Source organism: Numida meleagris, chromosome 4 (assembly GCF_002078875.1).
Source record: "Numida meleagris isolate 19003 breed g44 Domestic line chromosome 4, NumMel1.0, whole genome shotgun sequence".
NCBI classification, from domain to species: domain Eukaryota; kingdom Metazoa; phylum Chordata; class Aves; order Galliformes; family Numididae; genus Numida; species Numida meleagris.
In genome coordinates, this window is record NC_034412.1 from 39,304,986 (window position 1) to 39,447,952 (window position 142,967).

At 39.5% G+C, this 142,967-nt stretch overlaps 6 protein-coding genes across 18 annotated transcripts in view; 4 read left to right on the plus strand and 2 right to left on the minus strand.

The window, feature by feature from the left end:
• PLK4 (polo like kinase 4) lies at nt 12,457-28,651 on the plus strand. Of its 2 annotated transcripts, none has more exons than XM_021394298.1 (16): nt 12,457-12,637; nt 13,138-13,233; nt 13,948-14,043; nt 14,138-14,252; nt 16,120-17,152; nt 18,046-18,146; nt 19,728-20,098; nt 21,013-21,117; nt 21,443-21,545; nt 22,334-22,483; nt 23,343-23,473; nt 24,206-24,297; nt 24,653-24,791; nt 25,683-25,823; nt 26,245-26,351; nt 27,055-28,651. In XM_021394298.1, the coding sequence occupies exons 1-16, from the start codon at nt 12,608-12,610 to the stop codon at nt 27,152-27,154; spliced, it is 2,910 nt and encodes a 969-aa protein (XP_021249973.1). In that variant the 5' UTR covers nt 12,457-12,607; the 3' UTR covers nt 27,155-28,651. The 2 variants fall into 2 exon arrangements, with proteins under 2 accessions (XP_021249973.1, XP_021249972.1); XM_021394297.1 differs by lacking the exon at nt 12,457-12,637 and adding an exon at nt 12,869-13,036.
• Nucleotides 28,868-39,122, minus strand: MFSD8 (major facilitator superfamily domain containing 8). Of its 5 annotated transcripts, none has more exons than XM_021394314.1 (12): nt 38,111-38,199; nt 37,053-37,096; nt 36,388-36,558; nt 35,689-35,929; nt 35,268-35,381; nt 33,710-33,854; nt 33,134-33,192; nt 32,540-32,648; nt 31,659-31,793; nt 31,167-31,270; nt 30,818-31,074; nt 28,868-30,294 (listed from the first exon to the last, which is right to left on the minus strand). In XM_021394314.1, the coding sequence occupies exons 3-12, from the start codon at nt 36,433-36,435 to the stop codon at nt 30,079-30,081; spliced, it is 1,428 nt and encodes a 475-aa protein (XP_021249989.1). In that variant the 5' UTR covers nt 36,436-36,558; nt 37,053-37,096; nt 38,111-38,199; the 3' UTR covers nt 28,868-30,078. The 5 variants fall into 5 exon arrangements, with proteins under 5 accessions (XP_021249989.1, XP_021249987.1, XP_021249990.1 ...); XM_021394311.1 differs by lacking the exon at nt 36,388-36,558 and adding an exon at nt 38,983-39,122 and having other exon boundaries at nt 28,872-30,294; nt 38,111-38,196; XM_021394312.1 differs by having other exon boundaries at nt 36,388-37,096.
• Nucleotides 39,202-63,078, plus strand: ABHD18 (abhydrolase domain containing 18). 4 transcript variants are annotated; one of them, XM_021394318.1, is made up of 14 exons: nt 39,202-39,333; nt 42,587-42,718; nt 43,388-43,496; nt 47,086-47,170; nt 48,145-48,245; nt 50,188-50,266; nt 50,343-50,427; nt 51,141-51,168; nt 52,910-53,048; nt 55,056-55,145; nt 55,802-55,903; nt 56,759-57,131; nt 59,169-59,331; nt 60,298-63,078. In XM_021394318.1, the coding sequence occupies exons 3-14, from the start codon at nt 43,405-43,407 to the stop codon at nt 60,347-60,349; spliced, it is 1,389 nt and encodes a 462-aa protein (XP_021249993.1). In that variant the 5' UTR covers nt 39,202-39,333; nt 42,587-42,718; nt 43,388-43,404; the 3' UTR covers nt 60,350-63,078. The 4 variants fall into 4 exon arrangements, with proteins under 4 accessions (XP_021249993.1, XP_021249994.1, XP_021249996.1 ...); XM_021394319.1 differs by lacking the exon at nt 39,202-39,333 and adding an exon at nt 39,393-39,842; XM_021394321.1 differs by lacking the exons at nt 39,202-39,333; nt 43,388-43,496 and having other exon boundaries at nt 42,650-42,718.
• Nucleotides 65,691-100,757, plus strand: LARP1B (La ribonucleoprotein domain family member 1B). Of its 5 annotated transcripts, none has more exons than XM_021394296.1 (19): nt 65,691-66,175; nt 73,288-73,349; nt 74,429-74,488; nt 77,450-77,618; nt 78,937-79,080; nt 81,411-81,554; nt 81,811-81,979; nt 85,704-85,848; nt 89,138-89,312; nt 90,098-90,270; nt 90,755-91,126; nt 92,738-92,861; nt 93,696-93,901; nt 94,297-94,403; nt 94,934-95,094; nt 95,524-95,668; nt 97,508-97,617; nt 97,851-97,978; nt 98,846-100,757. In XM_021394296.1, exons 1-19 carry the CDS (start codon nt 65,911-65,913, stop codon nt 99,080-99,082), a joined length of 3,096 nt encoding a protein of 1,031 aa, XP_021249971.1. In that variant the 5' UTR covers nt 65,691-65,910; the 3' UTR covers nt 99,083-100,757. The 5 variants fall into 5 exon arrangements, with proteins under 5 accessions (XP_021249971.1, XP_021249967.1, XP_021249966.1 ...); XM_021394292.1 differs by having other exon boundaries at nt 65,869-66,175; nt 94,937-95,094; XM_021394291.1 differs by having other exon boundaries at nt 65,869-66,175; nt 93,699-93,901.
• Nucleotides 105,835-117,331, minus strand: PGRMC2 (progesterone receptor membrane component 2). Its single transcript, XM_021394326.1, has 3 exons — nt 116,965-117,331; nt 107,783-107,938; nt 105,835-107,048 (listed from the first exon to the last, which is right to left on the minus strand). Exons 1-3 carry the CDS (start codon nt 117,296-117,298, stop codon nt 106,951-106,953), a joined length of 588 nt encoding a protein of 195 aa, XP_021250001.1. The 5' UTR covers nt 117,299-117,331; the 3' UTR covers nt 105,835-106,950.
• Nucleotides 130,140-142,967, plus strand: part of JADE1 (jade family PHD finger 1) — a 142,212-nt gene continuing 129,384 nt past the window's right edge. The window contains exon 1 of the mRNA XM_021394309.1: nt 130,140-130,245. The gene's annotated coding sequence lies outside the window, so the exon portion shown is untranslated. The remainder of the gene's footprint in view (nt 130,246-142,967) is intronic.

Consider the following 142,967-nt stretch of genomic DNA (forward strand, 5'->3'; position numbering starts at 1 on the left):
CTGCAGCAATGCTATTGTTTCTCAGCCTTAAGAAATAAAATATCATGGGCATAAACATGCCATGGAAAGTTCTCAAGGAAAACCAGTCTGGTCTCTTGATGGCAGGACAGAGTATCAGGGAGGAGAACTAAGAGCTCGGTAATTAAAGCGCAGCATAGGCATTTGTTTAAGGATGGAGTTTCAAAGCAAAACCAGCATGCTGCTCCATGTACTCCAACCTCAGTCATGCTGTAAGGATACCCATGCCAATTTTAAACTGCCTTAATTCAAGCGACAAGCCTCAACAGAGGCTCGTGAATCCTGAAATACAGGCCTACTGTCAGCCCCTGCTAACGCTGGACAGGCACTGGTGCACAAGCAGTGGTGCAAATGTGAAGCTGTTTGGTCAAAGTTTTCCCGAGACTGGAACGTGAAGAAAAAATACAACCTGACAGTACATGAATTTTACTGGGAAAAAAAACCTCTCCAAGATTATTCTTGTTCTCTTCCTGTTCACTGTGAGTACCGCTATGTACTACCAAGCTGGTAATGTCACAGAAGAAATGTAACTTGATGATTTTTGAGAATCTTAGACCCCAATCTACGAATCAAATGTAACCCTTGGTACTAAGCAATGTCCATTTTCTAATTTCAGTGGAATTACATTTGTTTATGTTTAGAGCTGAAATTCACTACAGTTTGTGCTCTTGGAAAGGGATGTCCTATGTTTACTTCTGAAGCTGCATGGTTTAAGCAGGAACCTTCAAACAAGTTCTCAGCCAGGACTGTGGACAAAACCTGCATGCACTACGTTCCTGACCTGCTCTACTGCTAAGACTGACAGAAATCTTACTCATTTTGTTGCTAATCTATCTTACTTCAGAGGAAGCTGGGGAGGTTATAGCTGGGTAAGCCTCTGCAGTTACACAGTTGGTTGTTGTATCTCCCAGGATTACAGAGATGGCCATTGCAGATCATTTACTCAGAAATATTCTGTGCTTCATGTGATGGTAGGTAACGTTTGATGCTTCAGTGGAAAATGCTGATAGCACAAAAGACACGCTTCATAATACTATGCTGTACGTACCAGGTACATATGTTTCCACCTAAAATTTAGGTAGCTAAAGTTAAGGAGTATAAACCTCAGGGTAAATCCACTTGTTCTCTTTTGATAGACCAAAACAAACAGAACATTCCACAAAGGCAGCTTAACTCCTCTTTTCCTTTCTTTTCCTTTTTCTCTTCCTTTTCCCCTTCCCTTTCCTTTTCCTTTTCCTTTCATCCAGGAAGGTTATCTATATTCAATAGGTTGCATTTTTCCTCATTTGGAAGGACTGTTCAGATAGGAATGATCCATTTATCATCAAAAGCATTGCTTACTATGCTCCTGTCTTCTTGCACGGAGGTATTACAGTGCAGTTGAAAATCCAGTTGTTTCCTATTCAGTGGTCTTTTTGCATCCAATGAAACATGCAAAACCTTCTCACAGGAAGCTCAGTGCACAGGTAAAAGCAGTGAGCTGACTTCTGAAAACATATATAAGGACAAATGCTAATTAGAAAAAGGATTACAAATGACATAAGGCAGTATTTACTCTCATGACTGTTGTGTAATTCTGTATAGCCTGGAAACATCATTAACAAAGGAATCGTGCCTCAGGGAGCAGTCTACGTTTGCAAACAGAACTAGCTGTCAACCTTGGAGCTTCCACCCACTGCTGGCAACTGAATATTCAAAAAGGTAGACCAAAGAAACCCCTAGTGAACATCTAAATAAACTAATATGTAAGGCAACATATCTGGGGGGGGGGAAACACTGCATCATGCAAGGATAAAAAAAAACAGACTAATGAATCCTCACGTACTCACATACTTCAGCCAATATGTGTACCTGTGGACTCACGACTTCATTGTAATAAGTCACTCATCTGTCAAGAGAAAAGATAAAGAAACACGAGGAAAAGGTTTGCAGAGCTGAAGCCAAGCAGCTGAAGTTCCATCTGTGTCTCAGCTGCAGGCTAGTGGGCATTGGTATGCCCAAGACAAAGAAATGGGAGACTGAAGCCTTTACATGGAAAAAAAAAATGCATGTACAATCAAGTAATGCTGCAGTGTTTTGCTCAAGGCATTCTGGCAGGCAGAATTAAACACAGATGAACTCCAAGGTGGAATGAGGTGATGACCATATTCTTGCATAAGCCATCACTTAGAAAGTTGGGCTTCTATTTTCTTTGTGTGGAGTTTTGGTTGGCTTTGCTTTTGTCTTTCAGATTATCTTCTGAGTCACTGGAGAACACTTTACATTTTCTGGACAGTTTATAACATAGAAAACAAAATAAATTTATGTACACTGAAGGCATGGATAATAACCATAAGTAATGGGTCGTATCCTTCGAATCACACAAAGCCAAAACCAAAACTTTCAATGAGATTTGCTCCAAACTTCAGCATAATCCTGATACAGAGGTTTTGTTCTCATAAATTGTAGCACGGTGCCTTTTAAGATAAAGCAGGTAAGTAACAAGGCCTTTTTGTAATGACAGAAACTTTGCTTTTTGCCACTCAAGTTTTCATCTGACAGGTGATTCTAAAACAAGAGCAAAGTTTCTCGTCTCTGAAAGTAAAGCTTAGTTCTCTTACTGAAAGGTTAACTCTGACAACATTTGTATGGATAGGCAGTGAAACAGAAGGATATTTATATTTGATAAAATTTGATGTTCTTTGTGGAAACATAGCTCTATTCAGTGAAAGAGAGAGGAACATCCAAGCCTCCACGATCACATACTTTCTCTTGAACCAAATAAATGAATATAAAATGCACAACAAAAGATCATTGCAATCATAAGCTAGATTTCATTCATTTTCAAGTTTCTGGTAAATCAGTCCTTTCCTGCTCATTTTTTCCAGCATTAGCTTGCAAAATGGGATATGAAAGACTGTGCGGTGTCACCAAGGCAGCAACTGGAAGAGGCTCTTGTTTCACACAGAAGTCATGCAAAATATGGAAACAAAATATGCATTCCGGTGGTATTATGCCTCTAAATACCCTCACTAAAGTTCTGTGACCGTATAATTACAAAATTCAATTTTAAAAAGTAAGTCCCTCTTCTTGACAGTGATTGTGATTTGGCTCCCAGTGATGAAGACTCACAGAATTGTGTAGAATTTATCAAGCTGCTAATGCACACAGGCAGACTTGCAGCGCAAGCCCTGGTGCCCGCATTGCCTTGCCTGCCCTTCTTTGCCTCAGCAGCTTGCTGCTGCTGAAATACACTCCTGCACAAGCAAGCTGCTGATGAGCTAACACCCTAGCAGGTCACAGCAATCTCTTGTGCATATGCTGCGAAGCTAAGGCGTAATTCATTCTAACATTCAGAATAATAAAGTTAACACATCAAAGCAGAACCTGACAGGGATCCTTTCAACACCGTCCTGTGCCACACCTTCACTGTCTTGAGAGAGTGAATGATACATTACGTCGTTTATTTCCTTTCCTTCTTCCCTTCCCCTTTGTTGAACATGTTATTTCTAGCATTCTCACATACTAAAGCAGTCCTAGGTGAGAGAAGTTAAGCAAACTTAAAAAAAACAGACCCGAAGTTACCAAAGAACTCATCAAACTTTGTCATGTTTTCTAAAGCTTTCTTCAAAAGCACAGCCGTCTCCCCTGTTCGTGGACAGGTGAGGAAAGATGTCTCTTAGTCATTCCCCAAAAGATGTGGACCTTCTTCGCTAAGAAAGTCACTGCTAGCAGAATACTGTAAAGAGCCAGCAGATGTCCCCTAAATGCAGGGGTCAGCTTGATCATCCCTGTATTACACAAGAAAAACTAAGCTTTTAAAAGCAATCTTATTCTAAAACACCACTAAATAAATAAATAACGTAGCATCAGAAAGGAACAGTTTCAACAGAGAACTAATGTAGAGTGCAAAGTATGTATGGAAAAAAAGCAGATCTTCTGCAGTTTCTAAACATTTTACTGACATAGTCTTCTCGGTCTGAGAAGACAATCTGAAACAAAAGCCAACTGTACATATTCATGTAAAAAAGGACAGTTTTCAGGCTAACTCTCATCACAATCCCGACTGAAAAGAACTGTCCTGTCCTTTCTACAAATTTCAAGCGGCGTTTGTGTCTCGCTGGGGAAATATCTGTCCAGAAGGGCGTACAGTTTTCATTTTATTACTGTAACTGAGCATCTACTTTGGCTCCAGACTTAAAGCAGAACAAAACAAAGAACAGAGGCTGGCACTTTTCTGAGGTAATAAAATGGAGGGGGCAAAAAATCTGATGCTCCTATCTAAATGACTCCACCTCTCAAGTCCTCCAAATACAGAGATTATTGAAGGAGTTATCTGAGCTGCTGAAATGTGGGGAAACCTCAGATAACTAATAAAAAAGTAATACTGCAATAATATTTCTAAGAGTCAGTGGAATGACCTGCGATATAGATAGATGAACACGACATCGGTGCAGACCAAAGGAGAAGATGAAGAGTTAAAGGGTACCAGCACAACAAATACCAGTCTCACAGTGCCACAGAAACTGCACCAGACACACCAGACGTGCTCAGTCAGAATTTCTATTACAAACCAAATACAACATCATATTCTTAAACTTTAGAAAGGTGCTTAACTTTTTGTTAAAACGTGACAATGGTAGTGATTTTTATTTTAGCAGAAAAGAAACAGAACTAAATGGCATGAAGCCAAAACTAGGTATTCTTGCTTCGGCATAAATGTGTACATTCAAAGTGGGGGTAATTAACTACTGAGACAACCTAGCTTAAGGCAAGACATGGTCATTGTCACTTGACATGTCTAACATGGAAATGAGATCCCTGGAGATGGGACTGCAGAGCTCTGGGCCTCCCAGGCAAACGCGCTATTACTACTCTTCCTTCTCTTCTGTGAAGAAAACAGCGTCACTTCAGTACTTGCGCTCGCAGCAGCTGCAGCAAAGTAACACGAAGAGGTTTCTCTCTTAAACAAATTGGTTCAAACGTATTTTACAATAATTTACGTCTGGCAAAAGGCTGGCATAAGCTTTGGGATCCAAAGGACAAATACCATTTAATAGTTAATCCAGAAATCCTAACCCAGTTTTTTGTTGTTGTTGAGTCGATGTTGGGCTGCAGTATGATGCTGATGTGAGAGACCAAATAAAGCAGAAATACCAGAGATAAAATAAAGTCAAATCAATGAGGGTACTCAAAACTGGGATTTAGATATGTCATCAAGTAGGGACAAATGTTCCCCAGAGACAAGTCGGATTTAGATAAGATTCAACAGTTCTTGTATGACTGGAAGGAGAAATATTACAGTGTCAGCATGAAAGATTTCAGCAAATGAAAGGAAACTGAAGATGAATCGAAGTTCTTGCCGTACGCATGCTGAGTCAGAGTGGGGTGACTGGAACTAGCAGAACTGCCATAAAAAAGCTGTTTACAGAAAATAATTGGAGAACTATTTCTCATGTCTTAGCAAAAATACAATTCTTTGATATGAAGATTTTGGAGCCTAAATATGGAGAGGGATTAGAATGGCCTTTCATCAAATGTGCAAAATACTGAAAATTGAAATGGCTGTCAATGGCCCTGTCATGAAAACATGAGAAGTGCAACAATGAGCTTTAATGACAACACAGAATTAGAAGCCACCATAAAAACAGAGGATTGGGTATCAGAGGTGATGAATCAGGTGACTCTCACAATTTCAATAACAGAGACAAAGTGAAATTCAGTTCAGGAACCATTTTCAACAAGTGCCAAACACAAAGCAGCATCACCCTGGCATGCTCTGCAGCACAGTCCTCTAACATTACCTTTGCAAGCCTTGTGCATATACGTATTTAAACTTCACACTGCATCAAACATGTCTACATCATCATTCCAGAAAAACACAGCTCACAGCTCACAGCTCAGTCCTTGGCTGAGCAAGGACCTGCAGATTAAACTGAGGGAAAAGAGAGAAATGTATGCGAAGTGGAAGCAGGGTTGTGTAGATGGGGAGGAATATAGGGCTGTTGTCCGCAGATGTAGAGATAGGATCAGGAAAGCCAAGGCACAGGTAGAGCTAAACGTGGCTAGGGATGTGAAAAATAACAAGAAGGGGTTCTACAGGTACATAGGCAGGAGGAGACAGGTCAAGGAGAGTGTTCCCCCTCTGATAAATGAGGATGGAGAAGTGGCTTCCTCAGACATGGAAAAAGCTGAGGTGCTCAATAAGTGCTTTGCCTCAGTGTTCACTGGTGGTCAGGCTCCCTGTGTCTGCCAGGACCCTGAACCTCAAGGTGTGGGTGAGAGGAGCGGATTCTGTCCCACTGTAACAGTGGAACAAGTTCAAGACCTCCTCATGAAACTGAATGTGTGGAAGTCCATGGGGCCGGATGATATCCATCCTAGGGTTCTGAGAGAGATGGCTGATGTGGTTGCCGAGCCGCTCTCCATCATATTTGAAAAATCATGGCTGTCCGGTGAAGTCCCCGGTGACTGGAGAAAGGGAAACGTTACTCCCATTTTTAAGAAAGGGAGAAAGGATGACCCGGAGAAGTACAGGCCGGTGAGCCTCACCTCTGTGCCTGGGAAGATCATGGAGCAGATCCTCCTAGAAGACACGTTAAGGCACATACATGACAAGGAGGTGATCTGAGACAGCCAGCACGGCTTCACCAAGGGCAGATCTTGCCTGACCAATCTGGTGGCCTTCTACGATGGAGTGACGGCATCGGTGGATGGGAGGAGGGCGATGGATGTCATCTGCCTGGACTTCTCCAAAGCCTTTGACAGGGTCCCTCATCACATCCTTCTCTCTAAATTGGAGAGGTACGGATTCAAAGGATGGACTGTTTGGTGGGTTAAGAACTGGTTGGCTGGTCACAGCCAAAGGGTTGTGATCAGTGGTTCTGTGTCAGGGTGGAGGCCAGTTACAAATGGTGTCCCCCAAGGCTCAGTCCTGGGACCGGTACCCTTCAATGTCTTTATCAATGACATAGACGATGGAATCGAGTGCACCCTTAGCAAGTCTGCAGCTGAGTGGTGCAGTCGATACATTGGAAGGAAGGGAAGCCATCCAGAGGGACCTGGACAGGCTGGACAAGTGGGCCCACGAGAACCTGAGGTTCAACAAGGCCAAATGCAAGGTGCTGCACTTGGGCCAGGGCAATCCCAGGTATTTATACAACCTGGGTGAAGAACCAGAGAGAGCAGCCCTGCAGAGAAGGACTTGGGGGTCCTGGTGGACGAGAAGCTGGACATGAGCCAGCAGTGTGCGCTGGTGGCCCACAGGGCCAACTATGTTCTGGGCTGCATTAAAAGAGGAGTGGTCAGCAGGGAGAGGGAGGTGGTGGTCCCCCTCTACTCGGCTCTTGTGAGGCCCCATCTGGAGTGGAGTACTGTGTCTGGGCCTGGGGCCCCCAGCACAAGGACGTGGAGCTCTTGGAACGAGTGCAGAGGAGGGCGACCAAGATGATCAGAGGGCTGGAGCACCTCTCCTATGAGGAAAGGTTGAGGGAACTGGGCTTGTTTAGTTTGGAGAAGAGAAGGCTCCAGGGAGACCTCATTGTGGCCTTCCAATACTTGAAGGAAGCATATAAACAGGAGGGGGATTGATTGTTTGTGAGGGTGGATAGCGATAGGACAAGGGGGAATGGTTTTAAGCTGAGACAGGGGAGATTTAGGTTAGATAGTAGGAGGAAGTTTTTCACACAGAGGGTGGTGACGCACTGGAACAGGTTGCCCAGGGAGGTTGTGGACGCCCCGTCCCTGGAGACATTCAAGGCCAGACTGGACGTGGCTCTGGACAGCCTGGTCTAGTGGTTGGCGACCCTGCACTTAGCAGGGGGGTTGAGACTTGATCCTTGAGGTCCTTTTCAACCCAGGCCATTCTATGATTCTGTGATTCTATGAATGTGTAGCAGCTCACTGAACATTTTCTAGAGCTTCTGAAACAATCACAGCCAATGATAAACGCAACGGAGACTTCAACTCAAGCAGCAATTTGTGAAAGACGAGCAGTTAACACAGGCTGTCTCCAGATCGTTCCCTTTCATGAGGTTTGGCAAGCCTGGCACCTTGAGCAGTCTAGCTGTGATACACCCAACAAGCTAAACCCAGCGTATTCATAAGGTGCCTTCCCATAGCTGATGATCTGTTACAGCTCAGCAAAACTTCAAAAGCAAATACTCAAGTGGAACTTCTCTTCTGAGCCCCTCTGTGTCTCGTGGCCTACTTTCAGAGGGAAGCACCTCCAGGGTGAACAGCCTTAATGTCTCGGGAGATGTGGAGTAACCACTCCTGTTGATGTCCATTACCCTTGCCACCAGGTCCTAGAATCTGGCATGAGCTGAACTCTGATAGGTACAAGTTTAGGTTCTCTGTTTGTTACCAGGTAAACACTGAAAAAGGGAATGGCAACACTGGGCAGCCTACACAGGTAGCTCTGTTTTGAGGGAAAGGGTGGCTAGACTCATGAAGCTAATTGTTGAACAGCAGGGTACGATGGAATGTGGTCAGGTAGTAGAAGGATTAAAAAAGTAATCATTTTTATCTGAATGATTCACATGGCATGGCGGAAGAGGACAGAATATACGCTGCCACGGTGATAAATTCCAGAGCTGGACACAACTTTGTGCTCCACTGCAGCAGACTCAGTGAGCGTACATCTCCCAGACAGGAGATCCCTTTCAGTGATCTGACCGTGGCTACTAGTGTGGACCCATCTTTACTGAGTTACTCTCGCGTGGCTAGAGGAAGGAAGGCACTTTCAAAAAAAGCTCATTACTTGCACCACATCCTACTCCTCCCACACACACTCACACTCCTGGGTGTAAGCAGCACTGCTTGGGTGAACTACACATTGCAGCAGCTCCTCTCTCCCAGTGAGTTTGCTGCTCTCTACAATTTCAAACCCCAGATGCGTTACACACCTACAGGCTATACAACTGTCATCTGTTTCACCAGACCCCAGTGAGGCATCAGCGCCTGATCTAGCTGGGTTTGGCAGAACCTTTGCCTACTCAGCATACATGGACGAGAGCATCCACACCTGCTCTGGTGTGCTGGGCAAAGTGGGTAGCGGCCTGCACCGAAGAGCTGAGGGATGCAACTCAAACCTGAGCCCATGCCTCGTAACTTTTGGTCTGGTCATTGCCACCCTAATGGGGAAATGAGGGGGCAAAGGGCATCTATGCACACGATGTGAGCTGTGACACCCCATTAAGCCCAGGACCAGAGAAAAGCCTGGGACTCTTTCAATTTACTAGCACAGATGCATCCAGCAGGCACAGAGAAGAGTTACAGAGGCTGAGATATGCCTGGGCAAGAACAAATAAGCTTAAATCGACTACAGGTGCATATAAATAGAGAATAATATTTTAAACCTTCTGAACTGTGAGTTCCAAAAGAGCCTTTCAACAATTGCAAGACCTCATATTTTTAAGATGAAAAACTGACAGTTTTTGAAAAAGACCAGAATAGACTGCCACAGCTAACTGTATGATCCTGGAGACTCATTGCAGCCTAATGTATAAACACAGTTAATAAAAACCAGTGAATAGGAAGAATTGTTGTCACCTAGCAACTTCTACAATGTTCGGATTACAAAGACACATGCAAAGCAACCTTAATATTAATTTGCTTGGTTAAAGAAATCAAGTCTTGGCAACAGCATTGCAAGGGGTGAGGGGGGAGGAATTCACTTATGAATCCACAGGTTCCCTCATTCAAACTTCACCTTCTCTTGGAGCACAAAGGAGGCGTTTGGAATATCACAACTTAATTCTTTTGAAATTCTCTTACTACTCTTTGCTTTGGGTTCCTACGACAAAAATGACCCAAAGCAATTAAGGTTTAGTGGGATATATTTGCTGAAGCACTGTGCTGTACAAAATGATGCACCAAATTAAATTTGAAAATAGCACTAGCGCAATCTTCCATCATAAAAGAAAAAATTCCTTTAAGAATTGATGTTTCATGCTGATTGATTCTCACTTTAATGTCACTGCAAGAGAAAAGCGTAAAACAAGTGTTGGTTTTTTTTTTATTAATTTAGTCCTGATTGGAAAATAAAAGCCACAGCTGATGGATCATTAGATGCTTACAATTCATCATTTACTCAGGATACATCAAGAATGTTGTTGAAACTATTATTAGGCACTACTTCAGCAGATATATCTGAGAACTCCTCCCTGCACCTGTCAAAAGCAAAAGAATGAAATAAATATGTACGTGTCAAATTTGTGAAACAATCAGTGTCATGAACCTGCTTGCCAAGACAAAAGCAAAGCTGCAGAACAAATAACAATGACAGATTATCATTCGCAAACTATAACTTTATGCCCTGTGGTCAAGCGTTCTGAGAGTATTCCCACTGTGGGTTTTATTTATTTTGCGAATACAAATTCTTAACTATATGGACTCCACAAGCATATCCATATATCCTTTAACACACCTTTACAAATGCACTGACTGCTTCCAGGCTTAGAAGTAATTATTTCCTATTGAAATAGCTCACTAAAATCAAGCCAAAAATAAAATTTTAATCAAGGAAGTTAAAATGAAAAAGGCCTACTAAAATAAAAAGTTTGTTTGTGGTACTATCCAGCAAAATCTTGTATATTCCTAATGTCAGAAATAAATACAGCAATAGGCTCAGTTTCTTCACCTTCACATTCTGACTATGAAATTCATCACAGTAAAGTGTCTAATCGCTGGCTGCTTACAATCTAAACTAGCACACAGAAATACAACTACATCATGTACACATTAGTTATGGATGAATACGGGAGCCAGTGGTCAGAACAAGATAATTAGCCCCGAACAAAGTAACCTTGGATCATGCTGTTTGCATGATATATGACGCTTTCTTAATACACCCAATTACAGTGTAAAACAGAAAAGGCCTGAGCCACAGAATCCTGTCTTTTTTTTCCAGTCTTTTTTTCATGACAATGAGACAGCACAAACTAACTCATCTAGAAACTGCATGTACTAAGAGCAAATTACAAGACTGTACTGAGAATAATACTCTGTCCATCAGTCTACAAAACACTGTCTTCATGGACATTTGCGTAAGTAGCGACAACGTACCTCTGCCATTTTGTTCAAGGTCAAAGTTGATTTGCCTCATTAGTGATAGACCCAGATGAATTTCAATAGCAAGGCAGTTATCATTGCTCATAAAATTAGCCTGTGCCCTGAAGCACACATACTTCTCCAGCTACAGTGGCTAATATTAAAAGGCATTATCTCTAACTACAAATGTTGTCTTTTGCATGATCATGCAGTGTACTTTGAATGCTGTTAATTAGCTGTGTAACTAGCCCCAATATCAGTATGCATTGGTCATACTTTTGACACATGAACTCACTCACACAATTTTTCTCATCGCTATTCAGACAAAAATTCTACCAACGAAGCTCAACTGAAAGTCTCACTTTTGCTGACCTTCCAAACTAATTATTCAAACCACTGATGATGTTTAATGGTGCACAGCTCCACAGAGTAGATCCATTTAGTCAGCCACACAGTTTCCTTTTTACATTTAAGGATTGTCAGCAAGTGGAACGTAATATTTACCCGCAATTACCAGGGACCCATTTTACATCCATCAAGGAGGGGATGACTCCACACAACTTGCAGAGCAACCTCCTAGAAGGCGCAACCTGATTACAAAACACTGTACTTTATTCCAGTGATGAAAGCTGGCAGGCAATGGGAACTATCAGGGCTTACAGTCACCAAGCTGGCAAACACTGGAAAAGGTGGAGTGCCACATCAGCATATCTGCATGTCCAGAGAAGGGCAGCGAAGCTCGTGAGGGCTCTGGAGCACAAGTCTTCTGAGGAGCGGCTGAGGGAACTAGAACTGTTCTGTCTGGAGAAGAGTCATCTCAGGGAGACCTTAACGCTCCCTACAACTCCCTGAAAGGAGGCTGTGGTGAGGTGGGCGTCAGCCTCTTCTCGCACGTAACAGCGGTAGGGTGAGAAGTAATGGCCTTAAATTGCACCACGAGAGGTTCAGGTTGGAGATTAGGAACGTTTCATCTCCAAAAGCGTGGTGGTGCACTGGAACGGGCTGCCCAGGGAGGCAGTGGAGTCACCATCCCTGGAGGTGTTCAAGAACTGCGTGGATGTGGCAGTGAAGACGTGGGCTAGCGGGCATGGGGCGATAGTTTGGTGGTTGGACTAAATGATATTAGTGGTCTTTCCAACCGTAACGGTTCTGCGACCTGGGACGCTCTATGCAGAGAACCGAGGGACAGCCAGATGCACGAACGCCAGTTCTCTCAGCAGGGTTACGTTTACCTCAACGCCCCCTAACGGCCGCCAGCGAACGGGTGCACGAGACTCCGCGCATGCGCAACACCTCCCTTTCCCCCAGATTGAACAATGGCGCCCCAGGCGGTCTCGCGCGACGCGATTGCGTCAGACGCAGCCTCGGCCCGGGGCGGGGCCGGGGCGGTAACGGCGCGATTTTTCAAAATGGAGGCGCAGGGGGAGGGGGGCGGCCGCCGGGCCCGCGAGCGAGCAGGCCTGGCCCGAGGCGGGCGGCGGAGGGCGCCGTGATGGCGAGCCGTGGCCGAGGTCCCGACGAGAACCCCTAGCGAGACCCGAGGAGAGCGGCCGGCGCCATGGCGACCTGCATCGGCGAGACGATAGAGGTGAGGAGCGGGGGCCTGGCCCGGGACGCCCCGCCATTTGCCGTGGGCGAGGCCGAGCCGGGCGGGACCGTCCCCTTCCCTGGTGGGAGGCGGCCGCCTGAACCGGCGCGGCAGTTAGGGCGGCCGGGGGCTGCCCTGAGGCGAGGCGCGGCCCGAGCCCGGCCCCCGCGGGGCCCCGGGCGGCTCGAGGCGCTGTGTGTGGCGCTGCCATGGCAGCGGCGTCGCGGCGGGCTCCTTCGGGAGTGGCGGGCCGGGCGGCGGGAGGGCGGCTGCCCCGCAACGCCACGGGAAGCGGCCGGTGCAGTGTGAGGCGGGCGCGGCGCGGAGAGGACGATGCCGTGTGTGGCGCTGAGCGGCCCCGCCGCCTTCTGCCTGCGCGGCCCTGAGGGCTCTGTGCAGGTACTGACCGCGTCGCTCCGACGGTTGTCGGCTGCGGGCCTCTTCGGGGGTGCTCTCTCCGTCGCGCTGGGGCTGACGGCGCTTATGTGTTCACGTTGCAGGACTTCAAGGTGGGGAACCTCCTGGGAAAGGGCTCCTTTGCCGGGGTCTACAGAGCGGTATCCCTTAAAACCGGCCTGGAAGTGGCTATCAAAATGGTAAGGCAACCAGCCGGGGGAATCCGCAGCTTCTGGGATCCCCAGCAGGGGCAGGTCAGGGCGGCTGTGCCCGGACCCCTTGTTTCTGGGTAGCTGATGTTGAGAGCACGATTTGGACCTGGAAGGTGCAGCGCAATCGAAAAGCCTATGCCGATAACTACTAATAGTATTAACGTTGCTGTTAAAAGGACTTGAGCTGAGATACTCGATCATGGCTGGACAATCATCTCTGTAATTCTTGTTCAGAAATTTGCAGCTACAGAAACTTTTAGACTCCGTGCAGCTGCAGAGGTCCAGAGCAGAGGAGGAGCTTGCATCCCTTTAATTTGTGATAGCCTTTAAATGTGTCCCTTTACGAAAGAAACTCGCCTTACAAAGGTGTTTTGCTAGATTTAATTACAACTTATAGTACTTGCGTTTATCTACATTTTAATATTAACTACATTTAGCATGTGTGCTTTACAAATTCAGAGTTAGATTTCTCTCAAAAGCTTGTTAATGGTTATTCATTATTATTTTTGAACAATTGTGTCTTCCTCTCTTTCTCTAAGGGTTCTTGATCATGCAAAGCATCTAGTAGACAAAACTTAAACCTTGTCTATATGTCAGGGTTTTCAGGCAAAACATGCATCGAACAGTTAAAATTTTGAGTTCAGTTAACTAAATGTATGTAATAAATGCTTCAGTACTTGAAAAATACTGTGATGTTTTCAGATAGATAAAAAAGCCATGCACAAAGTGGGAATGGTACAGAGGGTTCAGAATGAGGTGAAAATTCATTGTCAACTAAAGCATCCATCTATCCTTGAGGTAAGAATCATTTTTTTTCTGTAGCAATAACTGCGTACATGACTTACTGTGTAGTCTGGAAAATGTATTCTAATGTCCTTATTTTGTTTTTTAGCTTTATAACTATTTTGAAGATAGCAACTATGTGTACTTGATACTTGAGATGTGTCACAATGGTGAAATGAGTAGATACATAAAGAACAGAAAGAAACCCTTTTCCGAAGATGAAGGTGAGACTTTTTTCTGCATAGCTCTCTCTGTATTTACATGTTGGCTTATTCAGTAAGTTTCTTTCTAGTGAAAGATCATTTAAAACAGCTATCAATCTGAAACTGTATAGCTTAAAAACTTGTGAGAAGTGGTAACCTAGAGATAAATTACGATAAACATTTTCACTTGAATATTTCTGTGCTTTTACTTCTGTTTACACCCTTTGACAGTAGCTTGTACTATTTGGGGTTTAAGTCAAGGCATCAGTATCTACCAAAAAGTAGAGCTTACCTTTATACACCAAATTACTTTCTTAGCCTTCCAGATTTTAGCTCATCTTTTGTAGGATCATTGGAAATATTGTGTTCCAAGTGTTTGTAAATGAAGATAACGCAGTTAACTCTGTATGAGTTATGTAAGGGCAAGTTAGGAACAAGTCCTGTATGAGGAAGAAATATCCAATTTGACATTTGGTCTAGAATTTTTTTGAAAGACTCTCAGCTGAGGAGAAATCCTCCTATAGTTTTGCTTCTGTTTCTCATGAAAGTCAGCCCACTAAAACAAAAAAACGTATCTTATGTTTAGAGTTCACTGTCAGTAATTTTAAAACTTTAAATTTGTTCTCACTCTGTGAATAGTGTTTGCAGAAGTCTAGCAAAGAAAAAAAAGTTAACTGCATTTACAAATTTACTAATTTTTTTTTGTACAAATTGAGAGTGAGAGCATTTCAGGTAGAGCATGGATCACTGAAAGGTGAAACAAAACAATGTAGCTCAAAAAGAAATATCAGCAAAGTAAGCTGTTGTGTGCAGTGATACAGGGCACAAGCAGACGTGCTGTTCTGGTTTCACCCCATCTGGGTTCAGTGTTTGTTGCCTCTGCCACTCCCAAAATTCCCATGCTGGTCACTTTCTGTACAGCTCTTCTAGTTTACCCGCCTCTCCATCAGTTTCTAGTCTTATTCTGTCAAACTACTGTAAATGGAGACTTATCACAGGACTGGATTAAAGGGGTATTGTTACACAGGCATCTGTTTAATCCAGGTCTGCTCCAACAGAAGTAGCTCATCTGATCAGAACCTTAGTTCTGACAGCTGGTAAAACCTCTGACTTGGATTTGGGGAGGAAAAAAAAAAAGCCTGTTTCTTTGACAGTGATTTCTGCAGAAGTTTGTTCCTCTGCAGTCACTGCCATCTGCAAAGAGAGAAAGGATTGTAAATTGATTGCTTTAGAGAGAATGATTCTTAAGTTTGCAGTAATAGAAACGTCATAATAAATGATGCTGTCTAAGCCTGGATTAGATTTTGTTGTTCCTGCTGTAAGATAAAGCTTGAATATTTCCTGAATTTCTAATGTAAGAGAACAGAAATAATATGCCAATATCATAAACCTGGAAGATTCCAAGAAACTGAAATACTTCTGGCTTTGCCAGTTTGCTAATGATAAATATCATCCAAATTGTCTCCTATATTTTATAGCCTGTGTGTAATGAAGATGCTTGGCTTCATATACTTGTTTCTGAAAGTGAGGAGAGCAATTTAACAGTTCAAGTTCTAAGAAACCTAATTTAAGGGAACTTTGGAAATATTTTCAGTTGGCTTATGGTAATTGCATGTTTCTGTTATCATGGAAACAAATTGGATTACTGCATTACAGAATGTTATTTTATGGGCTGTTGTAGAAGATAGTCATGCTGTCTTGCTTCAAGCAAAAAAGTGTGAAGTGTTGTTCCTATCTCATTAGCATGACACTTAAACGCCCTTGTAACATCCTCACTATTTAATAAAAAAATAAAGGAGGAACAAATAGCGGACTTCAAAGGGTTATTATTTTCAGAGCTGTAATTTAAATTATAGCACTAAAGCATTTGTTCTTATGCTTTTGACAGCCCGACACTTCTTGCATCAAATTATCACGGGTATGCTCTATCTTCATTCTCATGGAATACTGCATCGGGACCTCACTCTTTCCAATCTCTTACTCACCAGTAATATGAACGTCAAGATTGCTGATTTTGGACTAGCAACTCAGTTGAAAATGCCTCATGAAAAGCATTATACCATGTGTGGAACTCCTAATTACATTTCGCCAGAGATAGCCACAAGGAGTCCGCATGGACTCGAGTCTGATGTATGGTCTTTGGGCTGCATGTTTTACACTCTTCTTATTGGAAAGCCACCTTTTGACACTGACACAGTCAAGAACACGCTCAATAAGGTAGTATTAGCAGATTATGAAATGCCAGCCTTTTTGTCAAGAGAGGCGCAAGACCTTATACACAAATTACTTCGCAAAAATCCAGCGGATCGTTTGAGTCTTTCCTCTGTGTTGGATCATCCTTTTATGTCCAGGTGTAGCTCTGCACGGAGCAAAGATTCAGGAACTTCAGAAGATTCCATGGACAGTGGAAATGCTACCATCTCTACCACTTTTACAGGCTCTTCGAGCATCAGTACCAGTGGCTGCTTGAAGGAAAAGAAGAAGCTGTTAGTGGGACAGCCACTCCCGAATAAAATTACTTTTTTTCCCAAAAACAAGAATCCCAGTAATGCTTCATCCGTCGATGGAAGCGGTTCTTTTCATCAGTGGGGAATTCAAGGGAAAGAAATTGGCACAAGTGGCAGGGGAAGAATCATGCAACTTGGCGAAGAGAGGCCACATTCCCGCTACCTCCGAAGAGCCCACTCCTCAGATAGGTCTGGCGCATCCCACAGTCAGACTCAAGGAATATCAAATATCATTGAGAGGTGTCACTCCCTGGAACTGCTTTCCAAGCCTAGAGGAGGAACAAGGGAAAACACAGAATGCTTTTCACCTGCGAACAGCCTTACTGATATGGGAGAAATATTTAAGGAAAAGACTTCTGGTAGCTCTGGCTCTTTTGAAGGGCAGATATCTCCACCTGTAAAAGATCAACTACAGTAAGAATGAGCTCTTATTACGATGAAATCTAGAGTTGTCTTATGTTAAAAGCTTTTTTTTTTTCCTTGGAACTAGACTGCATTAAGTACCAAAAGCCTCTGTGCTTGTAGCTTGAACACCACGTATAAACGGTAATACTTGATGCTCTTGGTATGGAGAAGTTTACCTTCCCCCTGTCTTACAGTTCTTAGATGCATCATATGTACCAGCTGGGGTGTAGCTTTTACTTATCCTGGTAGAGTTCTATTAATTACTGATTTCCCTGTGCAGCACACTGAGTACTTCATTCTCCACAGTGATTGTAGTAGACTCTTGCTGACTTCTCTTTGTAGAATAGACACAGATGAGGGGAGAAGTCATTCACTGTATGACTGCCAACATATGTATGTGCTGTTCTGGGGTTTTTCAGTTCATCTGTAACAATGCCTTATACCAAGACAAGATTAAAAAAAAAAAAAGTAGAAGTTAAGGGTTATAAAATGGGCAACCTTTTCTGTTCCAGAAAGGGGGAAACAAACAAACAAAAATGTAATCGAAGATAATGACCTGTAACTTAGCTCTGTATTTATAGTTCCTGCATGACAGTCCTGGCTTCTTTACTCTCACTTGACAGACTTCCCCAGCACACACAAACAAATCCAGGTGTCAAAAGTGCAAGGGATGCTAGGGTGTTTGGTGTTAGTTGGAGGCCTGATCTTTGTTTTCTGGGTGCTGCTGTGCAGCAAGAACCTTCCTTCTGATAAACTTAATCTGTTCTTTCTCAGAAGTTACTTTCCTATTTCAATATAAGGAGTATTTTGTGTTCTAATTTCTTCAGCTGTAACATTGTAACACCTGTTGTGCAAGCATTGTTGATGTAATCTTGATTACTTACCTGACATTTATTTTGCAGCTCAAATTTTCTCTATCCAATGAAGCCTCCTCTTGGTTTGTTAGAGCAGAAGTCCCAGGCTGAAACCATGCAGCAGTGGCTTGGAAGCATGCAGACAAATGGTGAGTTACTGATCAGTTATGTATCTTTGCGCTCAAGGTAGAGTTGCAACCTGTAACTATTTCTGTTGATTTTCCAAATTTTATGTCTTTGAACTTACGATAGAAGGGGTTGGTCACGTAACTCTGATGCTGGAGTATAATACTAGCATCCTAAATATCAATGACTGGATGAAGCTGCTGTAGACACGAGACTTTTCTCTGAATGAAAAACATGGGAGATCCTAAGCTGAGTTGTTCCTGTTTAAAAATTGACAGAGCTTTTGAAAGAAGAAAAAGATTTCTAGCACCACTAATCTGCGGAATCACTCTAAAGCAAGAAATAGGCCTTTGAAAATATTGTTTTGTTCTGTTCTTTTGGACAAATCTGTAATGTTCTGGTTTCCTGAAGTAGGAATTAATTTCAGAAGGCTTTTTAGATAGTACACTTTCCAAGCTTTTGGGTTGATATAATGAACTATATGTAACTGCCTTCAGAAGAATGAAAAAACTGTACGTTATATTTGAATGCTTAGCTACCCAAAATGCAGTTATCTTCTTCCCCCCCCCCCGGCATTTCAGCCAAAACAAATAAAGGCACAAAGAAGAAAACAATTTTTTAGAACCTACCCTAATTATTCAGTTTTTACCCGAACTCGTAAATAAAATGACGGGACTGGCAGGTGACTCAAAAGCTCTGTTAATTTAGACGTGCAAATAAATAAGCCTTGAAAGAAAATGTGTCCGGTGAAAGAAAGATAATGAGGCTGCAGAAGGAGGGGTGGAGGAAAGGACAAAAGACACAGAAGGGAAGGAGGTGTTCTTGTCATGCATTGTGTTACATCATTTTCAAATAATGAAATTTAATCATTAAACAAAATCATAAATCCATTCACACTGTTTTGTTCTGATATTACTGGACTCCTTACTTTCCTATCTATAGGAAACCGGAATCATGTGACATATGGTCTAAATAATCCTATTTAATTTTTGGTCGCTTCTCAGCAGTTCTACAACGTGGCAGGAATGTGTTGTGTTTGGGTGAGGCACCTTTGTTATTTAAGCCCTTAATCATGGGCTTAAATATCAGAAGTAGAGAAGCAGTTATAGGAAGCTTAAGTATAAAAAGATGGTGTTTTTTTCTTTTAAAGTTGCAACTGGAAGGCTTTGGCGTGCACATTTAATTTAACATTTGAAATACTAAAATCATGGTTGATGTTAAACATCATAGTTAGCTAACCTGAAACCTATGTGAATCTTACTGGTTAGCTGGATGGCAACTGATCAGTTAATTATCTTTCAACAGATTGATTATTGAAATTGTAGCATTTCGTTTCACAATGCTTTTGTGAGATGATTTGACACGTATTAAGGCTATCATAACAGATCTATTTATGACAGCCTTACTTTAAAATAAATTGTTCATTTAAAATAACCCCAACATTTTATTAGGACTGATATTGATTGGAATGAGTATTAAAGAAATCACATTCTCTGCTTAAATAAGCCACCTAACATTTTTAAAAGCTTTTCAAAATATGGTAGCTTTTTTTCCCCCCTACTAAGACTCTTTAAATCTCCAGTGTTCTTCTACAATGCTTTCAGCTCAGTTGAGGCCACCTGAAGACCTAACTGGTAATAGTAATGCACATGGAGGTTTTCGGTATCATCTGGATGTGCAGCAAGATGCATCGAGAAATGGATGGAATACCTTAAAGGATATACGGAATCACGATGTATCCCATGATTGTTCACATTCCTTAAATCAGAGAAACCCAAACAAATATATTTCTGAAGTTCTCTGCCAATCTGAAGAAGTTCAGTCATCTTCGTGTGGCCTTTGGCCAGCTTCAGAACAGAACCAAGCATGGGGCAAAGAACCACCAGCACGTCAGAAACCTACACTGCGAAGTATCGTATCACCTCTCAGTGCTTACAGGCTAAAACCAATCAGGCAAAAAACAAAAAATGCAGTGGTATGTATCTGTTTTTAAAACTCAAGTTTTAATATGTGAATCTCTTTTAAAAACCACTTGGGAAATCAGAAACTTTTTTCCTAAAAATCTGTAGTTAAAGTTAGGCCTTACGAATTTATGCTGCTAATGATTTAGTTCAACAATATATCAGTCAGATTCATCTTAGTATGAATCTATATATGGAGTACTGCAACCTTGTGGCCGCTTCTAGCAAGTACTGTCACTGCATTGCTTTTAGCTTACAAGCAAAGAAACTACAAGATGACATAAGAACTACTGACCACATACATATTCCCTACAGTTTCAAATATCTATACTGCTTATCTGTGCGAGTTGCATTTAAACTTCTGATGTGGTTGAACTCTAACTTTCACAGATCAGGTAAATAAATGGATTAGATATGAAAACAGTCTTGCTCTGCAGTACTTTAACATTTTTTTAAGTGCTGCTTTTTCCCTTTCTTGTGAATGAGGGAGAAAACAAATCAAATTCCATTAATCCCTACTGACTGCATGAGTTTTCTGCTTGGTTTGTTCCTCCTATCACTTTAATGGCTTTTGTTCATTTCCTGCAGTCTTGCTCATCTCTTCTCCCTCCTCCATTTTTTTTTTTTTTTTAAATTAAGAGCATAATAGAGATGACCTGTCTTGGTTTGATTTGTCACTTAGGAAGCCACATCCTCCCTGACCAGGCTTGAGCCGTAGAGAAGCATTCTGTATTAATAGCACTAACAGTAAAAGCTACTGTGAGAAGCATTTATCAGTTTGCAGTACATTCTAGAAATATCCTATTGCTTATGTTTCTAGAATGAAGCTGCGTTTATAAGACAGCTGTGGAAAAAATAGTAGCTCAGCCTGCCAGAAAGTAATTTTTTTTAAGTCTAACTTACTGGATTTGTTTTAATTTTTTTTTAGGTGAGCATTCTAGATACTGGGGAGGTGTGTATGGAGTTTATAAAAGAACACCATTCACAAGAATTTGTGAAAGAAGTTCTCAGAATATCTTGTGATGGAAATATGGTGAGAATTTTTAGTTTATTTAATGTTACTACAAGTGCTTTCTGTATTCTGTTCTTTCAGTGTTTTTAATTAATTCTCATTTAAGCAGTTACTGGCTTAGAAATGGTTTGTCAATGTATGTGTAGCCATAACCTCCCCCTTTCACTGGCTTAGTACAGCCATATGGATTTGGACTTGACTTCTGGAACAGTGAAGTATTGTTGAAAGCTGCTGCTGTTAAATAATCACTTAGAAGAATAGAGCAGTTAATGGTAAATTACATTAATTAAACTGTGACTTACTTCCATGGGAGTTGTGACTGTAAATACATTTTTCCCCTCTGTAGATTGCAGTTTATCACCCGAATGAAGGAAGAGGCTTCCTTCTTGATGACAGACCGCCCATTCCTCCTGAAGACAGCTGTATGTATAATTTTGACAACTTGCCAGGTAACATGACATTTATTTTAAAATGATGATGATTAATGTGATGCTTAAATGAATCTGGAGATGAGCTTTTACCCTCTGCTTCTCAGATAATCAGGGGGATGAAGCTCTCTTCAGAATCAAAGTCCAAGTATAGTTTCACAGGAAACTTTTTTGAAATTTGCTGAGAATGTAAACAATGTTTTATGCAAATTTTATGCAAATTATAAGGAACTGCTTGCCCTCTTTTCAATGCAGTGTACTAAACCTGAGATTTCCGTATTTTTTTATCATTCACATTGGAAGCTATTTAAATATGAATCGAAGAAATATCAAGTAAATTAAAAAAAAAGGTATATTTAATTTGCATTTCCTAATACTTAGCATGGAGGGAGAAGGGGAAAAAGATATTTGAAAGCATTGACAGAATATTTAATATAAACAACTAAAGAACAAACATAAGCTAACTACTAGTTCTGAAAAGACAAACTGCTCTACGAATTGGAGAGCAAAGCCAGGTTTCACCTGGAGCCAAGAAGCCAGCTGGACCATGGTAACTACTTCAATGATGCATGCAGTACTTTACTCTTTGACACTGATGTTCTGGACTATGTTAATTGAAGAAACAGCTACTGATGGTGTATGGTTTTTTGAGGGGGGAAAAAAAATTTGGAAATTAAACTCAGTTCCTTTCATATTTCTGTTAACTACTGAAATATTACAGCATTGGGCTATAATATATATATTCAAGCTAGTGCACAGTGTTTAATCTGACAAATGATAAATGTCTTAAAATGTGTTCTTCTTTTTAGAAAAGTACTGGAAAAAGTACCAGTATGCAGCCAAGTTTGTGCAGTTAGTGAGAACAAAAACCCCCAAAGTTACATTCTACACAAGATATGCCAAGTGCATGTTGATGGAAAATTCACCTCCTGCAGATGTTGAGATATGTTTTTATGATGGTATGTACTCATTTTTGCAATTATGCAATGTGTTAGTTAGAACTCTAAAATATTGTCAGTGAACGCTTCTGGTTGAAGAAATACAAGAAACATGATCTCTATCACTCTATCTTTATTCTAGCACTCAAAGATCAGTTTATTCATTAGTCTGTTTCTGGTATCTTCTTCAGTGAGCACATTACAAAGGTATTATTGACCTATGTGTTTTCTTTTATAAAATCTTCTTTGGCTCTACATTTGGGAGTTAACCTGCTTACTGAAAGGTGTGTCCCTGCTCCTCCAAGCTTGCCATAGTTTTCCACTGCTAACTTCAGAAAGCAGATGGCCATTTTCTCCAGCTGTACCTTTGATAAACCAGGCTGCACTGACTGTTGTTTTCTCACTCACAGAATTCTGTGAACCGGTTGGATTTGCCACATCCAGATAAACCCCAATGAGAGTTATAATTAGAAAAAATTTTTAGTAACAGTTCTGTGACTCTGAGAAGCTGCCATAGAAAGAATTACTTCAAATACTAATAGACCATACTTAACCAATTCTTGGCAGTGCTGTTAGAGATGCTAATTTTATCTCGGATTAATGTTTAGAAAGGCCGTTCTTAAAACGTAATAAGTGCATGATTCAGCCTATTTAAGTAGTGATCTTTGAGCATAGAGGGTATTCCACTAATGTCACAGTCTCCATTTAAGTGGTGTTTTATTTCTGGTAGTTACAGAGCTCATCCAGAAGTGGTTCTATTATGGAAATAATTCCTCAGTTGGTGAATCGCATTTCAATTGAGTGGAATGTAATGGCGGGGATGTGTATTTCATAGGTACTGGCACTGTATGCAAATCAGACTAGGAAATGCTTTTTACAGGAGCAAAGATACACAAGACAGCTGGTATAACTCGTGTGATTGAAAAATCAGGGAAATCCTTCACTTTGAAAGGAGAAAATGAAACAGGTTTGAAGAAGGAAATGCAAGTATATATGGATCATGCAAATGAGGTAAATGGCTTCATGTTGCCCTTTCAAATGTGAAGCAATCTTAAGAAATAAGATATTCTTTCACAAATGTGCTTCAAATGTCACTTTGCATGTTTTTCATTACAGTGATAAGACAGATGGGAAAGGGTTTGTGGCGGTGGCTGTTATTTCTGTCTTCTTTTTTTTAAAGAGCAAATACTCACGTGGGGATAACAGTAACACTGCCTCATGATGTAGACTTAAGGGAAATTTTTACTGGAGTGTTTCCCTGCCTATTGAAGGGATTAAACAGAACAGGCAAAGCTGCTTTACATAGTCCTTAAGGAGACAACAGAACTGCTAGTGCTTAACTGGGTTGCTTGCTCTCCCTTCTTATGTTTCATGTCACCCAATTAGCAGTCAGAAGAGTAGTTATTATGTCTTTGAACTTGAGAAATAGTAAAAACGTCAAAAATTTCAATTCAGCCTGCCTTCTCCTCTGTTACTTTCTGGAATAGAATGTAGGAATCCGTTCTTCCCCTCTCTAGTACTGCTGAAAGTGGAGGAGATGGGAATTAAGAGCACAATGCCAAATGTGCTGAAGTTACCGAGGAGTCTTGTGGTAGTATAGCTGTTCTTTTCTAATGGCGTTCACATCTATTATCGATATTCTGGAAGAAGGCATTTCCCTGTATATGCTCACCTGCCACAGTAAACGTGTGAAACAGTTCAACTGTTTTCAGTTAAACTTCAACAAGCTCAATCTAATTCCAGGGACATCGTATATGCCTTGCACTGGAATCAGCAGTTTTGGAAGAAGAAAAAAGGAGCGGAAGTGTTCCATTTTTTCCAATAATTGTTGGAAGGTAACATTTTTATGCACTTGAATATTCCTACTAAGCAGCCTTCTGCAGCTAATATAAACAGAAGCCAGGGTTGTTTAACAAAAGTTCATAGTCATTAGCAAGATAATCATTAATTTTATGGCACGTATAAAAATGCTGTTTTGGACCTGCATACCTCTCTTTGATACTAGGACAAGAAAAACTTAGAAATTTAGACTTAACCAATAATAAGTAGCATGTATAAAAACAAGCTTGCAGAAGACTAAGGCCATCAAGTGTAGTCTGTGGTTTATGGAATGAAAAGCTAGGTCTCCTCACTTGTTTCTTTAGTCCCTTTTGGAAAGATGTTTTCCCCCTTGTCTCGTGATTTTTCCAGAAAACCTGGCAATACTGAATCTCCAAAGGCTCTGCTGCCTCTGTTGTTGGACAACACCAACTGTTCAAAAGAAGTTACGGTACTGGATAGAAATACAACTGCCAGTTCTACTCCAGTTCAAACTCTGAACCATACTCCCGTAAGTACACAAGAACATGCAGCGTAGTCTGCCCGGTAGGAATTGAAATACATTTGAAATGTAATTATTATGAATGTATGCCTTTATTAACCATCTGTGAGCATATTGACTGGAACCTTTTGGTATCAATTAACTTGCAATAGCTGGATTTAAAATGGACTTTTCAAACGATGTTCTCCAAAGCTTTCTCACAAACGTCTCCTGGGAGTGTAGCTTGAAAATTGCTTTCTCATGTTACACAGAGCTGTCTTGAATTTGTTTTGTTTTGGAGGGCTCTGATTTGCCCTCAGGCCTGCGTACCAAATAGCAGTCACCAAGGATGTTAGCAGCTGAGGCTGGCATTCTGAAAAGGTGCTGCATTTGTTTTTTTTGTTTTTTTAAGTTTAAGTGTAAGTATTTGTCTGTCTCTAACAGACTCGATATGTGCTGTATGACTCCATGATAGAACTGTTTTTAAGATTCGATATTCTAGTTCTCAATAAATAGCGGTATCTTTATTTCTGTAAAAATACTGGCCAAATTCTCAGCAGAATGAAGGTCATTTTATAATGTAATATGTGCTGAACAGTTTTCCTAAAGATGGATGGAACCTTCTGACAATCAAACGTGGAAAAGTGAGTTTTAAGTAGGAAGTCTGCATAGGGCAAAGATTTTCCTCTGTGAATATGGGGAATCAGTGGAAATACTGTTGTAATACTGAGCCTTAGTGTAGAGAGAGTCCTCTGAAATCTCATGGGCTTTTACAACGTAATGCTGTTAAATGAAGCATATAGGCTAAATCTCTCTGTACATAGGAAAAGATTAAAGAAACGGTGGTAATTAGCCACTACAGTTGGTGTATAATCTGTTGGTCTTAATAGTGCTGCTAATGCTGTCATTTCTGGGTTTTAGGTGGTGTCATATGAGAAGTCTACATTTATGGCCAACGCTGCTGAAAGTACATGCTCCTCTGTTCATCAGACGGAATGCAGCCCAAATTCAGCTCAACTTTTAAAATCGGTCTTTGTGAAAAATGTTGGTTGGGCTTCGCAGGTGAGAAATGAATAGTGATAAAGGAGTCTATTTTCTCTTTTTTTGAAATAATGAACTTTTTGAACATGATTTATGAAGTATATACCTAGACTTCTGCTCTGCTACAGAGATTGGAAAATTGTGGAAAGATCCTTTCAAGTAAGCATGTTAGATAAATGATGTGGTGAACTACGTAAACTGAAGAAACCAAAGTAATGCCAGTTCAGTATTTCAGTTGCAGTCGGCACAGATTTCTTGTGCCTACTATTGCCTATTCGAGTGCCTTCTATCCTTTAAATTTCTGTCTAGATAAAAGCTGAAGTTGTTAAAATTCTGTTTTCTAATGTAGAAGTGCTATGACAAAGCGTTCCAGCTTCATTTAATAGAGTAATTCTAAACGTGTAATCTTTTATCTTTCCAAATGATACTGCACTCTTGTTAGCTGACCAGTGGAGCAGTATGGGTTCAGTTTAATGATGGATCCCAACTGGTAGCCCAAGCAGGTGTTTCTTCTATCACTTACACCTCTCCAGATGGCCAGACGACTAGGTGAGTCTCATTACTGCTGTCAACAGCTCAGTTAATAGTTCAGTTTACTCTCTGCTTATGACTCCTGGAAATAAATTAACTTCATAGCTGCCACTTTTTATTGCTCTTAAAACTTAGCTTTTCATTATCTCTATAGCTGATTAGTTTATATAAGCTTTATGGAAAAAAAACCTCTAAATTTAGGGTAACAAATGTTTTGTTTTTGAAAAAAAAAAAAACCAACCTGGCAATAAATCTACTGCTTAGTCTCAGAAAACAGCTACTGATAATGGATAGTATTTAAAGGAGGGAGGGGAAGACTATGTTTTAATCCTTTTTTTTCTCAAGATACTGCTAGTTTAGGGAAAATGATTTAGGGAGATAACACATCAGCATCGATGCATAGACCAGAAATGCTTAGATGAAGTTTTGGACATCCTGTGGATGCAGGGCACTTGCCTTACTCGTATAGCCATTCAATAATATGCTTCCTCTGTGCAAAGTTCAAGATGGTAACATATAATCTGGATATTACTGTAGCTTACCAGCATTTTTAGATGAAATGTTCTTAATCTGAAATACTTTTCCAGTTAAATACATGTAGGGATTGGAGGGGAACAGGACTTAGGTCATCAAGCTCCAGTTAATTTGTCTATCTGTGTATATATACATACCTGACTGAGGGATTTGCATTTAGATTTTATATTCTTATTTGCCTTTGCAGGTATGGAGAAAATGATAAGTTGCCAGAATACATCAAAGAGAAGTTGCACTGTCTGTCTTCTATTCTTGTGATGTTTACCAATCCAGCTGGTCCCCACTGATAAAAGCAAAGCAGGTCTTCGGGCACAAGAGCTTAATAAACACACTCACTGACATGAAAGTGACTGATTTTACTAAGCTTATCCAGAAATTCTTCAAAATTCTGGTTTAAAAAAAAAATAGGAAGGGAAGGGTTGTTCTACAAATTTTTTGTAAGATACTTTACAAGCACATTTTTCCTCAAAATGATGGATAAACTTGCTCAAGCAAAACTTTGAGCAACTTAGTACTACATGACCTCACATTTTTGGAAATCTTTTTTTTTTTCTTCCCCCACTGCTCACTCAGTGACGATGATCAAGGAAAATGTATCTGTGCTGTTCAAGTGTTTGTGTTTGTAAATAACTTGTATTTTTACCTCTTACAAGTAATATATGTAAATATGTACATGTTTTATACCTTTTTGTTTTTATTTTTTGTAGCAGCAGCTTTTGAATTCCCTGCACAAGCATTTTATACACCCAAAAAATAAATGCAGTGGTAAGCATCAGATCTCTTTGTTTCATATTCAAGTTTACTGAGACCCTTTTCCCAGGAGTAGTAAGTTCAACTGTACCAGAAGCTGATGTGTTATTTTAGAGCATCATACATTGGCATTGTAAGGATGGGTGAAGCTTGGGGCAAGTAACTATAAAATGAGTGTACAAAGCTTCTTCTAACTTGCTGAACTGAACACTTGCACAAAGGTTTGTATATTTAGTTTTCTACCCCTGGGCTACAGGTAACTGAGATAGATACAGATGAAATTTGATAGGAAAGCAAATTACGCATGCTGCAGTGAACCCATTCAATTTGTTAATAATCAGTTTTTATTAACTTCAGACACTTCTACCTTATCTTACATGTTATGAATCACTCTATTATAAACATCTAACAAACTGAAGCAGCACTGTGAGTAGCTGTTTGAAAGCATTTTCTTATGTGCTGATATTCCCATTTATATTATTAACATGCATGGAATGTGAGCATTCCTTCAGCTCTTTGGTAAACCACGTAGGCTGCAAGGCAGTTAGCGCTTTTAAAATATTTTGTAATCTTTTAATTATAGTACACCTGCCATTTATAGTACCAATTCACCCTTGATGAGGTGTGGGCCAGTACTGTGTGTTTAAAAACTTCTAATACTGCTCACACTGAAAATGTTCAGGCATAATCCAGTTTGGATGTGACAAATGAATGTACATACTAAAGCCTAAACAGTCAACACCAGAAAGTGAAATGGCTTAAATGCATTAAGAAATGTGACAGGGAGGTAGGTGCAGTTAAATTACCGTGTAGATCAGAAACCCTTTCAATAGCAAGAAAAGTTCACAAGATTCAAAGTCTGATAACCTGTAACAATTACGCAATAGCTTAAACAACAGCAGAATTGGTGCAAATACAACTCTTGTAGCCAAAAGCATTTAAAATCTTGTAATCAATGTATTCTTGAGGCATATTCTGTATACTTACTGGTTTTATCCTTAACTCTTGAAAATAATAAAAATGCTACACTGTTACGTGCGTGTCAGCACAAAGTGAGTTGTGGAACACAAAATCCTAATTGCTGCGAGCCTCCTTGGAAACTCTGCCTAGCCTGTGGTTTCTCATGTCCAAACAACTCTTGGTTGATGCAACTCTTAAGTTTTTCTTTGCTTTCACCACATGCCATTTTTCATAACATTTTGGAATTCTGCAGCAAGAAAGCATGAGGAAAAAACCTGTATTCACTTGAGTAGGTATTGAAAAAAATCATCTTTTAATTCAGTAGTCATTCAGTGCTTTAACAGATAAGAATACTTTATTACATTGAATATATTCAGATATTCAGTAAGCATCAAATAGTAGGTATGTTAAACAGCAGCTACAACTTTTTACTGGAGTTATTTCAGATTTTTTTTCCCCAGTAGGACTGAAGCATTAAATAAACACATAGAGATTAATTTAGGCCCCATGATGAAGGAAAAATATTTCACTTTTTAAAGTAAAAATAATTGATTCAAGTGTAAACTTCTTTCTTACACTATATTGTCAGAAAATAAGTCTACAGATAACAGTCAGCAGCCAAGGAGTCATCAGTTTGTTCCTTTTTATTTAATTAGCATTATGACTGATCACACACAGCACAGTGCATTCAATTTCACTACCAACAATGGAAGCGCACACTATTATGCTGAGTAATTCCTTCTTATAGTAAGGTTATGAAAAGCTATACCCCCTTTGCTCTGTGCAGGTTAACCTCCTTGCTATAAAAAGGCATTCAACAAAACAGTACCAAAAAATTGCACTAGTTACTGTAGTTCAAGTAAGTCACCAAGACTGATTTTCAATGGCTCTTAACCAACTTCAGTAGCTAAATCCCACTTAAACTGTTTTTGTGAAGAAGGCACCTGCTTTCCTCTATAATTGTCACACCTCAAGTCCTTGCATTGCTAACATAGAGTTCCAAGTGAGACTTCTATATGAACCACTGCTTAGAAGCTAGCAAACTAGCATCCAATGGTTCATTTATGTAGTGGTTTTTCTGTACAAAGTGCTTTCAGCTCAACAAATCTCATAGTTAAAAAAGAGTTATTAATCCTGATTCATAGAATCAAGATAATATTTTTTACTTCTTCCTGAAAGGGACACACTTAACCTGTGACCTTTGGTGCTGCACTCAGTACACAGGTGCATGTGAGTATTTCAAATGTGCTATTGTATTGACTCAACTCTTTCACATCCTTCCTCTGCTACTAGAAAAGTGGAATACCAAAGCTCTATAGTAGCAGGTATAACCATATATTAGGATATGATATGATCAATTTATGCATTCTGTCAGTGCGTAAGTACATATCTACGGTTCTTATTGCACATCCAACGAGGTCAGTGGTTAGGCGCTCCTCATTAAAACATAGCAATGAACTGTTATTTTTGAATTAATTTTATCTTCTCGTTCCTTACGTATTTAACAACTCTCTTCTTGCATCCTTCCATATCTGACAGAAAATGCAATAAGTCTCTTGTATACTGTCTCCAAGACTAGCAGAGAGACTACAACTACTCCACATATTAAGCTAAATGCCCAACGTGGTCCCAAGTGAGTGTATATTTGGCTCACAAAAACTGGTCCAAGTATGCGCGCTCCACTTCCGGAAGCAGTTAACCATCCCATGTAGATGCCCTAAAACAGAGTTAGTTACAAGATTTAGCTAGCCAAGAATTCCCACCAATTACCTGAATTAGAAAATTTAGGAATGTTTAAGCCCTTATTTTTCTGAACTTTTATTATTAACTGAGTAGTCAGTTTCCAAGAGTACTGCTGAGCTTCTCTAATAATTAATTTGAAGGCTCCACCAAACTATATCGCTAGCCTTCTGAAAAGCTGTTCTGACTCTTTAATGTTTAGTCTCTTACAGCGAAGTATAATGGGGACAATAGTAAGCCACAAGCCTTAGGCTTAGCTGTTCTGAAATTTTTATGCTATAAGATATGCCATACATTGTAGTACAATCCTTGTTTTCTACTTCCTCTCCTGGCTTGGCCTGGACTTTAAAAGAAGGTCAGAAGTCCTGGAAATTTCTGCCCTGTGCTACTACCCATGTGCTGCTATTTCGCTAATGACATGTGGAATATTAGTTAAATCCCTCACCTTAGTGAAAACAGTGGGAAATAAGTGAAACAAACTGATTAGGCGTTGTGCTTACCTGAGGTTTTGGGCCTAGAATTTTTGAGTATAAAGTGTAGGACATAACATTACAAACTGGATAGCCCAATCCTATTAGTATGTCAGAGCTGATATACTGAGCCAGATAGATCATGGGAGTATTCAAGCACCAAGACTGCGTGATGGGGCAGCCTGCAGGTTCTGAGTGGTTGGATGGAAGCTGCGATGTTTTCAAACTCCAGAAAGGCATCAACATTTCACTGGGAGTTGCTTGGGGAATGGAATTATTCTTTATTTCTGTAAAAACAAGTAAAGCATGCCATTAAGATACAATAAAGAACTTTCAATAAAACATTGTGACTGTGGTTTAGAGTAACTTGGAATTGTACCTTGCCATTGGATATTTGGTAGTTTTTTCCCCCAAGGCAGTAAGATAAAAAATCCAATTAAGACTATCAGTAAGCCTCCATGGAGTATGGCACGTTCACCTGTCCTATCAAACAATGAAATTAGAATTAAATTTATTATTTAATTCAAGTACTATTTGGGAAGGTGTTAATAACATAGCCCCCTCATTAGCTTGTAGAAAAGATGCCTACCAAAACATCTGCAACAAGAATAGCAAAATCACAGTAACTTAAAACTTGTTTTTCTTGTGATTCTAGGGTAAGAGAGAGACAAGGAAGGGGGCTATGTTACCAGAATAAAAGAAGAACTATATTATCATGGCTCTGTCAAAATCAGAAGTACTTCACTGTCATAGCATGCCCAAATTCAGTGACAAGTAAGAGAGTTCCATAGTACAGATTTGGACTTGGTATAAAACTCTTCAGGCTTAGCTAACATAAGTAATAAAATTCCAAGAAAATCCAAGAACTTACTTTTTAGACAGCGTTTTAACCACCATGAAAACAATAACTGATTCAACACCAATCGCACTAAGGATTATTCCATTATAAAAAACAGCTTTTTCCCTGGTCCAGGAATACATATCCATCGTCAATGGAGTAGCTATGCTAAATTGACAATGCAAAATGCCATTATTATTATTTATTAAAACAACAAATAAACAAAAAGCCAAATATCTTCTGTACAGGCATTTCAGTATATATCAATTGTCCTAAACATCAAACACAGTGGTGTAGGAGCATTTTCTCCCAACAGGCACGTCAGTGAACACAGGCTGATTATAAACTAATTCTGTCGTTTATATAAAAAAAAAAAATCCACTAGATCAAATTCAAAACTGCATTACAACAGCCAATTCTTGAAGCATCGACAATATATTTCAGATAGCTTATGAAAAGATGATAGAGTTCTTTTCTTACATAAAGAAAATAAGAGAGTGAATAGATTACCTCTTTATATGTATTAAGAAAACAGGTCGTGTAAAATCGTGTATTTAAAAATACAATTGCATTAACAATATAAATATAATATAATTGCAAATATAACTGCATTATAAATTGTTTCAATGATTACTGAAATAAGAGCTTCACTGGAGCTTTTAGAGTTAAGAAGTTTAAGATACATTTATGCATCCATTCAAAAGCTCTTACATTAATGTTCCATGTACCACACTGCTACATATTTTTATTTATTTTTACTGCACTTTATTTCATTACTGTCTATCAGGATACAGCAATTTAATTGCATACAGTTTTTTGATTAAGCAAATGAGTACAATAGAAAAACTGATGTGAATACTCTGCTAGACTACATTATATGTCACGGTATTTTGATAGAACATAGACAAACTTACGTTTCAAAGACTGCAAACACAAATAAGATGACAAAGAAGAGAAAATTGACTGCTACAACAGCAACATGGTCAATGCTTCCTTCTGCATCCTGATCCAGAACACCACTTTCTGAAACAAAAGACTAATCAAATCTGCAGACTGAGCTTTTTTACATTATGATTACAGACAGTAATAATTTTTTTACTCTGTAAAGTGTTTAACATGCAGTTTGGTGGGCAGTTAGACAGTTATGCTTTGACAATTTAAGTAAAATGTTTTTCAGATCCAAATGGAATTATTGAAACTCCAATTCCTCTGGGAGAAAATGATTTCAGATTTTTATACCATCTGCTATCCCACTGTAATGCTGGGACTGACAAGTCCTGAGTAGCAGCACAATAAGCAAACTGCTCTACGCATCTTTACAGTGGAAAGCAGAACACCCCCTGTTCCTCTTACAAGTTCAGAAGTACACAGCAGTGTACTTCCCTGCACGACAGTGGAGACTTTGTTACTCTGACTCCAGCAAAGCATTTTCATACGCAAAACGTCCAGCTGTAAAGGAAGGTTTCCAAATTACCATCGCAGGTAAACTTCAAAGAAAACATAGATACCTTCTCCTTCAAAATTGATACTGTTGCATTGTCGTCCCATGTCATCCACTCGATGCTCTCTGGAAATGTAGAACTGTTTTCAATAATATACATATTCATTTGATCTATTACTAAGAATATTTCTAAACGGCATCATCTCTTATTCTAATTACTTCCTACTCCTTTAAATATCACCTGTGCAGCCTACATTTAACTGCAGAGACCAGCGCCGCATTTAAAAACCAAAAAACTCTGGTGGGAGAATATTAAACATCTGTGTCCTGTCACTGCCACCCGTGGGATAATGCATAAAAATCCCCTCTCAACATTCCGAAAAGAAAGCCACAGAAAGGGAGAACCCTGTAAGCAAGCTGCCTTTATTTCTCTTTAAAGAAAAAACATGGGCAGAAACCATCAATGTTATACAAAAGATCTGCACTACAGAAAGCAGAAAGTCTGAAGTAATAAGAAATGAAGTTACACAGTTTTAGCACTCCAGATTTCAGGCTTACTATCTCCTTCTAAGCGATGCAAGGTTCATTACAATCCACCCACTAAACCGAGGAAGAATATTTCTTTATTTTTTGATTTGATTACCTGAATATAGCAAAGATGAGAATAATATTAATAATTCCTAAAAGAGCACCAAATAAAACTGGTGCTGTATACATGTTCAGCTGAAGATGAATTGATTTCCACGTTATTCCTTCTTCTCCAATAAGCGTAAAACAAGTCTGAAAAACTAAAAACAACTGTATTATGAAAATGTTGAGAATATTAAGAAAATATTACAACACATAAAGCAAACATATATCAACTTTGCTTATCTAGTTTTATAATTGCCAAATAAAATATTTTACCTGTCAATCTTCTTACATTTTGAGAATCCTGTTCTAAATAAACTCATGGATACCAGGGAAATCTCAACTAGCCAGAGAAGTTCTTTGTTACATTTAAATAATATGTATATAATATATACATATATATAGTACACATAACTGAATGACATTTAAATAACTTGATTTTCAATTCTGAATGTACCAATGGTTAATTTTCTTTGCCACGTGCAGATGGTTGATTTACTCTTTTTACTATTCTTTCTATATGGAAAGCCTTGGCCCTGGGACTGGAGTATCTCTAAAGGCGAGCCGGAGAGAATAGTATTATTTTATTTTCAATGAAGTTTTAATTGTTGCAGAGCAAAAGAGTGTAAGTTTATGTCATTTACCACGAGGAAATAAACTAAGAGTATCTATTGAATTAGGAAAAGGAATTAGCTGAATTGATACACTGTGCAAACTGCAGAAAGAATGCAGATTGTTTGCTGCTTGTAGACCCTTTAATACTGTATCAACAGAAATTTACAGCAACTAGACAGCAGTTATAGCAGCAGTTATAACTAACTTGAGAAAACGCTCTGCCCTAAACATTCTCCTCATTGTATCACTGTACACAGAGCACTTCAGGCCTAATAACTGATTATCTTCATCTCCAGCTTTAAGAGACAACTAAAGAGCAGAGGCTGCTTAGGATAACACTGCTGGTCACTCTTTACAATACAAGCCAAATCTAACCCATTTCTCGCACGAACGTGATAAGAGTAGCTCAGGAGCTACATAACACCTGACCCAACAAACACCCCTCGCACTCTTAATTCCCTTAGCTCTCTGTAATGCTTGCTACTTCTCTTTATTTTTTTGCCAGACTTCCTGATGCTTGCTACAAGGTCAGAAAGATCTCTTGGATGTTATTTTCTACAACATGAGAAGCAAAGTAGATTTTCAGTCATTTCTGAAAGGTGGAAATGCTTGCCTGAGTAGGGTAACATTAAACTCCCTTCTCCATGAATAAGCTGCCAGTATAACAGAGCATCTCGGAAATGGTTTTTCCTGCAGTCAGTAGCACAGAAGCGCTAGCTTTTAAACCACAATTAGAATTTCTTTGGAATAGAATATTTTGTTTGTATTGACATATACAAGCATATAAGTGAATCCTATTTATTCATGACTTTACTCTGATACCACTGGCAAACTGTGCTTTGAAACCACCCAACATACAGCTGCTGAGAATTCCTACTTCCAATGCCCGATTTCATCCTGCAGAATATTAGAGAAAAGCTCGCTCCAGAGAGGTGAGGAAGTAAGAAATGCTCTACCTGGTCCTAATATGAAGCCTACTGCTTGGCAGGCACTGGTATTGGCCATGGCACTTGTTCTTTCTGTAAGAGAAGTGGCACCTGCAATATACGACCGAACTACAGCCACGTTTCCTTAAAAAACAGAAACAAATAACAAGGGAGTGTTCAAGTACATTCTAAGTTGTATTCTTAAATTCTCCAATTATATTTTCTTCTTTTGCAATAAAATAATACCTATGTAAATATGTATATTCATTTACAACTGTGCAATTACATAACTTTATTATAAACTAGTTAGTATTGACAAACTCTTTATCTTGCTTATTAATAAGTTATCATTCACATACTGATAAATCAGGTACTAAAATATCACATTAACTATCTTATATGAGACACAACATTTATTAATTTTCATAAATTTAAGTTCTGCTGTGATTACCTGCTCCAAATCCCACAAGAGCACGTGCAGTAAGCATGTAGTATTTGTTGTGAGAATGAGGTACATGAACATAGGCATAAAGACAATTAGCAGCTACAGAAATTGCAGTTGAAACGACAAGAGGCTCTCTCCTTGGTCTGTAATTGGACCATAAACCAAACAGAGGAGAGGCAACCATTTGGCCAATGCTGTATGAAGCTATAATCCAGCCCAAGAAACTCGCATCTGCTGTCGGATCAATCTGCAAAAACCAATGAAGCAGCTGCATGAGTAAAGTATTAAAGGTTTTTATAACATCAGCAAAACCATTTCAGATTCAGTACTTGAAATATCTGACTCTGCACTGTAATTCTGAGTGTATATGCAGTATTACCGTGCAGTAACAGTGTCCAACATAAGCTATCACTGAACAAGTTACCATGTCTGCATGGCACTTGACAGCATTACATAAATACGCTACGCTGGGCCTCAGAAGCAGTTGCTTTTGCGTAGTACTTTGTCTGGGGTGACAAACCTTGGCTAATGGTCTCAGTCAGTGCACCAAACAGAGAGAAAGTACTCTCCTTCTGTGGCTGGAAATGGCTCGCCTGCAGTAAATTCAACTATTTCTCCTACGCACCACTAATGTTACAGGCTACAAACCTAATTAAGCAATAAGGTAGAGTTTACAGGCTAGGAGCAAAGAATCACTTAAGTCACCTCTGCACATGCCTGAATCTGTCCTGATTTACAAGGCTGATGATGCATTTTCTTTTCTTCTCCAACACAGCACCAGCCTCAATCTTAACAGTATCTCTAACGCTGCCCAGGATATGTTCTTCCAAATATGCACCTGGAACAGTCTTCTACAACTGCATGAGAAGTACAATCCTAGCATGAATTAAAATAAAGTTTTAGAGACCTTTCACATTGCTTTTGACAAGAATGCAACAAAGAAATAAACCAGAACGCTACCTAGGAACACAAGCAATTTCCAATTACCGACATCAAGAAAGTCTACGTGTAACAATCCAAAACATAAGGAAGAGTTTATTGATTCAGCTTCCTTTTGTTCAAAATGCAAATAAGCATTACGTATTATGATTTAACACTACACATGTGTTCAGATAAAGAGATTTCAATTGACTCATTGTTCAACAGTGAAATAATATTGGAAAACCAAACATTTTTGGATTATGATATACCTTCAGCAATTCAGTCAACTGACAGATTTTACGCAACAGTATAAGCAATCTGTGGATGGCAAAATAAAAGTCTCAATAAAACCACACATTTCCCCTTGCTGCACCTCTACATAACACTGCATAATTTCTGAGCAGAAGTTCAGTCCTCTTATTAATTCAAAAACATTAGTATTTACAAACCTTTTGGAGATATGGCCATACAGACATAATTACAATTGAGAAACCTGCAATGCAGTAAAAACACAACTGAAGTTACTTTGTTTGCCATGCCTATTAGTAATTCAGTTTACTGAAACAACTACTATGGGTTCATTCTTCTGCTCCTAAGTCTGTTATGGCTTAAAACTCAGTCTGGCTCCTCAAAAAACTATGTATTACTTGCGCTTGCTTAAAGAGTAGTAATTCTTCTTTAAGAGAGGACCTATTTTTAAAAAGGACATAATACAGTCACGTATATACTAAGCAAAGAACTCGCATGAAAAGAATACTGATGCACAAGCAAACTGCACAGAATTTTTCCTCTCAGCGAAAAGACAACAAGGTCTCAGTAAAAAGAATTTCTTGATACAGAGATACATTTGTACTAAAGAATTTTTAATACATCAAATGAAACAACATCAAAAAATCCCTGAAATATCCCATAATCCTCTCAATCATTTCTAGGCCCATACAAAGTCACTGGAAGGCAAAATCAACAGAACTCTCGCTTCAAGGGGCAGCTGTTTAGGACTGAAACAGGAACTTCTTCTGCAGTGGAGATGCAAAATCCCTTAAGAGAAAACAAGTTCTGACACAGACTTTGAAATAAATAACATGCATTCTCCGAGGATATTACCTCTTAAGAGCTAAGCTTCTATTTTCATTTCCTAAAAATTTTACTTAGGATTATAAAAGTGTGACCTCTTTTCGGGTTGCTTCTAAGTCATAACCTTATTATGCCACTACCTTCTACCACTACCCCAGACTATTGCAAACCCAATAAAATAAAGATTTAGATAAAATGTCATTTATTCTCAAAACGTGGTCTTATTTATTTTATTAAAAGTAATCTTCTGTTTGATTTGCCAGCCCTCTTTTTTGAAGAAAAAAAAACCAACACAAAATGCACCCTTTTATGGGTGTAAAAGAGCAGTAGCGTTAAAGGAGTTAAGTAGTTAAAATCTGGAAAACCCTGTAATTTTCACATCTGAATGTATCCGCTAAGCAAATAACACTAAAATCCATCCGTGATTACTCACCTACACTACTGAGAAACATAGTCAGATACATGATCCAGATGGACCTCCACCTGCTTTTGTAATGCTCCTGTGTTTCCACAACATCTCTGGAGTGTGAGGGCAAAAGAGAAAGAAATCACAACCACATTCTCTCAGGACACTGTAAACATTTTTCCCGGACATCCCACAGCACAACTGCATAAACTGCTTTCAACTCTCACGCAGGAATGGACTTCTGCACAGAAGAGAATACTGTTTCAGAAGCAGGCTCAAAAACACTATGTTGAAAGACATAAAAAATAATAGAAATAGGATAATAAAGATATTATAGCACACATGATTGTTTCATGTTATAATGAAAGGAAAAGGAAAAAAGAAAAGAAATAGAAATGTACCACCAGGTACCACTGCATTCGAAAGTGTTACACAAGAAGAACTTTATAGAGAGAGATCTCGACGCGATCTCTGCATCTGGAGCATCACAGATTTCGCCTAAACGCTTCAACAACCACGTATTAAGCCACAAAACCCCAGGCGCCTCCCAGAGCTGTGACTAAACCAAAACCTCTGACCAACCACTGCCTACGCTCAGCGTTGCAGCAAGTCTAGTTCTACTACTACCAAAAGAAAATAACGACAGCTGCTGCCCACACACCAAGGGTGCTGTGTGGCCACAGGGGGGAACTGCCGGGAGAAACCTCACGGCCGTTTGGTCACTCGAGGCCCGACCCGGACCGGGCGGCAGCGCTCACGCACATCGCCGCGATGCCGCGGGACGGAGGGCCGCGCCGCGCCGCCGAGGACAGTCGCCGGCCGCGGAGCGCCGGGAGCGGGCAGCGATACCGGGCGCCTGTTGCCCGCAGCCCCTTCCGCCCGGCCTGAGGGGCCCGTACCTGCCCTGCTCCTGCTGCTCCTGCTGCTCCTGCTGCTCTTGCTCCTCCTCTCCGGCCCGCAGCAAAGGCTGCCGCCCTTCAGCAACCGCCATACCGAGCTCCGGCCGCTTCCGAGCCCCGCGCCGCCGGGATCCACCGGGATCCGCCTTCCGCCCCTCCCGGTCCGCCGCCAGAGGGCGCGCGCCGCCCCCGCTCCCCAGGGCCCAACAGCAGCAGCGGGGCGGGGAGAACCGCCTCCCGCCCGGTGCCCTCCGGGCGCCTGCGCGCTTCGCCGAGTCCGCCTCGCTCCGTTGCTCCCCATGCGGTGCCCCAACGGCAGCGGGAGGAGCGCGGGCAGCGACGTGCCGTCGGGTGAGTGACCTTCGCGGGAAGGGGACGGGTAGGAGGAAGCTCGCGGCTTCCAGGCAGCAGGCGTCCGAGGGGCTGCGGGGGAGCGCGTGTCCTCGCCGTGCCTCAGGGCAGGCTGCCTCCTCGCTGCGCGGAGCGCCGCTCACGGCCGGCGCTCGGGGGACTTCGAGCCGCCGGGCGGCGGTGGGCACCTGCGGGCCGCGCTCCGCCGGGCCCCGCGCGTGGGCTGGATGAAGCGCAGCAGCAGCAGCAGGCAGCGACTGGGAGCTGCTTGGCGGCCGGAGGAGTGCTCCTGGCTTAGGCCGCGTTGTTTATCTCGCGCTGCTCTGCATCCAGTCAAGTGAGATCTGTGTGCCTTGTTTGTGACTCGTCGCTGTGAGGAGTTCTTCGTTTATTCTTCTTAAAGGCGTTTTTCTGCTGTTGGGGGAAAAAAAAACCACAACGTTATCTCAGTTCGAAGAGAGATTTTCGTTTGTTTAAGTAACATGGCAGAGAAAAGTTCAGGGCCCACAGTAAGTCTTTCAAAAATGAATCTAGTCTGTTGTTTTATAGATACTGTATATCCAGATTTTCTTGTTGCTTTCTTGGAAAGATAACGTTTTAAAACGAAAGGAGTTTTTAGCAGGTCGCTTATTAACATGTCTGGACATCTGTTACAATTTCAGTTTCGAAATATGGTTATGTGAAGCTTCCTGTGTAAGCAGTGCACTGGCTGAATGCTCAGAACGCAAGTGCTGGCTCTTGGCCTGCAGAACTGTGCAGCATCTTCCTCGGGTCATGATTTCCAGCTGACCTGACCTACTCGATCTGATCTTGATGTGTTTAATAGAAGCAGTGGATGTGCAGTTACATGTGGAAGTGAGCTCTGATGATTATAAGGGCTCTGATTTTGTAAGGGCAGGTAGCAACAGGACGAGGGGAAGTGGCTTTAAACTGGAAGAGGGTAGATTTAGACTAGATATCAGGAAGAAATTCTTTACCGTGAGGGCGGTGAGACACTGGAACAGGCGAGGTTGTGGATGCTCCCTCCTTGGAGGCATTCAAGGCCAGACTGGATGGGGCTTTGAGCAACCTGATCAATGGGAGGTGTCCCTGCCCATAGTGGGAGGGTTGGAACTAGATGATCTTTAAGGCCCTTTCCAACCCAAACCATTCTGTGATTGTTTCCTCAAGCTTAAACTCTGGAGTAATAAATCTTTAGCCCCGTCAACTGCATTTGCTGCTTTGACAGTAGAGGTATCTGTAATCCTCTTTCATGTAGACATCAATGGGCAGTGGCTGAAGTTTTGTCCCACCCTTTGGTTACTGTCATAAATGAATAGGGGATGTCCTATTTTATTTCAGTGGTGTTTCTGAGAAGTTCCGTACAACGTTCTTTACACCCTTGGAATCATTCTTTTAGTGTTTTCTGCACTCTTTCCAGTAGTAGTTTAATCTTGAAGGGTTTTTATTGAAATATCCTGAATTACTTACGTGTCTTCATTTAATCAATGAAGCAGAATAAAGAATGGGACGATCTGTTCATTTCAGCCAATGTTCCATTTGAGTATAATGTATTTGTCTAGGAACCTTGGCACTCCTTTGCTGTAACAGAGAGCTCATTCCAGCCTCTGAACTCATGGCTAAATCCTCCTTGTCATTTTTTCCTCTCTCATTTGCCTTTTATTTTGGAAAGAATTAAAAAATCTCTAGGCTGCTTTGCCAGGCTTCCAAGCATTCATTCAAACTTCTTTCCCGGTTGCTGGTGAGCAGTGAGTGGTGTAACCGCTGTTCTAGTGTTAGCGCGTATCACAGGTTATTCTGCACGTATTTACTCGGGACTGTCCGTCCCAGCCCGCAGGACGCCCTCTCAGTCCAGCTGTGCCTAGCCTCTCCCTTTTCTCCCCCAGTGTGAGGAGCATCCCAAGCTGTCCCCCTGCTCCAAGCAGCAGAGGAGCCCCGAGGAGGCTGGAAGATGTGCTGTCTGACATCCCCACAGCACATGGGAGCTCAGTGGCTGTCTGCAGATTCATAGAATCATAGAATGGCTTGGGTTGGAAGGGACCCCCAAGGTTCGTCAAGTTCTAAGCCGCTGCCATGATATATCATTACAGTATATTGCTGGTCACCTCCAAAGCTAAGCGATTGCTTCCCATTTTCCACAGTATTTCTGATAGCAGGTTTGCTGTGCTTTGGTACATGCTGCCAGGAGCAAGATTGTGATCTTTGGGGTCTTTTTCCCAGGAAAGCTTAAATTGAAGACTGTAGGTGGAAACTTTTTTTTTTTGTTTTTCCGGACATGAGTACCCAAGGCTGTGGGGTGGTAGTTTTCCTTTGGTTTTCTCTACCAGAAAATGTTTACTGAGTGAAAAAGAGCACTTATAAGTGAAGACTGGGCAAGGTCTTTATTATTTTGTTACAATTGAAAGGTAGCTAGGATTTTAAGAACCAATTTTGAGTGGTTTCTTTGAGTTGAGAAGATACATGTATACAGATCTCCTTGCAAAAAGCTTGGTTTTGGTAGCGTGTCTATGGCAGAAGTTTCCTCCCTGTCTTTCCCCTCCTGTCTGTTTTGATACCGAATTCCTATGTCACTCGGGTTTGATACCAGCTACCAACACGTGTTTTGTTGCATTTATGGTGGTTTATGTTTATATTATATTGCAAAACTTAATATCGTTGGGGAATTTCTTGTGCACATATTTCAATACCAAAGTAATGTATTCTTCTAGAGCAAGCAGATATGAATCAGCAATTTGAGACAGGCTGGTGGAGTAACATCTAACACTTTCTACAGTGTTAAAATAAAAATTTCTGGTGATAACACGTTTTTATTTCTGTCATATAATGACTGAGTATGGTTTTCTAGGATGCTTGTTTTAGCACTCAAGTACCTTGTCTATAATTTTATTTTGTTATTAACTTTTGATAAGCATGAAAGCTTTTTTGTTTATTTTTTTCTATCTTGAGTCCTAATGGTGTATTGATTTTTTTTTTAGAAGTGCAAAGGAATGTATTAATCTAACAGTACTTTTAATTTTTTAATTTGTTGTATTCAGACAAGTTCATTTTAAGAATGACCATATTAAAATACGGTAGAGTAAATTTAATTGGAATTAGCATGCAAAAAAATGAATTAAATCACACTTTTTTGGAGTATTATGAAGTTATTCAGGCCTATTAATAAGTATAGAGGCATCTGGAAAAATTAGAAGATAGATGAAGGCAGCTTACTAACCTAGTCTTTGATTATTATATTTTTTTTTTGTTGTCTTAGGTGTAGGGCAGATTGTGGACCTCATTTTCATTGAATAACCTCTATCCTGCTGATCAAGAAGCCAGATTGTTCTTGTTTGTTTGTTTTCCTTCCTTATTGGAAGAGCACAGTAGTGGCTCCAAGCTCACTTCAGTAAGTATTGCTTTGCAAGTAAGACTGTGTTGGCCTAAAACCTTGTTGGCTTTGGTTTTATTTGAGCTAATGCATTTCCTGCATAAAAAATGATACTGGTGAAAGGATTTTGATGGTGTGATTTCTTTTTTTATTTTTGTTCTCTGAGGGGAGTGGGACCTTTGTTTTCAAAACCATACAAAATGAGTTGGGGAAAACTGGAAAGGAAGGGATAAAGGAAGAGTTAGGTTTCAATTCTGAGACGCGCTGATGAAAACTCATTTAGATTGAAAAGTTTTTACTATTATCACTATACTGACAGAGGATAGAGATCAACACCACTCTCCTTATTATCTAAGTAAAATACACTTAGAACTGGCTGAAGATGTAATACTGTGACCTCATGTGCTTCTTCTGTAGTCTTTTCATCAATAATGAGATAACCTGGTTTTATTAGGTGAGTCAAATGCCTACTGCTACATTCTGCTTTTTGTTTTTAAAGCAGAGGTAGAGTTTGTGTTAACTGCCTTTATACTTTATTTAAAAGGAAAATAATTGACCTAAGTATCAAGGTTAACTTCCTTGTAATAGGGGGTCGGCTTTGATACCGACTTAGAATAATAAGCAATGAACTTGCCCCTCAAGTTAACCCCTTTAACTGCCTTGTTTTTACCTGTTCTTTTTTTCTAGATGTCAGTTTGCTGCTAATGGGTGTAAGTAAATTAGATGTCTTGTACAGAAAGCTTCTCCTCACTAAACTCTTCATCAGAGGATGGGGAAAGCCAGAGGATCTGAAGAGGTGACTTGTTTAAAAAAAATAATAATGGCACAATCTGTCCCTTAATATAAAGGAAACAAAACAAAATATTGGTACTCTTCTGTATTCTTTTTTAAAAAGTTATGCTGAAGTTAGTTTTGGTCAGCATATCATGTATTTCCATACTGAGGGAGTAACTGGATATAGAAATCTTAGAGGGATCTCTTAAATGCTTTTCTGTTTAAAGAGGATTTTCTTGAGAGAATGTGTGTGTGCATCCAATCACATTTTTCACTTATGCATATAAAATAACCCACTTCAAGTAGTGGCTCTCAAAAATATTGACCAAGAGGAAAACTAGCCAAATCTTTCCAGAGGAACTGTTCTGTTTAACATGAAGAAGATCTTGCTAACTTTCTGTACTTGCTTTGTAACAATGAGCTTTAGAAGGGTAAGATGTGTTCAGAAATCTCTCTCATCTCCAAAGCAGTAAACTCATTTTCTGAGAGGAGATCTTCTCAGTACTTTGAAGTATCTAAAGGGCAGATGTCAAGAGTGTGGGGCTGGACACTTTTTGGCAGTGTCTAGCAACAAGCAAGGAGCATCAGGCATGATCTGGAACACAGGAAGTTCCATCTCAATGTGAGAAAAAGCTTTTTTTTTTGAGAGTGGCAGAGCTCTGGATCAGGCTGCCCAGAGCGGTTGTGGAGTCTCCTTCTCTGGAGATATTTGAGGCCCATCTGGACACGTTTCTCTGCAACCTCCTGTAGGGAACCTGCTTTAGCAGAGGGTTGGACTTGATGATCTCCAGAGTTCCCTTCCAACCCCTATGATTCTGTGATTCTTCTTAGATGTCTTTAACATAAGAGTAGTAGAATTACTGCTTAATTTTTAAGATGGTAATTAAGCACTTGCATGTCTTAATTTTTATTTTTGTTTTAACCTTTAAGTGACCGAATATATTCTGTATCATGTAGTAGATAAATAGGAAATGATAAATCTCTATTTCATAAGCTAATTCATACATATTTGAAAAACAATAAAGAAAACTTCAAACAATTTTTTTCACTGTGGGTAGTGGTGGAGTTATGCAGGCTGTTTGTTTTTTCAATCTCTTTCCTTCTTTGATTTATCTCAAGTAGCAGTTTCCTGCAAAATGAAAATGTTGGATATATAAAACATTAATGTAGCTTACTTTTGTTGGAATAAGCAAAAATGTGTACTTTACTTCATAGTGGTTGCAGCATTTCTGTATTGTATGTTGTGTGTGTTTATCTGAAATGGGATGTTTATCAAACCCCTTACATGAAAACTTTTAGATTGGAGGACTTAATTGTGTTTCACTAACCTTCCTCCCCATCTTTTCCCCTCACTTACTGTATGAGGTAACTTCTGGCTAAATCTACTGTTAGCTGTGAGAGGTCTGTAAGGGTAATCACACTAATGTCAAACAGCAATAAAGAAGCTTTGCTGCTAGTCGTGATGGTATCGGCTACAGCTCTTCTTTTTTCATGAGCTGGAGGAATTGCATGAAATCAAAAGCAGTGAGCAATACTTGGGACAGGCTTGCCGGCCTGGTGATCTGAAAAGAAGAAGAACAACTTTTTCTATGTGTTGCTCCTGGATGGAAAAACGAGCTGTTCCCAGGCAGCTTGGCCTCACGCAGATGAAGAAGAAAGAACACTACCTCCTGCCTCCTCTCAGCAGCCACTGGGAGGAGGGAGTACCACTCCCTAGCATGCAGATCATTCTGGAAACAGTGTTAGCATTTGTTTGGTTTTTTAAATTGATCGCTATGAAAACCCATTTGAATAACTTGTGAAATTTCTTATCAGTCAATCTCAGTTAATGCTGTCACTGACTAACTTGCTTAGGTGTAATCTGAAGGTTTGCTGAGCACGCTCTTGATGTGGTGACTTGTATCCTAATGCTTTATCCTCAGTTCATTACCAAGAGTTGAAATTCCTCACCACATAAAAGGTTTAGCTTTCAGTAGGTTTAGTATCCTCTGAACTACAGAGGAAATACATACATGTGGTATTTTTGGAAGAATTAGTGTCGAGCAAAACATCTTTGCATGTAGTTCATCCTCCATACTCCTATCTCGTACCTATGCTCTTACTGTCTTAGAAATATTTCGTGTAATGTTATGTGTAAGAAAAACAGGGTATACAGTAGGGCTATTTTTGTTGTGGTAAACTGCTTTGGCTTTCTTTGCTTTTAGGAGGTGGATAGGTTGTTCTTGTTGTACCATTCTTTTTTACTGTCCATCCAAATCTGCTGTTTTAGTTCAATCAGTGTTATCTTTGTGTGTATTTAAAACCATAAGAACGAACTAGCATAAGAGTACTTAAGGTTGTGAGACATATTGAGGGCGCCTAGTCCCAACTCCTACTCAAAACAAAGCTAGCCTTGCAGTTCTTTCAAGTCACTCAGCACCTCCTGATGTTGAGTTTCAAGTCCCTTGAGGATAGAGATTTCAGTTTCCTGGGATGTTAGGTTACCAGGTGTTTAAACACTGCCATTGTGAGAAGATAGTTTATTGTTTCAGTAGGAATTCCTAATGTTGCGACTCAAAACCATTGCTTCTAGTCCTCTCGCTGTCTACCTCTGTGATGAGTTTTGTTTCATCTTCTGCAATACTTTGTAGCCCATTAAAGTAGCAGAAGGAAGCAGCTGGATTTGCCGCTAGCCTTCCCTTCCCCAGGAAGTGCAAACCCAGTTCCCTCAGTCTTTTTTCATTCATGATGTCTTCCAGTTATCCTGGCGGCCCTCTGCTGAACTCTGAAGTATGTCAGCATCTCTTTAGGACAGAGGTTCTCAAAACTGGGCTCAGTATTCCAGATGTGATTTCGCGAGTGCTGAGTAGAGGATATTCTTTTCCTTTGACTCTGTGCCTTCTTGCTGAATGCTGAGGGGATACCATCAGTCTGCATAGCTGCAAGGCCATGCTGCAAACTCGTGTTCAGTTTGCCGTCTGCCAGGAGCTGCGTGCCTTTTCCTGCAGAGCTGCCACCTAGCTGGGTGGCTCCTACCTTATGTTATTGCAGAGGACTAGGTGCAAGACTTGGCAGTTGTATTGCTGAGCTTTAGGGTGTTTGTTGACTTGTTCTTCCAGCTTATCCAGGTGGTTTTGAAAAATATCCAGCTATCAACCTCACGCTCCAGTTTGTGTCATTTGTGAAATTGACTGAATATGGCTAGTGACTTGTGGCGGTTACACCTTGAGCCACTGACAGTTTGACATTGGCAGTTTTGCCTTTTATCCGCTCCGTCCGTATCTCCCCAGTGTATCTTCAAGGGTATGTAAGAGTAGGGGGTTCCTATGTCTTAATTTAGCTCTGACAAATGACATCAGTTTTTTACATATCTGGCTTAAAATACTATTTAAAAGTTGTGTAAGCTCTAGCAATATATGTGAGCATTTTATTTTTTACTTTTTTCTAACTTGAAAGTGTTCCTACAGACCTATGCCATTCTAGTCTGACTGATCTGTAAAATGCAGTGCTGGCATCATAACTTTTATTTGTGGCTTACTTTAGCTCTTGAAATATTTTTTTTAATACGTGCGTGTGTATATATATATTTATTTGGACTGAAAATTGAATCTTTCCTTGTTTCTGTTCAACAGAATATTTGAATTCAGAAAGATTATTGGAAACAGGGAAAAATGCCAGACACTGGTCTCAAAAGATTACCCGGTTTTTATTGACAAGGTACGTAAATGTAAGGGATGCAGTTTTACTAAATTTACTTGCCTAATGGTATATCAACATGACATAAACTTAGCCCTTGCCAGGTTGCTTTTAAAGAATAAGAGTATTGAATTTTGATACGTGTGAAACTGCATTTTCCTGGTGTTATTACAGGATGTTTTGCTGCTGGGATTGGCAACTGGGGACTTGATTTAGGGACTAAATTCCTATGTACGTAGGGTGGCAAACACAGCCCTGATGATACTTGCTTTCCTTTTGCTCATCAATGATTTTTCTAGCAGGTGGCATTAACTAACTTCACAAGTGGGCCCTGTTGCTCTCTTATCAAGAAAAGGGTACTGGAATTTTTCTGTGAAAGATGTAATACTGCAGTGGCAAAACAAATGAATGCAGTGTGAATTTTTGGGCTGGTTAGAGAAAGTAGGTCTTATGCTTTCAAGAAAAATGCAGATGTAACTAATCCTTGGCCTGAAGACTTTTCAATCAAGGAAGTGTGAATAAAGGGGTCAGAAAAAGTCAGTGGTTCTAAAGTCAAATAAATACACTAGTGATCAGTTCTGTGGCAAGCTAAATGCTTTCACCATTGAAGTGAAATTAATAAACGTCACGGTTATTTTTAAGCCACTGTGAGTAGAATTAGGAGGCAATAGCGGAAGAGTAAAGCTTGGTTGGAAAGGATAGGAGAATGGGTGTCACGTTGGTTATTAACAGAACTGAAGTAAGCTGGAAGACTCAAGCAGTGCTTGTACAGATACATTTTCATTTTTCTCAGTCATTCAACAACTGGGGGTGGGAGGCATCAGATTTTAATTGCTGAAGCTCAAAAAAGGCTCAAAACATAGTATATGTTATTGATGTATATGCTATTAAAGCGGGACAGCTTAAGCTTATTACTTGGTTCTTAAATACGTGATTTATAAGGAAAAATGAAAATATTTGGTTGTCTTCATAGGTATGTATCATTCCCTCTGCAGGTTGAGGAACAATCAGACTGTAAAATCCTTGAGGGGCACTTCATTTCCCCTTTAGCTCATTATGTTCCGGGTATCCTGCCTGTCGAGTCTCTTGTAGCCAGGTAGGTGAAACCAAGTGATATTTCCTTTCTGAAGCTAGTATTGGAGAGGAATAAAAATGATATATCATCAGTAGTTTCACCGTAAAGCCAATGTATCGTAATACCTATTACCTGCAAAATAAACTGACTTTTTTTTTTTCAGCTAGCATGTTGGAATATGTTTTGACCTCCAAGTTGCAAATAGTCTTATCTGTGTGATAGTTTAATCTGTGTGGTTAACATACTTTGCTAGGGTGCTTTATTCCAAAGCGTGCAGTGATATTTGAGAAAGATTGATTATATTCTGAACCCAGGTAAAAAAGTAAGCATTATGAGAGATGGAAGTTCTAATGTAATTATGTGTATATTTTTCTATGACTGGAAGAGAGCTTCTATTATTAGTAGTAATAATGTGGAAAACTATAAGTCTAATCTTAGCTGAAAGTGGACGACATAACTCTTTATGAAAAGCTTAAGCCACAGTAAGAAAAGTTAAAACCTGGAATTACCAGGCTCTGTTAATCACAGGCGTTATAGGTGATGCTTTGATTCTGAAGTCTTGTGGTTGGGGTTTTTTTGTTTGTTTTTGAGTGTAGAAATCATATTGCCTTAAACTATGGAATGCATTTGTTTTCCAGTCAAAGAAGATGTGGGAAATCAAGTTTGCTAGAGCTTGGATAGCAGCTGTTTGTTTTATACAGAGCAGGAGAAACTATTTATATAAAAGAAATGCCTTACATTGTATTTGAAGGAACCATTCGAATTCAATGCAAAAATACTGTCTGTGTATGGAAATAAGTGAATTTAATTGCAGCAAGAGAATCCGTTACTCATTTTCTCTTGCCAAGACAAAAAAAAAAGTACCAATGCAGAAAGCTTAATAATCTGTAACAGTCAAGATATTAGATTGCATTTTTGCTATTTTGACACTAACACTGCTTTGCAGTTGAGAAAGGGGGAGCGTAATTTGTTTGCTTTTAGCTTTGAGCTAAACTTTCATGACAGATTTTTCTTTCCCAAGCTTTGGTTACTCTCTTAAAGGCAGAACATAAAGGTTTGTCGCTTAAGTTTATACTGACATCATCATTTTTTTCAGTATTACTGGTAGGTATGTCTGTGTTTACTCAAACTTGTTGCACTAAGAAATGTAGAGCAGAAAAAGTTCAGTAGCCAAAATATCAGTTCACTTCCACCTTCCCTTCAGCATCCCTAATTAGTACCATAGCTGAAAATCTAGTATACTGTCTGCTTTCTTATGTGTTCCTTTGCACTGTGAGGTTATGTTATGCTATTGCATTGGACAGTGCTATTAGAGTTCGGAATTTTCCCTTACGATTGTCATGCATCACGTGTTTGTTTGTTTGGGTTTCTTTTCCCTGAATGTAATTCAGTTGTAGGTTTGTGCTCCATCTTGTGGAGAAAATATTAGTGGCTTAGAAATATTTTTTTTTTCTCCTAATAGTTGTACTGTAAATAACTTCTGTGTAGCAGCAGAAGAAATTAAATGTTGGGTGTATAAAATGGTCTCGTGTTTGTGGGTTTTTTAAGCTATTTTTATTTTATTTTAATGTAAACGTTTCGCTCATCTTATTCTTCAATTTCAGCTGTTGTGCCCTCAGGAGAAAAATAGCAATGTTGCCTAGGACAGCTAGGCATACATGTTCAGGCAGCTCTTTATCTGAAGTTCCACTTCTCCGCTCTGCAAAATTTGAATTGTGATGATGAGGTAGTGGTCTGTTTTAGGAGCATGATCTTTCCGCTTGACTCCTTTTCGTGTCTGGAATTTATTCTGTCATACTTTTGGATTCCTTTCTTTGCTGGATGTGTTTATGAAAAATGATACCCCTGTATCAACAATTTGCCTGAGTGTGTCACAGAGTGTGTTGGGTTTTGTTTGTTTTTTGAATTTATTTATGTGAAACAACAGCTACTCTTATTTTTCTGTAATGTTTGTTTCTCATAGGTTTCAGTTCATAACACCCAGAAGATGGAATAACAAGCACAGACCTGTGTGCATTCATTTAGCTGGCACTGGGGATCATGTAAGTAAAATGAATTAGTACCGAGAAAATAAATATTTGGATTTTATCTTATTATGATTATGCATCTTATCTTCAGCACTTCTGGAGGAGACGCACATTAATGGCTCGTCCAATGATAAAAGAAGCCTGTATGGCTTCCCTGTTGCTTGAAAATCCTTATTATATCCTTTTGTGGAAAGCAGGATTCTTAGGCAGTTCTTAGTATTTTCTCCACAGGGTAGGAACCCATTGAATGAGACACAAGGTGGAACAAGGCCTAACATGCTACTATTACAGCAAGTAATGCTTTTCTTATTTTTCTAAAAACGTCTTCTACAAATTCTTAGCATAGTCATCGGAGTAAAAGTTCTGACATTAATCTATTTTCACAGTCATTGTCAAGGTTACTCATGTGATTGCTTACTGTAGTCATGGCAGAGTGAAAACTATGCATTCATTCTGCATTGTACCGTGTGACTTATGGATTTATTAACGATGGAAAAGAACATTATTTCCTTTGCTTTCCATTTTCAAAAGCGGCCCTATAGAGCTTCACATTTAAAAAAAAAAAAAAAAACTTACTCTTGGCATTTAAGATCTGTTTAAGAAAAAAAAAATTATTTCATCAACTCATCAGCAACTTTTGTAACAATGTTACCTCATTTCGTTAAGTAGAATCTTGGGTTATGCTTTCCTTACACCTGCGTATATAACATTATAAATTACATAATCAAATTACATTTAATGTGATTCAGTTTCGGTTAAACATTTGGAATTTAAATTCCAAATTTTATTTAATCAGTGTGCTTTATATGTATGTGATTTAATTTATTTAATCTTTAATTGCCTATTTTTATGTAGACAACTCTTACTTTCTTTAACTTGCGACTTATACATGGCTGTCGAAAACCTAAGGATCAAATGTAAGTATTACAAGATACAGTCTTTTCAAAATACAACTTTTTTTTTTTTTTTTCCCTCAGGAAGCTCAAATTAGTATAAACTTCGTGAGCTTAGTGAGAAAAATAAAATCCCAAACATCCTGCTAACATAAAATGGTCAGCCCTTTGCTAGGCTACTTTACTACTGTTTGTATTGAGAGATCACTGTGATTGGGGAAGTTTGCAAAAGATGGCCTCGCAGTGTAAGAATGAGATGAGCATGAATACGAGCAAGTAATAGTTTGTTTTCCTCATCAGCAGCTGTATGTGTATACATACTGCAATTATTTCAGTTAAATATGAGTTATCTTTGTTCAGATAGATTATCTCATTATTTTTGTAGCTCAGTTTTACCTTTTCCTAGATATCTCCAAAGGAACACAGTAAGACATAAAGCAACTTGATGTTGCTTGTTTGTTAGCCTGTTCAAAGTATGCCATGTTCAGCACTGAGAAAATTTTAATTCCATAAATGGTTTCTAAGTTTATTTTCAAAGCAGATGCATAACTTTATTTATTTTGACATAAGAACCACATTTTTAAAGGTTAAAAAACAAAACACAATTGCCAGCTGATTGTTATAAAACCACTTTTTAATAGAAATTTTTTTAAAAAAGCTTTTCCTATTATTGCATTTAGAAGTATAAGATTATAGGAAAGGGACCAGAGTGTGTGTGCTGGAATAGGTCAAGGTTTGTTTGTTTGTTTTTTTTTCCTTGTAGTTAAGTAATTGATGCAGAAAAGTAATTTGGTGAGGATATTTCTAACTCCTTTTTCTGTTGTCCTAGCCTGACAGCTTAGTATATGAATGATGTAGACAAGGATTCTCTGAAAGGCAAGTGCTCAGTCAAATACCCCAAGCAATAACTGTGGATCTTCGATACAAGTTTACAAAGCAGCAGCAGTGACAGTAGTAGACGCAGTAGTAACAGTGCTTAGGAAATATAGCAGCTGTGGAGGATTAATGAATCTTTCATAACAAACATGTTAGAAATAATTATGTTAGCCTATGACTACTGGTCTGCAGCAACTACATTCATTTCTCCTCTGACTAGCACAATATATTTCTCCTTGTTAGAGGTATGTTAATTGCTCTGTAAAATACTGTCGCTTTTTGAGAGTTCCTCTGATAGCTCAGCTGAATAGCTTTCTCCTTTTTGTTTCCTCAGTTTTGATGCTTTAGAATACACTACATGAATTTCTCAGTACCGTGACAAACTTCCCACTTTACAATTTCAGTCTTACAATGACACTGATGAGTTCTTCCAAAGCTGGCATACTGATTGCTCTTCAAATGTTGTGTGCAATTTTTCAATGATATGAAACAGGTAAATAAGAGGAGGAAAAAAAAGGATTTTTTTCTGCAACCATGATAGTATGTGTCTAGGATTGAACTGCTTTGATTCTATCTCTAAAATATCCACTATAATTTGATGCACAGAAGATTACTGCTAATGAGATTCTAATGTTGCTAATAGTCGTTTCTATACAACCAGGTGGTGAGTGATATTAGAAGCTTAGCAGGTGTCTGTTCCTAGTCTTTGTTCAGGAAAAGTGCCAGAGAATCTGGACTTGCTTCTTCTGTTGAATCAACAGGAGTTAAGATCCAAAATTCTCTGGGAATATGAGCAGGCTTTGTATAAAAGTGTTTGTAGAATGATGACAGTTGTCAAAATCTAATCTTAGAAAATAAATCCTGTCTTTTCCTTTTCTGGGGAGAAAAGACGGTCATGTTTAAAAAATGTCTCGGACCTGTTTGTGATGGGAGGAGCTCTTGTTCTAGAATCGGCAGCTCTTTTGCACTGGCTAGAGAGAGAAGGCTATGGACCGCTAGGGATGACTGGAATATCCATGGGAGGACATGTAAGCTTTTATATTTCCTGTTTAGTAATTTTTTCTAACTTCTCGTTTGCTCTTTTAGCACGTGGAAAGCATTTGTTTTATAGTGTTCCTCTCTGAAGTACTTGAAAATAAACATTTAGAGTAATGAGACAAATTGTTGGCAATTCTCATGCTCAGCAGTGCTGAATTAGTATAATCATTGATAAATACTGACAAATCATAATGGCCTTTGTCAGCTGTCTCCTCAGAGGCTTCATATGAAAGTCTTCTCACATAATTGTTCTTTTTTTCCAATGGGAAAAAAATCTTTTTTGAAAGAAGGTCTATACTGATCAATTGCTTGTTCTCGCTCCTTTCCTCCATTCTTCTTAAACTTGTGTTTGAATGCATTGAGTGAAATGCATTCTCTCTACAGAGGTATCATAATTTATGTGACTTTTGGTGTTGGGTCTGTTCTCAGCTTTTTTCCTCATTGTTGGTATTTATTAGAGAAGATTTCTGGAGTGCAGTGGATAACATTCTGTGTGTGACTGTGCATATTCAAACTCAAACAGCAGTGTGTTCATAGTCAGATGTTTGAAAACCTAATATGCAGTATTACTGCTCGTGTCTGCACAGGTGATTGTTGGTCTGAGATACATGTATTAAAAAAAACAATTAAAACAAAATACCTCCATTTTGCTGATCCTTTTCTGTTTATTTCTTGTCAGCAGCTAAGTACGTAACAGTAATGATAGCGTCTACTTGAAAGAAAAATAATTTTCCTCCAAAGCACAATTTTTTGACTCTAAATGTCATACGTGTGTAAAACACCTTACCTTCACATAAATATCATCGTGACAAGACAACTGTGTTAAACGCGTCTCCCCTGCCTTATTTATAAGCTGAATTGTAGCTCTTAAACTGATGTGTCCACCGCTAGCTGCAGGCTGCTTTGTAGGCTTCAATGTGAATGTTATAGGAACGACAGTGTGCTGTATCCCATACCAGTCATCATACGCAGCGTGTGTATAGCAAGAGGCAAGATCAGAACAAGTAAGCTTGGAAACTCCTTTGGAATATTTTTCATTAGTCCAGAAGCATACATTTTTGACTAATCCTAACTTAAATTTAAAACAGTGTTTAGAATGTGTTTTGTAACTGAAAGGAAGTAGTGTTAATTCAGTTCTAATGATGGAGAGAGCTGGAACTAAGGACGAGGACATCTGGCTTTCTGACTATCATAACATATCTGTGTGATGCTTCTGTCACTTTTTATTATTTAAAAACAATTTGGATAGAATTATAATTCAGTTGTGTAGGTCTACTTACTAGAATGTTTTGGACAAATATGGGATATTGTGTAGGAGGGATTTTACTCTGTTTGGGGCAGTGAAATAAAACTTGGCAAGAGCATGCCACATAGGGAAGTATTTGCTTATTGTTCCTTTATGTTGAGCTTCTTTTCTCTGATATTTCTGGTGTAAACAAAATAGTTACCAAAATGTGTCCTGAGAACTGATATTAAAAAAGTAATTTAGATTTTGAAGGACAGGAAAACAGTCCACCTAATATGCTGAATTACTTCTCATCTATGTTTTGTTTCTAGAATACGAATTCAAAAGTGTAAAATTTTAAATAGTTCTTCTTATAGATTGCTTAAATTTTGTCTTGAAATAAGCTGGCAAGAGTCTGATGACAAAGCTATATAAAGTTTTTCATTGTCTGAAATAACTAAACGATAAGAACAAATATCCTGTTCAGAATTCTTGTAGTTATAAACACGTTCATCTGTGAAATGAGTCCTATCCACAACAATATTAGTTGTTAAGGAAATCACTGAAGAGCAGACTGAAGCTTCTGAATTCTAAAGAGATGGAAGTATATCAGATTACTATAGACCTTAACTGCTTTAGTACTTCTTATTTAATGCTGTATAAAAAAATAAATCGGAGGTGAGAGTTGTTAAAATATTCAAAAATATTGTGGTTTTTGTGTATTGTAAGTATTGTACATATTAAAATATGTAATAACTGCATTTGATTCTAGATGGCTTCCCTGGCAGTGACGAACTGGCCTAAACCGTTGCCGCTGATTCCGTGTCTTTCGTGGTCAACAGCTTCTGCAGTCTTTACTACGGTAATTGACCAATATTTTTATATTAATATACTGAAATGTAATCAGATACATGAGATAAAATGTATGGGTGGGCTACATTCGGCTTTCCAGTTAGGCATTTCATTGCCCTCTGGCCTTTATTAGTGACTAGTGGCAAAAAGCTTAGCATATACAAAGTGATGGGGAAAGTAGCTTTGAGCTACTTCACTGGGTCACGTCTTAAATGATGGGCAAGGGCTGGTTTGTGACACAGTGACTGGAGTCCTTATCTGAATGCGGGAAGGTGAGGGTGGAAACTGAAAATGTGCTTTTTTCTGGTCAAAGCCTGGCTTAAATAGCTGGATGATAACGTAACGGTTTTCACTACTTCTACTGGGGTAAGTGATTTAATAGACCAGCATTCACAGTCATGTCTGGCTTAGTTCAGTCTAAATGCGTGTTAAATTTTTTATTTTAATTTTTATTTTTTAAGGAGAAATGTTTTCATGTCCTGTGTGTTTGCTTACAATGTGTGCTTAAAAGCTTCCAGTAATTCTTAGGGTTGTCTGGAAACTTAAGCCAGAAATGCACTGGAAAAATCAAATCACAGGAACAAATCAATTTTCTCTGCATGTCATTATTTTATAATGGTCTTTGGCTTTTGCTTGTGTACTAGACACTTGTGTTTATTACTTCAGGGTGTGTTGAGTAAGGCAGTGAACTGGAGAGAGCTTGAGAAACAATATTATACACAAACTGTTTACGAAGAAGAAATCATTCAAATGCTTGAGTACTGTGGAGTAAGTATAGTTTATTTTCACTATTTGCAAATGTTTACATGTGCCTCGTATTTTAGTTGAATAATACATGTTAAGTATAGCCCTTATTACAATGTTAATGCAATCCACAATGTTAAATGTATTCAGTCAAAACATGAAAAACATAGCTAATTCATCCCAGTAAATGGCTTTGTAATCTGGAAAGCTGGTAGCCTGAAACATCTAATGCTGAATTCTTGTCCTTTGAATTTGGAATTGCTTCCAAGTATTCAATTTGAATAGATTGGGGGGAAAAAAAAAAAGTAGGGGGGGAAGAAACATTACAGGCAGTTTGGCTTATGTCTTCCAATTACTTGGAGGGAGTAGATTTCTCAGTCCTAAACCAAACATCAGATCTGGTCAAATACATTTCTTGCTATTGCCTATATTCCTTCCCACCTGTGGAAAAAAAATATTGTTAACTTTTGGCTACTTTGTGAAAAAGACATCACTACTATTTTGAGAGACACAAATCTGAGAAAAGCATAGCTTTTATGATTTATTTGCTCAGAAGTGTAAGCTTGCTGAACTGCAGACATGAATTCAGAGTTTAGTACAGAATTAAAAATAGACAAATGTTTGCATCATGTATTACCATATGTAAGTACTTTCTTAAGCTGAGAAATGCAGAATTGAAATATCAAAAGGTTATGGCGATTGGGATTTAATTCATTGTGTGACATGTGGAGACTGAAAATAACAAATATTGTTATATATATAGAGTACTGCAAGCAGTGCTCTTTGCCTCCTTTTTACTGAATACTGCATTGATTTGAAGAGTAACCTTAACCGGCTGATGTAAAGGAGTCCCTTAATAAATGACTTGTCTTTGTTTAGACAGATTCTTTCAAGATGGGACAAGATTTTGTTAAAAACTTTCCTGACAATGTGGGTAGTCTGGAGGACATAGATGTGACTTCCAGAATATTCAACTTAGATTCGTCAAACAAGACTGAGTCTAAAGAAGCTGTCCACAGCTTTACAACAAGTAGAAGTACTCTAAGTGCCTCATCAGAAAGACTCTTAATACAAGATGCTCCTAAAATTCAGTGCATAAATCAAACGTTTTCAACCAGCAGCAATAAAAACTTAACCATCCAACAAGGACGCAGGATAAATAATAGAACCAAGAGTGACACTTTACAGAGAGAATCATTAAGGTTCATGAAAGGAGTAATGGATGAATGTACTCATGTAGCGAACTTCTCAGGTATGTATTTATTTGTTGCAATGTGGAGTTGAGAAAACTGAATTAGAATACTATGCAAGGAAAGGTATTCTCTAATTGGGCAGACCTGCTGTCACTTTAGATGAAATATGAAAGCATTCTGAGTGTTGTTCTGTTTAACACACAATTTCCTAATGGTTTGTTTGTTTCTTAGCGACCAACTGATGATAAAGTCAATTGAAAATGCACCTTTCTGCATCTGCGCACATTTTTTCTGTGCCGCGCTGTGGCTATTTTCAGATATGAGGTAGTGCACATTCATATTATTTAAAAGAACAAAATGTCTGTGTGATATGACTAATATCTAGATCTAATTCATCTGCTGTGTCCTGCTAGTAAGGTTTTCCATGCAGATTAAAGTAAATCTAATTGGGCAGAAACCTGGTATTGACTTCAGGCAGAAAGTAGCCTACGTAGATGAGAACCAAACTTGAATGATTCCTTAAGACAAATGTGACCAGTAAAAATAACCCAAGGTCCTTCTGGGATGATGCAGTCTGGTGAATATAACATTTCCCAAGACAAGCACAGCATATAGAGGGAATTGTAGCCCAGCGAGCCTTAAATCTGATGAAGCTGAACTTCTTGGTGTCTAGAAAAAATCACTTTTAATGGTCTGCTTGCGGGCAGAGTGCAAACAAGTGACTTCTTCCTAGTACTGATTGAGAGAGTTCAACTGAGATGAAGATCTGGAATGGCTTTTGTAGACAGTCCATTCAGACCAAATGGTTCAATTGCGCATATACTGAGTACTCAAACGTGTCCCAGAAAGTACTTAGACTTTAGACAGGTTTCTAACAGAGCTATCTTGATTCTGAGACCCTGTGTCACCTCAGTTTTGTAATTCTGGCATTCAGTGCTCCTCTGATAAATGTAAATATTAGGGGGAAAAAAAGCCAAATATTTCTACTCTTAAACGGATGCCTTGACATGGAAAATGTCCCAGATCACTGCTATCCAGGAATGTTGTGTGACACGTACCACTGAAGTTTTTTCTCTAAAACTTTCTTTCCTTTCTTGAAACCTAAGAGGATCTTAACCTTGGATCTTTGACCTTTCTTGAAACTTAAGAGGATCTGTGATCTCAGTGAGCTTGTTAAGGTGATGTAGTCCTTGGTCCCAGTTGTCTCTCATGCCTCTTGATGCTCTGGGGGATACTGCATCCTTTGCCAGGGTATACTTGAAGTGTATCTGTAGAGGAGCTTCAGGAAATCCACCGAATGTTCAGATTTCATGGAAAATGGAATGAAAAGATGGAATCTATCTTAGCATTGCATATTGTCTATACCTGATCCAGTATATACGAAAGGAGAGGGTCTGAAGTATTTATGGCCCTCCACTTGCAAATGTCACTATCTACTATACCACATGTATTCTTGTGAAGAGAGTGGTGTTCTATGCTCTACTCCATTTTGGTGTTATTTTTCTAAACAGCATTTTGCTGTTATTCCTCTTGGTAATCAGATTGGTGCAATTGTGGCGATAAGTATAACATATAACAGTATATTAGGATTTTCATGCTATAACCAAAGGGGAAGAAAAAAAGTAGGAAACGGGAAAAAAAGCGAGCGTGCTGCACTTGCTGTCTGACTTCTAATATCAAAGGTTAAACTTTTTTCCTCTCTGAGGGAAAAATAATACTACTCTATTGAATTTCAGTTGTCTTCTAGTTCTTTTCCCTGGAGGAGTGGGGATCTCTGAGAACTGACCTGCATTTTACAGAGTTCTGTCAATAAGGAGAAAGACAATTTTGCTCATGATTTCTCAAAAACTTTTGAAATTTTCCATTTTGCAGGAAGGAAGGAAGTCGGATTGATTGTTTTTCTACTGATGACCTCACTACTGTAGCATCAAAAATTGGTGCTGCTGGAGACATTAAAAAACATAATTTGGCTAAAGATTACTTTTACTTTTTTAATGTTAATAATTGGAAGCATATTATAGCAGAACTTTTCAGCTAAAATATTTCTATTATTTTTTAATCTCAGATGAATTCCATTTTGAATTGTTTTTCTTTAGTTCCAGTTGACCCCAGTTTAATCATAGTTGTACAAGCTAAAGAGGATGCATATATTCCTCGAACCGGAGTGCGCAGTCTTCAAGAAATCTGGCCTGGATGTGAAATCAGGTATCTGAACGGAGGTCATGTCAGTGCCTACCTCTTCAAACAAGGACTCTTTAGGTAAGGTAGACAGGAAATCATAAAAAATATTTGAGAGCTTAAAAGCATAACTTTGGGATATATCACTTTCCTTCTGTCAGATGAGTCTATAATTAAAGCAACAAATACCAAATGCTGCTTGTGAGATCAAATGATTGGATCTTAAAGAATGTCACCATTCTATTCTGTGAGGATGATATGTAATGTATCTCGAATAGTTCACTAAGCCTTTGGCAATAGAGTCATCGTTATCACTCTTGTTTTCCTATAGTTCTTCTTCATTTGTTCCCTGGACGCTAAAAAGTAGTTTTTGGCCTCTCACGCTGTGTTGCACAGCTGTTGCCTTTTTTGCAAGTGTTGTCTTCTGTGAGTAAACAGTTGAAGACCAGAATTAAAACATAAACCGGATTGCATGAAGTCTTGCCTTAATAGTAGTAGGTGTCAACTTGTTAGAGTCCGTTACATAAATCAGTTATAAAAATGCATTTATATACCTGCAGTTCCTTAGTTTTTAAAAGGTAAATACTTGCGGTGTTTATTTCAAAATATAAGAAATGAGCAAGAGTGTATATCCCATTTAGGAAGTCTAAAAAACATCAGAAAGGAGTAGCAATATACCAGGTCAACATATGTGAACTCCTAGCTTGGTGCAATTTTTAAACATCACCCTCAAAAATAATTGATGTTGCTTGTCTGACATACTTCCTGACACATTTGAGTACAAAAACCCTAATCGATTAAAACCTGCATTCCTGTGAAAGGCAGTAAGTAGTCTGGTTAATTCCTGAAACATATGACTACACTGAAGTGAGACATCCCAGATATAAATGAAGGAAAAAAGAATACTCAATACCATATTTGTACTGAATGGTATTTTCAAGCTGTTGTTGATGTTTAATTTTGAGATAAATGGAAGTAGGCAATTTTGTCTGTTCTTTCCTAAATTATACAACAGATCTATAACTAACTTATTTCTTCCTGCTTTAGGCAAGCGATTTATGATGCATTTGATCGCTTTCTTCAGAAATATGCCGTTTAACAGTCTTCATCATGGATTCTAACTGATCTCATTTGTATTTCCCGTTATTGGAACTCATCTTCAGAAAGCAAGCCTCTTGCAGTGTTAAGTAGTAGATGGTCGGTTACTTTGAATGTTGTAGGTAACAAATATATATAAAAAAAAAAGTGGTCAAGTCCCAGTATCACTTTTCTTTCAACCAAGTGCCATTCTGACATGCTTCAGCTTTACCTGTGAAGAAACAATGGTAGCATTTGTTAGTGCACAAATGGTTCATGTACTAAATACTTTATTGCAATTTGTATCAATTCTGGGTTTAAATTCTAAATTCTATATCTGTTGAAAACAGACCAATTTAAATATTGATAGAATATAACATTTGCTGTAGGGCTAAGATACTGTCTTATGTTTACTGTATTTACAGTTTGTTCCAGCTACCATGTTTTCCTCTTGTTTCCTTGTCACTTGCTATTCCTACTGCATTTTAATATGGCTTGGCCAGCACTCTGCCTCTTGTGTTTGTCACAGATTTTCTCTCGTTATGAATTGAAAATGAACTACAATGGATGAGGCAGAATTAAATCTTGCAAAAAGCTTTTAAAAATTGAATGAAGGGTGAGAGAGACAATTTAATTCAATGCATCCATTAGATTTTTCTGCTGTTAAATTAAATGGTGCCATTCCAAAAGACTCATGTAGCTATTCAATGTTTTTACAGAACTGGAATAACTCTAAATGGAGTGTCCAGTAATTCATTTTTTACATACATTCAATTGGATAACGAAGTTTTTCTAGTAGATTTTTTAAAAAACATTGCTAAAGGGAATAACAATGTAATAACTCTTCTTGATAAACAGTGGCAGAAAGAGTCTGATTCTAAGCAGTTAAATCAACAGCAGATTATATGGTGCTATAAACATTTCTTTGAAAGCAGGGGTCCTTTTTAAAATGCACTCAGTGCTGATATGCAAAAACACATTATAATATTGTAGAGTGCTACGAACATATGTGAAACTAAGGGTTGTCAAAACAGTCACACTAGCTCCCGGTTTTTCAGAAGTTTTTAAACTGATGTTTAAAAAAAAAAAAAGGTAGGATTAGGAGCACATTTAAGAAAATCCCATCTGTTACTTCTTCTTTTGGGATCAAAAATGCCAACAAATTAAAGTAAAATTAAAGGTCATCATGAGTCAGCTATATGTGGTAGCTGTCCATATCTTCATAGTGCTAATGCCCTGTATCGTTCTTTGAAAGCAAGTTTGCAGAGAAGTTAAAAGCCAAAACACTTCAGTATTAATTTTAGTACTGTAATGGCTGAAGTTACACAGAAACAAACAGAAAAATCCAGGTATTTCTTGAGATACATGACGTATGTACCTTTCAAATCATACACTTCATTGATTTCCGTGGTTACCATAATGGTTTTTACTAGTGCATGAAGCAATCAAAGCTCTATTTGCTCTAATGCATTATCTTGAATTTCAGTTTGGCAGACAGAACTAGTAACTGGGAGTATTACTAGTCAGATAAGTTGAGATAAAACTGAATGCAACAATTTGTGAAAACCAAAGTCAATCATCAAAATGTACTGAATACATCAAAATGTATTGAAAAATTCAAAAGAAATTATATTCTACTGGAAGTTAAATTGTTTGTTTCAAGTGTTTTATCATAATTTCTATTAGGCATTGTCGGTTTTTATCTATATTGGGAGCAAGTGTGAAGTGACTAGCACGTTTCAAAATCTTAAAATACTGAATTTTGGAATGTTGGAAATGATATATGTAAGCTTCAAACTTTAAAATTAGATACTTGAATACTAAACTAAAAGTTTTATGGGTTTTACCTTGATACTAACTCATCTGTCAAATAAGGGTGTTTTACAAGAAGGCTGTCACCAAATCTTTTTACATCTCTGTGGATGGCCACATTTAAATGTATTTATATGCTTTGTCCTGTTTCTATTCCAGCTGTGAAAGAAAGGGAGATAACTGGTGGCAAGGGACAGGATATGAATAAATGGAAGAGAAAAAAGATTGTTTTATAAGGCCAGGACTAAGCATAAAAAAGTCAGCTTCTCTACACTACAAACGTAACATGCCAACATTTCCAAAGTGCACAATGCTAGGAATTACACAACTGATGGGAACTTGACATCCTGAGGTTAGTGTTCTGATGATGTTATTAATGAGTTGAGCTTTCCAAAAGGGCATACAATGCAATGAAGCAGACGTGTATGAATGTAACTCCTGTTTCTGAGAAAGACTTCTGAAAGTAGTCAAGGACTGGTCTCCAACAATTGAGAATCACACTTTGCTATGTAACTAAAGCAGTGTTGCCAAATAAGAGAGTACAGCAAGAAACATTTTAAAAATTCCTCAGATTAAAAAAGAAAAAAAGGCAAGAGAAATTGTGTATGTGGTTCATGTCTGCCAGTTATCAGGCACAGGAGGCTATTAGCTGGTCAGTGACGGAGGAAATATTGCTCTATAAATGTTCAAATTTTAGGAACATTAGCTTTTAAAAGTAAATTCTGAGTAAATCCTAAGAAAGTATTATTAGCAAACTATTTTTGATGTTAAATGAGAATATGATTTTAATCCAGAAATTGCATGAGAAAAATTTCAGAACAAGGTTCCCGCAATAAATCCCAGTGGCAGGTAAGCTGTTCTGCACATCTTAAAGTTACTGTAAAATTGACCTTAATCATTTTTCAATTCTATGTTTTTCAATAAAAATCCTACAAAACAGTTGTGTGGTGTTCTTTTCCCTTGTCAACATGAATTCAGAGTGACTCTCACTGTCACCCTTTAATTCCTGAATATTCCTACGGGCACTGCAGCATAAGACGAATAGTTAATCTACGGTACAAGATAAAGGCTTTACATAATAAACAATGTTACTGCTTTCATGTTGTTCTATATTCAGCTCCTATCAGCTAATTAAGATACCATTGTGAATCTAATTTTAGGCTTCTCAGTGGCTTCACTGAACTTTTTTCTCCTTGTTCCTATGCTCCAATTAAGGGTATACTGTGCTGTAACGTGCTCAGAATGTATTGTAGAATTGTGCAGAAGTAATTGTTGATGGTTGTTCTTCCATCTATGTGGGGGGAAGGCAGAGTTAGGCTGGTGGAGTGTCGTTCAAGGGAGAAAAGGAGGTGGTTTCAGCAGCAGCAGCAGCAGTCACTCAGATGGGAATATCACACGTGAGCTGAAAGGCTGCTTTGAACAGATAGCTGTGCGTGTTACTGGCCTTGCATCTCTGAGGCTTGCTGATGCTTATATACAAAGAAAAATGAAACACTGGAAAACTGTTGTGGCTTGCTCTGTGGGACTGGAGCAGTCTGCTAGTGGTACCCATCAGCCAAGACCCAATTGTGTTGCAGTGTTCAGTTACGCTGGCTAAAAAGTCACACCTCGGCATGCTAAGACTGACAAAACATGAGTGGGACAAAGGGAGTGGGAACTGGGTTTTGCAATTGAAAGGAAAAGCTCAGATGTGAAACGTGTCTTAACTAGTATCAAATTGAGCTTTTTGTAATTTTTTTTATGAAGTCCACAAAACATGCCCCTGAAAAGTGACCGCTCAGCTTGTGTTGTAGCAAGGATAAATCATTTGTGTTGTGTTACTCTTAAAAGTCAACAGCACCCTGAAGTTGCAAAAAGACACCTTTGCACCAAATAATGGAGCCTGGCTGTGTCTTACTACAATGCTATACAAACCTATATGGATACTCTTTAAATAGCGGGTTTTGTTAAATAGTGAAGATTCTTGCTGTGATATTTTTGCTTGGGAACCACTAACATTTGGGGACAGTAAATGTTTTCATCAATATTTTTAATTTGTCTTGTGTCACTTTTATATGTATATTAATGTTGATTGTAATTACAGTTGGTGGGGCAGGGAACTTTCTTTATCTGGAGCTGTCAGGTTCTGTGTCAGCTTGGCTGTAACGATAAGTTACACACTGTTGAAGGAAAGTTTGTATAGTCTGTAGGCATGTCATTCCCCATGCAAAACCATTACATGAGTAAAATGGTATTCTATAGTGCTACCATGTTACTGGTCCCCTGCCCGGCTTTCCTCCACCACTTAAATAGTTTCCTGCTTTTCCCTGGTCTTCAGGTTCCAGCACTGCAGGATTGCAGTGTTCCTAATGTCCTGGCTGCCCTACAGACCTGCTGCCTTCTCCCTAGTGCTTGTACAAGGAAAAGGAAGCGGGAGGGGAATCCTGTTCTACCAGTGACTAGGTAGGGCTCTTTGCTTTCCTATTGCTCTGGCAGTGGTCTTCAAGGTCTCTGCTTAACTTCGATGTTTCGGACACCAAATAAGTGAAAACTGGTCTGAGCTGACAGGGTGGGCGATACTCCTGTTCTCAGGAGCATAGAGGTAAATGTATGCAGATAATGCCCTTATTCCCTAGCAATGCTTGCCTTTATTTCAAATAAATTTCTTACTGTGATGTGCTATTGGCAAATCCTTGACTTGTGAACGTTCTGCAGCGGAAGAAGCTGAGTTCTTACTTGATAAGAAAAATGCTTCCAGGCGTTTGAAAACTTGCAACCACTTTAATCACGCTTCTTTCTTGGTATCAATTAAAAATGAAGAAAAATGTCCTCATTTGTACGAAAAGTGCTTCAGAAACATTTGTAAATGTCTTTCTATCAAAAGATGTCCCTTATTTCCAATGTTTTCAGCTTAAATCTGCAGTGACGGCAACATGTGCTAAGTTTGGCACGGGATTTATCTCCATATAACCTCAGTAAAGCAGAGTGATGGAGACTCAAATGAAAGGTGTTTTTTGCTGAGACAAAACTCCAGACACTGGGTTATTTGTAACACTACTGTTAAAAATACCTAACTAACTTTATAGAGATGTTTTTAACGATTCGCTTAGCTCATTAAGGAATTGTTTTCAGACCTTCATTGTATTGTATAAGCATGTACATAAGGGTGGGCAAGGCCTATAAAATCCAACGTGCCCCATCCAGTAAACTCAGAGCTGAGCCCTCGGCCACCTGCGTGCCAATGCCTCCCGCTCTGTCTGGGGGTGTAGCTCAGCCAGCTGCCTGACCAGCCGCTTTCAAGCAGAGCTGGTACACGCGTCACATCTAACACCGCTTTTAAAGCAGTTTTCGAGGCGGGCCTTCGTCCGTGCTTAAAACGAAGCGCGCCTGACCGCCTTTCCCCTCGCTGCGTGCGGCAGCGGCCCGCGCTGCTCGGTCCGGGCCGAGAGTCCGTGCGGCGCGGTCCTTCCCGCCGGGGCCCCCCACCGAGCCCGGGGCGCGGCGCGGCCCTTGTGAGCTCACCGTACCGCCGGGGCGGCCGCCGCCCTCCGAGCCGGCGGCTGGCAGCGAGCGGCTGCTCTCGCTCCTCCCTCCTGCCTCCGGCGCGGTCGTCGGCGGAGGGGCCGCGCCGAGGGAGGGAGCGGCGTGCGGCCGCCGGAGCTGACAGGGGAGCCCCGGGAGACGGGGCGGAGCGGCGACGGCCGGGGGAGGAGAGACGGCCGCCCCGCCTCGGTGCCCCGCCACCGCCCCGCCGCCTTCCCCCTGAGGGCCGCTCGCGGCGGCCGGCAGGGCATGTCCGCCGCGCAGGTGTCCGCCGAGCGCCCGGCCTGGGGCGCCGAGGGCCGAGACGGGCCGGCGGAAGGGGCCCAGCGGAGACATCCCGGCTCGCCCGGCGGCAAGGAGGCCGCGGAGAGCGGTGGCCGGCGGGAGCCTGAGCCCGAGGAGCGGCGGCGGCGGGCGGCGGCCGAAGCTCCTCCACCCCGGGAGAACCCGTGGACGAAGCGCAGAGCCGCGCGGGACGGCGCGGCCGACGGGCAGCCCGTGCTGCGGGAGCCAGGTGCGGGGCGAGGCGGCGGGCCGAGCGGGGTGCTGGCCGGCACCGCGTGCCGCTTTCAGTTTTGCGGAAACACCGCGTGTGCCGGGGAGAGCGCGTCCCTTCCCACCTCCCCCGGCTCCGCTTTCCGCCGCGCTGCACGCGGCCGGCCCCGGCGCCCGTGCTTCTACATACATGGGCAGGGCGGCGGCGGGGGGCGGCTGCGGTCGCTGCAGGCCCGGCACCGCGAGCGGAACGCTGAGCCTCCCGGGCGGCACTGCTGTCATGTAGGAGCGTGGCTGAATCCTCGTTGCTTTCCTGTAGGTCAACTCTTTGTTTCTGTTTTGCTTTGGCTAGTTGTTTTGTTTTGTTTGGAACTATTTGTACAGTTTCCCTGTTCGGTTTGCTCCTGAATTTTTCTTTTCAGAAGGTTGGGCTTGTGAAGGCCTTAGTGTTAATAGCTGTAGTTAGCCCGCTGGTGCTGAGGGTTCAAGCTGTTTCTGTGGGAAGAGACGGAGTGAGGGCTGCTTGGTGCAATTTGCTGGCCTTTAATTATCCCCAGATGTAAAATAAAGCTATGTGAGAGCTCCGTATGGATCGCGGGCTGCAGACCCGGCTGAAATTGCCCAGCGTTAGCCTTGGGCCCCTGAGGAGTTCCTCGAAGTCAGCACTTCTTGGAGTGCTGCTGTCGGCTGGAAACAGCTGCCAGCCCCACATACTTAGCCCGGCGTGTGCTCTCTGCGCTCCGGCCTGTGCTCCTGAGGGCACCTGACAACCCTGCTTGTGTTCTCTTGGCCGCCTTTATCCTGGAATTAAACGTCTGTCTCCTTCACAAAGAGAAATATATCCCTTTACAGTTCCAAGCAGACCTATCATGCAGGCAGACAGAAATCTCTCCAGACTGCAGAACTTTTATTTAACTGAAGATCAGACCTTTTGGCAGCACATGTACTCATGCGTACCATGGGGCCATGCTGTCTGTGTGTACTGACGCACTCATAAATGCCGATATAGCGTCGCTCCTGCAGCCCAGCACTGTGCTGCAGCTGCAGTCCTGCCTGTACATGACAGGGAGCTCATCACCTGCCTGGGCTGCTGGGGCAGTCCCAATTATAGTACAGCGGGAGCCACTTTGGTGCAGTAATGCCTTGTGGGCCTGGTCGAGCCTGTGCTGGAAATGCTGCTCTTTGGTGAGGTTTTGCTTCCCACTTAAGGCAAAACACAAAAATACTTGTTGGAGGAAGAGAGAATGGAGGCGTGGAGTTCATACACTCATACGTTACGTGCTTAGTTCGATGATTTCAGAGGGCTTTAAACTGTTTTTCATCTGTACAGAAGTTATTATTTATGAAATTACTGCCTAACCAAGCTGTTGCGCTGGAGTATCTTTTTCAGTGGCAAGTGTAGAATTTGGCAAATAAAGGAGTCGCGGGCGGCAGTGGTACCAGTAAAAGGCATGTGAGGAGGGGTGTGGTGTGGCTACCATGGGGAGCTTTGGGGTGAGCCACCGCTCACTCCTTTTGGAACATGGAGCAGCCGATCCAGCAGGGCTGAGGGGAGGGAGTGACTGTGTGTGTGCCCCTGTCTTGCAGGAGATGTGTTCTGAAGCAGTGACTTGACAAAGCAGCATCGGTCGCACTAGACCCCCGTAAGCGTAGTAGTATGGAAATGACACATGTGAAATAGTAAGTGGGTGAGCAGAAACGCTGTTGGGATGGAATATAAAACCATCCATACAGGGGATAATAAAACGGAAAAGAATCTCGCATCAAAGTGGCAGCTGAATCCTGTTCAACCCGTTGATCTTGGCCTAATTTGTTGAAAGTTTCCTGACACATGTGTGTATGGTGGCGTGCTCAGTGATAGTTACACGCCGAGAAGGCTGCTTCCAGGCAGTCATCTCTGGCCGTCCACTCACTGTGGTGTTACTCATCCGCACCAGAGGCAGAACTGACTCCTTCTTTTGAAGGCAACTGCTAAAATCACTGGACAGACAATAGAAGGAAAAAGTAATGGAAAAATCTGAAAAGTCTTTCCTGGTGAAAGAATTCTGTCCAAGCATTGTTACCTTATAATTCTGGGTGTCGGATATGTCAGTAGGTTTTAATAACTTGGTGGTAAACCAAACACCTCATATAAATGTACTTGATGTTTTTATGGTGTGTTTGTTACTACGGTTTGGTGTTTTGAAGTAAGCCTGTTATTAAACTCCTAAATAGAACAATTTCAGAATGATTCAGCTGCTGCTACTAATCTGCAGTTAATTCATGGGCTTATAGCAGTATGGAATTGCCAATGAAGACTATGGGTTCCTATCTACCCCTGGGATCCATGGCATGGGAAGGCAGCTTTGGCAGAGGCTGCCCATGGTTAATGGCAGTTCTTGCAGATTGCACATTCCTCCCTGCCTCCCCTGTTGTGCTGAGCTTTCACTGCATCTTCATTTCTTCGAGTTGAAGCTCGGTAATTAAGAAAGGAACGTTGCAAGGAGGAAGTGCCATGTAATCAAGTTGATAACCATTTTTTTTTACCAGGTAACAAGATAAGTTTTATTTTAAATGGAGCCAAGGAGGTATGTCCCTACTGAAGCTGTGTAGCAACCCAGCGTTATTCCTGTTTTCCTTGTCTTTCCTTTGAGTCTTGTTTTATCTTAGCTTGCCCTTGGAGCAAAGCTCTACCAAAAGAGGTTGGTTACCCTTCCTCCACTTAAAAAATTCCCAGCATGGAGTTGTTGAACTGATTTTATTCAAAAGTTTTCCCACCTCTTTGATGAAATACTGCTTTTTTTTTTTTTTGTATAAGTTCATAAAAGGGAACCCAAACAACAAGTTCTGTGGTCTGTATAGCTGATGATGGTCCCTAATGAGTCATTAGGTAATTATTCAAGAGCGGTTCATGAAATTTATGGACATATTCTTTAAAGCACAATATCTGTGATAACTGAATTTGCTTCCTAGTGTTCTTTGATGTTGTAGTTCGTCAAAGTAACTGCACACTTCAGTCTTTCATATTTTGCTCAGTCTGTCATTCTTCACTCCATTGATTTCTGGACGTTGAGGACATCCTTCATCTGACTGATGTTTCAGTAGCAGAAACCGGTTCACAAGTGCTATTGATTAGCTATGGTCTGTTAGTAAGCAGGTGTTGCAGGTACAGCTTAGTAAAGGTGTGCTGTATTACTAGGAATAGCAAACTTTATAATTTTGATTTGCAAATTGGCAAATGATCTGATTATCAAATCCGTTGGTGTATCTAACGCAGATACTGTCATTATTTCTCATGAATTCACTGTTTGAATAGCAGCTTTTTTTTTTTTTTTTTTTTTTAAGAATTATCAAGAGATAGAACATTGGCAATTATCCTGCCCCTGAAGGGATTAAAAACATTCTCTTTCTAAATCTGCTGTCTGTATTTTACAGACCTATGACAGTGCACAAAATACGTCTGTTTGTATGGTAGGATTTTTTCGGTTCCTAAACTGGAGACTGTTAGGAGAGAGAAATGCATCCTGCTGCCCAGAGCCTCCATGCAGGCCTGGCTGGCTGTGTGCTGTGCTCTGGCACATGCTCCTGTTTGACCACGAGAGCTTTTGTAGAAGCTGAGCCACAGCTTGCAGCTTTCTATGAAGCAGCTAAGAACAAAATAATAGTAGAAATGAAGCAGAGGACAAGTAAGAAGTGTAATGATTAACTTAACATACGTTGGGACTTTTTTTCCTATTGATTGCTCAGTGCTTGTTACATTGAAAAGCTGACTCTGACTATAAACACGTGGAAGGATGCCGGTGACGTAATGCAGTGCCTTGGTTTGTTCAAGTAGCATGAGGAAGTTGGTCCAACTAATGTTGTGTTGCTATCAAATGCTTGAACTGCTGTAGGAAAAGATGTTAGCATAGATGACTGTTTTTTAATCTCCCAGAATCTTGGATCATAAATCCATGCTCTAAACTTAAACTATCCTGTGTTCCAAGGGATTATTTTGTCACATTTGCAAGAGCTACACATTTATTTGTTAAAATACCAGATTTAAGCATCGCTAACCTCATTCAAAAATGGAATACAACTGGGTGGAAAATGTTCAACCAACAGTTCCGCTGAAATTTTGAAGAGTGGTTCCGCTGCTTGATTTCACCCCCTCCACTGCCTCCTGGAACGCTTCTGGTGTTTGTGATCATTGCTCCTTCACTGAAGGAAATGCACCTGCACTCTAAGCAAAAATAACACTTGAATGCTGTCTAGAAAGCGTGACAGCGTAAAACACATTTGTACCAAAATGAAAAAGTGGTAGGCATTGCTTACAGAAAACATACGCAGAAGACATATTTTCCTTGCTCCTTTCATCAGAAAAAAAAAAAATTGCTGGCTGGTTATTTACAGAACTCAACACGTCTATTCTGAAGTACTGAATAATGTACTGAAAATGTAATTTGCCTTATAGTTGGTGACACTTTGATGCATCTTTATGTGTAAGCTTTGCTCCTCTGTCTCTGCACAGCATCCAGTTTCACCTTCTCTTTTCTGCTGCTTGAGAATTGCTGCTGTTTTGGCAATTCGTCTTTTGTTTTTTGTAATTGTTGTTTCGTACCTTGAAATACTGTACCTGACGTGTTGGCACATCCATGTCTTTCTGCAGAAGATACCTTGTGTTAGGGTTTGATGTATAAAGAGACTTGAAAGAACCATATTAAAAAAGGCTTTGAAATATTATTTCAGTTTTTTATGTGGATGGCGTCTTCACTGGAGTTCAGTGATTGAATTGTGATCGTTAGCAATTAAACTTGCTCATCCTTGATTGCTTTTTCTTCTTGCCCACTCCTTCAAAGTTCAGCTAAAGGCCACCAGGTAGAGTAATTGCAGACGGCTGAATATTTTCAGGGGCTGCTGGCTTCTGCTGTGGCCATAAACTGAAGATACCATTTCTGGTATTCAGCACCATTACGTGACTCTGAAACCAAAGACTGGGTTAACGTTCAGTGTGGAGCTTTTATCTAAATGTATGGTAGTGTGAGCTCTGTCTGCACGGTGGCTGTTAGTCCTGTTCATGAGAACACGACAGACACGATCGAGGTAAAACTTTAAAGGGAGCCGATGTTTTGTTCTTTCACTCTCACCCTCCTTCCCCCACCCCTTATCTTCTCTCTCACGCTTCACACCAAAATCCAGCTCCCAGATGATAAGCCCCAGCAGCTGGCCAGAAGAGGTGAGTTACATTGGAGTCTGAACGAGAACCCAGAAACCTGGAGGAGCTCTTGTTGGGAGCACAGCTGAGATGACCGGCCTTTCTGCTTGGAATGGGCGCCATCGCCTAGATGATGTTGTTGCCTGATGTTAATTTTCTTTTCGCTTAGTGTGCAAATGTATCTTTTAAGTCTTAGATTACTACATGTTAGATTTATAAACAGATAAGAAAGGTTACTTACAAAACAAGTTGGGTCTCATTTTACTTGATTCAGGTGGCCTCTGTTGCTGCCTTGAATAATATCCCATGACTAAGGTACTGCGGTGACGCTGAGTTGGCTTTTTTTTCTGTTTAATTCCTTGCTTCGCCATGGACGCACTGAGAGAAGTTATGGCAGAGCAGTCCTTGGGTAGCAATTTAAGTAAAACTGCTGTGAGATGGAAAAAGGGCTTTGGTCATGTAACCAAACAGCTAAAAGGAGAGCTCTGTTCAGAGAGCAAACACTATGGCTGGTCAGTTTGCCTTGGCGGGTAATTGGCAGCTTTGTCATTGGCACAAATTACAAATTAGCTTGATGCTGCTTGACTGCAGCTTTTTTTGCCTTATTTCATAGAGGTAGTTAGTTCACTATTGAATGGTTAAGTAAAAAATTAGGATCGTACAGTCATTGTGTGCACTGGGCTTGAGGGTGGGGTTCTCAGGGTGAAGCTGCAATGAGGAAGATTAGGGAAGTCAGTGGATGCCAGTGAGATAAGGGCTAAGGAGGTGATGTTATCCTCAAGGAAGTAACAATCCCCTAGTGATTGCAGCTGTGCTCAATGGTTTGAGCTTGGCTTTCAATTAAAGGCTGAAAAAAACTTCTCTGTTAAAGATGTAGCTCCTTCTCTGTGGGGTGAAAAAAACCCCATAGTGAGAGTGAAACTAAGGCAGCTGGAAGAATGTAATTTAAAAAATATGCATAGTGAGAACAGAATGAAGGTAGGATAAACTAAAGAGTGGTTTTATCTGTCTCGATCTACTCTCCTAAGAGAAGTTATCTGTTAATAGTTCTGTTGCTTTTGTTTTGTCTTTTTTTTTTCCCTGAATACTCAACAAAAAAAGCTGGAGCACAATTAAATGGGTGGGAAAATGAGAACATTACATTCATACACAGAATGGAAATTGCATATATATTAAAAGGCGTAACGAATTAAAATGGGCACTGTTGCTCAGGAGAGGAGTACTGTTATTATGAAGGTTAGGTATTCTCTTAGGATGGTTCTGAAAATGTATGAGTATCAGCTTTCTGGCAGTTAGTTACATTTATCATGGACAGTTTTTGTAACTTGTGGAACCTGAACATAAAAACATATCAACCTTACAGTTATTTTGTCTTTGCATCTTTCCTTTTATTTTTTCTTCTGTTGCTTTGCTTTGTTTCTGAGAAGTATGGCTCAATTCTTTAGCATTTGTGTGATTCCTTATAAATTGAAATTACTAGGAATTTGTCAATATGTAACAGCTGTAACAACTTTTTTTTCATGCTCACGTAATGGTAAATTTCCTAAATGAATCACGTGCTCTCAATATAGCTTCTAATATTCGGGTATTTTTTTGTTTGGGGTCTCATTTTTGCGGATACCTAGATTAAAATACCAATGGTTAGAGATAGTCTTGGCCTTATAGCTCAACAGATGCTTATGTACTATTATATAATATTCTGTTCATGTGTTTTTTCCAAGACTGTTTATACTTGTTCTGAGTTTGAGTTTGTCAATGTCATATGCTATTAGTTAACTTACGGAAATATTCTTGTAGTAGTTACGTTTATGAATGTTCATTGGCTTCAATACCAAGGCCACTAAAAAACATTGGTGTAATATGCTGGATAGTAGATAATTGTTAAAGCATACCTTATGCTTTTTAAGTACAACTTATTTAATCGCCTGAAAATATTTTTTGCTGTTGTTCTTTTTCAGAACTAGAGAATTCCATTAAACATATAATAGCAGCGAAACCCAGGACAAGGAAATGCAGCAAGGTTTGTATTTGCTAGAAGAGCACTTAGCTTGAGGTTAGTGGGCTGCTTGTATTAGAAGTCCCAGTTAATGTAACTTGCTTATCTGAACTGGCATTTAGCTCTGTAGATAATATGGTAGGAAAATGAAATCGTTTCAAGAAAATGTTTCTGGTCATAAATATTCACTGTGGCAAACAGCTGCTGCTATTACGAAAGGAAAAAAAAAAAAGGCAAAGTATTTTGAAGTTAAGAACAGAAGTGTTGTCTTCTACCTTGATAATGGCTAATTTTGAAGACAGAGAACAGTTAAAAAAAGACAAGAAAATTGAAATTAGAAAACTGAAGTGGTGTGCGTACAAGGGGGTTTAAACAAGTCATGAGATTGTATGAAATGGGAAGGGGCTATAATGAAACAACGTAATTTGAGCACAGGGGATGATAGGTTGGTTTTGGAAATGCTGTTTGCATATTATGTTAGTACTGAGTGTGCTTTATTTTCTGTTGTAAAATGATTATGACAGGAGAGACGTTGAATTCTCTTTCTGAAATATTACATTTCTAAAATTTTGCGCAGCCACACCTTCTTAGGTTGAGTAAAACCAGTGCTCAAAGGTCTTCCAAATGCTAAAAGATGTTTAAAGAGGTAGATTTCTTTAAACCAGATAGAGAGCCATCTATAAGACAACAATTAGCCTTGAACGTTGTTCTTTGTGTACTTCAGTCTTAACTCGTTAGTTTGTTTTAACAACAAAATGTAGAAAATTTTACTTGCTTGTCATCTTTATTTGGCCATGTCCACTTAGATATTCTGAATGAAGGCGTTCTTTAGACAGTTGCTATCACGTAGTAGGTAGGATGTGTTGTACCTCATTTTGAATGTAATTGCAATGTTTGGTTGCTTCTGCAGTTGGTCTATTCTGTTTAAAAAAAAAAAGCTGCTTGTTTATTTTCTGTTGTGTTTCCTGGCTTTTAAAAATTGCTAATTCTAGCGGCTTTGTTCAAATGTGGATAGTCGTGTCATCTAAGTCAGGACCGTCATCTTCCATGTTTTAAAAGGGATTAAATCTAGGAAGTAGCACAAACTGTTGCTGTCTTTGTAGGCTGATGATTTCGCTGATATTGGAGACTGGCCAACACTAAGTGAAACAGCAAACAATGAAGTAAGTATTTGCTGTTATCTGCAATATTATTTTATTAAGAATCACTTGGGCTTCTGTGATTAATATGGTTTCCTCAGAACGTGCTTTCTATATTCTAGAGTTTCAGAAGAAATGTTGTAAATAATTCCAAATGCTGGTCTGTGCTTAAATGTCCATATTAATGCAAGAATTTCGGAACCCTTCACAAGCGTACACGGATGCACTCTTTTTGGCTTGACGTGTGTGAACATGTAGATAAAAAGAAGTGCTGCATTTAATTCATCATGTATTTCTTACATTTCCCTTTTCTGTTCTTCGGGAGGTTTATAAACAGCCGCAGACCTGTAACTTTTGGGACTGTGAGCATGCTGCACTCTCTTGTGCTCGGATTGTTCTTTGTATAGGTGTCCAGGGAATTATCAGAGGAATGGGGATGGAGAAAGGATTTATTTTCCAATTGTCAATTCATTAGTGAGCATCAATGTCACCAAATCCTTGATTTAGTATCTCAAGTGAAACGTGTGTGATATATCTCAGACCTCTTTTATGTTACATTCTTTAAAGCAACAAGTGTAGACAATTCCAATCTTTGTGGTGCCGTTTCACTCCGTGCTTTAGTCCTAGCAGCATCCCTGTGATTTTTCTGCTGTTTTCATGGTGAGGGAAACCAGAAGATTTGAGTTCAACACTGCGTGTTGTATAATTGAAAACTTGCAAATAGAAGCTGAAAAAGAGCGTATTGAGGTAGTTCAGTATGAATCATTTGTGCTGTGGGCTCAGTTTCTAACACCTTCCCTTTCCCCTAATTAAGTCCTATCTTTATTGTTTATATCAGCAACTAAACATCCTCAGGTTTCTCACCAGGCCTTTCACGTTTCAGGTCAAAATTCTAGATGTCTGTAGATTTGATGGAGCGCTGTGTTTCTTTCTAGGTAGAATTTGCCTCTTCCAGTAGCTTTTTATACAAGATCTCAGAGAAAACCTTTGACGTTTCTAGAAGTATCTTTAAAACCTGAACAGATTATATGCAGATAAATGAATGGTTGTTCAGTCACTGAAATACTGGTTTGAATATTTTAGTGTAGACGTACGTGCCACTAAGGTGCAGGATATATATAAGATCCTTGATTTAACTTCTCTTTAGTATTGATAAGCTCCGTTACTAACATGGCTGCCGGTTGTTGAGATGTTGCTGCTCCGCTACTGCTCACAGGGAAGCAGTGGTGATATATTTAACAATTCCACGAGGGACACGTGTTGACAGACTTGCACTCTAAGGCTGCTGATTTAATGGATAACATTAGAAGTGTGTAACTTTGCTGGGCATCAAACTCCAGTTTGATTATTCATAAAACTAGAAAGAATTTCATGTGTGCATTTTATATCTTTGATGCAAAATGCACATCCTCTTCATTTGATGTAGTCTAATGACTCAAAAATGCCATTCCTGAAGATGATGCTGTCAGTTTCACTGTGGAATACTTTTTATTTGTAATTTTTCAGATACACCTGATGTAATAATACGAGATGTAGGAGGCTGCTACGGTGCAGAGAAATTCTATAACAATGTCTACAGAAATAAATTCCATACCACAAGCGTTCTGATTCTCAGAAAAGGAGAGGGTCTACCGAGCTTAGTTCTGACAGATTGAATAGCATTTAAATAACTACATTTTATATCTTTCAATAATACTTTCAAATGCTAGTGCTGATTTATAACTAAGTCTAGAATATACTTATTTTAGCATGTCTTTTTTTTTGGGTGTCTGGAAAACATGCACCCATATCTTTTGTATTCTGTAACAGCACAGTGCTTTAACATTTATTGGTTGCACCAAATTCAGTGTGATTAACTATTCCTGTGCAGTACTGATCAGAGTGGCTGAGGCAGAAGCATAAATGTCTGATGTTTTCTGAAGTGGTCTGTTTCAAGAGTGTTTATTTTCTTAAGATTATTTTGCTTTACCATGTCTATATTATATTGTGTGAATATTAATTAAACTTCCGTTGACTTCGGTATGTGAGAATTTAATCACAGAAATTCATGTAGTTCCTGTTAAACCGAACAACAATCAGTTTGTATTTTTTCTCAGTTGATTTGTTTAGGGGAAGGTTTTGTATTCAAAGTAATTATGGGGATAGTACTGCCGTATCTACTGCATGCATTCCAGCAAGTTCAAAGCAGTCTCCACAAGATAGGAAAACTTCAATTTGGCAAAAATGGCTGTAAAGTTTAATTTTGCATGGAGATATTATATTGACTCCAAATGAAGTTTTCCACTATTTAGTGAAATGCTGTTTGTTTTCTGTTCCTTAAAACCTGCTCTTCTATGGGATTTCCAAGAAATTATGATTTGTAGGATGCTGGCACTACTCAAATGCAAACAGTTCTCAGTAAATGCCATATTCTAATGGCGGAGCCGGGGGGGGAGAGGGAGGGGGAGGTAAATCTGATCGTATAGCTCCACATCTTTTTTTGGCTCATGTTCTGATTTAATGAAACAGATTTGACGGAGTTAAGAGCCGTGGCTCCTTATAGTTTATATTGACAGCTGGGATTGGTAAATCAGAAAATCACACGTTGCTGTGCATTCACAATTCTGTGAATACAGCTTTTTAAAGTCAATCAGTCCTAACAGTAGATACTAGTAAGTATGTAGCCCTTCTTTCTTTCTTTCCTGTAGTGTGAAGTTCAGTTTTGAGGTATTGAAACGTGATGTACATTGTGTAGCTTTACGTCTTTGTGTTAAAAACCAAACCAGACCCTGTTCCTTTAAAAGTATTGTTTTCATAGTCTTGCCAGAGTAGCAGAAAATAGAGCTATTTAAAATAAGACTTTACAAAGCAACACAGTTGTTAAAACTCACCGTCCTGAAGATTTCGAGAACAGCTAATAGGAAAGGAATTTTAATAGGTGAAAGAAATGTATCTTTTGCTATCAGCAGCTGTGCTGTCAGAAATAATTACCAGTATCTTTTTCAGTGCAAGACTGTAAGTCACAGTAAGAAGCCAACAAACAGAAAAGAAAAGGAGGAGAAATTTGATCAAAAAGGCAATAATGGAACCAAGGACAACCTGGAGGCTAAGCCAAATGGTCCAGGAGATAACATTAGCGAAGATGAAGGTCAAACTAATAACCAAAGGAAAAAAGGTTTGTCTGGGTGTTATGTATAATGCAGTAACTCATCATTGATTATGTTAATTCCAGTTGAATGACTTGATGGAACATTTTGTTTTGCATTTTTTAGGTAATAACAGACTGTATTGTGTTAGGAAGCTTAAAACAGGCTTCCTTTCTCAGGTTTTTTTTCTGGGGAAAAAGCAGTTCATGTCCTCCTGATGATATGTGGAGCTCTGACAGAAAATCTCTGGAAAACTGTGGTTTCATTTGATTATTATCTCTCATGGTTTTATCCATTGAATAGATAGAACTGTGTTCATTTAATTTCATACACATATATGTATGCATATATGTACTATGGGTGTTATCATTTCAATTTTCATATTTTGGTATTAGCTTACATCTTGAAGTGATCACTTGAGAACTAAACCAGGTTTGTCATTTCCTCTTGATCCAATCTGTTACATTAAAAATAAGAAGCAATCATTTGTTTTTCTTGGTCGGTAAACATGAGTGAGATGAATATTGCTGCCATCAACTGCTTTATTTCTTGATTCCTTGCTGATAGTTCTTCAGATCCTAAAGACCATTGTTTAGAGTTGTTGATCTTGCTGTGTATTTTTTTTTAAATAAAATCCTGTAGTACTTTTAATTTTTTTAATCGAAGTTAAAGTACAAAGCAAAACATATCACAGGAACAAACTTTTTTTTTTTTTTTTTCCCCCCCTCCGGTGTGGATTGTGAGTGTTATGTGTTACAAAGTTCACAATATCAATCAAGCGTAGAACAGTGAATATTATCACTAAGTAAATGGCCAGTAGATGTTAGGCCAGCCTGAAGCAAGGTACAGCTTTGCTTATCATTTTTGATGCACAGAAATGAATTTAATCTGAATGTCTTGATATAAAACTGCTATACCACAGTGAAATTCTCAGGAAGTTTTGTATGGTTTGTGACTGAAATATTTCTTTCAGTAATTAACCTGACATGCTATTTTTTACATAATGCTTCATATGCAAATTGTGAAATTATTTAGTAATGAAATAAATATGTATTTAACTATATATTTAGGGAACATGCATATATCTAAAAAATAATTAAAAAGCTCACCTTCATTTACTTCACGTAAGGTTACCTTTCAGCTTGAGAAGTTCTTGTTAACTGCATCTGTTGTTGTTCAATCATTTACTATATCTTAAAAATACAATGTTAAGCTGCTTCTCCAAGTTTTTTAATTTTGAAATTTACTGTTATTTACAATTTTAAAAGCAGTGTTAAATAGAATCTTAAACTGGATCTGAAACCTCAAGCAGTACTATAATTAAAAGTAAAATATTAACTTCTTAAGGTAACAAGCAAAAATGGGTTCCACTTCACTTGGATGATGTAAGGTCAGATAGTCAAGAAAGATCAAGCTCTCGAAGTAGCTCAAGGTCTCAGCTGGAAACAAACAAGTTAATACTTCATAACAACAGGCGGAATGAGACAAGAAGTAAGTAGTTTTCTATCTCTTTGGGTCTTCTTGTTTGTAGCAAATGTGACTTAAAACTTGTTGGCTGTTAGCTTAAGTCCAAGCAAACTGAACCAGACATGCTGGATGTGCTTTTTTCAGATGGATGATACCACAAGAGTAGGCGTTAGATTGGCAGCTGATGTTGAAACTTGACTTTGCCAGTACTAAAATACCAAAAAATAGTGTTAATATTTGCCAGTAATTCATAAAAATAAATACAGTGTACCGTAGTGTAACATTCAAGTTTTAAACTGGAAAGTCTTGTTTAAAACTTTATGTTAGATTATTATTACTTTTTAATTCTTCACATATTTATCAGAATTGTAACAGTCAATGACTATTCTGGGTAAAAGAGCTTGGAAACAGTGTATTTTTACAGAATGTGCTGGATCAGAGCCGTATGTTCTCCTGATGGCTAATGAGTATGTCTTGGGCCACAGTTTCACAGTGCAGAAAGTTTGATGATATTCTTGTAATAAGGTTGCTCTGTCCTGCTCTACTCCTGTTCCCCCAGTTTGTTGCTGCCAGAGCAGTTGCTTGTGGGACCACGCTTTGAATTCTGCATTGGCAATTCTTCTGGTACTGTTTTCTCCTTTTAAGTTCACTTTCCCAATGTATTTCTCAGTGTGGCCATCCAAAAAGCTGTAGTAGCACAACGGAGGGGACCGTGCACGGTAGCTGGTACTGCCTTTGGTCCTCAGGTGTTTTAAGTACAGCTTGTCAGAAAGCAGAAATCACAGGCTGACTCTTAACTCTATGGTTTGTATGTTTGCATTTAAGTTTCAGAATTGTGATATGCATTAACAATTCAAGTGTTGGCTCCCTATAATAATAAGTGCTGGACACCACTGAGATGAGATTTGTTTTTGAAGTCATTTTAGAAACATAGAAGAGTTTTATCTGGAGGTCTGAGGAATAGAGAGGGGCAGGGGAAGCATTTTTACTAATGCTTCACTTTTCTCCTGCATTTATTCCTTAGGAGCCCTGTGGTCAAACAACCAGAAACTTCTAGCGTAAACTTTACATCAAGGCTTTGGTCATTTAAGATAAATTTCAGGGTGAGAGAGCATAAAACCTCTCCTGTTCTTTGAGAATATTGGTTATTTAAATTAAGACAGACAAACCAAACCTGTGTCAGGCTTAAATATAACAGTTGCTCTTGAACGTGTTATTTGTAGGGCTTTTGCATGTGTCAAGGAGTCATATATACACTCAGTGCAAAAATGAAACCGGCTAGGGGAAATACTTCAAGTGATGCCACATTTGGAAACTCTTAAGAGGCTGAGGTCCAAATTCCCAAAGAGAAAGACACATGCTGACTAGGATATTTGTAAATTCAAGATACTATTTGACAGAAGATAAAATACAGAAACTTGAATGTACAAGCATACATATTTTGTTACGGGGTTTCTTAAAGATAATTGCTAGTAAAGCAGGATTTGCAATAGGAACAAAAAACCTTATCTTTAGTCAGTCTTTTGTTGAAGTTACAAGCCCTCAGTGACATCAGATGGGGTTTTTATATTCAGCCATTCTTCGGACAAAGGGGTTCTCTGGAATCTGGGGATCATCTTACAGAGCTGTCGAAGATTTGCCTGTGTTGACAGAAAGGGATTCTTAAGTTAAAAGCTCCGTTTAGGGGAAGCTCAGTAGAGAATAAAATATTGCTGTTTAAAAGGCTGACTCAGGGGAGTGGTACATGGCTGCTTCTGGGAACTAAAGGGAGGTTCCAGAGAGCCGTGGAAATCCTCCCCAGAGCAGAATTATCAAGAGCTAGCAGCCCTGTGTAGCTCTTTGTAAGTACTGGGAGTTGTCGACAGAAGCGGACTGTATTACCATGTCTCGAAGGAGAATTGCACGATGGTGCATTCCTGTTCTATACTCGTTACAGATATTGTGATCCCTGAGTTGGCTTGATTGTCCAGTTGCTTCAGAAGCATTTGAGATTGACTGCCAGTCAACTTATTTACTCCTTACTGCTAGTGGCTCCTGCCCACTCACTCTTACGCACTGCTGTGCAAACCTTTCTGTTTGACCATTCCAGCTTCAGATGTGACCTTATGCTTCAGCCAGCATGGCTGAGTTTTGGTGGGTTCCCTGAGCACAAGCTGACAGCTCTGTTAGAAAGGACATTTGGCAGTCACGTATTCAGCAGTGTCATTTCCTTCAACAGTTTGTAGTATCCAAAAAGTAGAGAGAGCTTTTCTGTGCTGTGTTTTAAGGTTCATATCTAGGAATGAATCGGAGACTAATTAATGGCACTGTGGTGTTTAATTATGATTGTATTATACTTTTTTTTTCTTTTAAAGATTGGCATCGTGATAGAGAAAAGAGAGATGATCATGATGAAGTGTGCAGCGTGAGAAGTGAGGGTGGCAGTGTTCGAGAATTCTCCAGGGGCAGAGGAAGAGGTAGAGGCAAAGGAAGAGGACGAAGCAGAGGAAACCCTAGAAGTATGCAAAGACATAGATGCATGGCATCTGTTTTTTAAACTATATTTAATGGTGATGTTTTCATATGAAGTTAGAGTTATCTCAGGATACATGTCCTGTAGCTTGATATATTTAAGTAGCTTGCAGGTTTTTTGTTTGTTTTAAATCAGATGTTGAAAGCCAATCATAAAGTAGTGTGTGTATCATGTTTCTGTCTTAAAATATCTGTGTACTGGGCATAATTGACTTAATTTTCATTTTCACCTGCATTTTGAAGGGAACTTTGACTATTCATTTGGTTATCAAGAACTGTATGGTGAAATAACTGACCAAGCATTTCAGCCTGAGCTTAACTCTTGTATGATATATTACTACGATGATGGAACAGGAGTGCAGATATATTCTGTGGATGAAGTTCTTCTGAAAGAATATATAAAACGTCAAATGTAAGTGGATTGTTTAGTATGCAAATATTTTGAGAGATCCATTTAAGAAAAAGATTAAACACTCTTTGGAATGAGTTACCACCCATAAAATGGTGGGGATGAAGACATTTCGACTTGTTTTTGATTTGGTCATTACCTGTGTCTGTTTGAACTTACTTACAAATGGGGTGAAAAAACTTGAGTGATGTGGAGGAATTTTAAGGCAGCTGTTCTGCATCTTGTGCTGTAGTGTGGCTCTAACTCGTATACCTTCTTTATTTATGGTACATAGCCCTTTTTTATGTTGTCATGTAATTGAGATATGGATGTCTCTGAGCTCGTGTTTTTGAGTACCATTGGTCTGTTTGCTTATAAAGCTCTTCTTGGATGGTGCAGCTAGAGGTTTCCCTTATTTGCTCTCAATTTCACCTTGAGCATTCTTGTTAGTTTTATGTTTTAGAGTGTTTCACTTGAAACATTCAACTGAAAGAGTAGTTTCGCAATGATACTTGATTTTTCTAGTAATCTGAAATGTTTACTTTCTCATGTATACCATTAGGAATGAGAAACCATCTGGAAGACTGATTATCACCAGGAGACATGTCAAAAGGGCCTGGAAACCACTAGTTCATTTTAAAGAGACAGTTTCCACCACTGGCAGATATTTCATCTTCTGTACTTGTAACGGCATTTCCCCATGATGCCTGTGTGGTGGTTTTTTATTGCCCTTGTATTCTATAAAGCAACTTGCTTATTTTATTCTTGCTTCTTTTGTTACAGTTGACGAAAAAAGGAAGAAAAAAGCCTGTTTAAGGGCAGAAAATATCTGGCATGTGGCTATCAACTTCAAAACTTCTATTGCAATCTTTTTTGTTACTCTTGCTGCCAGGCCCCTATGACACCTGACAGTGGACATGTACCCCCATGTCAGGATAATCGGCCTGCACTGTCCTCAGACAAGTGAGGGAGGAGCACAGACACTCCACTGTTGGCCAGATTTCTGGGCATGCAGGGTAGAATCCAGACCTTCTAAGGTAGGACATGATGATGTCCCCCTCTGGTGAGAAAAATGTCAGTTGCAGCATTGGTCACATCTGACTTCTGGTTATATTTGTGTTTTATTTTAGCAAAAAGAGGTTGGCAGGTGTCCAAAAAGACTTAGCATGGCTGGCTAACCAGAGCCATTGGTTGCTTGTCTGATATAACCTCCTAAGGCACTTGGATTGTGAAGTTTGCTTTTCGAGAGAGGGAGAGATTCTTGAGTTGATTTAGAATATAACTTCACCGTTTTTGTGCTCCTTAAAAAAAAAAAAAAAAAAAAAAAGTGATTTTATTATACATTTCTTATATCACATAAAAATGATGGGAAACCAACTTTATTCATCAATTACATATCATTAACTTATACATGGAAATGGTTTGGTCTGCCTTTCGTAAATGAGTTCTAAAACATTAAAGTGATTGTGCCAAAGAAGGAAGCACATACAAAAGAAAGCTAAACAGAATTGTTGGATGTTGGAGTTCCTTATGGAGTCTGAGATAAATGAGGTTGTATTAGAGAAGGGAAATTGTTTTATGGAGTGTATTGATGAATTTTAGAACTGTTTACCTGCTTAATAAGGAAACATGTTAGATGCTGTGTCCAACTCGGTTGATTTGTAAATACATTAAGAAGTACAGTGCTGTCAAGCACTTCATGCTTGTCCCAAGAACCAGCTTGATGTGCAAGAGAAATATTTATATTACTTAAAAAATATCATTACCACTTTTAATTATGGGCTGAAATAATCAGCCTAGAAACTTTCAGTGCCTTGAAACTCCTCAGTGCGCAACATACAGTAGAACTCTGTTGAAGTTCTCTTAAAAACAGATAAATAAAAGGTCAGATGTGCATCCAAGTCTCTATCGATTCAAGAATAAAGAAAAGGATTCTGAGGAAAATTTAGAAAAGCGAAGCTGGAAGGTGTGTGTATGTGTGTTTAGGTTTGTCCCTCTACTTAAACAAACTCGTGCATTGTCTTTGTTTATCATTAATGTTCTTTCAAATTCCTTTTTCTAGAATGATGGCCATCAAATGAGGCAGTTTGAGTCAAGTTCAGTCATTGTCCATTTCTGCTTGTGGAATTTTTAACTAGGTGAATCATTACAAGATTTTTACCTTTACTGTATGACTGTAAAGGTAACATTACGAAAATATTCACATGGCTTTTGTACTTGTCTGTCTTCTAGACTTAGGGGAAAAGAATTACACTGGTTCAGCACAGTAAATAGAATATTCTTGAGAGAAACCTTAGTGCACAATGGCTTTGCTGATCGATTTACTTAGATCTGAGTAAGAGCTTAATTCTCTGAAAGCCTTATTCTCTTTGCTGTTTGTTTCAGTGTAATGGCAGTGTGTTCATTTGTCATATGTTTTATTGTCCAACTTTGAGGCTTTTGTTTTCATTCTGTCTTGGAGCTGAGTGTTTCATATAGACGGCTTTTGCTTTAAAAATTTTTTAGCAACCAAAATTTTTAGAAAGAAATGGTGTCAGGCTTCTCTTTGGTTCACCAATGGCATCGCAGTCCGCTCCTTTTGGTAACTTCAGCCTTGAGCCAACTTCAGTGGAGACGTGTAGCGTTATATTCTTTGTTGGAAGTAGACTTTATATTTGCATATGTGTTTTTTCCTTAGCATTTTAATGCTTTCTTGTTTTATTTTGCACTACCTCTATTTAAGTCACAGAATAAATATTTCATTGCTTATTTTTTTCTGACCCTGGTGAGTAGTAGTGTTCCTTGGATGTAGTATGCTAAATTATGATATGATGTGCAAACGCTGCTAAAGGCTTAGATTTTAGTCATGATTTTTTTCTCCGTTCTTTTCCATAGGTTGTTTTCTTATTCCCATGCTTTGTATGTCCGATCATGATTTGAATTCTCTGCTTTTTCTCATCGCTGAGTATAAAACATCTTGACATCCTTATCATTTCATGCAACAACTTCATTGTTTAAGATGTTGTCTTTTTGCAATTTCTTTGTTACTTATCTCTCTTGTTCTGTGGCATTGTCAGATTCATTAAATGGTCTTTGTCCCTCTTCTCCTTATCCACTAAGTATCATTTATTCATTTAGCCTCTACCTTTCTCCATGATCAGTTGTGCTGTTTGGTACAGTTTCATGAAAAATACATGATTACTGGTTTGGTTCTCTCATCTTCCCACAAGCATGCTTGAAGTAGTGGTTCAGAGTGCATCAACACTCAGAGTGCCTCAACACTCAGATAGGACACTTCAACCTTCTAATGTACTGGAAACTGGGAAAGGATACAGTTCAGGATGAGGTTGCCCTGGCACTGCTGTATGGGAAATAAGCTGTAAGCAGCAGTTGTCCTTCATCTTATATGGAGGCTACAAGAATGTTGCTTCTGTCTGTTCATGTAAGTAATAAGGAGGGATGGGTGAAAGAAAAACTGAGCAGAGTCCTTCCACACACAGTTCATATACACAAATGTTGTAACTAGGCTTTGATGTATATTTCTGTGCACTATACTGGATCATTAGTCTTTCTTAGGATGTTGAGCATGCATGCATGCTGTTCCGTAAGTTTTGTTTGTAACAATATATCTGTTGAAAGAACAATGTTGTTGATTACAAACTGTGCTCTATTTTTAATGGAAGACTTTACCAAGGAATATCTTGGCTACTGTTTCAGGATTTACTTTAAGTTATAATACGCTCATATTTGCATTTTTTTCTCTGTCCAGTGAGTATTATTTCAGTACAGAAAATCTGGAAAGAGACTTCTTTATGAGGAGAAAGATGGACCAACAAGGATTTCTGCCTATTTCATTGATTGCTAGCTTCCACCGGGTGCAAGCTCTGACTACAAATGCTATGCTCATTTTGGAGGTAAAATAATTCAGAAGCATATGTGTAGAAAGTTTTGGTGTTTTTTTCTTTTTTCATATGGATTTTTGCACAGTCCCATTGGAACTGAGGGCAGAATGCTGCAGGAAATGTTTTCTTCTCTTGTTTCTAAACATTCTGAGAGTGAGTCTACAGAAAGGGGAGATGATGAAGGGCAGCAATTAGATGAAAGGAACAGACATCTCTACGCCTGTAGACAAACTGAAGAATTATATCCAAGACATTTATAGGGTCAGTAATTCAGTGCATTAGATTAAGCTTACTTTGTTTTTCTTGTCAGAATCCTACTCACTTCGGAACTTTCAGTATCCTGTTTTGAGTCAGAAGTTGAGAGAAATGTGGTCTTTAACACCCACACAAGGTGTTTTCACGTTCATATGATAAAGGAACTCCTTGCCGCATAATATAGCAGAGTGCTTATACATAGCAAAAAACACAGAATCATTCCGTGGTTATTCTTGTATGAAAAATAGGAAGAAAATTTAAAGAGGATGTTATCTGATGCTGAAAAGTTGTAATATTGCCAAAACCTAAGGATACTAAGCCTATGAAAGAATATACTTGCAAGTCTCTCTTTTGCAGAGTCAGTCATCTTCTGTTATTTCTTTGAGGATTCTGTATTTTCAGAGGTTGAAACATGGCAAATAGGTGTTCTTAGTATAGGCAGCTACTTTGAAGAAACTTTTGAGGATTCCTTTGCAAGCTAATCATGTATTTAGAGGCGTGAATTGGATAGTTGCAGAAATACCTTCTCAGGTGTTAAAAAAAATAAATAAAAAAAAAACCTATAGGTTATGAAGGTTCCACATCAAAAACCTCCTTGTGAGCACTGTCATGAGAACCACATCTCTGTGTGTGTGTGGAGTAAGAGGGGAAAACATGTTTTGCTTGTTTTGCTGCGTTTCTTTTTTAGAGCAAAAAGAGTTGCAGAGTTTTCAAGTGTGGGAGACTGTCAGTAGTCCAGTCTACTGGACTGCTCTAATTTAGGGCAACTAATGAGTTCACAGAATCTTCAGGATGTTAACGCAAGTTCCATTGTTTGGTCAGTGCCTATTGCCAGGGTGTACCAAATTTTTGTAACAGTTACAAGATTTTTAGGGAGAGCGGTTCTTACACCTGTAGTGTGAGTGGGAAAACTGAGCTGCCAAATTACTTTTCTACTAAAATAAAAACACTTCACATTAAGATTTCTCAAAGAGAACAGATCTTTGTGCCTTTCTCTTCCAGATGAGACTTTTTTTTAGAAGGCTGAAATGGATATCTGTCTAAATTACAGCATAACATGCTTGGCAAAGCTGAAGTGATCTTAACAATGTGTTCCTGAATTATGTTGAATTCTTCTCTGGCAATAATTTTCCTCAGGTCCAGTGATGCTTTTCCAATAGCAAGGTTGCCTAAATTGTAAACCCTGCCGGCAAGCAAGAAAATGGAAGTTGTTCTGCAGAATCCACTTGCTGTTTGGCTCCTGTTCTGTTATTTCCATTGACTCTGATAAGAGGAATGTCAGCTCTCTGCTGACCTTGCCATTAAATGTATTGCGCAGTCGTCGTGCTGCTGCTGCAGAGACATGCTTTTCTGCCTCTAGCACAGAAACCTGGATATTACTGGTCTGACCAGAGGCAGTGGTACTGCGTATATTTGAGATGTTGTCCTTCTCATGTGGCTCTGAGGCTGTCCGGTACTTGAGCAGCTTGCTGATATGTGGACCTCAGAGGTCCAAAGCAGGTTATTCACTTACCAGAACTGCAGTACCTTACTGTTTCACAGCTCTCTGTGGTGTCTCCAAATCCTTCAGTGCTAGTTTTCTACTTAGTGTTTGCAGACAAAATAGGGTCTCAATGTGATATGTTTTGGATGCTACTGAGGATGTCTGAGAGAGTTAGGAGACTTCTTCAGCTGCAGTAGGAGCCTTTTTGGGGTGTTGTGTTCCTCATCTAAGGAGCGCCTTGCTGTTACATAGTTACCTTAATTCACATTTAAATAAGATAGCCTAAGGGAAACAGGAAGCATTCTTTCATAGGATCTAAAATAGGCAGCATAGTGCAAGTGTTTACAGAGATGCAGGCTGGAAAATGAAAGTGAAAATCATCTTACTGTACTTAAACTAAGCTTCTGTAGCAGTTTCCCTTAGTTGAATTCGTGCTTCTCCCAAGGGTGATAATTGGCCTCACTTGTACCTGAAATTGCATTTAGTGGAAGCAGCTTCTTTCACAGGGGTGCCCTATCCTGCCTCCCCAGATGAATCTTCCTCCAGAAAATGAACACCTTCAAGAGAAGCTCCAGAGTACTGTTATCAGATCACTCTTGGACTTGTTGTCTAGGAGTATGTTAGATTTTATACCCAGTCTTCTCTCTGAAGTCTAGTAAGTTAAAGAAAAAAAAATATTATTTTTTTTACACCATAAAATCATTCTATTTCCTTCTTATCCAGAAGATAGTCTAAACATCTTCTGTAATTAAAATGAGAGTTCCCTTACTTCTTCAGAAACGTAGGTGTGCTTGATAGACAAGATGTCCTTAGATGTACTTAACTGGCTGGGGAACAACTCATTGTTCCAATTAAGGATAAATTTTCTCCACCCTTCAATCTTTGGCATGCTCTTTTATAGAATTTCTCTGGATCTTACATTGTGTATCAGTCTTCGTGTTAACATCAGAAAGGAAAAATATTTGCAGCTTGTTAACTTGTGGTTTTGTTCACTTTTTTTTCTTTCTTTCTTTCTTACTGTGAGAATGGTTGAACACTGGTATAAGTTGCCTAGAGAGATTGTGCCGTGTCCATCCTTGGAGATGCTCAAAACCCAACAGGAAATGGCTGACCCTGCTTGAGCAGAGGGTCTAGACAATCTTGAGAGGTCCCTTCCAGTCTTGACCGCTCTGATTGTGTACTGTCTGTTAGGTATGCCTAGAATGAAGAAGAAGAAAATGCGTGGGGTTGGAGTTAAGTTTGGGGAAGTAGGAGTGTGGATAGAAGAGCTAGGGAGGAGTTGGTTTGGTGCCCTTTCACAAGGAAGAGGTTGCAGATTGGAGAGAGGGAGGAGGTGATATTTGATCAAACTAAAAAAGGTGATGAATGGTTATCCTTGAAATGAAAAGATTGTTTGCACCAGTAGAAGAAAGAGCAGACAGTCATCACAAAGAACGAGCACAAAAAGCTTGAATTCCCTTCCTAATTACTGTATAAAGAGTTGACTGTCTTCCATGTCTATCCGGCATAAGAAGGTGCCGGATATGTAATGTTTTCTTAAGCTGTAATGTGCTTGTCCAACAGGCCCTAAAGGACAGTACAGAAGTTGAAACTGTGGATCAGAGGATAAGAAAAAGAGTTGATCCAGAGAAGTGGCCAATTCCAGGTCCACCTCCCTGCAGTCTGTCAAGGACTGACTTTTCTCAGCTCATCAATTGTCCTGAATTCATACCAGGTCAAGTTTACGGCTCACATACTGGTAAAGGATTTCTTTAATAGAAACTTAAGTTTGGGGCTGTCTGTCTAACTGAGGAAGTTAGTCGCTTGATACTGTTTTCTTTGCTTGATAATAGAAATTGTGCAATTGGTAATGGTTTATTCAGATGATATGCCTGCCAGCCGTACGGTTGTGGCTAATATGAAGTAGATAAAAATGTCTTCTGTGTGCTGTAGTTGTGACCACTCAACAGAAGAGGATACAATGGCCTAGAGTCCTTTTTTATTACCAATAGCAGAAGCAGTAGTAGTCTTAAGATAGTCATAAAATCTACTTCATTTTGATACTAGCTGAAAGTTAACTGTATTTTGTGTACCCTAGTTCTGGATGGGGATTTCATTCACACTATTAATATGGAGATTGCTTTGTTTGCAAACAGTGTTTTGCAAGTAAATCTTTTACTAAAATGTTGGCTCAAACTAGATGGGAAGAATGAAGACTGAGTTAGGCACCCATCTGGAGAGCTGCCACCTGGTGTAGAGAAAACATGTCCCCAATAAATGAATTCTTCTGAATAACAGATGATTTCTCTCCGTCAGTTACATACTTCTCACTTACATGAGCTGATAAACAGGTCTTTTCCTAAAAATGTTGATCGGACTATGAAAAGTGATCTCCTAAAATGAAAAGCAGTTCTGTTAATCAATGCTAACTTGAGCCACAGAGGTAGCAAATAGTGACTGTGGTTAAAGGAAAGACTGAAAAAAAACCAACCAACCAAACAAAAACAACACAGCAGGAACTGAACTACTGTTTTCCAATGCTAGAGTCTGCACCAAGTTCTCCAGGAATGGGAAGCCCGCTGAGTCTGAAGGAAAATACTGAAACAAGTAATTTCCAGACAATATCTAAAGGGTTGTCTACAAGTTTGCCTGATTTGGACTCTGAGCCTTGGGTAGAAGTGAAGAAGAGGCATCGTGCACCCACTGTCAGAGTAAAGGTAAGATGAGATAGAACTTAATTTAAATAAGCAAATGCAAAACCTTCCCACTTTCAAGTTACAGTATGAAACAAGGTTGGGTTTTTTTCCCACTTCAATATATGTGATACTTGATAATGTAAAACTTTTAGTATGGGCACTGCTCACTGTATCCAGACTTAGAATAACCAAATGCGTTTTAAATCCTGATCCAAAGCTCACTATAATGAAAAGAAATGTGATTTTTTTTCTGCTGATGGACAGTTGTACATGTGCATTATTGAAAAGCTGTTATTATGCTGTGAGAATTATTCTAAAAACTCATGATGCTGAATTACTTAGAAGAGTAATTTACTTGTGAGCTTGATAAATATCTTAAAGTGGCTGTATCGTTTCTAATTCTGTACATTCATTATTGAAAGTGTTCAGTCGTGTTCTATTTGTCTTCCATTTGGATGATCATTATCTATTTCAAGTATAAAATGCGTCACCTTTTCTTTCTTAGGAATGCGTTCCTATAACTGATCAAGTGTCAGGTCAACAACAGCCACCCCCACCTCCAGAGGAGCAAGAACAAGAAGAACTTGATTTTTTGTTTGATGAAGAGATGGAACAAATGCAGGGTCATAAGAATAAATTCGCTGACTGGTCAGACAGCAGTTCAGATTATGAAATTGATGATCAGGATGTAAACAAGATTTTGATTGTAACGCAGACGCCACCATATATGAGAAAACATCTTGGTGAAGGTCGTACTGGCAACCATGTGTGTCATGGAAAAATAACATCGGAACTTGCTAAAGTTATTAATGATGGCTTATACTATTATGAACAGGATTTGTGGACAGTGCAGAGTGAAAATGACACTACAGTAATGGTAATTCTTCCTTTTTTTTTTTTTTTTTTTTTAAACCTTAAAGCCATGCCTGTGCAAAGAGTGCCAAAATTATTTTGGCTGTCTGCTACGTAACTAAACATTTTTGAAAGAAAGTTGATGGTTTAACTTACATGTCTTTTGAATTCTGTTTATTTTCATGATGATGTAGACAGTTGAAAGCAAAATTTTTTCTTGTCACAGATTTGACCAAAAGCACAGAATGGATATTTTGTAGAAAAATTTTTAATGTTTTGGAGATGATTCAACTTTTCCAGTGTTTTCTTGTTATATAAATAGCTTGTTTCGTAAACACCATTTGCAAACCCGCGGTATAGGGGGCAGCATAAGGACAAATTTTTGATGTAAGATAGAGATGAGGATATTACAGTCATTTTTAAGTAGTTTTTTTAGAGGTCTTGCTTATCTTGCAGCATGTAAGAATGGTAGCTGTGTGAGCGAATTGCAGTTTTGCACACCTTGTTTTATTATAGAAACCTGTCTATTTCCTAGCCTGTAGTTGAGGCCCCTGTCACTTAGGCTTTCAAAACTTCAGAAGGAGCTTGTCAGTTTCGTTATTTTTCTGTTGATTTATTTTAATACACTAAACAGCTGTAAAATTACAGATGTGTTGAACTCCAGCACTTCATTGGCAGAGGTCAGCTGGAAACACCACTGTCCTATCACTTACTGCTTTTGGTTTATTAAGAATCCACTTTTTTGTGAAAGCGAGCCCAGTGAGTGGCCTATCTGTAGGCAGCACTGCTGTATGAACAGCAGATACTGTGCACACAGAAGTAGTTACGCAAAGACTAAAATGGTGAGACAAAGGAGCTTTACCTGTTGATAAGGACAAAATGAGTATTGTATGGGAAGGAAGAAAAGGGTAAAAATAACTTAAGGGACAAATAAAGCATGTGGGTACAAAAGAGTTGACAGAGTTAGAAATGAATTTTGAGAACAAAAGCAGGAAACAAAAGTGGGATTCAGAATATGGAATTTTTACTATGAAGAAAGTGGTCCAAGAAAATCAACAAACTGGAGCAAGACAGTGAGAAACGGCACACAGGAAATACTTTCTTGTTGTGATGTTCTTGACCATAGCTTAAATGAGATTTTTTTTCTTAAATTCCATGCACACATGCCACGCTACCTTCAGCTGAGCAGGAGCATGCGTGCCTTGAGGTGCTGCCGTTTCATTTACAACACTGGCGTTTCTTTAGATGTAGCCTGAGGAAGGGAGCAGGTCATCTCCTGCCCCCCTAAGTTGCTTTCCTTGTCAGACTTACTGAAGGAGACAGACTGCTTTGGTTTTGGCAGGGGACAGGATCTCAGTCATTTCTGTTTCTTACTCTGTAAAAAATCTTGAGTATGGCCCCATTGGCCTCTACGTGCCCATTTGGTGGCCTGTTTCTTGCAGAAAGTACAGTGTCAGTTGTGTTGTTCATGTCAGTTAGGAGCTCTCATTTACATTAAACCAGATCTGGACTGGCTTGAGTGAGTTTAGCTGTGTGTGAATTGTGGGTTGCTTATTTTCTCTTAGGATATTCACCCTTTCCCCAAGATGATGGCCATTGCGGTTTGTGTTTACGCTTTTTGTTTTCTCTAATTTAGCAAGAGGTTGAGAACTTCAAGAAGCTAAATCTCATTTGTAAGGAAGAATTTGGTAATCTTGCACCTGAACTGACTGCTGATCCAACCCAAGAAATTCCTCTCGGTTCTTCAGGATTACTGAAAGGTAAGTAATGTAACACATGTATTTCTATTTTAGAACCTCTATAATGAGGGACGTATTTTAACTTTTTCTGCTTGTGTAATATTTTATTTTTGGTTCAGTTGGCAGTCTGAGAGGATTTTTCCTTGCCAATTTTTCAAATTGTCAGCTCTTCATCAGTATTGGAAGCTTCCATTGTGTTAGGAGAAGCTGACACTAGCAGTACTTCTCAGGATATGTATGATCATGTGTAGGTAGCATTCTGTTCTGTTGTTATGCAGAAAGCACCTGGTGGTGCTAGATGGTAACTTGCCATCTACAGTGTGTTACGTAATACCTGTGGAGGTAAAACATGTTATAGATCAGTATTTTTCTGGGAAATGAGAATAGAAGGAAGTGGGAAGAATTTTCTACTCGTATCACAACCTTACCAAGAAGTTGCAATGTCCAAACTTTATCTCTTAGGGTAGTTCTGATCTTATTAACATTTACTGGGGTACGTGCTAATTATAATAAAAGTAGTTGGAAAAAAACACGTAACCAAAAAGCAAGAATGTGGTTACGCTTGTTTACTTTGCCACTGTAAATACAGAAAAACAAGCAGAAAAGAGATAAGAGGATATAAATTTTCTAGAGAAGACATGTTTGAAATATTTATTTCATCGCTTTGAGCAGTCAGTCAGTACTGCCTCTGCACCGAGTGCTTTTTGTCATTTCTGTTATCCGTTTGGGGGATGATGTAGTTCGCTTGAAGTGAATCATGCCTTTAAGGTATTAGGTATTTAGAGGAACTTAAGATTTCAAAGCTTAAGTTTCTTTTGAAAATAAAGCGTTTTTTTTTCCTCTTTGCTGATTTAGCAGAGGACCTGGCTTGTAATTTGTTCAGTGTTGAAGCACCTCCAGCAGCAGCAGTGACTCGGTCACTGCCAACTGTAGTTCCAGAATCGCCCCAAGTTCACCCTGGTTTCACCCCGCGAACACCTCGCACCCCGAGACTACAGGATCCCAGCAAAACACCCAGGTTCTACCCCGTTGTTAAAGAAGCACAATCAATTGATGTAAAGGTAAATGGAAAGGCTTAATGTCTTTTAAAATCCAGGGACAGCCTGTAAAACTCATGCGTGTAATGTAATTTTTAAGAATGGCTAGGCAAAAATGGAACAGTTGTACTTGATAATTGTTTTTTTCTTCAAAAATGTTACTGTATTCATTCTTATTTATTTCTACAAAATGGTTTCAGATTTTTCTCTGTAGCGTTTCTTAGAAGTCCATGATGAGGAAGTGTAACATCTGAAGATTTTAAATTTGTTACGTAAGATTAAGCTTTAGGTTATGAAGCTGGAGCATTATGGCTTCATATTTGATTAGATACAATATTAAGTGGGCAGCACGCTGTTTTGGGAGGATAAAAGTGAGTGAAATCAAATTGCGAAAAAAGATGCTTCATTTACTTCCTTAGGCTCCAAGAAAAAGAAAAACACGACACAGTACAAATCCTCCCTTAGAATGCCATGTCGGTTGGGTGATGGATTCCAGAGACCACAGGCCAAGAACTTCCTCTGTGAGGTAAGGGTGGGTTGGTTGGTTTTTAAAATTTCTCTTTGTAGTGTCATTAGTGGAGAAATAGATGGTGACTAAATGAGAATTGCTACATACGGTGGAAGCAAGAAAGATCGATGGAAAAAAGGCAAATGGGGACTAGAGACAAACCTAGAATTCAGAAGTAGGGCCATTTAGAAGTGAGCTAATTAGCCTATTCTCGTATTACTCTTTGTTGATTCATGATATTATATCAGTAAAGTTACCTGAAGTACTGATGCTCACTGACTGTCTTTCTTTGCCTTTAAGCAGTCATTTAAAACCATGTATTATATTAATGCTTAGCTATCATCATCAAAAATTTTTTAAAGACAATAGCTTAGAAATAGAAGTGTTTAGATGTGTGCCCAAAAACAGGATGCCTGGGAACCCAAGCATGCATTGCAGTGCTTGTCAGGTGATCATACTGTACTGACAGTGCTTGTATACAGCAGAAATGTTGAAAGCTGATTCTGTGGAAATATACTGTCTGTAGAACAGAAATGTTTCTTTTACAGCAGTTCCAATGCTTCACCTTCAGAAGGAGCTCCACTTACAGGAGGTTATGGGTGTACCCCAAATTCTCTTCCAAAATTTCAGCATCCATCTCATGAACTGTTAAAGGAAAATGGCTTTACACAACAGGTGTACCATAAGTATCATCGAAAGTGTCTAACAGGTAAGCCACTTAATGTATTTCCTAACTTCTTAGCAAGAAGTTAACAGTTGTTACTTGATGCAAGTTTTCTCCGTATTGTTCTTCATCTCTAATTTTTCTTGGGGGAAAATTATGCTTAGATTTTATAATACTTTCTATTTAACTTCTAATTCCCTTACAAAAAAAATACCCTCAAAATCCTTGACATTTTCCAGCAACTTTTTCTGTATTAATATTTATGGCTGAAAGGAATATGAGTCTTTGAGAGAAGATATTTAGTTGACTTTAATAATTAAGTCTCAAAGTTAATGTTAATGAAAATATTTTTTGAAGTTCAAAATTACAATCCTTGAAGATCTTATGTCAGTGTTACTTATGAAAAAGCACTTGAAAATAGTCTGTTGAAGAATTAAGAAGTTGTGGCTGTGTGTTTGGTTGTTTCCTTTTCAGAGAGGAAACGGTTGGGAATTGGCCAGTCCCAGGAAATGAACACACTTTTTCGTTTCTGGTCCTTTTTTCTGAGAGATCACTTCAACAGGAAAATGTATGAAGAATTTAGACAACTTGCTCTAGAAGATGCAAAAGAACACTACAGGTATGAGGTTTTTCTTGGAACTGAAATAAAAAAAAAAATAGTTTAAAAAAAAGTTTGTGGTCTTTACCAGTCATTTTAATTACAGTGATATTTTCATGTATCTTAAGTGAACATTTTTATTATTAGCTTTGACTCTTTGGAAATCTTCCAAATAGAAAGCTGTGCAAGTTGTTTTACCACCAAAAATGTGTTTGTATGTATCTGTGCTTTGTGGATAAATAGCTAAGTGTGTGGCATTTCCTGACCTGTAGTTGGTTCTGAATTCTCCAAAACCATGCAACTTGTTGACTCTGACAAGTCAGCTCTGTTCTTAGGAAAGCTCCTGCGATTTTTCTCATCCATTCTTGACCTCAAACTTCTTGTCGTCCTAAAATACCAGAAAAAATTACCACTGCCCCACTGCTCTTCAGTATTCCTCTCTTCTTTCCACACACTTCTTCCCTTTCCCTCCCCCAGCCTCTGTTTCTCTTAATCAAAGAGACAAGTTAGCCCAATGTTTTGAATGCCAAGAGAGGAAGTCTATGGAAATTTCAAAGTTTGGGTATGTTGTCACTCTAGAGTGTCAAGTCCGTAGGATGCAAAGGTGGCTTTAATCATCATTTGCGTATCTGTTGAGAGCTTTCTTCATGCTTTTGTCATTATTGAAGTATATATTTACCAAGAGAAACTTCAGAAGGCTCTTAAGAGGAATAGCAGATAAACGCAGAACAGGAGGAGGTGCCAGTTACGCTGTCCTTATGTCTTTGCCAAATGTAACATATCGTGGTATCATAAAGAGAAGTTGATCCAGATCCTTCCAGACAAAATAGTTTTTGCATATTTGTCTTTAAGAATTACTTCATGTAATTGCTACTAGCATTAATATTTCCCTAGTTTGGTGTTCCTTAAAGTTGTACTGATTACCTAGATGCAACTGTGACTTTAGGAGTTCTCACCATTGCATAATTTCATATGCAATATTGCAGTCATCTGATGACTGAATGAACTCAGCACTCAAATGAAAGGTGTGTGTTTGCATGGGAAGAGTTCAGTGCTATACAGGAACACAATGGCTGGTTTGGTAGTGGGAGTTGGATTAAAACATCCTTCAGCCTCAGTTCACTTACCTGGAAAAGTGAGCAAATTATTTTGACCTCCACTTGGCTGCCCAAGTCAGACTTTGCACATGCCTGCTAAGAATTCCGGTGGGTCCGCAAAGCATTTAACTTACAAGGAAACTAGTAATTGCTGCGGTAACTTCTAGCAATAGGGCTTTTTTTTTTTTTTTTTTTGTGACTTTCCCACTTTTTCAGGTAGTATGGATTAGGAAAAAGTTATGTGACAGCCAAGGTAATACTTCCAAGTAAGGTAAAATGAAGGTACCTTACCTCAGCTCGGAGCAGATGATTAAGAAGCTTATGACTGAGTTGAATAAGGGAGTGGCAGGTAGAGTGGTGTCAATTGTTTATTGCCTTTAATAGAAAATGGGAGGGGCATGGAAGGAAGCTAGAGTCAAAAAAATTGGAGGCCATTTTTTCGTGGAGTGCTGGAGCTGTGAGTCTCAACATCTTGAAAATGTAAAAGCATTTGTTTTCAAATTGCAGGTGTGTATAGAGTCTGTAGTTCATCAGTTGAAGTCATGTGACAAAACTGATATTCCTAAGTTAGTTTTGCTTATTTGTAAAGGTGTTTCAGAACCACTGGTTAATAAACAGTGACTGTAAAAGGAGGCTTTTTTGTGTGAAGGGAAAAATGAGACTACGCTATTTACATTAATGCAAGGAGAGACTGAAAACTTGCATCCTTTTGAGGAATGAGAGTGTATTCCTAAGATTCCCTTACCTGTTTCTTCTCTTCTAGGTACGGGTTGGAATGCTTGTTTCGATTTTACAGCTATGGCCTAGAAAAGAAATTCAGGCGAGACATATTCAAGGACTTCCAGGAAGAAACAAAGAGGGACTACGAAGCTGGTAATTATCATAGGCCAGTCACTGCTTACAGCAGGGTAACTTTAGCTGGGAGATAATCCCAGGTCTTGGCACTCACTTGTTAAGCAAGCTCTGTTTTAGTTGAGTTTTTAAGAACGCCTTTTGTTTATGTTTATCTTTCAGTTCTCTTACATATGTAGATACTGGTGAACAATTAGGTTTTTAGGCAAGTCTAACCTTTGTAAATTGGTAACATTATCTTCTTTTGTTATTAGGTCAGCTTTATGGACTGGAAAAGTTTTGGGCTTACCTAAAATATTCTCAGCACAAGACACCAGCCATTGACCCCAAGCTGCAAGAATACCTCAGTAAATTTAGGAGACTGGAGGACTTTAGAGTGGATGTAAGTTTTAACACCTATTTTAAATAATTTGGCATGCCCGTATTTGTCCTGCAAGTTAAACTGTTTCAAAACAGTACTTCAGTTAATGAAAAGGCAAATTTACAAATGCCATCAAGTCACTACAAGGCATGATTTGAAAAAGTTAAATGGAAATGAAAGATGTGTTGTTCTGTTCCGGATGTTATCTTTCAAACTGAAGTACGGTGCTGAGATACCGTGGTTAGCATATAAATAGTGCTGAATTTCCATTTTTATTGTGTGATGAAATACAGTAAATAACAAAAATATGCAAAAAGACATATTTTACTGTTCTAGTAATATGAAGCGCTGAGCAAGGAGGACTTAGAAGGGTTTTTCAACTCAGTACATCGTTTCTTTGTCATCTGCTAAGACAGATTACGTCTGTACTCTTCAGGAATTTGGCAAATTAATTAATGCCCAGCAGTTCCTTAATGAACTGTGACAGGCATTGTCCTTTGCACGCCAAATTCAGTGTAACCTCCTTATAGCCCACTGATTTCTTAAGCTGCAGGATTCCAGACTGCAGTGCTGCTTTGCTTGTCGTAACAAGGTAGCGATGTACTGCTACAGTGCTGTCATCCTCCACACCACTCCTTTCTGGGAGCTGTGGCAAATAATGGGCACCAGCAATAACGTAATGTTCCAGGTCTTAGAAGTCCTAAACTTGTCATGTTTTTACACCTGTAGCTTAACAGCTAGGAAAGTTGTAAGAGTATCAGCGGTGAGTTGTGAATAACTATCAAGATTGCTATGCCTAACTAAGGACTCAATTACAGAATGCTCTTTTCTGCTGCCCTAAGTATATGAAAGGGTGGATATCTGGCCTTACAGACCAACTCTTAACAGGGTACCGATGTTAACTTTCAGCCTCCTTTTAGTGAAGAATGTGGCAGGAGGCAGTTTGCTGCAGCAGGTGAGGATTCGGGTCATCGCAGACATCCAGCTCGTTCCTGTAGAACATTTCCTGTGTCTCAGCCCGCAGCGCAGGAGCACGTTACCGGTGGGAGCGCTGTGCAAGCACCCAGAGCAGGCCATCCTAATGCTGCCACAAAACCAAATGAAAGTGATGTACCAGAAAAATAGACTAAGCCACGCACCCTTGAGTCATCACTTTTTTTATTTGGAGATCTCCAAGGTGAGCCAATCTAGTACGTGATTAAAAGTATACAAGAAGACAAAGGATTGCATTCTTTTTCATGGGATTAAGCTCCAAAACACCCTAGGGAAGTCGTTCTTGGTTTTGGGATCATCGGAAAGGTCCTAGGGAAGATTCTTTGGCTTCAGTATTGCTTTCCTCAAGCTTTTGTTTACGAAAAACTGCATTCCTTGCATATGCATACAAATACTTTGGGGATGCCTTACATTTCAGTTTGTTTCTTTAGAAAAGGCATGGTATATCCATCTTACTGACTGCGCTTTCTTTGTCCCTTTGTTTGTATTTTACCAAAGCAAAAAAAGATTACATTATACATATAATTTGAAATGTAAAGAAGGATCTATGTGATTGGTTTGCTTTTGAATCTGTAACTATAAAAAGTATGCTTTGTGTGAAAGTGCACTCAAGAATGTGCAGCTATATATGATACAGCACTGCTGGATTCTATTTAAAGACATAGTTTCTATTTTTTTTCGGGGTCTCCATAGTTAGTATTAAGTATGGAGTTGAGTGGACATAACTGGGATAGTTTTGCAGATACTTCTTTCAATACTGGTTCTTAATAAGCCACAGTAAAATACAGGGAAAAATGGATCTGTTGATTCAACGTCTTAAATTAACATCTAGCATCTGCAGTTGGTGCAGGTCATTAAAGTAGCTTCAGTTCAATTCTCATACGACGATAAAGCACTCTAACATGAGGGACATCTTTTTTTAAAGATTTTTTTTCCTCTGTATTTCAAGGAATAAAAAATAGTTTGGAAGGAAACAAAGGATTCCTTGTAAACTTTTTTTTTTTTTGCTTAATTTTGCAATATTTGAATGAAGTTCTGCTTCAATTGTGCTAGCTAAGATTAGATAATTTCACACAGGTCTAAGCACAATTTCACTGAATGTAAGTTATTGAAATATATGTTCATTTCTGTAGCTAAAAGATGAGGGTGTTTATATCATGCAATTTCTTTTAATTACTTGGATTTAAAAAAAAAAAACAACTGCACAAACTGAGTGGGTCGCTTACTTCTTCTGAGGGTAAATGAGAAGAATCTCAGCTTTTTGTTACCGATTAGCTGCAAAAGAGCCGTCTGTTGAGAATTATGTCTAGCACAAATGCCTTAACCCATGAAGGTGTCCAAACAGAACAAACATCCAAAGTCAGAGTGTCAAACTGCTCTCAGATCTTAAAAGTTGTCAGAGTAAGTCCTTTATTTTTTTCAGTCGTTGTCTTGTGAAAGTCAATGAACGATGAATGTCTGCATTGTAAATGAGTACATGAGCAGTGGCCTTCCCCGCAGTTAAGGGAGTTTCGGTACAAAATCAAACCTTTTACAGGGGGCCTGTTCTAAGTGAAAATGAGCAACAAATTTAAGCAGCCCCCTTTCCGTAAGCTGAAGTGACACATCTCAACCCTGTGTTTGATCCATGACTCATTGCTCTCCAGGACAATGATGCAAATGTAAATTTGAATTGAATTTGTATATACAAGTAATAGATTTAAAATATTTCACTTTTTTCATTGGAAAATGTGCAGACTAAGCTTTTGGTGTGTAATTTTGTGATATCTTGACAAGTTTTATAAAAACAACCCAGAAAACCCTCTAATAATGTTGTATTACAAGCTTTCTTGTTGTTGTTCCAAAAGTGTGAAGAAAAAAACACTTCTACAGAGTCTAAGGCTGTAGGCTTGCCTCTGGTAGGTCCTTAAAATGCAAACAAGCTTTTTTCAAGTTTTGTGATCATTTTTTCATATGCCTGAGTGATTTTTTCAAAGGAAAAAATGACAGGTGAGTAGAAAATGTGGGTGAAGGCAGAGGGAGTGAATACTTTACCTCTTACAGGCCTTGTTTAGAGCGTGGCCCTTTATTTTGGCGGATGTGAGGCACCCAGGTCTGGCTATAGCTCTGCCTACCTTCAGGAATGCCCCCTTTGTCTTCTCATGGACTTGAACTTTCCTTCCCTCATTGGTGCCCTGGCAGAGTGGTAGAAAGAATGACAGCTCCACTGCTGTTCTTTGCGTGCTGAGATGAGAACACAAACATCAAAGTTTAGAACAAAGCCCCAAGGCTACTGGTTAAGCAGTCTCTCCCTCTGTAAGGCTCAAAGTTGTTAATTACCTTTCTGTAATTGGCATTCCTGTTGTGGAGCCATAAATTTGTCTTTGAACAGGCATATATACATCCAGCATCCTTTCTGCTGCCTTCTACATCCATTTAAGGTAACCTTCGATTCATCTCTCTTAAGACCAGTTGTATTCTAACAGGTTTTTGCTAAGTACTTAGCAAGTTTTTGACCTTTCACGTGTCTAAAAACTCTTGTGCATAATGCAGAATTTGGTAGAATGCCTTTTTGCTGGGAAATATCTCTACAGGTACTTCAAAACTATACTATGCTAAAAACTCATTCATTAAGGTTTTTCTTCAGTCTTGTTCAAAAGGCTTTTTAGGGAAAGAAGGAAAGCTGTTGTTCCTTATGGAGAGAAGTTAATATTTTCCTACAGTGAGAAGCAGTAGCCTGTCCACATGACCGATTCTTCTGGAGTTTAGCAGGGATTTGGGTATGCGTGGGAGATAAAGCACTCAAATGAGCAGGAAGCAGCTCGTACTCACAGCAGCCTGTGCTCCGTGTCCACTGGAATCAGGTATCCCTCTGTGCCGAGGTGACAAACCACTCTTCTGCAATTCAACACTGAGGACGAGACTTAATTGTTGGCTGGTGTTCTTCTGCTGAGAAATCCCACAGCTACACTAGGCTATGCCTGTAATCTTAAAGCTTTCCTTTCTGCTTTCTTCATCCGAGAGTTTTGGAGGGAGAAAGGCAGTGCCCTTTGCTTCAGTTTCTGCCAACTCCACTATGAATGCAGTAAACAAACGCCCGAACTCTAACCCGGTAATGGGATTTATGCAGGAAACCAGCTTTTAACTTGTCTGAGGTGGCATTATTATATGACCCAAGTAACGTGAAGCTTCAGCGTACTGCGACAATGGCACTATGTTAGAAAATTCTGAAGAAATTTAAGCATCTAGGTTAGCAGTTTTAAGGCAGCGCTTTGGATTAATACTTTCAAAGCTGATCAGCTGTGGTTTCTTTTCAGTAAAAAGTTCTGCCTTCAACTGCATAAAATGAAACGACAGCCTTTACACTCACATGAAATCAGGGCCCGAGTCAGGCAGTAGAAATGTATTTTTACTCCAGAATGGTCATGGCCAATGACAAATCCAGACCTGCCACCACAACTTTTCACCTCAAAAAGGCTTTATTCTTAGGTCCTTACACAGCAGTATGCTTGTAGGCTTTACCCAGTTACCTAGAAATTATGACAGCTCAGTAAAATACCATCGTTGCAGAAAACGTAGTTTGTAACCAGAATGGGGGCAATGAAGTTGTTTTCATTAATTTTGCAAGAAGGCTGTACTGCCAGACTGGAGCTCTGTAAATTACCAGCAAAGCTGCAAACTTGTGGTACAGCAAAGCGCACAGAAACACAAGAAACGCCACAGAGGATGGGAATGCTACTGGGTTGGGTAGGTTTTGGTTTTCTCATAAGGAATACTTCACTTGCATTGGAACTAACCTGAGTGGATATACCTGTTCATATTTAATTAAGTTTTCCATATTTATGCCCTACAGGCCAGAATTACATGATTACTAGGACTAAATTGCCAAAATGACAGCTGCAAATGCATCGTTCCATCCATGGCTGAAAGAGCAGTCACTGCTTGAGCTTTTTTTTTCTCCCACAACCTATTCTTTAAACCATAACATGAAAATGGGAGGGAAATAAGACTGCAAGAAGCAAGCTAAGGCCATGTGACTTCATCACAAACATACTCTAAGCTTAGTGAGGCAATTTCAGGAACACTTCGTTGCTATATTAGACAGTTATGCTTCATGAAAAACTACACAGCTTGATTCTAAAACACCAACAAAAAAAAACCAACAGCTGCTAAGCAGGAGTAAAACATAGACAATTATATTCAAAGTTCTACTTTTTGGTCAATACTTTGCTCAATTACACGCAACAATGCATGTTTTGGGGCAGGGGAAGCTACCACCAAGCTGACCGTAGCACAGACAATATTAAGAAGACTATATGGATAAGTCCAGCTTAACTATTTCTTGACCTTTTCACTAAAGAGACTAAAACTGATCTGATTTCACAGGCGGAAAAAAAAGCAAAAACAAGAACAACAGAAAGATAGATTAAATTATGATGGCTTGTAATAGTTATTTGAAGGGAAGCAAAACAAGAAGCAACTTAAGAGAGCACCAAACTGCTGTTGCATATGCTGTGCCTACACTCTGAAAGACAGAGAATGCAAATCTTCACCAAGGAAAAGCAGATCTGTCTCAAAAGATATAAACGAGTAGAAGCATGCGGAAGGACATTTCTATAGTCCCCAGTGAAAATCTGGTATGTTCAAGACTGAAGTAAAAATATGTTTAAAAAAAAAAATCAAGATTTTAAAATACATTTCCTACCACCAAAACAAAAACTTGGGAAGTGGTGTACAAATGGGGCAGAAATGTTCTAACAAATGACTGCTCTTAACCTAACATAACAGCAGGTCTAGCCCAAGAAAACAAGCAATAGCAGACTGGAAATATATTTCGCTTCTAATGAAGATGAGAGTAGTCCCTTATGTTGCCTGAACAAAAATTTTGTATCAACCTGTCATTTTCATTAGTATAACAGTGAATTTTGACCAAGTTATTGATATAACTATTACAAGGATGCGTGTCTCCATAGAAATTACAATGCTGAAGCTTCCATGGATCTGATGTTGTTCTGACTATAAGCACCTGGTGTATGCGTCAACTTCTTGTGAAAATGAAGGATACGGGGTGCTTTAAAGCATTGTATAGGTTGTCATCCTCAAATCACTAGTGACTTCCAGTGCAGGCAGAATGAACCAAATTCAGATCCACTGGGCATCAAAATATGGGGTTATACCTATGCAACATATTACTGCCAAAAGATTACTGTTTTGTAGTCTTCAGTTACTGCTGAATCGCTTGAAAGCAAAAATCATCCTTCTACCCCTCTTGGATCAGTTTTTATTTAACCAATCTTAAATCGTAGGAATCGGGGCATCGCTCTTTTTAAAAATGTTTAAATAATTTAAAAAAAAAAAAAAACTTAATGTAATTCTGACCTGATTAAGCTTTACTGCACTTCTTAGTGCAAGGGAAAGGAAAAGGCTGCTCTGGGTTAGGAAGGCACAGCATATGAAATGACTGCTCTTTCTCCAGGAAGAAGTTTCTACATAAAACAGACACAAGCAAGATAAACAGCTTAAGCTACAGCTACGCCAGTGTAGCAATAGTAATAGCTGTAATGAGTAAATAGCCGGGTAACTCATGTCAGGTGACAGGAATCTCCAGCCATGACTCTGTACAGTAGAAGCTGTAACACAATCAATTCTACAAGTTATTTTTATGTAGAAGCCTGGAAAAACTTTATCTGATTGTACCATTTGATAGGGGCATAAGCCTTCAATTCCTGCTCCACAGCTACCTGCATCTCGCTGATGTAATGAGGTGCAAGAGCTAAAATGTGACAAGCATACTCTAAACACAGTGTAAACCTTTAAGGTTTAGTTGAAAAAGAAGCAGTAAGGTGCCTGGATAGCGAACTACCACTTAAGTACTCCTAGCTGCTGTCCTGTACAAGAAAGCAAGAAAGCTTTTCTTTATTTGTCGGTAGCTTCCGCTCTTCCATCTAAGCTGTATTCCTGTGGTTAGTTACACTAGCAATGCAGCAGTGTTAAGATGATTAACAGATACTTATTATAGTAATAATAAGCAAACAGAAGATTGGACGCTGCATCCACACTCAGTTAAACAAGAATGTGACATAAAACAGACAGCAGCGCCTTAACGAATGACACGCACTAACTGACCAGCCATGGATCTAACTGCATTGTTCAGCTCCTACGAGAACCTGCAAATGGAGCCTGACATGAAATGCCTTCAGTTCTGTTCTTTCTTCTGCTGTGAAGAAACTATTACATTTCAGGCTTGCATATGCAAGGAAAAGAATTTCATCTGCCTTCTAGGACATGAGTTGCAAGCAGTTCAGTGGAAGATTTTCGTTTGTTTCATTTATATCCACACAAAGCTCTTTCAGTCAAACAGTAATAACAATGCAGTAGTTCCTGAAATTTCAGAGTTGTCAATTCAATAGAATAGACAGAAATCTGTTACCATATACATACCACAGAAAAGATCTGCAAGCGCAGGTACAGATGTAACCCATAAAGGTGTAAGCCATGAACTTAATGGTGTCATGGTTACAAAGATAGTAAAGTAGGCAGTGAAGTTTCTACAAGATGTTGAGAGTGATGCACATGTACTGACCTCCAGCATCCTTGTCCTGCAAGTGCCATGAAACACGTGGCTTTTACAGTACATTATTTCCTAGAATGTTTATTTACAATCACTTGATTTTTTTCCATCGTAAATACATTGGCATAGGTTTACTCCTTTAACTATAATTAACTTACCTGAGTAAGTCTTCCAGGTTCTTCAAAAGGTGGGACTCGAAAAGAAAATCAACACCCCTGGAGCTAAGAATATTAATAACAGCGAATGTTTCGCATCCAAGACTTCCTCCCCGTACTTTGTATTCCATCATATTCCAGCTCTGCTTGACAGCTTCTACATAGAGTCTGACAGCTCATTTGGTATTGTACATGCTTTATTAAAATGGTACTCGTATTTACAATATCTGCAGAAACAATCCTTCTCAAGTCTTGCATTCAGACAGACACGCACACAGACACACGCGCGCACACCCCTTCACTCTACAGGGATGTGAAGGCTATGCTCCCAAAAGTTAGGCAGCTTCTGGAAGAGGAGGAAGGGTGACGTGACTTTTTTTTTTTTAAATTACTTAAAAAGAAGCGTGGGAGTATGCATTTGGCCATCACAATGCTAATTTAAGTATATGTAGTATTAACATATGGCAGTAACACTGAGTATTCCTCTTTTACATTCTATACACAGAATGACATCAAGGTTTTCCAGTCAACAGAACATTCTAACTTCAGTCTCAATGTTGCTATGTAGTGACTATGAAAGAGGGCTATCCCTTAAAACAATTCAAGTCTATGCAAGCGAAATAAGGCACAATTAATATTTGATTTGATTTAGACGATGGGAAAAAGGAGTAGGAGGGAGGCAGGCTTCAGATAGTAGTTGTTGAAGAGGAAACAGTTTTACCCAATCCTTTTGAGAAAAGGATGAATCTTACCCCCATCCTGATCTACATGGACTTCTCTTAGAGAACTGAAGTATTCTGCCAGGGCTACTAAGGCCCACGTACAAAACAAAATTGGAAATTCACATTATAACACCAGTGTCAGTAGTCTAACCTACTGCTACTGATGTACATGAGTACTTCTTTGTTTAATGCTGAAGGAGAAGACAAACGTGAAACAAGTTTCAAACCTTTCACTGAGCTTGAAGACTCACATCTTTAGAGAATTTGTAATATATGCTATTTGAAAAGGCTTCAGCTTACTGATAAAAAGGAATAGCGTTTTTGCCTTTAAATCCCTGGCCCCTCTTCACTAAGCCTTACCAGACATTACAAATAAACTGCAACAAAAAGTTTGGCAGCACAAATAATGTCTAGTATTCAAATCTTCAGTTGTGACTTTATTATTTTCCTTGTACAAAACCTGTTGAATGTTTTTCGCAGCAGATGAACTGTACCCAAAGATGCAGGACATTCTGTGATGGGGAATAAGAGGTTGCAGTTCCGAAGGCCCCTGACTTTGGTTGTTTACAAAGTTCATTCCTGTTTAGTGTGATCCTTGGTATCTTCCTCATCTGTGTATTCTGATGGTTCTTCCCCTGGTTTTAGGAGTCTACCTACGTAGTCGTATTTTTCTGAAAGAGATTCATGATTCCATTACAATCAAATACAGCTGCATTTGCAAATTAGCCTGCATTGCTGCAAATTCACTTTTCCCCCCCACACACACACTAGGGTTCTGAACGTGAATCACTGACATTGATGGCAATTTATCAAATTTATCAGTGAGCTCAGCTCCTAAAACACTCTTGGTACTGTTGCTGCTCACTACTTGTTCTGCTCTCTACTCTGTTTCAATTCTAATCAGGCCGGCTTTATCACACAAAGGCTGGAAATAGTGCTATTAGAACCAGCACAAACTCCCTCAGCCTGTTTCAAGTTCAATTAATGTGAAGTAATTGTTTCCTCTCCCTTCAGAGGCATACTTCCATGGTTTTTAGAAAATTATTTCAAGACAAACTTGTTCAACCCTTCATGCCCAAACAACTCTTAGTCCTAGTCATAATTCAGTGGGACCCAAAGCTAACAACCTGAGAGCAGGAATTCCATTGGCTAAGCTACTCTACAGTGAATAGCTGACAACAGAACACCTTTCTTGTATAAAACTAACAGGGTGAAAAAGTTATAGTGAGATATAGGGGAATCCTCTCTAAAGAAGTAAGCTCTGATATCCCAGGTCTTTTCCTAGGAAAGCTACACTGCATTGTTAATGTCACTATCAACATCTCTTTAAAAGATGCCCCAAGCCCAAGTCAGTCATTTTATATTAAAAGCATGAAGCTGAAGATGTTCTAATTTGAGCAGTTACCTTTAAATTGCATTTCCCACTCTCTTACACTTTCCATCTGTACAGCATTTAAGTCCGATAGGTCATCATATTCATCTCTGAGTGCATCTTTATCTAGACAGAAAGTTGCTAGTCCCCTGGAGGCATCTCTGCCAGCAAATATTCCATATGGACCCTCTGAAAACAAAAAGACAAAACCAATACCTTCAGGTCTTTGCTTGTGGTGACTGATGTCAATTCTTCAGTCTGCCAAAGCCATACACAAAAAGTCCCATGCTTTTGCAGCTTTGACACCATGGCTGTCCAGTGTTCAACAACACTGCAATTCAATCTCAAGTATCACTAGGAGATAAAGTCTGCCGAAAGAAGCAGTCAGGAAACAGCTTTGAAGGGTGATCTGGAAAAATCCCTGACACTTGATGCAAGTCAAGTGAAACTGAAATCAGTCATATACCAAGATATTTAATTTACTCGTTTATCACACTCAGACACTTTTCATAAAACTCGTCAGGTAGTAATGGCTGCCATTGGTAACGTAACACAGAGCTTCTTCAAACAAGAAGTCTTGCTATACTCCAAACCAGCTGCCATTCAAATGGTCTCGCTGTTGATGTTCTGAACGAGGACCTCAGGCCCACAACGTTATAAACAGCTTCTACAAAGATCACACACAATCAGTAAATACTTCAGAGTGATTATAAATTGCAATTTAAGCTCCCTGCCAACAGTATTTTGCCCCAGATTTTTTCCTTTCCCTGAAGCATTTAAAACAAAGTTTCCACAAACGCTGCTATTTGTATAACATTCACAGAATTCTGGCTAACTGGAGTTAAAGGAGCACGCTGCCCCCCCCCGAAGCACCACATCTGGGGCTTTACGGACCTCTGCAGCCACGGCTGAGATGCTGCCTCTTGACCCACCAGCTTGATGCCAATTGTTTCTGTTAAAGAATTACATTATATTACTCAGTACCAAGCCCTGAACACCCTTCCATCTCAGTGGCATACTTAGTTGAAAGCGTGAATGACTTTCGATAAGCAGTGTGGGATTTCTGCAAATATATGATAATGCCAGATGCCACTATTGCCACATCTTTTCCTTTGCTAAAACTGATTTTAAATGCTCATGTTCCAGTGTAGTGTTTACTATAGGAGTATTCAGGAGTCATACACAAACCATCACACCAAGTGCACGCATTCAGTAGAATGCTAACACGTGAAAACAACCCTTCAGACTCAGCGCCTCAAATTCCAGCTCTGCAAAGGTAACTTAAAAAAAAAAAAGCCACATTCTTTCATCCGTTACTAAAAGGCAACTACTGAATTATGAGTATTTTAAGAAAATAGTAAGAATGCAAGCCTGGCTTCACCTTAGTTACAGGGCTGGTAAAGGAGAAGTTCAGACATCTCCATATATGAGCAATCTACTTTAAGGTTTAAAGCATCTTAACTTTACACAGATTAAATACAACATTTAAAATTAACACAGATATACAGGGCTGTATTTTTCTACAACCCCTTGTCTACTATTCACTTTTATATAAATACTGATACAATGGTCCTTAGAAGGTATTTTGCACATCACATCCTGGGAAATCATTCAGGAAGGTACAAGCATAGACAACTCTGGGGAAAAAACGGGGTGCGTGAGCATTATCTTGTGGCAGAGACATTAGTGCAATCCCTGAAGTACTCCCACAGACTTCTTTCATGACCAGATGCTATTTACTCTGCAAGTCCTACCTATAGCCCTTCTTTTATTTCCCTTTGTTTGCCTACCTATTTAGACTGGCTCCTGCTCTAAATAATTCATTGCGCCACTGATATAGATACTGAAGAGATTGTAAAAAAAGCTGCTAGTAGTGTAGATATGTAGACTAAATCAATTTTTCAAGACTACCACAGACTCTTAAGTGGTTTTCTCTCTCTATACCCCCCAAAATTAGCTACTTCCTAGTCAAGCACTTAACAAATTCTCCTCCCACACCTATTAGGCATCTCACAGCAACAACAGGAAAAGTCATGAAAGTACCAAAAAATCATTGAAGCATCTCCGCATTACTTGGCTACACACAGCGATGAGCCTTACATCAAGGAAGCTTTGCTCCTTGAAGAATGTTTTTCTTCCCATCATTGCTTTCACATATTACAACTGTTACCGAGCTTTTGTTCTAGTGTTAGCCCAGCTCCGACACCAAACTGTTATCAAAACTACATATTTGCCTGCCTATCTCTACTTCTGTAATACCACATTTATATACTGCCCTTTTTCCCCTGAGTAAAGTCCTCATTTACCTTACAACTCTACCTTGTACAAAATGTGCCCTTCTTTAATCTAAGCACATGCAAATACTGCTACCCATTGCCCGGTACTGCTCCCAGGAAGTGAGGATTCTCCCTTCCTTGTAAAATCCAAATAAAATCTACCCTTCCTGACTGATATGTTCCAGCCTGCCGTTCACCTTTACCTAATGAACTGGGCAGGCCTGAGACTTGGCAAAACTCAAAGTCTCTTCAGCCAACAAAAATACCTCTCCGACTCCTGCACTCAGGAACAGGATTCCAGCATCTCCTAGCCCTGTTTTGGATCTTAAATGAAGATTTAATTTCTCTTTGCTTGCATACGTTAAGCAACAGCAGATAAGGGAAAATAATATTAACAGACAATATCTCTTGAATGTCTAAATATTAAGCTATTCAAGCCAAAGGTTTTATTTGGAAGCATTTTTTCCAGTCACTTGGTCCAAAACAGGCAAAACTGGATCTTGGAACACAGCCTGCATTTGAATTTCGAAATGATTTCACCAGTAATTCCCCAAAACCTATGTTGGTGCTCGAATTTGGAGTAGATATTCTCAGCGTACCAAAAGGACTGGTTTTGCAGAAGATCCCACACTGCTGCTCCAGGACCAGTAACGAAAGTGAACGCTGCAGACCAAACTCCAGATTGCTCTGGCTGTCAGTACAGGGACCTGCACCACAGATAGCTGCACGTGGACTCGGTACCTACCTAGTGATGCTATCAGCAATGAATTGGGTTCGCTCTCACAAGATTAATGCACGTTCCTTGAAGAAGCCATGCAGGCTAATGAGGTTCAATTTAAACCAGTTTTCATTTCTGAAAGCAGCCAAAAAACTCTTCTGAGCAATCACCAAACATGCCAACCATAGCAGGTGTTCTTAGCGTCTGTGCAGCCCATGCAGCCACTGAAACACAGCCCTGTTCCACCTGCAGCTTCAAAACTCATGGACAACATTTCTTAAGCTGGAGACAAGAATAAAGGCAAATCTCTCTTTTAAAGTAAGTTAAAGGAATGAATGGAGAAAGACCAAGAAATTGCTAACAACTGCACTAACTTACCAGTCAAAAGCAAATCAAAGCAAAATCTCCACTATCTGTTTAAAGTTTTCCATCCGAATCCTGAGACGTTTGTTTAGTGTCGCTTCTTTTATGAGAGAACTAAAAAGCTACAAGTTCAACAAAGCCATTTTGAGATGCAGCTTGAAAACAGAAGCTTTCTAATAACATGGATCACTGGAATTCAAGGTGACATAATTTTAAGTCCACTCCAGATTTAAAGGAATAGAAAGATTTGGACCAGTTTGAAGTTACAACTTGCATGGAAAGTAAACATCCTTAGGAAAATGATCCACAAAGCCTATGTGCTGAAATAGGAACTGCTTGGGTCTAAATCGGACTTCTTAGGCACAGGCCTTGCTCTGCCTTCTGCCAGCCTTCTCTCTAACTCTGCAGAAGTGCAGGAAACAGTGACTTAACTTGAACCAGAGGGGCTGACAGTGAGCACTGCTCAGACAGTCTGCAGCTCAGCTGTCAGGAGGCTCTGGCACGGAGCTCTACACTTGAAGAGGACACAGATCCCAAACCTCACCTTAGGGAGAGGTGTTCTGCCCATAGCTTTGTCCATAATAAAGCAAGCAATGCTAGCCAGGCTCTTGATAACATGAAAGAGAGAAGCGCCACTATGTGCTGGATTTAACATCTATACATCATTAACAACGATGACACTATCACATCGCATACATCACGCTTGGCCAAGTCCCCAGATCCCTGATTTAAAACATCACTAGGGATTTACTCAGCCAGCTTGATCAAAACTTTTATCAAGCAGTTGTTCAGGTGTTAAGGAATATATTTAGCTTATTGGCAAAGGCAGGGTGGAGGCGTTGGTCACAAAGTAGAACTGCAGAGGGCAGAGAGCTGCATCTTCCTGCACACACTGCACTGCTTCCTGCTCTCAGGTAATGGGCAGCCCTTTGTCCCACTCCCCTATACCAGAAGCATAGAGACAATCCTCAGTAGGCACTTCTGAACCTTTTCAGTTTACTTGTTCTGGCAGTACTTTTCTTTTTCCAGAAATATTTGTTTCTTTGAGAAGCTGAGTCCCAGGGAGAGACACCTCCCTTGCACAGCACCAAAGAGCGGGCAAGCATCAAAATGAACTGCAGAAGACCCACACCGCACAGGAAGCACTGCTCCCCCCATCTTATCCTCTGCGCTCGTCTCTAAACCCTCAGCCTGTTGTGTTCTGCAGATAAGGCCACCCTTAACAGACCTCTCCAGACACAGCGCACGTGCTCCTCCTGCAGCATTTCATCCTAGCCCTACACTTGTACATGAAGTACAAAACATCAGTGCCATCCAGAACAACTTTTACATGCACATATAATTAAGCTCACAGCACCAAATTCCTGAGGAATTTGGGCAGCATCAGGTTATTCTACATAAACAATGGAAGAAATGACTGCATTTACTTCAGATTTTTTCAAAGTATTTAATACCAGATATTGTAGTTGTTACTTGGACTTGCAACACAAACTAAAGCCAATTCTCCCCTAATGAAAAATGAACTACAACGGAGATACTTACAGAAGGAAAAACTACTAGTGCCTGATCTATTTCTCTTGGAAAAATGGAAAGTAGGAATCTTAGTGACAATTTGACAGACTGAAGTGGAATGAGAAATGAGTTGACAGTGACAGTGCATTACAGGGAAGGAAAAATATCAGGAAATTAACTTTTTTACAAAATAAGAAATTAAGAACCAAGAAGTGATGTGGAACAGTTGCGTATACTGTATTACATACAATCTTGCTTTGTCCCACTCAAAAACATGTATTTTTCATAACTACACAAAGTATTTTTCAGTTGATCTAAACTTGTTTACAGCATTATACTACCATGCCAGTTTAAACTAAATATTAAGACTTTTTAAGATTACTTTATCTCTTACTATGCCTTTCTATTGACCAATATACCTCCAGGAATCTTAATGTAAACAAACATGAAAGTTAACGTTGCAATAAACGAAACAGTAAAAACTGTCTCCTGTGATAAAGATATAAAACCAACAAAGCACACTCTAAAGGTATTAACTGTTAGGCTCTCAGTCATGAGATGTGGTTATGGATGGGGAGATCACCCCACCACAATTTATTTGATATTCTGGCTCCATAATTTTAACAGCGAACCATTAATTATTTGCTTGATTACTTGCAGAGTTTGCAGATGATAAAGGAAAAGGTAATTAAGATTAAGAATCAAGCAAAGCATTCTAGAACTCAAATGGGACAAACAGAAGTGATATTTATTTAATACAACTAAAAGTGAAACATTGAAACATAGGGTATGCTTGCAGGACAGAAGACCATCTTGGGAATATTGAAAAATAACCCTCTAAGTGATGTTTTTAAAGTGTGCAATGTAAGAGAACTGATTCTTGGAGGCACAGACAGTTAAATGTGTGATACAACCTTCCTGCTCCTACCTGAAATGTATCACACACACTGAAGACTAATTACCAATAAGATAAATAGTGGAAAGCTTAAAAGAGTCAACATAAAAAAAAAAATTCAAGACGTTTTGATTAAATGTTCTGGAAACTGAAATTTTCAATCGTGGCTGTTTGCAAGGATGAGGTAAACAGTCTGTCCGCTTCTTAAAAATCTTAACTGTAGGTCTTTAGTGGGCTCTTCACTGAAACAGACCAAAGAATACCAGGATTCAGTGAATGGAAACTTAGAAAGAGCAAAGCTTCTAATAAAATCAAAGCTTAGCAAGACTTTCAATGGAATCTCACCTGTTAGACAAAAACGCGAACTAGATGACAACTCTCTATATTAGCCTTATGCGAGAAACACAAAAGTAAGGAAAACATTTGCATCCATACTATAGTGAAGAGAAAAAAAAGAGGCTTTTCATTCAAGATGTCAGAAGCCTTCTGACACAGCCACATTTCGCAGCAGTACCCCAGCAGTCAAGAAATAGCCTAAGAAACAAGACTGAGCCTTCAGCCAATACAGTTTGCCACCTTCAGAGCTGGGACACCACTTTGCATCAGTGCCTCAACAAAATGCAAACAGCTCCCAGACCAAGCTCCTTCTGTCAGCAACTCCAGTGCTCTCAACTGCTTCTTCTGTTTAACAAAACATAGCCATTGCTTTGTTGCTAAGCTTTGCAATTCTGCTATACTCCAGCTACGAAACATAAAATTACCAAGAGAACTTCTGCACACATCTGGTTACTGTGACAGAAGTCCTTGTGGAAAGGTGCAGCTTTAGGAGTTGAAGACTTTTCCACCTAGCTCTTCTCAGATCTTTTAAGGCCTCCAACCACTCATTAAGTTTTTTTTCTTCTTGGTCAGAAAACACTTGCAAGAAAATACTACTCGATGTGCATCACACAGACTGACCACATCAGCATGACGTGATAGAAAGGACAGAACCGATGCACAGGTTGAGCACTAATTTCCTAATGTACACACGTAACAGAGATCTGACAGAGAACAATGCCAGGTCTGTTATTAAAAGGACATCATTCAAAACAGGGCAAAAAAAAAAACCAAAAAAAAAACCACAACAACATACAACATATGTCCTTCTCCACAAAGACAGGATGCACTCCTTTAGGTTAACCAGCTGCTGGCACTCATCAAAAAAGCAGGCTGACGTCCTTAAACACAAAGCTTTAGTTTCCTCACAGCAATGGGCTTCCAGAGGCAAAGGATGCAAACCAGTGATAGTATCTACAGTGAAGAGCCCAGAAATTACGTCTGATACACAAAACAGCTAAAATGAATGTTTAGACTGTGGCTCAATGTTATTTCACAGGGATAACTTACAAAGAAATCTGTCAACTCAGATTGATGTTACAAGTTTTGTGTGCACACATCTTGTTAATCTATGTATTAGAAACACAGAAACACTTGAGTTGGAAGGGTCCATTAAAGGTAATCTAGTCCAACTCCCCTGCAATGATCAGGGACACCTACAGCTAGGCCACGTTGCTCAGAGCTCTGATCCAGTCTGACCTTGAATGTCTCCAAGGACGGGGCATCCACCACCTCTCTGGGCAACCTGTTCCAGTGCTTCACTACCCTTACTGTAAAAAAAGAAAACTTGTTCCTCATATCCAATCTAAATCTCCTCTCAATTAGTTTGAAACCATTTCCCCTTGTCCTGTCACAACAGACTCTGCTAAAGAGTCTGTCCCCTTCTTTCTTATAGCCCCCATGTAGATACTGAAAGGCGCCCTCAGGTCTCCCCAGAAACTTCTCCAGGCGGAACAGCACCAGCTCTCTCAGCCTGGTCTTGTAGGAGAGGTGTTCCATCCCTTGAATCATTTTTGTGGCCCTCCTCTGAACACACTCCAAGAGATCTATGTCTCTCCTGTACTGAAGACTCCACATCTGGATGCAGTACTCCAGCTAAGGTCTCACCAACACAGAGGGGCAGGATTGCCTCCTTCGACCTGCTGGCCACACTTCTCTGTATGCAGCCCAGGATACAGTTGGCCTTCTGGGCTGCAAAGGCACATTGCTGGCTCATGTCCAGCTTCCCATCCACCAGTACCCTCAAGTTCATTTTGGCAGGGCTCTACTCTTACATCCCCCAGCTTGTACTGATAGTGGAGGCTGCCACGACCCAGACGCAAGATCTTGCACTTGGATTTGTTGAACCTCATGAGGTTCACCTTACCTGTATTTTATATAAGCACACAGGTCTCAATTTAAAAATCCCTAAAGCATGTGAGACAAAAATACTCACCCGAGTTAAGTGTTTGGAAGCTGCAGCGCACCAGACCGTATCTTCTCAGCTTTGCCCATTAATAGGCATAATCCAGGCACAGCCAGATAGTTCAGAGCCTAATGCTAGCTTTTCCAGTACCCAGACAGAAAGCATTTTGATTCACTTATGGCACCTTCAATTTCTGTGCCTCGCAGCAGAGTTGGTATCAGATACTCTGAGGGTGACAAGAGCACAAGCCTGGTTCAGCTGTACAACTACTTGTCACTAGTTGGGACCAAACACCTACAACACTGTAGTTTTATATTTTTATTTTTGTAACCTAAGATTTAAGAACAAAATCAAACGTGAAAAAAGCTGCCTAACTTTAACTATTTCCTGGGAAAAAAAATAGCATCCTTTCTCCTCCACCCCTCATACAAAGAGGCTTGTCACACCTACTGCAAAAAACTCCTGTGTAATTTGATTAGATCCGGTTTTCCAAACCACCATTGTTTCAGGAAGAAAACGAGCAGCTGCCATAACTCTCACTTCCTTTGGCACGGGGTTTGCACACACAGCTCAGCAAACTTGCCCAGCTCATTACGCGAAGCCACTCTGTGTTTATTCCTCACGAAGGATCCATACGGCAAACACAGAAACCTAATGCTGGCTTTGAAGCACGCTTCCAAATGTGTGAAGTACACGTTTCAGAGCTCAAGAACCCTACTGTCTACCTTTCTGCTTGAGAGAGCAGGCTGCTTTCTGTACACGCCTCAATGGTATCGGCACTATCAGCCCACCAGCTCCCCCTGCTCGCCTACATCCCGATTACAGCTCACACTGTTATGTCACCTGCACCTTTAGGTAAGCAACCAGCTGTCTTTACTCTTCCCTGAGCCAGAACAGCTAGAAGGCAGGAAGCACCGCTCGGCTGCACATGACAAACCTACCAGAAGAGACGGAGAAAAACGATTAAAACATCGCAGCCCCGCATCCGTCAGGCAGCTGGAAAACCACCCGTAAGGCGGCGGGGCTCGGGACGACACCTCCCGGCCCAAGGCCCGTTCGGCACCGCTGGGCTCAGCGAGGCCCTCCCGCAGCGCCCGGACCGCCGCCCCCTCGGGCTCCCACGGGCCCGGCCGGGCCGCCCCCACCTCCCCCGCCCGCCGCGGCGCTCACCAGGCCCGTAGAACTTGCTGCCTTTGGTCACGTCGAAGACTTTGCCGTTGACCGCCAGGAGGATGCGGGGGTTGCGGGTCCCGTCGAACTCGCGCAGCTGTTCCAGCGAGAAATCCCGCCGCTTCATCCGCGGCAGCAGGGCGGCCTGGTTTTGCTGGGCCGCGCCCCCCGGCCCGCTCCGCTTCCCCCAGCGCAGGTACAGCCGGTAGGCGGCCAGCAGCACCAGCGCCAGCAGCCCCACGTGCAACAACATCCCGCCGCCCGCCGACTCCCCCGCGCCGCCGCCGCCGTCGCTCCCCGCAGTCCTTAGCCGCCCATCTCCGCCGTCCGCCATCACCGCCAGGCCCGCGCCCGCCCGCCGCCGCCCCACCCCTCGCGGCCCCGACCCCGCCCCCCTCGCCGCTCTCCGTCTCCGATTGGTCCTCGGCCCGCGAGCACCGCCCCCGCCGGCCTCACGCCCCGCGGGCGACGCGGCGGCGGCCACGCCCCGCCCCTCGCTCGCGAGAGGCGCGGCTGCCCCTACCGCGCGTGCGCGAAGCGGCGTCTCTAGTCTCGCGCGTGAGGCGGGATGGCGTTGTCGGGAAGTTTGGCGTTTGGGGTGTCCCGCGCGGCGTAACGGTCGCAGCGCGTGCTCAACGGTCGCAGGAGGCGGCGCGCGCACGTCCTATCCCTTTGCGTTGGGAGCGGGCGGCCCCGCCTGCTGGAGTTGGAGGTGTGCGCCTCGGAAGGCAGTGCGGGGCGGGGGGGTTGCGGCGGGCGCGTGGTTTCGCGTGCCGCTGGAGAAGGGGTCGAAGGCCGGCCGTGCTGGCCACCGTGGTAACCGCCACGTTGTATGGCGCCCTTTAGGCGGTCGTTGAGAAAGTGACACGTCTGCTTGCGGCTCCGGAGCAGAGGTCCTTCCCGGCTTTGCTCCCGAAAGCGGTCTGAGCGAACAGGCGTGTCCTTGCTGTGACGCGGCAGCAGTCCGGCAGGGAAGCCCTTCAACGGGCTGCTCGTTGCGTTTCATTGCCCGTAAATACGGGTAAATAGTGCCGTCCATTTTGGGCCGTCAGAAGATGAGAGCTTTGCTGACGGGATGATTCGCTAGAATTACTGTTTGCACTGTAAAATCTAGCAGTGGCAGCACGTAGATCTCGTGTATCTTACTAATGCAACGCATGAGCAAGAACGAGATTGCATGGTGAAAGACTAAAAGCTTGGTTATTTTCAAGGAGAGACTCAGTCATCACTGTAGGAGTACGCTTACCCGTAACATGGATACAGACTTCGGCAAGATTTAGCCCTTCTTTGTCTTGAGCACGTATTCTCAGGCAGAACAGTCTCATGTTGGTAAAGAGCTGCTACAGATGAGTACCTGGGCCTGGGGAATGTCAGCCAGGCTCAGCCACTGTGGCTGGGGCTGCAATGTGAGACAGCAGCACTTTGGACCTGCTAGACTTTGTTATTCCATGCAGCTGTGTGGTGCAGAAGCATCCCTTCCTAGTAACATCAGCCATAAATCACCATTTCGTAACTCGGTTACCAAAGCTGGAAGACTCAAATATTTTCACACAGACAGGTAAACAGTGCAAGAATCCTGCAGAAAATAACTCTTAACAATGCTTAGCATTTTCATAAAGCACTGAATTTTCACAAAGCTCTGCGTTTTCAATACCTAGTATAATGGGTAGGTGTTTAATCTTCTACCCTCTGAGCTTTTTTAGTAATGACAACCTCTGTGAGGAAACAGGATGAAGTTCTCACCGGTTAAAGACCTGCAGTTAAAATACATAGGTTGCTCTGAAAGTAATGCCTCCTATTTATTTCCATGGAAATTCCAACAGATACAAAGAGCACAATAACACTATTTGATAGAGCACATTCTCAGCTACAAAACACTATTTTTCAACAGTCACTGCCATTAGCTATGCATTTTTTTGCCATTGATGAACGAGAGCCTGCATGCCACGCTCCTAAATATCTGCACCAGTGGAGGTGACCCAGTGCTGCCACTGCTGAAACACACCACCCACTGCCTTACTGTTTGGTCTCCATAAACATTCAGCCAACGCCTATAAATGTGCAGTTTTTTCTGCATGGAGGAATTCATCTATGGACCTTCAATTACATCATGGGTCAACGGAATAAAATAGGAGGTGTTACTTTCAGAGCAGCTCTCTTACTACTGCTACTCTTCCTCGTAATCTGAATAGGTTATAGTTAATATACTATAATTAAGCTTTAATAAGAAAGTATTTTTATCTCAACAAATCACAACTTGATTGCATTTAAGAACAGTTTCTTATCAGGGAACTGTAACATTCTTGGATTGTCTGGGTACAGCTATGGTGTAGGTCGGGAAAGGATGGAGATGTACTTTTACCTCCAGATCTGTTTCCTTCAGGAGTTTAAATTAGAATTTCTACAAATTTTTACAGTGTTCTCCTATTTACCTCTGCATTTTAAAGATGGTTTTAGAAAGCAAAAACAAGTACTGGGAAATGTGAAGTACTTTTAACCGTCTTCCTATTGTGTTACTGTCTCCAAATTCATACTGACCAACATGCATATGTCTGAAAGTATGTGGCTTCCCAGTGGATGAATCAGAATTCTGCTGTCTGAATTCTGCTGTGTCCTGGGAGGAATTATTTCACAAATCAGTGTGGTTACCAGAGGTCTTGTAGGCTACATTCATCTGTTCCAACTGCCCTCTTAGGATTGTATTGCTATGACAGTTTACTTCTGTGAGCTTTAGATCTAGTGCAGGAAAATAGTGGCTGTTGTTGATCCCCTGATGAGAGCTGGAAACTAAGAGGAGCCCTCTCTAAGGAAATGAAATTGTTGAAAGGTCAAGTTTAAGAGAATTTTGCTTGAAGTGATTTAAACACTAGAAAATAACAAAATAAAATAGAAGTAATGTAATGCAACATCCTGTCACTCTGCTCCTAACTTTAACTGCCAGGGAAGTTTGCTGGTTCTCCACTATGACTATTTGCAGTGTTTCTTCTTTGCCTGTGTTTGGTTTGCCAAGATAGAAAGCCTCTGCCTGTAAAGTGTAAAAACAACCTTCTATAAACCTGTGACCAATTGAAGGTCCACAGAAGTCCCTTACTGCAGTTTTGCTTCTGCTGTTCTTTATGTGTATTTCTTTGTTCTTCTGGTGTGAACAAATCTTTTTCTATCTAGTTGGCAGTCACCTATCGTAGACCCCGATCCATCATTGAGGAGCCCAAGTGTTGCTAACGTATATAGTTGTGTGTGCCAGTGGAGTAATTACACCAACGTGATTAGATGACTGAAAAGAAAATCAGACGTTCGGGATTGCCTGTTAAAAAAATGAATACTTTGCCAACTTCTGAAATTAAAGTAGTAATACTTCCATATCATTTTCCCAAAAAGAGCTTTGTCAGCCCTTGAAATATGTATATGAAAGAATTTTACCAAGTTTCTACTTTCATGTTATTGCTCTGTAGCTTTTGTTCTTGAATTATTTTTTTTCCTAACAAATTTTGAGGAGCACCTAGAAAATGACTATATTCCTATATACCATATTCCTAATGACCATATATATTACTGATGACTGTATATACCATATATCCCTAATGACTATATTCCTATATGATCTAGTCTGTTGTTACTTGTTTATCCTCTAGTTCTTTGAGGTTAATAGCCATTAACTTCCACAGCAATCTCTCTGCCCTATCTGACATAACTTGTTTTAGCAACAAAGGAAAAACAGTAGTATCTTTGGAAGCTACTGCTCTTTGGTGCGAGAAGTTCAATCTTTTCCTACGTTAGTGTACATTTTCTTCTTCAAAATAGGTCCTGCATTGTTAAAATGTGTTAGATACATTATGACCTACTATTGCATCTTTGTCCTCAGTTTCACTACTTCCCTTGAAGCATTTTAAAAATAAATCAGTTGCTACCTACCTTGTTTGCTCCACATATGAAGTAATTCTGTAACATTATTTAAGGGGGAAGCCGATCAGACATCTGAATGACTTTACCATTAGGAAGTGAATACCTCAACTCAGAATTATGTTCATCAGTTTTTCTTTTCGAACACTGCTTATTGCAGTCTCTGGAAAGAAAACTGAATTCAGTGAAAGGCACAACGAGACCACAATTTTACAAAGCGAAATTGAACACTCATACAATCCAGTATCATGGCTAATGTTTATTTTCCACTAATTTTGAAGGTGAAGAAATGTGTCTTACCCTATGGCTACATACAAGACAGATTAGGAGATGAACTGTGTGTGAAGGCATATGGAGATGTTTCAGTAAATTTGGAATAACAATCAACTCCATTGATTAGGATCTTTTTAAACCCAGGTTGATGTATGAGACGCATTGATTGATTTTGTTTTAAGCTGATACAGCATGAAAATGTATACTGCTGAGGTCAGTGCAGTGCTTGATGTCTTATTTCAAAATAGTATCTGCTTACACTCTTAAGTAGGCTTTACATACTTAAACTGATTTCATGTGTATCATAAATAAACTTAGCTATAATTTCTTAATGTCACATAACAGGCTCTTTTAATGAAGTGATTCTGAACCCATACAGATTATTCAGAAATTTCTTTCAAAATTTTGAAAGTGTTATGTGAGTAGCCTTTTAGTGAAATTCATATCAGCAGATAAAGTTTTTCATTTTCCAAAAGCTGTTTCCTAGTCTTTGTGAATGGTATGATGTCTAAAGTATCCAGTGATAATATTGCAGAAACAGATGAAGCTAATCTCCAACAAAACAGTCTGACTTTGTTCATCTGTTAGAAACTTACTCTGTCTAATGTTGTGCGTCACAGAAGGGTCTCTGTAGTCCAGACTGGGACCAGCAGAAACCTGTGGGCACCAGTCTAGCGCTGGCCAGCTGGCTAACTAGTAGTGCCTGCCCTCAGAACCAGAGACAGGTTTCTGCTGAACCTGGACTCTGCTTTGGGCATAGCCACCTGGAAGCAAGAGGTAGGTTTTTAATATAAATGGGGCATACTCCTGCACTAAGTAACTACATTTTCATATTTGACTGTTGGTAGTATAGGAGAAATTCTAAATGCCCAAGCCTATCTTTTGATTGTGTTAACTTGGAGTATCATGGGATATATTGGCAGAAAATGGAGGCACTACACGAGACCCACAGAAGAGTATTCTTCAGCAGGTCTCCAGGAAGGAACACAAGACAAAAAAGAGTGTATTATGCAGATAGAAGAGAGGAAACTGGGGGTAAGAACTGTCTAGAGGGTTGGGAAATAGATTTTTTGCTGGTACATTGCAATTCATGAGCTCAGGAACAGGTGTTCTTGCCGTCTCACAACTGCAATGCCTCCTAGTCAAGGTGATGAAATAGGTAATGAAACAGCACGAGGGAAATGTAGAGTTGAGGTCAGAAAATCAGTTGAACGGCTTAGTGCAACTGCAAATAACCTCAGTGTTTCCCTTCTCCCAACTCAGTTCTCACCCACGCAGGTGTGACCTTTGGCATACTGGGCAGAATTGTACCTCGTGCATTTTACTACAACACTGGCATGCCAGGCTTTTAAGTAACCAGGTTATGTTTATCTGTACAATTATACAGTCTAAATCCTGTGAAGTCAGTGACAGCTTTTCCACTGACTTTAATTTCACAAACTTAAAAATATTGGAAATCTTCATTTGGCTTTAAAGCGCTGAGGTTTTTTTTTCAGTTGGTTGGTTGTTATTGTGGTTTTCCTCTCTGGAAAACACCGTTAATGTGGGCACTTTTCATTTAGTTTTAAAACTAATGCTGATTTAGCCCAATTTCAGTTAATGATTTTTTGTATTCTAACTCTCTTTTGGGAATGTCTTTATAGATGCTCCTGTGTTTGCATTCACATTTTGTTCAGCAGCATGGTATCGCATTAAAAATTCCCCTGGTCATTTCCTTGGTTCAGCACAGTCGTCATCTGTTAGTTTGTCTGCCAGGATCTACCTCAGCTGCTGTTCATCTGTGTTAGTTGTGATGCACAGTGCTGCTAGATGTGTGTTTGTGAATCAAAGGTCTTGAATGGAAGTAGGCCACTATGGGCATTCTTTCTGTTCTCCATTGTTTTATCTCTTTGTTCTGTTTACCTTTGTTTCCATCTCTGTTCTGTTAAGTCTTCAGAACATTTTGTATTCTGTTGAGTCTTTCACCACTAATTTCCTTATGAACTACTCCAGGCTATTGGTCAGACAGGCACCTAATGAAATCTGGTTTTGTCAAGCCAATGAATTACTGCAGATGTTCACTAGCTCACCAGAGAAGCACACCTGTGCTTGGTAGGTAGTGGTGGGAAATAGATTGTACGCCCCAGTTTTGGCCACAGTGGTAGAAATATGCGCAATTAAGATTCAATTTCAGTGCAGCTAGCTCAGTGCGGCGTTTTCAAAACCTAGTTACAAGCCTGAAGTAATATTAAATGGCTGTAGTAAAAGGCAAATGTTATGAATCAGAGGTTCGGCAGTGCCTAGGTGTTGCATACTTCCTCAGGGCACACGGCAGGGATCAGAGCAGTGAACGTTTTGCCTCCCATTATCACTTTTTTCCTAGTAGGAGGCCTGCTATACAGAGGGATCTTGGGTCAATTACAATGCCTCAGACTTCCAGTGAAGTTCAACAATCATTTCAAAAACAAGTCCACTAGCTGCTGTAGATTTTAGCAATGAATTCATAGGTGCCAGTGCAGGATGAAAGTGTTTCAAGTCCGTATGCATTTTTTCTCCATACCTGTTAGTTACAGTGTTGGATTTCCTGGAGAGATCGGCTTCTGTCAAGGACAAAAGCCATTTAAGCAGTTTATACTGAAGTTTGTTGCCCTCTTCAATCTTCAAAGTTCACATCATTATTGAGGGTGAAAATGGTAAATACATAACTAAGTATAAGTGTGTCATGGTAGTGGTTTAATGACTTTATGCATGCTTATATGGCCACAGAACTTTCAGATATTTCATTAGACACCTTTGATGTGTGTTGTCACAGTCTATAGAGCTACATGGTTTTCACTCAGTGGGCAAGTTGAGTCATAAATTAGACTACCCAAAATAGGACCTCTTCATTGGACGAAATGTATCGGGGTTAAAAGTCTCAAAAAGTCTGTCCTTGTAAGCCTTGGGTTGTTGTGTTTGTTTGTTTGTTTGTTTGTTTTTATGGAAAATGTGCACTCATGCAGCTTCAGCTTATGGGCAAGCGTTCATAGTGAGGGGTAAGTTGCTGAAGTTCTCTGTGTCAAAGTCCATATTTTTCAGTTTTTGCCTTCTTTTTTTCTTTTTGATTGAGGAAAGGTGAGGAAGGTGCATAATACAGCCAGATAATGCATATCAGGTAATCATATGTACATCAGCAGATCACCAGAAGCATTTGCTTTCATCTAATAAATAGTACTGAAAAATTATTATGCAGCTGAAATTTTGGTTTTGTTTAATTGATAAGGTGAATTTTGCAGAGTCTATTCTGCTTGTGACACTCAACATTTGCTGATGTAGAATTGTCACCAGAGTTTAGAAAATTTCCTTTTTGCTGGCTTAAGAAATTTCTCTACTTGAAGAAGTTACCATCTCCTTGTTTAGGAAAGCAGCATAGCCATTGTGTTAAACTTTGTAAATTGAGGTCTTTACCACAGGCAAGGTAGGCAACACTTTTCTTTTGTATTTCTGAACATATGCATATTTAATGAATTCTCTTTCTCTTGTTTTGCAGGTGCTCTGAGTATGGAAGAGCCGTTATGGAGACTGAGCAAGGCCATTGCTACACATAGCAAACAAATGTATTTCCATCCCAATGACATCACTGTGGAGCTGATTATCAAGTTCTTAGACTTAGTGCTGGTACCACAGGAACAAGGAATAAAAAACCTTATGTCAAGGTAATAAAAGAGTTAAGCTGCCCTAGATTGTTGAAAAATGAGGCATGCACTTGCCTCAGTATGTTTCTGAAATAATTTTAGATACTACAGCAACATGTAAGGTATACTAGAATCGTTTCTAAGTCTTTCATTATTAAAGCATTTTGAAAGTGAGTATTTAATACTGTTAAATGTAAACAGCAGCCTTTGACCTGCCTTTGATATTCACCTACCAGAAGCGTGTATGACTAAATAAAACATAAGACACTGGAAGAGCAGGCTCACTGTGTATGTATCTGTATTTTCTCTCTTTGCACCCTACCTTCTTTGCATTTTGAATGTTGATTAGAGCTATGCTGAAATGAAGTGGGAAATCCATCTTCCAAAGAAGTAATACAATATTATAATTTAGAAGTCTGTTAGAATTGGAAGCTGGAGGGGCGTTAAAACAGAAACAGCCTGTAAGGATTAAGAAAGACTTAACTTGTCTTCAAGACGACTTCCTGTTAACATCTATGTTCAATGCAGTCATGCAGAAATATTCTTTAGAGACTAAATTTTCCTCCAGTGGTAACAGCAACCATTACTTTTAGTAATTTGGGTTGAAAAAGGATTGAGTTGTGCAGACAGTGTGAGGTGTATGTGAGAGTTCAGGCACAGGATAAAGCTTGCACGGGACTACCTCCTATAGAAACTCAGAGTAGCCTGATTTTCTCTGCTCCAGTGCTATTAGTGGCTGTAAAAAGGTAAAAAGTAACACAAAAATTTCTACATTGTTCATGAGTGTATCTCTAAGTGTGCATTTATGCTGCCAGTCTAACATCTTTTTTGCTGAAGGGCATTAACAGCCTCTTTTGCCTTAAGTAAAATAATCTCTGTTTAGACCATGGAAGTTCAAAATCATGTATGCTGATATTATGAATGAGACATTCATGCTGTGTGGAGATCATATTTGTTCTTATTCGAAGAGCCATTGTACTACAGTAGGGTCACTTCACACATTTGGCTGGAAGATTTCAAGCAAACTTGTACTCTTTATTCATGCTCATCATAAAGTAACTAAAAATTAATGCACAGAAAATACGAAGCAATATATGTCTGTAGTTCTGTAGCAAGTAATATCAAGTCTGTGCATGCTGGATTTCCTGGCAGTAAAAATTTGATCTGTGTTGGTATATATACATGACTGCATTTTTATCGAATCAGCCAGAGCATATGCTACAGTGTTTTTTCAGATTTTATGCCTGCTTTCTGCCAGCTGAGTAGGAGATATACCTGATTACTATGCATAGTAGTAGAGTAGTACAAACAGACAGTATCTCATCTGATATTAACTCACCTGGGACAAATTATTTCTTCAAGGTATTTACAATCTCACAGGATACCTACCATACTAATATGCAGTAAACCCTAACAAGTCCTTAGACAAATCTTTTTTAAGCCTGTGCATGTCTACATCTGATTAACTGTAAAAAGACTGACATTTTTTTTCCTCAGAGGAAAAGAAGGGAAAAGTCACAAATTCAAGAAGTATTTTACACCTTAGGCAGATACAGAAATATTTTAGAATACAATGTACATAGAAATCCCAAGTGTACTTACGTATTAATGTAAGCGATGAGATGGGAAACGTTGATTCATAATGATAATTAGAAATATAGTTCCTGAAATTAAAAGTTTAGAATCAGGCTCGTGTTGTGAAAGATAAAGATTTTATTTTGTGCATCCTTCCATGTTTCTTCTTTTAAATATGCAGCTACTGTGTCATATGATGTATCTTTGGCATCTCATCCTGAAGATGAATTGTCATGACAGTAGTTACTGGAGGTAAAGACAGTAAACAAGAATATTAGAGGGTGAAACAGATGATTTTTGAGTTTTCCTAAATCTAAAGGTTGAACCCATAAGTGTATTTAGATGTATACTAACTTTGATATAAAATTAGCTGAGATTGTTCAAAGTTTTGTTAGAGTTTTGTTAATTGTCATTTAATTTCATTAGAATATATGAATTTACTGTCACTGAAGTATTGTCTGTCTTTGGCCGTGGGTGGTAATCAACTGCAATTCAACATTCAATGCCAGTACTGCTTAACATAGGCTAAACGACCTTGGCTACTCACTTTTATACCTGCAATTCTGTCTTTACTGGGCTAGCACAGCAATTTTTGGGGAGTGCGTGGTGGACCAGCCCATGGAACTGATTTAACTGAAGAATAATAGATGTTATGAAAACTGGTACTGTCTCTGATTTTTCTTTTTCTTTTTTTTTTTTTTCCTCCTCTGAAGTGTCTAGTTTATGGAAACAAATGGAGCTGGAAATTTATAGCAGACCTGGCAAAAATGAGTGATGGTGTAGGATAAACTGAAAAAATGATTGTTCCTGGCAAACTCAGGGTAAGAGCCTACATGTACCTCCGTTCCAGGGAATAATTTGAAAACAATATTGTAAGGTAGGTGAAATTATACAAATACAGAAATACTTTTGTAAAGTACAGCATGTACTGTAGGCTTTAAGTCAGCTTCGTTCTAGTACAACTGCACCTATATAATAATTGTGCTGGCATATGTCAATGAAAATGTTCTCCTAACTGACAGAATTATGGTAATAAAACTTCTACAGGTACAAGACTTCTAAAAATTGGAATTATAATAAGTAATATGCCTGTCTCATGTAAACAGCACACACATCCCTAAATTTAGCAACGATTCTTATTGTGCAGGTCTTAGTTAAGAGTTTGTAGAGCTGTAGTTCTACTAAGCATTTTGGAGAATTCAAAAATTACAAATTAAGGAGTCATTCAATTTCTCTTGAAAAATTTTAGTGAACTTTGCAAAATCATTCTTGACAGGGCTGAAATGTCTCTTTAGCAGTCTCCTGCTACTATTTCTGCTACCACTATCACCCCTTAAAAGCTTAGATTTGTTCTCAGATTGACACCAGATTGGTGTTTTCAATACAGTTTCCCGTGGGGGAATAACATAGACTCTTGACAATATACCACTATTCAGTTCTTACAAAGCACTTGCATAATGTACTCTCGACACATGCTTGGGCTCATGACCAGTTAGATGTAATCTGTACTGCTGGTGCTATTTTACTGCAATTGTATTACATTGTGTCCAAGTACTAAGTACATAGGAGAAGATAATGAAAAACGTGCTGCAGGATTGAATTTTCTGAAAAGCGATGCTTTGTTAAAGCATCAGTAGAAAACTCTTCCAAGAGAAATTTGATGAAATACGCAAAGTTTTGATGATACATAGATATTTGCTGTGTATGTAGATAATCAATAATGTGATTTGTCAATTTGACTTTACCTGCAGAAGAAACAACAGCCATCCTGCCAGTGATTATAGTGCACTTGGGACCGGGAGGGTACAGCTACCGAGCCACAGATGCTATAGAGACATTTTCCTAAGTAGATTTGGATGCCCAGGGGACATCACAAATCCCAAAGACTGAAAAATACTGAGTATAGTTGGCCCAGATGGGTCTGATTCCCCTAAATGATAGGGCTTTGTTAAATTGCTGGATTTTCAACAGAATTCAAACAGAATAGGATATTTTAAAAAGGCATTGACAGCTTACTCTTCCGTTACGAACAACGTGGAGAAGGACAGCAAGTGTGTTGTAGCTGAGGAATGCTTGTATAACCATGTATCCAAGGGATCTTTGGTACACAGAAATGTGATTCCTCAGATGCAAATGTAGTCCTGTATCCCTCCTCCTTCCTGCTTACCTTCTCAGCACCCTGATTGCCAGCCAGTCTTCCATCAATTATGGGTCCTGGCTGTAAGCTACACAGAGTCTATTAGTAACTATTGCCCTTAACATAATTAGTTTCACTTCAGTGAGCTGGTCTCACTGTTCTCTATTGTCTCACTGTTCTCTACACACCTGCACCAGTCATACCAGCCTCCAGAGAACATGCTATCATCAAAATGTATCTGAGTAAGAGCATCTTGATCACAAAAGAAATAATTAGTCATTAAACAGTAATGTCTATGAAACCTTACTAATGCATTTTTTAATGTCAAAAATATTTTGAAATGTTTTTTAGGATATAAATGTCTTTTAAAATAAGTTATATCGTAAGGCAAAGCTCACAAAAATTTTTTACACAAGATAATTTATAATTATATGTAATTATTGTAATTGTTACGTTGTTACCTCCCTATGTACTTAAATCCCATTGCAAAGCAATGGCAAATGGCACCCCTAACTTAGGATTTGCTCACAAATGATAGGAAAAGAAGTCCCCCTAAATAAAAAAAAAATGCTTAGAAAGGCTCTCATATTGCAAGGCAAAACCATCTTCTGATTTCTTGAGTAGGTCTACACAGCCTTACAGCCTTACAGAAAATGAATATAGTAATGTTCCTATAAGCAAGCATTTTAAAATCTTTTTTTTAGTTTTGTTTTTTGGTATCAAGGCCTTATACCTATGCCAAAGCTTTAGCCCTCAAATTGATTTCTGAATTGCACAGAGTCATGGCTTTGTCTTCCCTGTCTCAGGCTTCATATTGGCTTTGGAATGCTACAAGCAATATCAAGAGACAGGACACACCTAGTGTGGAATACTAGCCCCCATTTCCTTCATTATCCTGCCCCAACTATTACCTGTATCAGGCCTACGTTTTTTTCAAGTCACTTAAAAGAAGAGGTGGAAAAAGGTATAGGATCTCCACCATCTGGAAGGAGACTCAAAAACCCAAATCAATACCTTCTCCTTTGGTACTATAAAAACTGAAAATTTAACAGTGACTCTTCACCTTTTGGGATTTTGCTTCTAGGCATTGAGCTCCTCAAAGCCACTGGAATTATCTAATTGCTTACACGGCAAACTTATAGGGGGGATTAAATGTAACAAAAAGGGAAGTTGTTACCTTCACTCCATTGAAACCATATTTTGCCCTCAGAGCCTTATCAAAGTCATGCAGATAGTACTCCTTGGTCACTCCTTGCTTTAGTGTTTGGCTATCTTGTTAAGATGTTTTTTCCACAATATCTATCCTACAATATGACTATCCTTGTATCTGATCTATGAGCAGGACCACTGCAGGAAGAAATTTTGCCTCTTCTTCTAGTCTTGGACTCTGAGGTTAGAGGAACACAACAGGCAAGAAATTGTGAGTCAGAACACTAGAGTTATTTTGGGAAATGTTATAGCTCTTACACCCTGGGTGAATTTTGTGCAGTGCTTTTGATATGGTCTTAGCGTAGCTGAAACTGAAATACTGAGATGAGGAGTATCTTAGTGATACCAGTCAGAAGGATCGAGGTTTGTGTCTGTACTTCAGTGGAACCCAAATTAGATATGGTTTTCTTTTGTTTTCCCTTAGGCTGGTAAATTGCAATCATGTGCTAAGAGCATTCAGTTGTTTATCCAATTCCCACTCTCCTCCCAGAAGGGAAGGCAAATTTCTTCAAAAAGACTCGGAAAAGATTACTGGTGAGTCAGAAAATGGCAGTAAATAAAATCATTTACTGTGGCTCTGGAAGTGGCCAACACATGTGGGTATGCTGTGCCAAAGCGGATACAGTGAATGTATTGTTTCATGTGCACTTTTCCCAGCAGCAGCCTGTTTTAAGGCGTTCCCAAGTCTCACCTCAACTGCCAGCTGCTTGTTCTGGACACCCTTTCAGCTGTGCCAACACAGCTGTTTATGCTGATGTTTGTGAACTGAATCAGGACACTAATTCAGTTTAAAATGCCCAGCAACATTTTCTTGCAGCGTTTTTCTTCAGTTTAGTGCTCTGGGCCTGATTCACACTGCAGCCTGACAAACAGTTTTGTTGATCAAGTAATGTGGTTGTCAAGGGAATAGGACAGGCAGGAAGGAGGGAAAAGTTGTTTGAAGTGACTTAAGTCAGTATTGTTGCCCAAGGCAACGTATTTTCATGTATAGCTTTGTGGTGTTGCTGCTGACAGCTGAGCTATTACTGTTGCTCAGAGTCCAGTGTCTGTCTCACAGTCAGCCTCAGCAATGCTGACATATCTGTGGTTATATTTGTATCAGTTTGCTCATCAGCTCTGATAAGCTAAAGATTAAATTAAAAGAATGTAGTTGTCAACTCCACACAGTGGATACCTACTAACTTGAAGGCTAATCATCTTGCAACATCTTCTGCCAATTCTCATGTTCTTCACAGTTCAGTGGAAAGTAGTTTCTAGAGTGGTTTTGAATGGGTTGCGGTTTTACTGCTTGGCTAATTCAGAGCAACAGTGGGCAGCCAGGGGGTATGGCCAGTTGTGCTCTTCCTTCAGACTTGCATCAAGTGTGGTCACCTCTTCTTTTGCACCAGATCAAATGGTCATGCAGTGCAAGAAGTCAGTTCCCTTTGAGAATCTGATAAGAAACTTTAGATCAGAAAACACTGGTCTAAACTGAAGGGGTTAGCAAAAGCAGAAGTTAAGGGGTAAACCTTCAGTGAGGGTGTAACCACTTAGAAGAGGATCCTTCGTAACCTTCAGAAGGATTTTCAAAGGAATTCCCCATTCTCGACAAATCCAGTACTGTTTGGTGGAGTTGTGGAACAAAATCTGAGTTAACAGTGTATTTGAAGCTGAAGTTCTAATTTCAATTTTTATGTTAAGTTTAGTTTGCCACAAGTGTATGGCCGAAATAATTTTACTGATCACAGGTCTTGATGCTTCTTTGCTGTCCCTGTGTGTCCCCTGTGAAGTTTCTTGTACCTGTGTAAAATACGCGTGAAATATTGTCAAGTCACAGCATTTTATTCACACTTGAAACTCACATTGCAGCAAAATTACTTCAATATGAGGCATCAGTGAATAAAAGTCTTGTGTCAGAATCTGATCCCATGTAATCGTTTTTACTGTTGTTTTTATGGAACATTGCAAAACTGAAAAATCATTAGTAGTCCTGCCAATGCTTTAGCATTTAAAAGGTCCTATTTTCCATTTCCCCGTAGCCTCTTTATGCTTCTCCACTAGTTTTAAAAGGCCATAAAGAGAGCACATTTAGCCACTCAGGAGTATTTTCATTTCTGTGTTGCTCTTGCCTTTGGCATGGTAGATATGTGTTAGGTTGTGGCTGAGGAGAAAGGGTCACGGCTGGCCCGACTCTGTTCCAGCTATTCTTGGTTGCTGGAACCGTTCCTAGGGGCCTCAGGCTGCCAATTGTACTAAAATTGCTGGTAGCCTTAAGACTATTCAAGGATTAATTAGCTACAAAATGTGGGTAATTGTGACAAAGTAGCTAATACTGCTTGTGTCTGACTAGGCTAATTAAAGGCTGCACACAGAAGAAGAAAAGAAAAAAACTCTTAAGGAAAAGACTTACTTAATAAGAAAATTTGATCTAGTGTTTTTTAAAGGTTGTGTCCTGCTCAGAATTAGATCCCTAGAATGTCTTTCAGATACAGCAGACAACTTGCTCTGGTCCCCTGCCTTTTACTTTCACCATAGCTGCTATTGAACAGCATAGGTGCTGCTTCCTGTCATCTTAATTCCTGCCATCTTAATGGACTGGCTGTAAGCCTAAATTTAATATCATTCTGAAAGTACCCTGAAATATGCAAATGTACAGCAGAATGACATTAGACTTGGTATGTGTTTATGGCCATGATCAGTGACCAAGTGTAGAGGCCCAAACTCTTCATCCCAAAATGATAGTAAGTAGGAAAACTGTGTTTTCCTGGAGTTTATAAACATGAGGAAAAACAACTTTTTACATAGGTAGATAGTGATAGGACAAGTGGGAATGGTTTTAAACTAAGGGAACGGAGATTTAGATTAGATGTCAGGCAGAAGTCTTTTACTGAGAGAGTGATGAGGTGCTGGAACAGGCTACCCAGAGAGGCTGTGAATGCCCTGACACTGGAGGTGTTCAAGGCCAGGCTGGGTGGGAACTTGGGCAACCTGATCTTGTACTTGAGGCTGGCAACCCTGCCTGTGGCAGAGGGTTGGAACCTGGTGATCCTTGAGGCCCCTTCCAACCCAAGCCATTCTGTGAGTCTATGATTCTGTGAGTCTATGATTGTGAGTCTATGATTCTGTGAGTCTATGATTCTACGAGTCTATGATCCAATTCCTTTTCAAAATGCAAAGGGGAACTCTCTATGATGTCTTCGTCTGTCTAGGGAATAGAGAACTGTGAACTGACACAGGTATGCAAACACTGCAAAGTTTGATTCTGATAAAATTCCAGACATTTTACAGCCAGGAAGACAGGTGTTACCTTATTATGACACTTGCAGTTCCTTTTTTTATCAGCTTCCACGAGCAGCTGATATAACCTAGTTTCCTTGATTAAATATATTCTTACCCTTTGTTGTGAAAATAAATTAGAAATAACGTATTGCAACCAATTTAGTTCTTCTCCAAAACAGAAAGAAATCTCTGTTACTGAATGCAGTTTTTATGATTGGCTTTGCAATTCAAATCTGGTGATCAGGAGAGATCGTGGCTAGTACTACTTCTTTTCTTTTGTATCCTTTCTATTGATTTGCACTTGGGAATTCAATTAAGTGAGATGCTCTGTGTTGATATAAGAACTTCCAGAGAAATGTGAGGACATGGTAGCTGATTCTGTTGCTCTTTGAACTGAGAGTTTGGGTGACCTGACTGGCAACTCATGAAAAGATTCCTAGGTAAAGAGCAGTAGTTGTACTGGTCGAGCAGGACAGTCCAATCTGAAGCAGTCGTCAGATTGCTTTAACTTGTTTGAAGGCTGAGATTCAAAGTTCTGTGAATAATATAGAAAATTGCTCTATAGTCGCATCGCTCATCTCTACAGCCAAGGAAAGAAGAATCCAAAAATCAAGAATGGTGAAATGTCTGTACTTCTTCAAAAAAGTCTGATGGATGTTGCTGTGATATGTGTCTCCACTACTTATTCTGGAGGCATTCTGGCTGAGATGGTGAAGTTACAGCCATTCAAGCTACATTTTAGAAATACCTGTCATTGCTTATCATTATTCATGTAACTGTGCATAGATGGGAATAGTGACTTCTGTATGAGTACTACCTTACAGCAGAAATTGAAGGCTTGAAAAAGTAAGTTAATGTGGGACAAACACAGCCTCAATCTGGATGCATGAAAAAAGACCACCCTTAAAGTTTTGTAAGACAAGTCTATGGTTTGGGTTGTTGATGTTTTGTTTTTAACTGACAGTAATTAGCATCTCACATATAAGAATGTTAAATTCTTCATTCCGCTACATTTAGATGTAGAACTACAGTTTGTCATCTTGTCATTTAGATGCTTTCAGACATATGGCCTGATTTTTAGGTGGTCCTTTGCAGCACCAGGTGTTGGACTTGAGGCTTGTGAGTTCCTTCCAACTCAGGATATTCTCTTATTCTATGTGTTGTTTCTTTTTACGCTAAGGGATTAGTGACGTGTTTCCTATCTTGCCCAGTGCACCTAACATCCCCTTTTCTCTTCAGGTTGTACAAAATTAAATGTCTGGCCATTTCCTTTACTCCAGCCTTCATCCAACAGCAAAATGTTAGGCTGGTGATCAGCGCACACATTAGAGAGATTTGTTTGTCACTGTTCTTGGCCAAAAAAAGAAATTAGCCCAGATTTCCCACCTCTGACCAAGGGCTATGAATTGGAGTGTTATTGCCATAATGGAATTTCTGCATGTTCACACCAAAGTAGATGGAACAGAGGAATAGCAACCATGCACTGACACTTCCCTCTTGACCTGCTCTAGGTAAGTACTGGCTAAGATGGTGTCTTCAAGCAGCTTCTTCATCAGTTCTTCAGTTGTTTTGGATTTCATTTTGAGGCATGCAGCCATCCACTGTATCAAGCGCTTAAGCATGAAAACAGATTTTTGGATTCCCGAGTCATTCGCACCTCATTAGTATCTCAACTTAATGCTACCTAAGACATCTATACCACTTGTCACTGAGTTTGCTGCTGTGTTCTCTAAGCTGGTCTAACATAAGGTAGCTTTATTGAAGGAACAGTGTTGTTTTATGGCACAGAGCCCTGGCAAGGGAAAGGCATAAGCTTACAGCCAGAGATGGAGGAGAGGACAGAATAGCTGCTTTCCACAACTGTGCAAACAGATTGGCTTAAGCTGATTGTGAAATTACAGTTATAATCTTTACTTATTTCTAGGGAGAAGCATTTTTCTACTTCTACATAAAATGATATTGCCACTCCAGTTTATCTAAGTAATTCATGCATAATACTGCTATATTTAGAAACTCCTTAATTCAAGAAAAACACATTATGAGGAAGATTGCAGTATGCCTCTCTGCTCTGTATGTCCTATGAGTTTTGTGATGTACGCTAGACTGTATATTCCTTTCCCACTGACACTGCTTTGTAATTGTGGCATGTGTTTCCACTGATCTTTGCTCATGAGTAAGCTCTTAACACAAATAAATCAAGCACTCATTTAAAGGTTTTTCCCTTGATTTTCAGAATCATTCACCATTTTAATACTCTGAGATCATCCAGAGGTTCTGAATCATGGATGAGATATATAAAATTTATTCAAGTATTGGTACATACTGATGCATATTGGTATTTAAAATTAATAGCCTGCATTGTTCACCCCCACTCCTTTTGAAGGAATCCAGTCCCTCACTTAGGCTGGATTTCTAGAGAGGGTGGGTTTGTGGTGTGCAGTCTGCACATTAGTAAGCAGTGAGAGACTGGCATTTCTGACTGAAAAGTATACTGTGTAATGTTTTCACATCTCACATCTCGTTTTCCTAAGTTAAGAACTAACTCATAAAAAAGACATACCTCATTATAAGCAGCGAGGATCAAAATCAAGCACAGATAGCTGTGACACAGTACAAGGAGTTTTAAAGCACAGAAGATGAACAAAACACGGGTAGAGTTACCTCTGGATTAGGACTTGCTCCATTGAGCTTGCCTATGAGCTTCATCGATCAGCTTTGGATACACCTGTATTAGTGGGGAGAGAAGCTTGTTGTTGCCAACTTCTGGCTTTGGAATTTTATTATACATAAATACAATAGATCACCTCCTGGATAGAAAATTTATCAGTTTTTTCAACAGTTGTTTTGGAGTTGCAAATTATTACTTTTACTTTCAAATTCCTTCCTTTGTATTTGCATGGATATTTGCGTTTGCTTCCAGTGAGCAAAAGCTATGTGTATGGTGCCAGAAGTTTAACCCTAAATTGGGTAGAAATAGGTTACAGAGCACATGGAAACATGCACTGATAGTCTTTGTTCCTTTAAAAAGCTAATCTGAAATAAACAGTGAAATGTCAGTATGAGTATATGCAGGCACTCTTGATAAGCAGAAAATAATTTGACACAAGGTTTAGGTATTTCAAATATTGAGGTTGAGCAATATGGGTACTGTAATCTTGTTACTTCTTCAGTGTGGCAGACCTGAATGCCCCACTAGAAGTCAAAGCCAATTTTATAAATTACAAGAATTGACTACTAGAATTTTTATGTGTCAAAATGTTAATTAAGTCAGGGGAATTCATACTGTATGTCATATGTCACTCACACTTGCAGTTTTCCAAGCTGCTCTTAGCCTGCACTGTGACATAATATATGCGCAGTGGCATTGCACAGAGCAGGGGGGGAATCTACAGGCCTCAACACAGACCAAATCCTCAGTCTTGGCAACATTTTTTCTGATATTTGTCATCTGGCTGTTATAGGACAGATTTACTATTACAGTCTCAGGTGAGCAGTAACTAGAACTTATTGATTACTAGTTTGAATGATTTGAGTACTGCATCCAATGCAAATAAAGCAATTTACTGAAAAATCTCTGAACAGTCTGTGCATATAAAATACTAGTTTTGAATCAGCTTTGTTATTGTTACCTCTGGAAACCAATTGCCTGACAGATCTTTCATTAAAACATACTTAATTATTATTATAAATATTTATTTCATATTTCTAAACCAAAGCAGATTAAGAAGTTTGACATAGTGACAGAATAATGAAATTATGTTGCAATTCCTTGGGTTGAGAACTTTTAACTGATATACTATTTGTAGGAATAAACAGTTTCTTACTCAATGGTTCATCCAGAACAATAAATTACCAAGATATTCTGCCTGAAGGACGACCGCTCCCGAATTTAGTATGTGTTTCTAAGTAGCTTGAATTGTAATATGTAATTTAGAAGTACTTTAAAAATCTAATTTGTGTGATCTCTGGTATCACGTGTGTCTGAGACTTGGTAGACCAGTAAGGTAGGTGATTCACTTGATTTGCTTATGTAGGTGGTTAGATTAGTGGTATAAGTAATTCCATAGACTCTATTAACATTGCCCTCTATAATGTTAGGATATTGCCCCACCCATCATATTGTTCCAGCTTGGAGCCGGCAACTCATGGTGCCAACTACCCTGGAAGGAAGTGTTGTGTGACCTAATCTCTGTATGCTTGAAGATTCTCAAAGCAGCAGCTTTGCAGAGGCTTCCTAAATCAGCACTGGTATGAGAAGATTGCTGTTTGGTTAGTCTGGCATGATTAAAAGCAGACTGACACCTAGTTCCAGAACAAGGTCAAGAAATTAAAGGAGGGCAGAACAAGCCAAGAATAGCAAGTCATGCTCAGGGGCTTTGCAGTGGAAGCATTCTTGGCTGAGCTATGAAGTCTTCCAGGAGATTTTTAGCAGGGAGGCACACACATATGGTATGACACTGGATGTATGAGAGAGATATAAGGAAGAAAATCCAGTTGTATAGGGAGAGATAAAAGAGAAACAACTTTGTCACGATTTTTCTTTTGGGCAATCAAATGTATCAGGCAGACTCTACAGTTGCCGGTCCCATTCCTAGTCCCTGACTCAGTCATTCAATATTCTTGTAGCCTGACTTCATTCCTGCAAGATCACTGTCTGTAATTGTCAGGGAGGTAGGGAGGGAGAGAGAAGAGCATGCTGTAACTGCAGGGTTCTTATACCAGATGTTATTCCCCCATCTGAGATCAGGACAACATATAGCATTCAGAAGTCTTGGCATGCCAGAGGAATATTGCATTCCTTTCTGACCAGTGTCCAATGATTGACACTATGATTATTATAATTTTAAGAGGTGTAACTTCTTCTTATTCCATGTCCTGCCTTATCACCACAGGCAATTAATTCATGGATATCATCTCCTGACTTAGAATGGTGTTAAAGTACATGTATAACTTTGAATGTGGCTGCTCAGTTAGTGTGTTCTGGGCCCTGCATCAGGCTTGATTTGCTTTTCTAAAAATGACGAATTTACAGAATGTGGTAGAACGTGGCAAAAAACTGGGGAGATCCAGAATGAGTTTTTTCTGCAGGTTCTTTTTTATATCCACAGAGTTCCTGTTCTCAGGGTCAAGAAGTTAAATAAGATCAATATAGGTTGATGAGATGTCTATAGCCTCCTTTCATATTTTGTTCCAGAAGAGGGCTGAAAGCAGTATACAGTCACTCTAAATCAGAACCAGATACAGTCTTTCTTTCCAGCTCGTGTGCTCTATAAAGCTGTATCTCATTCATCCTGACTATAACAGTATGCTCTGCAAGACCATCTCATGCAATTAAATAGTCAGAGGACTTCCACTCGCTACAGAAAGTCTACATATAACAGTAGTTTGTACTTAACAGTACAAAGAGAAAAGAAATCCAGGCATGCAGAGTAATCTCAACTATAGTTACCTTTGGTGGGATTCTGAACAATTTGGGACAGAATAGGGAGATGGCCGTGGAAGTGGTTTACCCTAAAGTGGTAAAACAATGTAATCACATTTATATCCTACAGGTGGTTATATCGAGAGAGTGAAGGGGCCGTGTTAATGTCTGTCACTGCCTCAGCTTTAGAACAACAAGTGTGGAAAGATTTATGCAAGAGCTCTTTTTTCATTATGCTTTAATTCCCTAGCTTAACTTTGCTCCCCCACAATGACCCTATTTACGTGAAGTTCAAGGAGTCGGGTAGATTTAGTGAGTTTTCCTGCCATAACTGAAACCTACTGTTCTTAGCTACAGAAGTGCAGGAAAGTATGGAATCACACATATATGTGTTACTGTTGTATACGCTGAATGAAAACTAGTCTAAAAAGTGCATTGAATAGACTGTTCTATAACTAAATATAATACATATGAAATACTCAGAAGTAATTGTGGCAGCCAGCTATACGAAAGAAAGGACTATAATTTTTGTATTGTTGGATGATTTAATGCAAGGCTTGTTTTTCAAATGCTATGCAGAGAGATTCAAATTTTCATATGATTCCTATTCCAGAAAAAAGTGAGATATCTAAAGCAAATATTTCCCAAAATCATTCTTAAAGAGTATGGATATTTTGAAGTAGTGAACTTCTAAAAAATTGAACAGAAATTCAAATAACTCTGATTTGCTTCTGTTTCCAGACTGTTTCTTTTCAGTACAATTTCTAGTGCTTTTACTCTGGAACTTTAGTACCAAGTAATCATGTTTAGAACTGGCTTACATGTTCTCTTACGATCAAGTTTCGTATCACTCTGTTTCATTTCCACAGCCTAGTATTTTGTAAATTAGCAGCGCTGAAAAATAAAGATCAATGGAAGTGAAGAGACTAAAATCCCTTCTTGTACCTTGCTTTGTAGGCTCAGGCCTTTTCCAATGAAAATTTTTTGCTGCCCAGAAGGGAAAGTTCTTCTCAATTGCTTGCCTAATTGTATATCTTGTCTACAACCAAAAAATATTCACTAGCTCCGTAAGTCCATCCAGTGGCTGCATGTGAGAATTGCATATTTTAGAAAGCAAATTCCTTTGAATTACGTTTGTCAAGTAGTGCAGTTAAAATTATTGTTAGAAATAAGCATGAACCACAATGTATAACAGAATACTCCCAGCTTTCGGTGATGTGTGGGTCTGTGTATGTAAAACACCCTTTGAATAATGGCAAGAAACGATTTATTACTACAGCAACAGGAAGAATGATATTTTATTCATATTCAAACAGTTTACTTTCTAGAATAGGAAATGGAAACCTGCTGAGGTAAATGCTTTAGCTTATTTTCATTCTGAAACTGAGATGACTCAGGTCATTGTGAATACAAGCTTAGAAGAGTTGTCCTCAGTTCTCGGCATGCTTGTAGTTCTTGTAAAACACACTTGTAAAAAATTCTGTCTTCTGATCATTAAATTTGTTAAATGCCATAAAATACTGCATAATTCAATTTAAAAACTCAAGTGTAATATAAAGAGGACAATATTTGAACAGTGTGAGTTTCAAGTCGCATTAAGAATTTATATACAGTCTATTTCCAGAAAATCCTACTTAAGTTCAGTATCTGAATCTTGATGGTTCATGAAACTAAATCAAGCTAGCTGGATTGTTTGAGAGTCTACAATTAGATGTAGCATTTTCCTACAGTGATGACAGCAATTTGAGTTTCAGTGCCTTGAACCCTCCTTCTAACATCACTTCCATTACTACCACCAGTGCCGGAGTTGTAACTGTAGAAAACTCCAATATGATACTTTTTATCAGTTAAAAAAATCAGTTTGCTAAAAGCCTTTAAATCCTCTGTTCTTGACAAATACAGGCTTTCTAAAATCGCCATCATTACTTGCTTTATTCTTCCTATAGAAGTAAATCTAATTTTACCTTTTAGAGTGAATGTGTTATGATATAATCCACAATCAGAATTGCCTGTTATTTGTCTAGGAGTGCTCTGTTGCACTGCATAGGTTGGGAACGCATAAAGAGGGAATGATGTCTATAACATCAGCCTAAATCTAGCTTTTCTGAAATTTTAAGTGCTTTATGTTGCAATCTACATAAATAAATTTTAGTCTAGAAAGTTTGAGAAGCATGTCTAAGATACTGTCATGGTGGATACTTTGCACATATTGAAATTACAAAATAGCTACTGCATTTTGTGGAACAACAGTTCCATTTATACTCTGGTATAATTTTTATACATTTCAGATCTTTGTTTATTTTCCTTTTGGAATTGCCACTGCTGAGGTTGCTGTGGTTTCAAACTCCGGCAGTTTGTCTCTGAGAAGATATCTGGTTTTAGAAATAACATCTACATACATCTTCCTTGCTGCAATGATTACTGTTAAAAAAGAGAGTACCAACATTTATGGATACAGCATAGCCCAAATCCCCTTTTCTCCTGCAGAGATTCTGCTTTCAGGTTTGTTTGTTCGTTTAATTTCGAGTAGGACAAAAATAACTTTGTATCTAGTTTCTGTTGTGGCACCTTATTTAATGCTACTGTACTCTCCAGACCTAAAAACATAGCTGTGTGTCTGGGCTCCATGAAATTTCAACTTTAAATAACTGCAAAGAAACATAATGAAATCATACTTTTAGGAACATTACAAACTAGGAAAAGTGGAACGGAAAACATTCAACTAATTGCTGTACCCCAGTCTAGCATCTTCTTGCATAACTTAGCTGAAATCTTATGGATTCTCTTTCATTTGTATGGGTAAAGAACTGAGTGATACAGAGCCACTGAAATTAGCTCCTAACTCTCTTTTCCCTGTTCAGCTGGGCTTTCAGCACATTTTGAGTTGGAGCATAATATAGATTCCCTTAGAGCTGAGTGTTTATTTTAATATTATGTGCTTGATCAGCCCTCTCTGGATTATAACACTCCTTTTGTCCCGTCCTTCGTTCTGAGCACAACCAGAGGATCACTCAGTTATTTTCTTTTATCTGCATTTGCCACCACTCAGATTTTATTATTCATATGTCAGTTATAACTGCATCATTTAGCAGTAGAACAAAAAACCCCTTATTTCTTAGTGAGTCACAATAGCTACAGATCTTTCCAGAGGTGTCCAATATATTATTTTGGTTTGTTCTGTTAAATATGTAGGAAACTGTTTTCCCCAAATGATTTGTTACTGTTCATAAGCTAGAATAAACAGGATATTATTCTGGTTTGTGCTAGTTTATTATGAGAAATCAGAGAAGAACTCAAAATGTAATAGGCCTTTTCTCTAGGCTGTACTAGAGTTTATGTTTTGACCATCTTAACTTCAAGCTTACTCTTTAATGTGTATTAATACTCTAGTATTCTTCTATTATTCTTCTACATTTCATGATGACCTGTGCTGCAATTAAACAGTAAGCCTCTGAGCATGGATGCTACAATCTAAACTTAAATTTACACATTTTAAAATTATTTTCAAATCAGATGTGTTTTTTTTTGTAGCTAAACAAAGCAATATTAATGAGGACCTGCATACCAAACACTTCCTACAAGTGTTCTCAATATTTACAGTGCCTGTGGATTCTGCTTTGAGTTTAACAGGCTTTTGCAGTACACACTTAGTCCTTCACTCAGGATTTCTCAGTAGAGAAAAAACTGGAATATTCTAGTTTTTGTCTGCTGAAAGGTCTTTAGCAGTTCCAGGAGTCATGAGATTTGTTTTCACAACAAAGGCAAACAAGAGAAAACAGTTTTCCAGGGTTACAGGCAGCCTATTTTTTCTTGAGTGAATCCAACAACTGCCATTGCAATTTTTTTAATGTATTATTTTTAATTATGTCCTTGCTGAATTGAAAGAGTTCTCCATTCTATGTGTATCTACTCCAAAGTAGAAAAATGCAGAAGTAAATAATAAGCATAATTAGAAGCTTTTCAGATAAAATATTGGTCCTGAATTGTAAAACATAATTGAGTTTACAGATCAACACAAACAAAAAAGAGCATATAGAATCATAGAACTATACAATTGAGTTGGACGGGACCCTTAAAGGTTATCTAGTCTAACTCCCCTGCAATGATCTGGGACACCTACAGCTAGATCAGGTTCCCTCAGAGTCCCGTTCAGCCTGACCTTGAATGTATCCAAGGATGGGGCAGCCACCACCTCTCTGGGCAACCTGTTCCAGTGCTTCACTACCCTTACTGTAGAAAAATGTCTTCCTCATAGCCAGTCTAAATCTCCCCTTGTTTAGTTTGAAACCATTTCCCCTTGTCCTGTCACAACAGACTCTGCTAAATCGTCTGTCTCCTTCTTTCTTACAGCCTCTCTTTACATACAGAAAGGCCGTTCTCAGGTCTCCCTGGGGCTTTCTCTTCTCCAGGCTGAACAGCCCCAGCTCTCTCAGCCTGGTCTTGTAGGAGAGGTGTTCCATCCCTTGGATCATTTTTGTGGCCCTCCTCTGGATGTGCTCTAAGAGGTCCATGTCCCTCCTGTACTGAGAACTCCACATCTGGATGCAGTACTCCAGGTGAGACTGCCTCCTTTGAC

Coding starts and splice junctions, on each gene's coding strand:
- PLK4 (XM_021394297.1), top strand. CDS start 12,971: ATGCCGTGTGTGGCGCTGAGCGGCCCCGCCGCCTTCTGCCTGCGCGGC. Junction 13,037..13,137: donor GCCCTGAGGGCTCTGTGCAG/GTACTGACCGCG, acceptor TTCACGTTGCAG/GACTTCAAGGTGGGGAACCT. Junction 23,474..24,205: donor ATATGGATCATGCAAATGAG/GTAAATGGCTTC, acceptor ATCTAATTCCAG/GGACATCGTATATGCCTTGC.
- MFSD8 (XM_021394311.1), bottom strand. CDS start 39,074: ATGGCGGTTGCTGAAGGGCGGCAGCCTTTGCTGCGGGCCGGAGAGGAG. Junction 38,197..38,982: donor GAGCAGCAGGAGCAGGGCAG/GTACGGGCCCCT, acceptor CTCACACTCCAG/AGATGTTGTGGAAACACAGG. Junction 37,097..38,110: donor TATGTTTCTCAGTAGTGTAG/GTGAGTAATCAC, acceptor ACTGCATTGCAG/GTTTCTCAATTGTAATTATG.
- ABHD18 (XM_021394318.1), top strand. CDS start 43,405: ATGGGTGTAAGTAAATTAGATGTCTTGTACAGAAAGCTTCTCCTCACT. Junction 50,428..51,140: donor GTTGCTTGAAAATCCTTATT/ATATCCTTTTGT, acceptor TGCGACTTATAC/ATGGCTGTCGAAAACCTAAG. Junction 53,049..55,055: donor GAATATCCATGGGAGGACAT/GTAAGCTTTTAT, acceptor ATTTGATTCTAG/ATGGCTTCCCTGGCAGTGAC.
- LARP1B (XM_021394296.1), top strand. CDS start 65,911: ATGTCCGCCGCGCAGGTGTCCGCCGAGCGCCCGGCCTGGGGCGCCGAG. Junction 77,619..78,936: donor TAATAACCAAAGGAAAAAAG/GTTTGTCTGGGT, acceptor TAACTTCTTAAG/GTAACAAGCAAAAATGGGTT. Junction 95,669..97,507: donor GATGCAAAAGAACACTACAG/GTATGAGGTTTT, acceptor CTTCTCTTCTAG/GTACGGGTTGGAATGCTTGT.
- PGRMC2 (XM_021394326.1), bottom strand. CDS start 117,298: ATGGCGGACGGCGGAGATGGGCGGCTAAGGACTGCGGGGAGCGACGGC. Junction 107,939..116,964: donor CAGCAAGTTCTACGGGCCTG/GTGAGCGCCGCG, acceptor TTTTGTTTTCAG/AGGGTCCATATGGAATATTT. Junction 107,049..107,782: donor GTGGGAAATGCAATTTAAAG/GTAACTGCTCAA, acceptor AATCTCTTTCAG/AAAAATACGACTACGTAGGT.